At 46.1% G+C, this 144,179-nt stretch overlaps 1 protein-coding gene across 2 annotated transcripts; it reads right to left on the bottom strand.

The window, feature by feature from the left end:
* Positions 1-1,904: 1,904 nt before the first annotated feature.
* Positions 1,905-86,412, bottom strand: LOC144808089 (uncharacterized). Of its 2 annotated transcripts, none has more exons than XM_078673599.1 (5): positions 86,105-86,412; positions 43,743-43,868; positions 43,305-43,658; positions 14,999-15,046; positions 1,905-3,261 (listed from the first exon to the last, which is right to left on the bottom strand). In XM_078673599.1, the coding sequence occupies exons 1-5, from the start codon at positions 86,166-86,168 to the stop codon at positions 3,134-3,136; spliced, it is 720 nt and encodes a 239-aa protein (XP_078529725.1). In that variant the 5' UTR covers positions 86,169-86,412; the 3' UTR covers positions 1,905-3,133. The 2 variants fall into 2 exon arrangements, with proteins under 2 accessions (XP_078529725.1, XP_078529726.1); XM_078673600.1 differs by lacking the exon at positions 86,105-86,412 and adding an exon at positions 73,406-73,612.
* Positions 86,413-144,179: the final 57,767 nt, after the last annotated feature.

The raw sequence follows: 144,179 nt of genomic DNA on the forward strand, positions 1-144,179 counted from the left end.
CTGCTGGCTGCTGCCTGCCCCAGACAATGCCGTATGCCTGTCAGTCAACATGACACAGGACCGCCCACCCCCTTCAAACTCTGAAGGGGGTGGGCGGTCCTGCATCATGCTGACTGACAGGCATGATGCATTGTCCCTCCCCTGAGAGTTTACTTTAGTTCAGTGCAGTACGCCGAGGGAGCTGCGGGTGCGGGTGGGGGGGCAACGCCCCAACGCCCCCAATAGACGGGCCGCCACTGGTTTATGGGTATGCTGCATGGTTCACTTGTCCCTTGGATGCTGCCTGAGGCTACTCAGGTGGGGTTCATGGCATGGCAGTCCTCGCTCAGGTGGACCGGTGGACGTTTACACTGGAGACACCCTTCTGGCAGGTCTGCTGGTTGGGACAAAGTACACATCTAGAGGCAAATGGGGTCCGAACAGTATATCGAAAGTGGGAGATGTCTGGTAATTACAACACACACTTGCCCATCCTGGCCACATATGCTGAGTTTAGTACGCTGGAGGCCAGGGTTCTTACGGGGCTCCTTGGGAGAGCGGGATTTCTAAAACACATAAGCCACTAGAGATCAACTCTCCAGACCTGTTTGAGAACCTGAGAACCAAATGGGATACCTGGGTTGGCCTACTAGATGACAGTGATTGGTGAGGCACGTGTATGACCTCTCCGGTGATCGCCATCCCTTCACGACTTTGACAAATAAGGTCCATGAAACCCCCTCTTCCCTGACTTCTATTTACAGAAATGAAGGAATCTTTCGAATCCGACAAATCTGCCACATAATCTCTTGCTCTTACAGCATGAAGATGAAGGGACCCCTCTTTGCATCTACAGTAGACAGACAAACCACGGTGCCTTATAATATTTATTAGAACATTGGAATGTGGAGCACTCCATTGAATACAATGGAGTGCTTCGTGCTTCTAAGGGCCGGTTAAAAGCCCACAGAGCAACATTCCATGTTGTGCTTGTTGACAGCTACTGCTGTGAACAAAGGCCTCTCGTGCTCGAGGGACCTTTGTTTTATTTGTTAGAACGTTCAGCCCTCTAGTGACAGAATGTTCTAATAGCCTTATAGTCCTTTGTAGCAGGGCTATACCGGCCATTAAAGTCCCGCTCCCTTGTTAAAGGCCCTTGCCTTCGGCTCGGGCCTCTAACGTTGGAGCAGGCCTTTAATGGCTGGTATAGCCCGCTATGGTGGGCTAAAAGGCAATATTAGAGCATTGGAATGTTTAGCACTCGATTTTAGACAATGGCTAGTAGAAGCCCGGCGAGCAACATTCCAATGTTGTTTTCCGTACACAGCTGCTGCTGTGAACAAAGGCCTCCCAGAGCCTGAGGGGATTTAAACCCCCTCGGGGTCCGAAAGTCCTTTATTATAACTAATTAGAACATTGTGTCCTATAGGGGCAGAATGTTCCAATAGCCATAGAGCTAAAGGTGAAGGCCTTTAACAAGGGAGCAGACCTTTAATGGCCGGGATAGCACAGCTACGGCGGGCTATAAAGCTATTAGAACATTCTGCCCCATGAGGGCAGAATAAAAAACAAAGGCCTCTCGGAGCCAGAGGGTGTTGAAATCCCCCTCCTCTCCGAAGCCTTTGTTCACAGCTTTTGCTGTTAATGTTCTACAGCTAACAGCGAGCGCATTAGATGAAATTTGGAACAGGAGAAATGTGACAATTTTGCACATACTAAACATTCTGTAGCCTCCACAAAGTAAAGCAAAGAAACTAATTTTAATTTTGAGGTCTTATTTTCAAGCCTGCCCCACTTCTAAGTGAACATAATTAATAGACAATGCACTGTACCAACATGGACTACAATAACATGCATTAAAGGCCTGTAAGGCCTACCAACATTGTCAAACACATAGAAAAGAAGTGCTGCATTTGATGTATGAGTCGGATTTCAATAATGTTTATTGAAAAAAATATAAAAACAGTTTGACAGACAAAAATAGATAATCTTATAGTCACCCGAAACCCAATTTTGTATTAAAAATAAAGGTAGTGAAATGGGATGGGGGTTAGGAAGACAGAAAGGAGAGAATCGTATCACAACAAAATTAAGCAAGGCTTACAAAGCCTCTCTTCCACAAAGCACAATGTGTGCAACTCAAGTCAAACGCAAGCTACATAACACAGCTAACAACGCAAAATATAATGCTCATGTGTTGTAGGCATCCGCTGGGGCGCTCTTGATTGCTTCCAAAAAGGTATTTGCAGCCTCTGGGGCAGATCAAAGAAATACTTTATCAATGTGGCTGGGTTGCCCACAGAAGAAGTAAAATCAATTGCCAGAATACCCTTTTCACTTCTGCAAATCAACGCTGTCTTTCCTGTGTCATTGCCTTCATGTCTAGGAGCATGAGGATCCTCTTTTTTTCACAGTGTAGATTTTGATTTGTCAACACCACCATTTTTCGGATGTATACACTTTACTCTGGCTCTGACAATACTACTACTATCATGCCACTAGAGGTGGAGTTTGAAGATGTGCATCTCGAAGGTGGGCAACACAAAACTTTCTCCAACAGCAGACACGCAAGTAGGGAAGAGATCATATGTTCCAAAAAGAAGTCCCACTTTCTTCAAAAACTTCTACATCAGGTACCAGAACAGAAATCCTCCAAACCATGGATATTAGCTTCTTCCACAGGGTTCTCCCGGAGCTCCTGGAGTTCCGAGGTCACTGCACCCACCACCCCCTCTAAGATCCACCCTTGAATCTCCATCAAGGACACCCATGTTGCCACTCCAGGAATACTGACCCCACTTTTTCCAGTCGCCTCTCTATTATCACCACACTTCATTGACGTCGCTTGAACTTTCTCATTGTTGTTCTTGTCTCCTCTTCAAGAGTTCTCCAGCAGTCACCCATCTGCTTTTTATCGCCTCCAGTCCCTTCTGGCTCCTTGATTTCCGAGTAAAAAAAGTCCTGATTGTGTTCCTTCTTTGGTCTCCCTGACATCCTGCCGGTTATCCAGCCGGATAGTAGCCACCATGCAGTAAGCTAGCCCAACACATAGACTGCAGAGCAGCTGCAATGACTCCGGGGCTTCTCCACCATTGCACAACATGAGAAGGTCTTATTTGACAATATTATGCACGCTGAGATATAATTTCTTGAACTAACGTGTCTTTATTTGATGTCTCCGAGAGAAAACTATGATCCCTATGGCAATGCACACATACGAAAATGCAATCACCATTATGACTGATTTTTCTGAAATTGCATTTCTACTTGTTTCTTGATCACCTGCAAAGTGAAAATAATCAAAGTTACTGTTGCCATATACATGTCATGTACAAAAGAGATCAAATAAGCTTAAATCTTCAAAAACTTTCCATCTCTTAACTGATTTAAGAAACTTATACAATAAATATTTCTACTTATCTTTCGTTTTAGACACTGTTACTTAAGTTCAGTAGTAAGCTTGCCACTTTTGGCCCCTGAATGTGTTGAACATTTGGTTGAAATGTTTAGAAATGATGGAACCTTTCATAATAAACCCAATTTGCGTCGGTATATTTTAGAAATGTAGTTTGATTTCTAATGACTAAAAAGCAAATCGAGTAATGCTTATAAAGCCGTTTGTAACAAAAATGTGTCTTTGAGCTAATTCATCAAATATATAAGTATGTAAACAAATTCAGTATACATAGTTCACATTTTCATCCATTGAAATTACTGTATTTTAAAACCAGGCATGCACTCAGTTTCTGGTCGTAGTAAAAGAGCGCCAGGTAAAGGACACACACACACTAAATATCTACCAACTACAAGGTTGGCTTCTGGAATGCAAGAAACAGAAATTATTTTTTGGAACATTATGAACATTAAAAACAACTGCCACAGAATACATATTTATTAAGTTTTTCAAATATTTTCTCCACCACATATAAAAGTATCTTCCACTCAGTCAAATGATTAGAGTCTAGCATATAATTTCAAAAGAAACCGTACAGCAACAGATACAAGTTTATTAGATTTATATTGTGTGCTGATGCCTGGGGTGTGCTATTGATATATGTAATGCGGCATTGTCAAAAATAAAAGCAGTACTAATCTCAAGCAGGGTGACGCTGCTTTGCATGACCTTTTGTCACTACACAGGCCTTTCCATACAATAGCAGGCCAAATAATATTGCTAAATATTATTAAAAAAATTAATAAGAAATCTGTACTTGAACGGATATGTGAAGGCAGAGACACTGAATGATCCTAGCCAAATTAATTGATAAAAAGAATGACTAATAAATAGTCTAAGACTTCTGAATGCATACTTGCTGACCCTATCAATTTAGGTGGTAGGCTAACGTTTTTAACAATACCTACCACCTACTGATTTCCCAACACATTCTTACACTTTTTTAATGCCATCAGATTCCAATCGGATCATAAATCACTGTCTTCGGAGCATTTCTCACTGTGCCACAGGTTTCAAGCTAGCCTGGCTGATGAAGGGTGACATACCCTAAAACCGGTCCCAGGAGGATTGTTTCTGAGTCCAAGGAGGACTTGGCTTGGCAGTTTGGTCTGGACTGTTAAATCGCAAAAAGGTACAAAGTTCCCCAGAGGAGCGATAAAAAGTAAACACGCTTATTGTGTGCTTTCTGCGCTTGGATCAACCATCAGAACCCTTTCCTCAGGTTTACAGGCACGGTTTCAGATACCATGATACCATTCTTGGATTTAACCATCTGCCTGGACCATGAAGGGTTGAGCACCTCTCTCTATCGCAAGGAGACAGACAGGAATAGTCTTCTCCTTTTTAACAGTCATCATCCTAGAGCCTTACGGGAAAATTTGCCCTTTGGTCAGTTCCTTAGGATTCGCAGAAACTGCACTGCCAATTCCGACTACAAAAAAGAGTCTGCTCTACTCCAACACAAATTACAAGATAGAGGGTATCCCACCAGATTAATTCACAATTCACGCAAAAGAGCCCTCAATAACCCTAGAGAGGCCCTTTTGGAGACACGTCACAAAGAACCTGACAACCTGATTACTTGTGTAACCTGTTTCACAAGGAACTCAGCGTTTTTGAAAAAACTGTGAACAAACACTGGGGTTTACTCAACACAGGGGGCCTTGACATCACACGTCCCCGCTTTGCCTTTAAACGCACGTCCAATCTTAAAGATGCCCTGATCCACACACGCCCCAAAAAACCAACAACCACTGGCCAAAGTACCTTGTGGAGGCTTCCACCAGTAGTTGGTCACTATCAGTGCGGTGGCTGTGTTGTTTGTCCACAGACAATACAGTGTAAAGATATCAAAGTATCGGATACCTTTACCTGGCACATGAATAAACACACAAATTGCAATAGCTCCAGCTGTATCTACTTACTGATCTGCCCCAGCGGAAAAAACTACATTGGCATGACAATGAGGCAGGTTAAGCTGAGAATCATGGAGCATAAAAGCAATATTCGGTGCTCTAAAACCCATACTAGACTCTATGAACACTATCTCCAACATGGCCACCAGGTAGATAGCATTAAGTGGTAAGTACCGGAGTCTCATTCATCCATCACACAACAAGCCCTGTTCAGGATCGAACAGCGATGGATACATCGTCTTCAATTAGACACACTGGGCTTGAATGACTCCGTCCCTTGGGCATCACTATCAAGATGATCCTTATGTGTATGAAAGAATTACCACTTGCTGTTATACATGATGCAGCATAACAATCCAGCCCTGCCTTTCCCCTACCTGATGATGTTCCACTCAACCTTCCCATACATGAATAGCACCTTGCCTTGTGGGGTCCCACTCCACTTCAATCACAACCAGTGTACGTTTGTGTTATCACCATCTCCGAGTACACAATCAATTGTCTCACTTGGACACTATATCTAAACCACGTTACAACGACCAGGTTTGGGTGTAACCTCATGATCTTAACCACGTTGTAACTAGTAGGTTTGGGTGTAACTCCGGGATGTACTGTCTTGTGGGCACTTGGGTTTCCCTCTCTAATAACCCACTTAAATATGGCCGCCACGTTCTCAGCATCGGGTATCAACAGTCAGTCACGCCGCGCAAACGCCAAGCCCACGCATGCGCAGACGCCGGGGACCACGCCCACCGGCAGAGTCCATTTTGCGGAAGTACGGGACACTATTTAGTCCCGGTTGTTCTGATACTCCGGTACCAGCTGTTCCGCGCTACCGTTGGAGCGCTCTTCGTGTGGGTAGGTTTCGGACCCTGGCTGCTCACACTACAGGTAAGCGGTGTGTACGTCCGTGAACGATAATATCCCTGTTGATTTGTAGGTGTCCTCCTAACCTCGCTATTGATATCCTGCCATTAAACTAGAGTGCCTTCTCGAGTGATCCACGCACCCTTGTGGACATGGATTCCTAGTGTGGCGGTTTGTGGCTAAGGCTCCCCGTGTTGATCGGGGGGCGGGCCACACGGGGGGGCTTGATTTGGGTAAAACGGTGCCACATCACTGCTGCTTCCGCCACCTGGACCAGGGTGTTGACTGCACCTTCTGTCTCACGCAGGGCAGGCCTCATCTCGTGCACCCGGGGGTCCGCCCGTCGTCTTAACAGGGTTTGCCATGCATGCCGTACCTCTTGGAGTGTCCTGGAGGTATCGGGTTTAACTCGTTATAATCTCGGAAGCGGTGGCCGATACAACAGCGAACAATTTCATATCTCTCTTCCGAGATATTTCGTACCCACCACCTTATGATTAGCCATCTAAACAGTGTGCATTTCACACCCCTCTCCTTCTGAAGTTGAAACTGATACTCAGTGCATGATGTATACGTGTGTCTCTTTCTGTTACAGGTACCTTACCTTATTGAGCAGCCCCACGGGAACAGACTGCGGGGCCCATTAGGCCCATTAGGGACACTCCTAGGGTAAGGAATAGCCCCTGCAATTTCTACCTTATGACATCGTTTTGCCTCCAGTTTGAAGCATCTTTACATTTCCATACTATTTAGATATGGCCATGGATATCTTACTTCGAGTTGCCAATCTAATGAATGTCTAAATATATTTCTTGATTTTAATTATGTTTGTATGTATGTACCACGGAGAACTGTGGTGAACTGGGGAGTTCTAGTGTTGATGAAATATCGCCAACTGCCTGGCTTATTTCTATACATTTTTTCTAGGTCTCCCCGTTAGAGCAGTACCATTAGGCCTGCCTTCTTACTGACCGAGTGAGGTTGTATGTTTTTCCTTTTTGTTCACTGTGTAGTACTGAGCACTCGAGGTCCTGAAGAATTGTCAGTTAGGCAAGAAACATGTCGACCTATCTAGAGGGTTGAGTTACTCAGCTGTACCCCTTACAGTCCCTACCTCCCCTCTCACCCTTTTAACCAAGGGAGTCAGCCACGTGAATAAAGAGCCTTGTGGACTGACCCACCTTCTTTTAATATCACCACCCTTTCACGACTACACCTTTACCCAGACCCCTCACACTCAATCAACCATTGGCTGGAACAAAAGAACTCCAACAAAGAGCGCCTTTTTGGCGCCCGTTGGACATTGCAGCGCCAGTCTGACGAGGAGCAGGAGACCAATGATGAAGCATGACACCTAGCTGTCTGGGTGTGTGAGGTCTTCTAGTTCCAATAAGGGAACATCTTGTCCCCTGCCTTGGTTCTCCTCATTAGCACACACATACTTTTTATCGCTCCTCTGGGGAACTTTGTACCTTTTTGCGATTTGGTGGACTGGACATGTACACTGGACCCCTTTAAATATTGTCCATAAGTGGTTCCCACTTTTGTACTTATGGTCTGGACTGTTCCCATGAGGCCCAGGGTCAAGACTGATTTGCATATGGCTGGGTCCAACCTGGGGTAGCGTAGTGGGCAAAAGAACAATGACCCAGATCTTTTGACGGGGGAGAATGTCTGAATCATTCAGCATTCGGTCCATCATTTGCTGCAGTTAAATTTGCTGAGAATGCCTTTCAGGGGAAAGGTAAAGCTTTTATTCAAAGCAGTTTTCTTGTATGCCATATTAAAATCATACATTTATTTTGTTCTTCTGAAAGTTTGCCATTACTAGAATTTGAAAAAGAGAGGTGGAATAAAAACGTAAGCTTTGAAAACGAAACAATTTTGAAGATTTTTCTTTTGTATATTTTAAGAATGCAAACATAAAGGTCAGTTTTCCAGTTGCTGCTGGAGTTACTAACTTGGCGATAGGAAGATTAAGCCTGGCCACAGCAATCAGAGCTCACTCACTGGCATGTAATTTATGTTTAGTGATGTCATCTAAGTCAGAAGCCATATGCCTTTTGATCTACATCCAATTTCATGTCATGCGTTCTTCTGTGATGTTATTGTCGGCACAATGGTCTTGGGATGTAATTTACGGTAATGTTATTAGTATAGTGACATCTGAAAATCCTAATACCACTTGGTCAAAAAATATTGGCAAGTATGAGGAGAATATTTTGTGAAACAACAACGGTCCATGCAAAAGAATTATATGCAAAGCAATGAATATAGACTGAATCAGTTCTATATTTGGGGCGACATGTCCAGCCGGACAGAGGTCTTCAATTTTTTACTCAATTGAAATATTTCATACACAGGAATACCTTCAACAAATCACCAGTGGGGGGCACAAGCCTGTACCCAAACACAGTCAGATCAGTACAAAAGGTAAACAGAGGAAAAGCGCGTGTATCAAGAAGGAGAGAGAGGACCAGAAAGCTAGTCCTTATCCCCCAGATTATATGTAAGTAAATCAAAAATGGACTAGCTAAATAATCAAAAGAAAATAAATTGTTTTAATTTATCAAGGACTCAAGTATGTTTTGTCAATGGTTTGTGGCACCTGGTAGGTGTGCTCATAAAGCCCTCACCCACCAACCTAGTTGGTGGCATGCTTCATCATCGGGCCCACCCAGTGACACCTAGCGTGTCCCGGGTGTGCTTCGACGCCTGAAGACAGCGGAGCAGGTATGTCGCTGTGTGTGCGGTGAAGACTGTTATGGATTGTGAGTTTAAAACGGCTTGGCGGGGATCCCAGTGCCCAAGGGCAAATACACTTTATTGGCTGGGTCACCGTCAGCGGTTAAAAATAAGGCTATTGGATGCTAGGGGCGAGTTACGACCTCCCACATCCTGGGGTGTGTCAACATGTTTCAGCCAGTGCCTTATGTCTATGCTGGCTTTCTTCAGGACGGGTAAAAAAGGTGTGTGCAGTTAAAACTAGTGGGTGTATATCCAGACTATGTGTATACACGCCCTAAAGTGTTTTTCTATGTGTGAGTGGGGGATTCCCATCTCAAGAAAACACCTATACATGTAACATATAGGACAAGGACAAAACATACATGGAGAATGGTTAGAGTCACATGGCTGTATGATATATATACAGTTGGTTGCCGGCTCTATAGCGGTGTAGGTGCTGGCTATGAGCGGCTAGGGTGTAATGGTACTGGTGGTACCATTAGGGTGGGGTTCGCACTTGATTACGGTAGTGGGGTGGCTAAAACACGAATGTGAGTACTCTGATGGTTCTTCATCTCTGGTAAGCGTTTTCTCCCCCACAGGTCTCTCTCTCTCTCTCTAACAATCTGTGGCAAAACCCATGTTTTTACTCCACAGGGTCAACCCATGCCACTTCTCAAACCATGAAGTAGCATTCTTGACAAACTAGCGTAAGAATGAACTCTTATGTTTTCCTCTTGTACCACTGTGCACTAACTTTGTACAATTCGTGTTTTAGCCACCCCACTACCGTAATCAAGTGACTCTAACCATTCTCCATGTATGTTTTGTCCTTGTCCTATATGTTACATGTATAGGTGTTTTCTTGAGATGGGAATCCCCCACTCACACATAGAAAAACACTTTAGGGCGTGTATACACATAGTCTGGATATACACCCACTAGTTTTAACTGCACACACCTTTTTTACCCGTCCTGAAGAAAGCCAGCATAGACATAAGGCACTGGCTGAAACATGTTGACACACCCCAGGATGTGGGAGGTCGTAACTCGCCCCTAGCATCCAATAGCCTTATTTTTAACCGCTGACGGTGACCCAGCCAATAAAGTGTATTTGCCCTTGGGCACTGGGATCCCCGCCAAGCCGTTTTAAACTCACAATCCATAACAGTCTTCACCGCACACACAGCGACATACCTGCTCCGCTGTCTTCAGGCGTCGAAGCACACCCGGGACACGCTAGGTGTCACTGGGTGGGCCCGATGATGAAGCATGCCACCAACTAGGTTGGTGGGTGAGGGCTTTATGAGCACACCTACCAGGTGCCACAAACCATTGACAAAACATACTTGAGTCCTTGATAAATTAAAACAATTTATTTTCTTTTGATTATTTAGCTAGTCCATTTTTGATTTACTTACAAACAGAGGAAAAGAGCAGGGCTTTTCAAGGCAAAAGCAGCGATTTCTGTAAAGTATTGAGTGTACAGAAATATCAGTTAAACACCATTACATATAACAAATCAATCAAGCATTTGTATATGTCCACGCTGTAATCCCTAAATGACCTGTTTCCCCTGCAGGTCTTCTCCTGGTACCGCGGATTTTAATCAATGAAGCGCGGCCCACCTCAATAGCGCCCGATTCTGGTAAGAGCCCCACTGCCCCCGCTTCTAACCCTTGTGAACCTTTTTTGTTCCCCGTTTGCTCTAATTTTGCCCTCCTTGACTTACAGGGCTGCTTCCCCAGGCTATCAATTTCTTAGCCCTTGCCCGTGCCGATCGGGGTAACCTTTTTCCTTTCCCCCCCCCGGTAAGCAATCCCTCACTCTTCCCCCACTGCGCCGTGTCTACTAGCACGTATATTTCGGAATCCCGCCGAATGTTTAGTATAAATGTTCCTTGTCACACCGTATGCGTACTCCTCCACTGCACCTTGAATCTCCATGCCGCATGCAGTCTAGTGTAATTATCACCTCATACTCGGACTTGCCCAACGTGAACCCGCTGTACACACCACTCCACTAAATCCGAATGATTCACCTTCTGCACGGTTTGCTTTTTAAACTATGTCATGAATGCGCCGCCAAAACTGACGGTTTTTAAACTAAAGAGGTATCTCAAACACAGATGTACACTGCCTGGCCGAGCTCCCCCACTTATTTTAAATCACTCTCCCACCCTATCACTAGCATACGCGGTCTACACCCCGATCTGCAACTTCACAGAAAACAGGTTCACCATTCACTCAAGTCACTTGGAAATATGCCAATAATATGCTTTAAATGTTCATAAATTAAATGTATATAAACTTTCTCTTTCCCTCCCTTCTCTAGGCATTAGAGGCTTATAATGTTAAAGGCAAATATAAATGTCCTGATGATGGTCCCCATGACTAAGTAGTGGGACCGAAACGCCGTCGACTCATTGTACACCATATACAAATGCTTGATTTATAAGTTATATGTAATGGTGTTTAACTGATATTTCTGTACACTCAATACTTTACAGAAATCGCTGCTTTTGCCTTGAAAAGCCCTGCTCTTTTCCTCTGTTTACCTTTTGTACTGATCTGACTGTGTTTGGGTACAGGCTTGTGCCCCACACTGGTGATTTGTTGAAGGTATTCCTGTGTATGAAATATTTCAATTGAGTAAAAAATTGAAGACCTCTGTCCGGCTGGACATGTCGCCCCAAATATAGAACTGATTCAGTCTATATTCATTGCTTTGCATATAATTCTTTTGCATTGACCGTTGTTGTTTCACAAAATATGCTCCCGAGGTCCGATGCTAATTCACTTGGGGCCCCTTGTTGTCCTTAACACAAGTATGAGGAGAAAGCATAAATACTGAGGTGAGAAGGAAGAGAGCAGAAGGCAGTAGTCATGAGTGTTGTACTTGAGCAGGACTGAGGAGAACCCAAGATGGAAGTTGTTGGGAGAACTACAGCTGGTGCATGTTGGTGATTGTAGTCATGTGTAGATGGAGCTTTAAGAAAGAAAACAAGATGGAAGAAATTAAGAGGTGGTGTCCGTGACACTAACACCGGTATCATATAGGGCAACTCCATTCCCTCCACCACTGTGCAAAATTGGAGAGAAGAGTGACAAGAGAGAAGTGGGTGAGAGAAGCAAGTGATCTACATGTCAAAATGATACCCTACAGACATGCATACAGAGGCAATCATTAGAAAGTAAAGTAAGATCCTCTTGTAGGAAATCTACCTTTTTTGTGTGGTCACCCTGGATTTTTTGCTGGACCTTATTTTATTGACGGCTTTGGAACTCTGTGCACTTTGTCCTTGCTAATCACTAGTAAAGTGCCTGTGCTCCCCCTTTCAAACATGGTCCAAATGGTATAACCCTAATTGGCATATTTAACTTACCTATAAGTCCTCCGTATATGGTCCGAGGTGCACCGAGGGCCTGTAAGTAAAATGTCACTAGTGGACTGTAGCACCCTATATGCTATCCACTACAGTGACAGTGCATATATAGCTTCAGGCCTGCCATTGTAGCCTGACTGTGGCAAAGTAAAAACTGAAATCCGACCTGTCAAAATAAACACATTCAACAGGTCAAAACCTTCCTTTTAAATATTAATAAGTCTCCCCTATGTAGACCTAGTAGCCTACAAGGCAAGGTGTATGGTATTTAAAAGTGGAACATGTAGAAATGTAATCCGGACATGTCTTTGCGGTGACTAGTACCTATCAGCTATTTTCGCTGTGGCAGACCTAGCTGTCTTACGTAGAAAACCAGAGCACAGATTAAAATGCTAATACTGTATCTCAGGAACAAAATCAGCCTGAAAAAAATGTTTAAACTATTTTTAATAGTCATTATAAATCTAATTCAAAGGTGAAGTCAGATTTTTTATTAATATAAATGAAAACTAATGTTTTAGAAATGTATCTTTTCCTTTTTTGTTGTGCCAGGAGTCTAATTTGCATCACCTCTCAAGCTTCTCCCAGCCTGCAATGAGCCATAAATAGGTGCGAATATATCCCCGGAGGAAACAATAGACTGACCTGAATGAGCAGAGATTACTCCTCCAAACTCCCCACAATATGCAGTGTGGGGCTGTTGGCATTCTTTTTGACATTAAAATTCTTTAAAATACTTTTTGGGTTAATACATAACACTTGGGACACACTTGAAAGGGGAGATCAGGATGTCAAGAAAATTCTTGTGGATCCACTACCTGGTTCCTGATGGACGCCGCTTTAATCCTACAGACTTCTGTTTCAGAGTTTGCTGTGGTTATAGGAATTGACTAAAACTGAATTTTAGTGTTAGATTTGGAAAGACACTCAGATTACCGTAGTGTACTCCCCACACACATCCCCAACACTCAGAGTCTACGTTTAGTGTGGCTGAAGAGTATCACCATCTTTAATATACCCTTCATGGGTAGAGGAGGTCCCAGGAGCTTTTACCCCATTGGTAAGGGAGTGCCCAGGTGCCATTCCCACTCACAAACTAGTGCTAGGCATGCTTGTGACACCTCCAGGCTCCCACTTCAGAACACGTACAGGACCTAGAGTAGATCTAAAGAGGACTGGACCTGTTGTTTGTGACCAGAGAGGAGTTCGAAAGAGTGGGTCAGGTTCCTCTTGTAACAAGAAAAAATAAGTGGAGTCCAAGAGCCATAGGGCTCACCTGATCAAGGTACAGGGATACAACAAGCTACAGGAGGCTACTGACTGACTGATTGATTGATTGATTTTCCTGAAAGTATCCAGCTAACCAGTGACAGCTGGCCCTGAGCTGGACACTTCTGTTTGCCTTTGCCTGACACATCGTGAGTCTCTAAGGTCCTCCCCTGAGGTCCTGGGGGACTTTAAAAGTGTACTCCAGTGGTGGATTGGACTGAAAGGACTAAGTCAGAAGCTACATTTTTTAACCAGGGCTAACCTGGTTAGTGTATCTGACCCGCACTCCATTGTGGTAAGCTTCAAATTGACCATATGTCTGGTTTTAAAGGTTTAAAACAGCTGTTGACTATCACTGGCACTTTGTGCTTTTTGCTGCTATTTCCATCTTAAACATTTATTCTCGGACACCCCTGTTTGAATTTCTGCCATTTTGGTTTCATTTACTCTAGGTTTCTAATTTGTTTTAGGATTGCTTTTTGTATTTTTACTCCATTACTGTTTTGATACTGCTTAAAACCTTCACACCAATTGTTTTGGGATTGCTTTTTCATTTTTACTCCAATACTGTTTTGCTATTGCATAAAACCTTTACACCAAATTTTCAGGGGGAAACATTTAAGAAAAGCAATCAAAAACAACAGAAATTGATGCAGAAAATCTGCATTTCAAAGCTAGCATAGGCATATAAAATGGGTTTACGAGCAGTAAAATGCCCTTCTGTAGTATTTACAGCAATATGTATACAGAAATGGATTGAAAGAGAAAGTGAGATGGGCAAAGCATCAATTGAGATAAAGACAAAGCGATCGAGCAAATGGGAGAGCAGGAGAGGGGGAGGGAAAATGTGGAACAGAGAAAGAACAGACAGGGAACAAATTGGAGACAAAGATAGAAAGCGAAATGTTACAAAAGAAAGAGAAAGAGAGGAAAAATAGATAATGAGAGAGGGAATGAAGATATATCCAGGTAGCTTGGGAGAGAGAGAGAGACAGACTGAACTTCCACATTATAATAAAATTATACCATGTAGTAAACAAAATGATCAGCATTGCATGTGGAGTTAGTTAGATAGTCTCACATGTACAATTTCCAAAACGATTGGTATATAATTTGCTAATGTGCTGCATAACTCTTCCAACTGACTAAAAAAATAGCATTGGTAGAGAATGTTGCAGGAATAAAAGAATAAAAAGACAGCTGAAGAATGCAGTGTATTCTTTCCCTTGGACAGCAGAACAAACTGATGTCAGACTTGCGGTGGAGGTCAGAATGGGTCCTAGGTGGTAGCTGTGGGAGAACTGCAATTAATAATACAGGAGCATTGGTGGCGGAGAACCTTCTAAGTTATTCTCATAAAAAGATTGTTCTGGAACATTACATACCTTTTCACTTTCTTACCTTTGGTCACATTGTCTCCTTTATGTGAAGTATCTGTTTGTTGTAAAGCTAGAACAGGAAAGGGATACAACAGGAAACTGTTAAAATACAAAGCATAATATTTAATATTGAGGAAATAATGATGAGAAACCCAAGTAAAACACACATTGGCAACGCCAAAAGCTCTGGGTTATGAATGAAAGTGCCATTTGTGTCAGTAAAGATAGGTTTAGGCACTCAATAAATCATCATACATGCATTCTGTCACGCATCTTTGCACTCAAACATCTGTCCATCCATTCACTAACACATTTTTTAATTCACACTTTGACACAACCTAAATAAACAACACAAATAACATTCGATGGATACATTAAAATAATACAAGTAGAAAAAAATAACACATGCTGCTATCTAAACAAGATGGGCATATGCTTGAATTAACAAACCTAAACATAGCAGTGAGGGTTGGTTTTGGAAGGGTGTTGTAAATTCTCTATCGCTGTTTAAACTTCAAGCATGGTACACCAATGATATACTATGGACAACAGTATTTCATAATTGTTTTCTAGTTTAGAAGCACTATGAATGTGTGATGGGGCACACTGGAGCTTAAATGAGCGGTAAGCAAGCGGTCTGTAGGCACTGACGTAAGAGCTGTTGTATTAGCTTAATAAACATTAAAATAAAGGGAGGAGAAGCAAAGAAAACAAAGGGAAATATAAATGGAGAAAATTCATAACCAAAGAACTGGCCAACCAGTCCGACATTGATAAGCAGGTCAGTGTAAACATGGTCAGAAAATTCAGTCATTCATAGGGTAAGAGAGTCAATGACTGATGTGGACTGAACCATTACCCCAATCAGTTCGTTGTCATGGATGGAAGTAGAGTGCAAATATTGGTTCCATTTTCTATAATGCATTATAAAGAGACATCCCCATACATAATGTTTTGATTGGGGGTGATTTTAAGTTTTTGGTCAAACTGCTCCATTACCCTCCTAAACACAACTCCAGTGTTCAAGTTGAAAAAGTGCTAGCACTACAGTACACATCACACAAACACCCCAAGAAGTGACATCACATCACCTTGAATCCATTGTTAGTGCTCGCCGAAAGGGAACTGCTAGTTTTTGCAGAACCTGTCAACTGAGGACTTGAACTGCGAATGATCGCAGGGCCCACTCGGTTGCTTTGGAAACTGGGATCCTCAGATCCGACGTGCCTCCTGGAAACACAAGACTTCACTACACCGATTTTCACATTTCATATCTTCGTCTCCGATCTACCATAAAAGTATTATTCCCTACATTTACGGAAGAACCACCTACACTAAATGCCCCGTAGACCCTATTAATCACCACATCTCGTAGACACCTGGTCTCTAAACTCTACAATACAGCAGAAAGGGATAGATCAATATCCGAACCACCAGCGGTAACTCGCTGGAACGCCTTTCTGGATCCACCAATATTATTGGAAGACTGGGGTTTCTGCTGCACACTGACAGAGATGCTGACCTCAAATTGTAATCTACGTATCATTCATTTCAAATACTTGCAACAAATGTTTTACATGCAGCTTACATTGGTTTGTTAAGGGTTGCAGGGGGATGCATGCTGTACTAGATGTGGGATAGCTGAGGCGGGACTGTGGTTTGGCGCGTACTGGGAGACAGTGGTACAGGCCTTCAGGTTCATGACGTGTGACCAAATCTCCTGTACCCCCGCAGATGTGTCTAGGGCTAGTTAAACCTATACAACCAGCTAACCACAAGTTCATTGTGATAGCACTTTTACCAGCCAAGAGAAGCGTGGCAATGAACTGGGGTAAGCAAAATCCATCTTTACGAACATTATCTATAGTAAATCAACTATTGAGACACATGCAGAGGAGCTGCCAGCAACCTCGAGACATATGGGGCCCACTAATGTCTTACATGTTGAATAAACCTGACAAGGACCTGCATGTGCTGTAGTGATCTCCTGGGTGGTGGGCCATATTTTAAGTACCGTCAGTGACGGAACACGTGTTAGATATGTAACTGTGTTGAACATGTCTATGTTAAGACCAACTGCAGGCATTTTGTTTTAATGCTGTACTTAAGATGAAAAACCAATATCAATATATATATATATATATATCAATATATATATATATATATATATATATATATATATATATATATATATACATACATATATATATATATATATATATATTTTTTTTTTTTAAACACAAGACTTTGGGGGAAATGAGGTATCCTTACCTGCAGGTCAAACTTTCACTTCTTGAGGCCATACTTAGAGCAAACGAAACATGTAAAGAAGTTTACAACTGGTGCATTTCTAATGTACGTGACATCAAGTGGTTGCATGACAAAAAGCACATGTTTCTCATTACCAGAAAGTATAATGTTATTCTGTGTCCTATAAATACAAGATGGTGTTATTATGTTTCCTGGGCCATTGGAAGAGGGGTCAGCACTGGTTTCCTATATTAAAAGGGTTGGAGTCATCTCAATTTTCGAGGCTTCGTCTTTGTTGTGTTCAAAGCCCTCTGCACATCATTCTCTTGTTTCTGCTATCTATGTTGTAGTTTGAATTCTTGCGACAGGAGTTTTGATAGTCTGCTCTTCTGAATTGTCGTTATAATTCTTGTCTTTGGGCCCGCACGGCAGGAGCCAGCTAGACATGAGTTAGTCAAGATGCTACCCTAAAATGAAAGGGGCAGACACCTAGTGAAATGGCTGTACGTGAGGATCCGTGCACATACGGGAATAGCCCTCACCCAGCTACAAGATGCATGGTCGGGAGACATTGGGCTGGCCATAGAAGAGAAGGAATGGGGGAAAATTATAGAACACCTCAGAAAGCTTACCAGAAATGCCAGATTTAAATTTATCCAAACCATGGTGCTTCATAGGGCCTACCTTACCCTTCATAGATTGGACAAAATGTTCCAGCAAACACAACACCATTGCCTTAGATGCTACTCAATTGGCACTGAGCTAGCACATACGTTATGGTCCTGCCCTCACATAAGGGTTTTTTGGGACTCGGTTAGGCGGATTTTCTCTGTGGCCATACAGAGGGATATAGCCAACACGATGGAGGAATGTATTTTGGGTCTTCACAAATCCCCCTCGAACCATAAGGTACAATACAGGTTCACGAATCTGTTGTTAATTTTAGCACTACGAGCCATCACTACGCGATGGAAGTCCAAGAAACCACCCCCCATACATATGTGGCATGGTGAAGTGATCAGGTGGAGTAGTGAAGAAAGTGCGGCTCTAAGGCGAGAAGAGGCCAGGAGATTACGTAAAACCCGATCGCATTGGAGTGGGATACAATAGTAGAATCCTTCAAAACGCAGGAGGTGGATGTTGTAGAATCTTGCTACAGTTCCCAATAATACCGGCGGATCCCAAGAGCCTGTATTGTACACGTTACTACTAATCATATGATTGTATTTTTACTGACTGAGGTTGCATAATGCGAAATACCGCTTCAATATTGATGTTGTTTTACAAATGGAATTGTCAGCTGGGCTTCGTGTGGACAACCACTTTAAAGGTGTTATATACATGTATATAAAGGACTGAGGGGAGGGGAATTGAGATAGAAAAGTTATGTTTTTATTATCGCAGTCTATGACACGATGGGACGAGAAATGTGTACCAGGCTGGGTAGATGTGGTTACCCGGTCAGTGATATAGAGGTATTTGGTCCTTGCTAGAATGCGTTATTCAATATTGTTTGGATAGCAGGAAAAACTGCTAATGATTCCCGTTTCAAATGCGCAACAGTTTATTGCACGTGTCACTATTGCTATGTCTACAATGATGTGGAAAATGTTCCATATGTCTAAAGCATATCAGTTCTGGTATTGTATAACATGAAAAACTGCTAATAAAAATCTGTTTAAAAAAAATAATTCTTGTCTTTGGATTTTTGTTGTTTTTATTTCTATATTTTATTGAGTAATTTTCCAGAGCTTATTTCAACAACTAGTTTGTTTTTATCTCATTAGGTACATTTACTTTACTTCTGCCATACTGCACACATTTCTTGGTGCCTTGTTTGATGGTCCTACACCTTTCATACTCTTCTCACAGCTTCTTGCCAGGTACCACTTTTTGCCAAGTCAGCTCCACCTCTTTCTCAGGCCTTTATTTATCTCTCCTCTGGCAAAGTAGCACATCCCCTTCTATCCTTCATGAGATAGGTCTTCCTCGACAAACTATTCACTCTATCTTGCCTGTACTAGTCTCTCTATTTTCACCAACCTTTTTCATGTCTTCGTTACTACCTTTTCCTCCCATCACAGTCCTTCCACCACTTCACGCCAACCAGTTCCCCCTCCCTGTCTATAACCAACCTCTAGTCATTTGACCTTTATTGCAGGGCTTCAGTTCTGAAGCCTTGTGTGGGACAGCAATACTGCTGCCTTTTCTTCAAAGTAGCAGAGCAATCTGTTTCAGCCAGAAGGCCCCAGCAGCACTAATTTCAATCCTTTTCAGTGCCTTGCAGTAGTTTGTATGGGGTTAGGAGGCATACCAGAGTGATATAAATTTACTTTGCAACAGAGTGATACTTATCTACTTCTAATCCTTTCTTCAAACCACTTCAAATGCCCCACGGCTCAGTGTGTGTCTGCCCCAACCATCTTACACTGTCAGAGGACCCATCATGTCCTCATATCTCTCCATGTCCCTCTAGGCTTAACATGCCTCTGACTCTGATACAGCCATTCTAGGATTTCAGAAGCCCAGTCTTGTCTTGACATCTCGCGCTCTTTGTCGACGCATGCACAAAGGTTTCTATAGGTATTTTAATGATACATACAAGAGGCCCGGTTGCCTTCTAACTTGGTTCCAGCGTGAGGTGCAAATACAGTACCTAGAAATTTGTTTTTGTGCATTGAATAAACGTGTGCTAATATTACCAGCAGAGTGAACTAAGCGCTATGATGTACTGAAACACCGGAATGTCAAAAGCTAGATTGCAGAAAAGTGAGCACCAGATGTTTCTAACTAAATGTGTATGCATTCTACACCAACATCTAGGTGTAAACCTTCTACACCAACTTCAGTCTATTTTAATGAGAAGTATCACTCCTTAATGGATGGAATGCTCTAATAGCATTACGCTTATTATGCTGAAGGATCCTCCCCATCAATATCTGTCCTTTCATTTGCTTAGCCAGGCTCTGTGGCTTGGGCTTATGCCTTCAGAAGTTTCCAGATAAATACTCCGGCCAGCTAAAATCTGTTAGTAACAACCTCTGCAACTGCGGTCTGATTAGTCAGCTATCTGTCTTAACCTGGCTACAAAGATCACCAATATTAAATATAAGTATCTTTACCACATTCTAACATAACTCACCATCACTTTCCACGGGTACTGTATGAACCACTCAAGTCAATAGCCCGGTTTCTAGAGTTATTAGTAGAAATGTCAAAGTTACTCCGCACTATAGTAAATTCCGGAACCATTTCTCCCCACATCTGCCTACAATGTACGCAGAAGCAGCTCAGACGGGACAGTTCCTACTGGAGCTAGATGCAGCCATGGTGGTGGTAATCCTAAAATCTAACCAACCCTCACCACATTGTGGCCCATATAGACCCATATCTGTCAATAACACCGAAATGAAGCTTTCCGTGAAGATCATCGCTGATAGGCTCTGACGGATGATCTCTAGCCTGATCTATCACGACTAATGCGGGTTCATGACCAACCGAAGCACCTGGTACTGTATACGATGACGACAAGTCCCACTAGCTCGAACCCATGACATTCCGGAGCCCTGTTCACTCCTATTTCTTGACTTCAAAAAAGCTTTCGACTCCGTAGATTGGAGTTTTATGTGAGCGGTACTATGCAAGATGGATTTCGGTTCATAAATCCTCACTTATGTTGACTAACTCTACCTTCCCCTAATGGCTCGGGTGTTAACAAATGGAATCCTCCAGACCCCTTATCTATAGGTAGGGGAACTAGGCAAGATACCCGTTATTGCAGGGATGCTGTAATACCCAGATGCAGGGATGGAGCCGACGGGGCTCCGTATAGAACAGAATCCCTCTCTATGCATATGATGTTCTCCTCTACCTAGTAGACCCCCCCTCCCAGGTGCCTCTGCATCCCACAGCTTTATGCGGACGCCTCAAACCTTAGGGTAAACTTTGCCAAATCAATCCCTAGTGGTCCCAATCCATGGGGATAGTGAGACTGTGAACTGGCAATCCTCTATACCCATGAAAAGACAATGCTTTAAATACTTGAGCATTCACATCGCCCTCATTCCTGAACTGACCTGGAGCCTTAACATAACATCTCTCTATGTACTTCAAAACTTTCCAATGCAGATTCCAGACCACTGGTTCAGAGACTTCACCTCAATGCTCTGCAACTTTGTCTGGGTCAGTAAACTGCCCCGTATAGCCTGGAATATATGCTGGCTATTGGTATACAATAGAGGTATGGCAATGGTAAACCTCCAATTATATTAGCGGGCCACGCAACTGCTCATGATCAATGAGTGGTGGAATGAACCTGCATATCGATCCGAACTTGCCCTACAGAACCTAGATACAGTTAGCTATGAGACTGTTGTACAGGGTCCCGATCCGTAAGCATCTCCCCAAGGTAACTCAAGTGGTCGTTCGGACCCGGAACATGGAACTATGATCCATGAGATGGCACAATAGGCTCATGCAACAGACTCCACTATTCCGAGGTCGCTGCCTCACTCATACCTCCAGTCTGCAGGACTTTCAAGCATGGGACAACATCAGTATAACGACCCTGAGGGACACCTGGAAAGGGGACCACGTTAAATCCTTTCAGAACATTCAGAAATAATTTACACTCTCAAAGACACAATTTCACAAATATCTGAAAATCAGACACACCGTAGCTATATACAGAGAAGGCCTGATCACATTCCTGGAACATAACCCCCTAGAAGCCTAACTACTGATGGGCAAACTGGGAAAGGGATGGAGTTTCTCGCGTTTACCATATACTGGTTAACAACGCTCCTGATGTACTCACTCCCCTAAGAAGGAAATAGAAAGAATGTATAACCCCCTTGAAGATGTGGACTGGCAACTACCCTGTATGGGCCCCCACGAGATCACAATATCTCCTAATTATAGGGTGATCCAAATGAATTAACTCAACTGCACATATATAACCCCCCAAAAGTTCTGTCAGGCAAAGAGATGCTCAATGGCTGCTACCACTGTCCGACCCTGAAAGCAGATTTCTTCCACATGACATGCTCATGCCCTCCAATCACCAAATACTGAGAACAAATGACTTAAGCCCCCGCTCGGGTTTTGGGTTGCTCACTTATGCTGACACCCAAAAAGGCACTGCTGGGAATCCTAGAAGTTTGGGGCAACACTAGGGGGGGGATATTTCATTGGAACTGGCACAATAATAGTGGAAAGGGAAATAACCTGCAGCTGAAAACACCACAATGTACCCCCACTAACTGCATGGAAAAAGGTCATGGACCAATTGTGCACTAATGGAAAAACTCATCTAGGTGGCACGTGACTGCCTCCGTAAATATGAACGCTTCTGGGGGAAGTGGGTAGACTACTATGGCCAACAGGCACATACACAGGCATGTACACTAATCTTCTGTGAGGCTTTGTTAGAGAAAAGAGTATTGTTTGTCCTGTAAATGTTATAATTCTATTGGAATTCATTCAATTTGGTTATCAAAACCAAATGGCAAAGTTACATATTTTACTCCTTTACTTTCATGTTCTGTGTGTGTGCCGCACTGCCAGTATCAAATCTATCTGGTCAGCTGGTTCTGATATGACAGAAAAACAATACCCTCTTTGGTATCTACACTAGGCACAGACATGACCCTGTCTCTGGTAAACAGGAAGTTGTCACTTTCCCATTATGGTAGGGACCTGAAGTCTTAAAAATATGCAACAGCATCTGTGTACCATTCAAACTGTTTAATGGGCTTACCTGAGAATGTAGTTCGGTCTGTTTAGACCATCCTGGAAAGACTCTTATCTGACGTGTCCCCACTTTGGTTAACATTTTAAAAAGGAATTGGCAAAGTAATTCCTTTGCAGCTACATAATCCTGGCAATCCCTTGCGGAGCCCATGTTCTTTGGCTGCGCAGTATTGCATGAATAATTTAACCATTAAGATACACGGTTGAGATCAATAGTATCTTCCATGCTCCAGTACAGTCTGTTTCGTAATCATTTGTTTTTCGTGTTCACTCAATAGTTTGGAAAAATCCCAGGACCTCCTTCTCTGCCCTTCACGCTACTATACATTTCCACAGGGACTCGGCCTCTGCTGGCTCTCACAGGGTTAGCGCGATCTGTTTGTTCCCATTACCCATCAGGTCCTGAGGGACTTCCTACCGAAAGAGTCTCTTCCCGGGTACTCTTGGGTCCCGATGCCACTTTGGCATTTACACAATTTCCAGGTATCTCTCATCCAACACTCCATTTTCCTAAACTTTAGTTACAATTATGACAAAAATCAATTCGAGCCTGGTTGATGGGGGGCTGGCTCAAGAGATTCCTTGTATCTCTTGCTGTGCACCATGAGATGAACATCTTCCTTGTCCAAATACCTAGTGCGGGCTCTCTCCTCAAACAAAATGTTCAGATCATGGAAGCTGCAGATCCCTGCGCAACACACCTAACTAGGGCATTCAAATCCTGTTAGAATGCAGTATATCGAAAACCTCTACATCCCATTGGTGGGTTCTGGCGGGCATCTCTATGTCTTCCTCCTGCGTTTAAGTGTAACCTCGATTATCTCGGATACACTCAGCCTTCATTCACATTTCCTTCATGTGTCCTACCTATTGCTAATCATCAGTTAGCTACCAGGAGTCCAATGAGGCTGTAGTGCCTAGTGACAACTTGAAGGCCAATCGGGTCCAAACCCAATTCTGTAAGCCTTGGCTCCCTTCCACCTAAAGTGTTCAAGTGGTCAAAGAGAGAGCTTTAAGCAAGCTCTATTCAGGTCACAAGAGTCCACTTTAGACTTCTGACAGAGCAGGCCATCCTGTAATCCGCCTTACTATTGCTCCAAATTCCAACCTCCCCTCTTTCAGAAAGACTTCTAACTAGACCAGTTATAACTAGTCTGACACCTACTGAGATGTCAAAGGCTCACAAGCATAGCTCATGAGGTGCAAAGCATCACTTTTAATGCTACTCATAGATCAACATACATTTCCTTATAAACGCAAAATTAATCCGTAAACCTCGGACCACCTGCAGTCTTCATCAAACCCTTAGTTAAGAAAGGTTTTGAAAGTTGCAGTCAACCAGCACAGCATTTTCAGGTGGATGTGGTAAGGGAAAAAAGTGGAACTGCAAACCTCTGATTTGTAAGCTCTGCTTTTGACAAAGTTTTCACCAAATATGTACGTGAGGGAACCCCTGCCCTTTTTACAGTCGCTGAATATGCAACATTTATATTCCACATCCCATGTAGAAAATATTTGTTTATTTATTCGTAGTTTACACAACAAATGTTAATCTATGCAAAGTGCAAGGATGAAAAGTCTGCTCCAATATCTCATGAGAAGTCTCTTTTGAAAATATAATGCTGTGGGAGCAGACGCAACTTTCCTAATCTTTTTATACTGCTTTACAAAAATATATTTTTTGAAGTTATGAAAACAGTTTTGCTAGGGTCTACATATACAAAGCAAGGCTAGAAGGGGACTGCTCCCTTTTATTTCCAGAGGGCACTACAAGTTACCTACAAGTTTAAAATGGTGCAGACTTATCAATCTAAAAACTTTTTCTATGTTTCTTTTTTTCACAACAACAGCAACAATAACCAACAGCACACATATTACATATTTATAGTATCAAGTGAGTAGTACATGGTATTCAGAGTCAGTTAATCTCTCCTTTGGCACCAGCGGCTGGTTAAGTGACTAATTCCCTCCCCATATGTCTGCCGTACCCCTGGCATTGGAACAATGCTCCCATCCTCCTGCCCTCTTGGTGTTGCCAGACTGCGCCCTAACAAAGACCAGGCTGTTTGGGGAGCCAGGGTCTCCTAGCCCAGGCCATAATAGATCATCCACTGCCCCTTGAACTCCCAAAATTTCCTTAGACAGCCTAGTGACTCAGACAACTCTTTCTGCTTCCATAGAGTAAATCATACCAGCCATCCATTGGGTCTTAGTGGGAGGGATGGGGCTCCCAAAGTTCTAGGTATGTGATTTGTAAATTGTTTTCAGGGAAGATCTAAGTCGTTCGGTATTCCCAGAACCAAGAACTGTGGTGTAATTCGAATGCAAGTTTCCAAGATTACGCAAGCTCTATGACAACCTCCTGATTGTATGTTATGGGCAAATCCAGACTGTGTGGAAGAAAGTGCCTGCTGTTCAATCACATCACAAGCAGTTAGGGGTTTGCGCCCTCTCCATTGTGTACAGCCGGGATCTGGTGAAGTAGACTAAATGGTACTTGACCATGACTCCCTAGAAAGAGACAAGAATCCTAACAAGGGCTAAAGTTAACAGAATACGTGCCTCAAATTTTAAATAAAAAATAAAAAACCTAAAGAAAACATTATAATATAAAAAATATGGAAAATTATACCAATGAAGACACAGAAAAGGAAAAAGGAAAGAGAAAAAGGAGAAAAAAGAGAAAACCCATGATTAAGTATATACAATTCAAGAATGTCTGGTGCACGAAGGAACTCCCCCCCCCCCGCTCCCCTACACCCCAGAGCCTGGGCTGAGGCTGTGAATTGTTCCCTTTGCTGTGCAAGTGCCAGACGGTGTCCAAAGCACTCTGAAAGCTGCATCTTGGCACGATAGAACAGACCACCTATAAAGAGGAGGATTCTCTCTCGTTCCTCCAGTCGGACGACGATTTTTATGAGGCAGAAGATGCCTCAATTTTTAGGGTAGTTAATGATCTTATGGCCCACATGAAGCAGCGCCTCTCTGAACGGATTGCACAAGAATGCACGTGACAGGGGCATGCTCCAGTGATTCCCCCCCCCCACACACAGCCAGACATGAATATGGAATCTCCTCCCACGGGCAAGACCTGTTTAGAAGGGGTGGATCAAGAAGGCTTTTGAGGGTCTCAAGCAGGCATTCCTACCTCAAAACCCTCCCCAAGACAGCCAGGATGAGACCCCCCCATCCTTCCCTCCTCACAATCCAGTCACTCCTGATCAGCAAGATAACAGGGATTCCCCGGGGGACACAGATGATGAGGCTGGATCCTCCAGACCTTAGTGCCCTTTTTCAGATGCAGCCCCAAGAATGGATGCTAACAATGGTATCCAGATGATATTTTCCATTCCAGGTCAACCAAATGGATACCAGGGGTTAAGGTAGCGAACTATGTAGAGGGTCGACTAAGCAAACCTTTTAAAAAGGAAGCCCACGATTGTCTATGGGCTGAGTGCCCTCACCCTTCTCTGAAGGGAAAGGTGGCTGCGATCCTTGATATTGTCCCGAAGATGGTCACAATTTTGACAAAATGTATCAAGGACCCCAAGAAGGGCATTGATAGGTCCTGGCAATCATGCCAGGACAAACCCCTCAACACCATAGGCTCTATGACCAAAATTCTGGACATGGCGGAGGAGGCAAAGATGTATGGGTGCGTTATTTCTCCTGACGTCCTGTCCAAGTTGGCGTAACGTGAGATAACCTTTATGGGGTATGCCAACTGCGTCCTTTCAATGAACCGTCGCCGCACCCTGCTTATTAAGGTTGACCTCAAGTAGGGTGACCTAGCCTTGTCGGAAGCGGGTGCAGTCGCCCGAGGGGCTCTCTTTGGAGACCCGTTAATGCAGTAACTTGGAAAATTGGTAGTGACCTACACGTCATTTGATAAGGCGCAGTCAAACATTAAGAGAGTGTTTACCCCAAGGGTATTCGAACGGGCCGGTTGTGGTAGGGGCCGCATGACCAGCCAACTCTCTTTTTCTCCTCCCCAAAAAGGACAAGACTCTGGGAGTGGTTGGAATTAAGGCAATATGTTTCAACACCTTCTACCCAACAGAGGACAGAGGTTTTCGGGCTGAGGTTGTTACGGAGGTTAAGCCAATGAAAACAATACCAACTGTGTTATTCCCTCTGCCCAAGTACAGGTAGGAGGGCATTTGGCAAGGTTTCTTTCAGCGTTAGCCTCCCTCACCTCGGTTGCATGGGTCTTACAAACTGTACAAGGCTTTCAGTTGAATTCTATGGCAACCCCAACAGACCTACCGCTCACCCCCCATTTGTTTTCCAATCGCGACGAGGCCTTGATAGACAACGAGGTATCAGTCCTTCTTCGTAAGGGGTCAATATAACAGTCAATGGCACACCCCCACGGGTTCCTGAGCCACATTTTGTCTGGTCCACAAGATCAATGGGGGGCGAAAACCAGCTATCAACCTCAGGGACTTCAACGAATGGCTGGATTATCGCCACTTCAAAATTGACTGGATTAATTTTCTCTGGGACGTGCTGCTGCCTTTGGATTGGATGGCACCATTGGACCTGAAGAATGCACACCTGTCCGTACCTGTTTCCCCTTCATCAGCAGTTCCTTCAGTTCAGGTGGTGCTCTCAGATATTCAAGTTCCCCACCCTCCAATCTGGCCTGTCGTCGCCACTGTGGTGCTTCACAAAAGTCCAAAAACTGGTGATCAAGTTTCTCAGGGCACAGGGCGTATGCCTGATTGTGAATTTAGACGACATGATCATCATGGCCCAGGGTCCAAGGAGATATCTGTCACAGCTTCAGTCTGCGGTCAATCTCCTACTGGGCCTGGGTTTTGTCATACATGAGAGCAAGCCGCTTCATACCCCTTTTCAACAAGTTGTCTTCTTGGGTATCGTGGTAGATTCCACTTTGTCGACTCCGAGCCTTTCTTCTTGGAAGATGGCAAAAATATGGCAGATGTTAGCCAAAACTCACACGTCGCTCCGACAGATCGCCCGCTTAGTAGCAATCTTATCCTACTCCATCCAGGTGATCTTTCCAGGTCCGCTCCACTACTGGGCCCTCCAGCACCTCAAAGCGTACCGTTTGTGGAAGGGCCTAATGTATTCTCAATCAGTGCCATTAACAGATGAGGTGAGAGAAGAAATGGCCTGGTGGTTTACCCATATGGAGGCATGGAAAGGGAGAGCAATTTTCAGTTCAATTCACAATTTCGGAAATGAATCAGATGCCAGCAGATTAGGCTGGGGCGCGCACTGTTGGGACTTCTCCAGAGGAGGAAGTTGGTCAAAACAAGCGCAAAGTTTACACATAAACTGTCTCAAACTCCTGGCAGAGTCATTCGCTGTCCATTGTTGGACCAGAGATTGGATTCAATTGAGAGTCATCCTGCAGATGGACAATGTCTTAGCGGTGAGATATACTAACCATTTGGGAGGTACCAGGTCACGAGCACTGGCAGATATGGCAAAGAACTTTTGGTACTTCTGTCTGGAGAACCAGATCTCAGTGAATGCGTAATAACTCCCAGGCCAAGCCAATCCGGTGGCAGACTGGCATTCCCGTCATCCTCGGGACTTGAGTGCATGGAAGCTGGACCCTCAGGTCTTTGGGGATCTGCATTCGCAATGGAGGCCGTTCTCAATCAACCTGTTTGCATCCCACCTTGACCACCAGTTACTGCACTTCTACAGCTGGAGGCCAGTCCACCAAGCAGAAGCTTTGGATACATTTTTCCACTATTGGAGTCAGGAGAAGGGATACGTGTACCCCCATTCACGATGATCACTCGAGCAGTTGCTCAGGTGTGCAGGCAAGGAGCGGAGGAGGTCCTGATAACACCAATCTAGCGATCCCAAGTATGGTTTCCAGTACTTTTGGAACTTTCTTGGGACTCTCCAATGCAACTCCCTCTCTTTCCTCAAATTCTAATGAGTCCAGATCTAACCCTTCATCAGCTGATGTTGGAAGATTCCTTGCTATTGATGGTGTGAAGGATTACAGGCTTCGCTGGTCACTCCCAGAACTTTTGCGACACGCTGAACTCCTTCTTTCTAGAGCGTGGGCAGACGGCACAACTAAATGTTACTGCTCTTCCATGCTTCAATAGGTATGTTGGTGATTGTGACAGTGTGTGGATCCCGTGGTCACAGATGTAGTACAAGTGCTGAATTTTATTTCTAATTTTGGCGGAGAAAGGATTGCAGTATTGCACGATTAATGCAGACCGATCAGCTATTTCTGCGGGTCATGTTCCCATTGATGTTGCGCCAGTTAGCGAACACCTCTTTGCCTGCAAGCTTCTTTGGACATCCGCCTCTCTCTTCCACTCAAATCGTGATATTCTGTGCTTTGGGGTTGAATCTCTTTCTGTCCTGGCAACTGCATCAGTTGTTTCTATATCAAAAAGACCTTTCGGCAAAAATTGGTGATGTTACTCTGCCCTGTATCGTGTAGACGGGTCTCAGATGTGTGTGCTTTGGATAAAACAGCGAGAGTGCTTTCACAGGGACGCGTGGTTTTTACTGTCAGTAGACGTACCAAGTCTAACGTGCATACAATTTCTTATCCAGCTTTCACAGAGTCCCCTAAGTTGTACGTGGTACAATGCCTCAGCGCATACGAAGAGATGACATCAGAATCCCGTCCCGACAACATGTTAGTGGATGAATTTTTAAACAGTTTCACATACCCAAGTCTTAAAGCGGACACTCGATGGCCTGCCCATAGAATTCTTCAAAACTTACTGAGACGCTCTTGTTCCTAAGTTAGAGGAGCTATGCAAGACTGCCTTGGAGTCCGGACACTTGTCTCATTCCACTATGCAAGCCCTGGTCATTTTACTCCCCAAACTGGGACGAGGCGGCACTGAATTATCTAGTTACCGGCCCTTGTCCCTATTAGTGACCGAATACAAGGTCCTCAGTAAAATCTTAGCAAACTGACTACTGCCCTACCTAACTACTCTAATTCACAAAGACCAATGTGGGGATAGCAATAGGTGTCCCCACACACTTAATTTCAATCTACGCCACCGACATAATCCTCTACCTGCGCGACCTCTCTGCCCGGACAGAGCCCCTATTGAGCGTATCTCAGGCCTTGCCATTAACAAATGAAAATTGAATGCTTTCTATCTCCGTGACGGTCCCCACCCCAACGTGCTGCTTTTTGGCACATATACCCTACCAGTAACACACCATACATTTAAATACCTAGGTATTCAGATATACAGGGCACAGGCGGACCAAATTGATGGTAATTTGTCCAAGGCGAATACTGCAGTCCTCTCAAGTGTCTCCTTTTGGACATCCCTACCACTGTTGGTGATGGGGCGGGTTGCCATCTCTAAGATGGTGGTGCTCCCCGACTCTTATATTTTTTCGTGAATTTACTTTTAGTGATTCCTCAGTCCACCTTTCGCACACTTGACACAATCCTACTAGAGCTCATATGGGGGACAGGACGATGTACGGTGAGCCTCAAGAAATTACAGTTAGAACCCCACAAGGGCAGATTGGGGGTACCTGACTTTAGGGCCTATTATTATGCCTGCCATCGTTATTGTATTGGACAGCAGGCAGGAACCTGCAGGAAATAGGATATGAGACCCGAGACTTAGAGAGAGGGGAGACTGACATACACTATTATTGCCGAAAGTACCCCCCCCCCCGCAGTGCCTCCGCTACTTAAAACGGCACTCCATTGCTGGAGAAGGGCTCTGCAGTACACCTCGGATGGGATCCCATACGCCAGTAACGTTCCCTTATTGAGAATACCAACCGCTGGTGGCAGGCTCGGCTACGAGTGTGGGCGGACACTGGTGTAGGGGAGGTGGGGTCGCTGTTTGGAGATGGCGCCTTCCTTGACCATGACGCCTTTGTACAGGCCACTGGCATACCGGATCACCTTTATTTAACCCATGCTGCAGTATCTCACTAGGTTAGGAAGACATGGGCACCTCAACGTACTGAACCTCCGCAACACAAACTGGTACGGTCACTCTACTACATGGGGAGGGCAGCCATCTTATTAGATGTTTATGTGTTAGTATTCGGGCACAAGTCTCCAGCCTACTCGCTGACCTTAGGACAAAATGGTCCGAGACAACTGAAGCTGCACTGACTGATAAAGCACAGGCGAGTATTCTGGAACACCCCAAGCGTGTATCCCACAATGCCAAATTTAAATTCATACAATGCATGGTGCTACACAGATTCTACTTGACCCCAAAACCGATTCATCTCATGTTCCCCGACACACAACATCACTGCCCACGTTGCAGGTCCGAAGAGGCAGGCTTCACCCACATGCTATGGGCTTGCTCTCATTTGCGTGACTATTGGGAGGGGGTCTGAACTGCACTTGTAGAGGTCACACATTTACCACTTACGGACAATATACTGGAGTGTCTGTTGGGTCTCCGCAGGCGCACAAGAGCCTTGAAAGTTCAACTGCGATTTCTCAATCTTGCCCTAATATTGGCCATACGAGCGATCACCATGAGATGTCAATCCCCTACTTCCCCTACTCTAGTTGCTTGGCAGGAGGAGGTGGTACTGTGGTGCGGTGCCGAGAGTGCTGCGCTTAGATGCGAAGAGGCTCTCGGGCTACGCAAGCACCCCATCCCAATGGAATGGGACTTTATGCTGGAAGGTTTTAAAGCACTAGAACTTCACCATAGGCAAATCAACCCTACCCCAGGAGATAGCCAATTGAACGCGGCCCTCGATCCCAAGGGCTGGTAAAGTTCACAATCCCCATTATAACTGCTCACTAGGAGTGACTCGCGGCAAGTATTATAGGCACACACACACTAGGTCGTATGGCACATAGGAACCGAGAGGCCATGAGGGAGGGTGGGGGGTGGGAGGGAGAACATTAACGGGGTTGCTTCAGTTTATAGTATGTATTATACCGTACAGTATTTGTATCTTATGTATGCACTCATACTTCTTTATTGTCTTGTTATAGCCACAAGTTTGTCCTATATTATTTTGATTTAGATAGGAAGATCTTTCATCTCCATGAAGGAAATCTGTGTTACAATTCAAAAACAGAAAATACCATACTAAGGGCCAGATGTAGGTAAATGCATGTTTGCGATTCCTTAATAGTGATTTTTAGGGAATCGCTATTAAGGAATCGCAAAATGCCATGTAGGTAGGAATCACAATATTTTTTTTACGCTTCCTTAATATTCCTTAATTGGGAATCGCAAATTGTGATTCGCAATTAAGGAATACCTTCCCATTCATTTGCGAGTCACCAAGAGGCACTCGCAAATTCCGGGAGCAATTTCAAGGGTGCCAGGGTTCCAAATGGACACCCTGTTGCACCCCTGAAATGTGCATGTGTACACATGTGGCGCACATACATGCCCTAAGGGCATGAATGTGTGCCAGATTTCCTTCATGGAGATGAAAGGAAATCGCTAATTACCACCAACTTGAAGTTGGTGGCTGTTAGACCTAGATTACCCAAGCCTACATATGGTAGCTTGGCACAGTAGTGGTCTACAGCTAACTCAAGGCGTTGGCTAAGTACTTACAAGTCTCACTCACAGTAACTCAGTAATGAACCACTAAAATAAAGACACAACACCTCTGTTTGGAAAAATACCGTTACCTTTTATAAAAATAATATGTTTTTCTGTTATGCTATTTAGTCAGGGATGAAAGTCAATCAAATTACACCTTTTACATGGAATGCAAATCACACTTCAATATTTTTCCTGTTCAGAATTTAAGAATCAAAGGTACATTTAAGGTTTAGAATTATTCAGGACACAATACACTTCACTAGAACTTTACAGAAGGAAAATGCAGCCTGACAGTGCAATATGTATTTAAAGACTCATTAGCAGGTACATTACCCCACTCTCTAAAGCACTGCTCAACTCACAGAATGACCTGGATGTAGTTCTTCACTGCATAACCAACCCGCAATGTGACTAAAAAGGGGAGACACAATAATATTAGCCAAGTTCCACACACTCTAATTTAAAGGCTCAATTTGCTAAAAGGAGATCTATTCCTCCAATTTACCAAGAAACTACAAGGGTTTCTCCCCCAGGAACCCTGTAATTCCCTACACCGCTTCCTCCTCTTTGCTCCAATTACTTTTGGGCCACTGTAGTTATGATTAGGCTGAACACAAGCCCGTTTTCTTCACTTGGGCTTCCTGGTGCAGTTCAGTCTAAGTCTCAGTTATAGCCCCACTGTCTTGTCTCCTTTCCCTGGTGCTGCTGCCTCCCTTTCCCACACTACCAGCTTACTTGTAGGCTTCTGGGTGTGATGCGAGGGCTCTCCCCGCTCGCGCTGAAACCTGGCAGCAATCGGCGGTCGAGGAAGGTTGAGGAAGGCTTCCCTGGCCCCCAGGCTCCTTGCTGTGACGTCCGCTGTGGCGCTGGCCTCGTAGAGAGCGCTCGCACGCAGGGGGGTCACTGTGGACGAGGCGGCGCCCTTGGAGATCTTCCGGCGTCTCCTCAGCTAAGCCGGCAGTCGCGCTGAACCTCCGGGCATGCGCAGACGTTCTCGTACCTCTTCCGCCTCCGCACTCGCTCATAGGAAGGACGCTGCTCCTCACGTTGACGCTGATCTCCTGGGCCTGCCCGACCCTAGGCCCCTCCTGCTCTCGATAGCGGGCGCGCTGGGAGCATGCGCAGAAGCACTACCTGCTCTGCTTGACGCAGCTGGTGCCCCCGGGGTCCCGCAATCCGCTAATACAGCGCCGCTGCTCCTCCTCAGTCACCTACAGCTCCGGCCTCTCAGGAAGGTTGCGCAGACACGGCGCCCTCGCTCTTCAAGGCGCTAAGGTGCCACAGACGCCCACCTTTCCTACAGCTGATCCACAATACCGGTAAGCACAGCGCTGGATATGGTCAGTCAGGAATACCCACAGTTAAGGGTGTTCTGGGTGGTTTTGCTGAGGCCGCTGAGATAAAAGGATCTTCTTCTTTCAGTAGTTCGATTTCTTTGTTAGTAGGGGTTGTCTTGAGAGAGGGATCGGTCAAAGGCTGAAGGGGGAACAATCCTCTGAAGTAACTGTCAGCCTCAGTGACAAACTAGCTGCTCTCAGTGTGTCCACCTCCTCTCACCACTGCCTCACTCCTCTACTCTGGGGTCAGCACAAAATGGCTGCTGGTCACTGGCCTTATATAGGGTGGCCTGAGACCTGCAGAATTCTCTAGGGTATTCTAGAAAGTTCCCTAATGTTAACCTATGGACCTGTCCTCCAGTGGTGTCCGTTATGGCAGTTGGTGGACACCATCTTAGGTCTCTGGAGATTCCTAGATTTTCAAGGGGGCTGACTAGGCCTCACAGGTTATGAGGGAAAAATGGCGTCATCGCCAAGGAACACCTAGCCCCCTGACAGCATTAAAAAATTCCTGATGGACATATGTAAAAATAAAAATAGAAACTCTGGGAGGCTAAGGGGGACAAAAATAAATCACGATGGTTAGAGTCTTCCCAGAAGCAGACAGGTCTAACACGCGTCCCCCCCAGCTGAAAGTGGGGAGAACTACCCAACCCCTTGGGAGTCCTCATCACTAAGGCGGAAATATCTGGATAGACCGTCTGCGTTGGCATGGTCTGCCCCAGGTCGGTGTTCCACCCTAAAGTCCATTCCCTGTAGGGAGATGGACCACCTTAACAACTTGGGATTCTCCCCCTTCATTTGCATCAGCCAACGAAGGGGGCGATGGTCAGTCTGAACTAGGAAGTGCGAACCAAACAGGTATGGTCGCAGCTTCTTCAGAGCCCAAACCACCGCAAAGGCTTCTCTCTCAATTGTACTCCATCTCCTTTCCCTGGGGAGTAGCCTTCTGGACAAGAAGACCACGGGTTGATCCAAGCCCTCATCATTTAGCTGCGATAACACTGCCCCAATGCCATGTTCTGACGCATCTGTTTGGACAATGAATTCTCTAGCAAAATTAGGGGCCTTGAGAATGGGAGCGGAACACAATGCTTGTTTCAAGGTCATGAAGGCTCGCTGGCAAGCCTCTGTCCAGACTACCCGTCGGGGTTGCTTCTTGGAAGTAAGTTCAGTGAGGGGGGCCACGATAGTGCCATACCCCTTCACGAAGCGACGGTAGTATCCAGTGAGGCCCAGGAAGGCTCGGACCTCGGTTTGAGTCTTGGGGGGCTCCCAGGCGATGATGGTCTCAATCTTTGCCTGGAGGGGCTGCACCGTCCCTCTGCCCACCAAGTGACCTAGGTACACCACCGACCCTTGTCCGATCTGACACTTGCTGGCCTTGATGGTCAAGCCAGCCTGTTGCAGGGCATGAAGAACAGCTTGCAGGTGCTGCAAATGGTCCTCCCAGCTGCTGCTGAAGACAGCAATATCGTCCAGGTATGCAGCAGAAAAAGCTTCCATTCCCGAAAGGACCCTGTTCACCAGCCTCTGAAAAGTGGCAGGGGCATTCTTGAGCCCAAAGGGCATCACACGAAATTGGTAGTGTCCCTCAGGTGTAGAGAAGGCTGATCTTTCCTTCGCCTCCTCAGTAAGGGAAATCTGCCAGTACCCTGAAGTCAGGTCAAAGGTACTTAAGTATTGGGCAGCTCCCAGCCGGTCAATAAGCTCATCCGCCCGTGGGATAGGATGTGCATCAGTTTTAGTCACGGAGTTCAAGCCTCGGTAGTCCACACAGAATCTCAATTCAGGTGTGGTGCCTGGTGGGGCAGCTTTTGGTACCAAAACCACCGGGCTAGACCAAGGGCTACCAGAAGGTTCAATCACCCCTAGCTCCAGCATCTTGGCGACTTCACTTTTGATGTTGGCCTTCACCTTGTCCGACAGCCGGTAGATTTTAGATTTCACAGGTGGGCTGTCTCCTGTGTCCACGTCATGGGTACACAGGTGGGTCCTACCTGGGACAAGGGAGAACAGGGGAGAAAATTGCTCCAGGATCTGGCGGCAATCGCTTTGCTGTTCAGAAGTCAGGGATGGCGAGAGAATCACTCCCTCCACTGATCCATCTTTTTCTTTGTACGAGAGAAGATCAGGGAGAGGTTCACTTTCTTCTTCCTCTGCTCCATCGGTCACCAGCATTAAGACAACCTCGGGCCTCTCATGATGTGGCTTGAGGCGATTGGCATGCAGCACCCTGAGGGGCTGCCTCGGGGTCTTAAGATCCACCAAATAGGTAGACTTCCCCTTTTTCTCTAAAACCTCAAAGGGGCCTGTCCAACGGTCCTGGAGGGCATTTAGCTCGCCAGGTTCCATTACCCACACTTTCTGTCCAGGCTCCAGTTCCACTGGGTGAGCGTTGTGGTCATACCACTCTTTCATAACTGCTTGGCTGGCCTCCAAGTTGTCTGAAGCCTGCTTCCACAACTTAGCCATTTGGCTCCGGAAGGCCAGCATGTAGCTCACCACGTCCTGGGGAAGCTTCCTGGGAGTCTGTTCCCATCCGTCTTTCACCAGGCTGAGAGGTCCCCTTACAGGGTGCCCATACAAAAGTTCGAAGGGGCTGAAGCCCACTCCCTTCTGTGGCACTTCCCTGTAGGAAAACAAGAGACAGGGTAGGAGAATGTCCCATTTCTTTCGCAAGCTCTCAGGAAGGCTCCGTATCATACCTTTCAAGGTTTTGTTAAACCTTTCCACAAGACCATTGGTTTGTGGGTGATAGGGAGTAGTAAACCGATAGGTAACGCCGCACTCCTTCCACATGGCCCGCATGTATGCTGAAAGGAAGTTAGTCCCCCTGTCGGAAATGACCTCCTTGGGGAAACCCACTCTGGTGAAAATCCCCATCAGGGCCCTTGCCACTGCAGGTGCAGTGATGGTCCTCAGAGGTATTGCCTCTGGGTACCGGGTGGCATGATCCACCAAAACCAGTATGAACCGATGTCCAGCTGAAGTTGGTGGATCCAATGGCCCTACAATGTCGATGCCCACCCTCTCAAAGGGGGTGCTAACGACGGGTAGTGGTTCCAGGGGAGCTTTTAGCTTCACCCCAGTTTTCCCACTGGCTTGGCAAGACACACACGTCCGACAATATGTATCCGACGCCACTTTCATTCGAGGCCAGTAGAAATGGGGGACAAGCCGGGCAAAGGTCTTGTCCTGTCCCAGGTGTCCTGCCAATGGTATCTCATGAGCCAGTTCCAGTAGAAAGGCTCTAAAGCATTGAGGGACCACCAAGGCTCTGGCTGAACCGTGACCAGGTGTCTTGGGCTCACTGTAGAGGAGTCCATCCTCCCAGTAAATCTGGTAGCTCCCTTCAATGTTTCCCGCTGCCTGGGCGTTGGCCTGTTGCCGCAGCCCCTCGAGAGTAGGACACTCTTTCTGAGCTTTGCAGAACTCTTCCCGGGAAGGACCTCCCTCCACATGCCATTCAGTTGGGATGGGTAGGTTTTCCAGGGAAGCAACATTCTCCCCGGTGGACTCCAGATCCACCTCCGCAGGTGGTCCAGTTGTCTCACGAGGTGGAGATGTCGAGGCCGGGTCCTCCGGCCTCCTGTCCTTCTCCTCTCTGGCAGTCGGCTGGGCCATTGTTCCAGGCTCCAGCTTCAATGAACTCCCCCTTCGGGCAGTCGCGGACCTGGTGCTGACGCAAGTCCAGTCAGGGGGTCCCAGCATCTCAGAGTGAGTCTGGTACTCCACCCTCCTCCAAGCATTGTGCTCCATATCATTCCCTAACAGGCAGTCAACAGGCACGGCAGGGCTTACGGCAACTCGAAGTGGACCTGCAACCCCTCCCCACTCAAAGGGAACCTCAGCCACAGGATAGTGGCCCACTCTGCCGTCAGCCATTACGGCGGGATGGAGTACATCTGGGATGACCTGCTCTGGAGACACCAGCTGACTCCTTACCATAGTCATGCTGGCTCCTGTGTCTCTCAGAGCCTCCCCTCTACGGCCATTGATGGTGACCCACTGCTCATACTTAGTAGTATTAGAGGGCAGCTGGGTCTTGGGAACCATCTCCTTATCTCCTAGGGACACTAAGGTGACACCCGCCCGCTTCCCTCCATTAACCAAAGGCATCTCCTCCCCGAGCACTACACTAGTGATTCCCGGGGCTTTTCCTCCAGTGGGAGGGGGTGGTCTTTTTGGGCACCTCACATCTCCTTTATAGTGTCCCACACCACCACACTCAAAACAATGAACAACCCTTGGCTGCTGGCTTTGGCCAGGGGTAGGGTTGCGAGGGGGGTTACTCTTGGGGATGAATCCTCTGCCCCTTCCTTGCGAAGTATTTTGTGGCCCTTTTGAGAACTCCCTCTTAGTTTCCCCTCCCTCTTTCCTCTGGGGGGCGCCCTGTCCTTGCTTCTGGGAATTCCCTCCAGTCCCCTTAGTCGACACCCGGGTACTAACCCAGATGTCCGCCTCCTCAGCAAGCTTCCTGGGGCTGGTCAGCTTGCTGTCCACCAGATGCTGTCTTAGTTCGGGAAGACACTTCTCGAGTAGGTGTTCCTTGAGTATGAGGTCATATAGTCCCTCATAGTCTCCTACTTCGCTGCCTCTTACCCAACCCTCCAGGGCCTTCCTGGCGTAGTCCAAGAAATCTACCCAGTTTTGCGTGCCCAGCTTGTAGCTACCCCGGAACTTTTGCCTATATTTCTCAGGGGTCAACCCAAACTTCTTGAGCAGCGCTGATTTCATAGCCGGATAGTAGGTCTGTTCACTCTGGTCAAGAGCCAACAAAGTATCCCTGCCAGTGGGGGGCATGTATTTGTACAACCCACCTCCCCAGTGGACTTCCAGAATCCCATGGGCCCTTAGCGAGACCTCGTAGGCGGCTAGCCACTTAGCAATGTCGTCACTGGGTACATAACAAGCCATAATATCTTTTGGTAGGTACGGTCTAGGTTCTTTGATGTTGGTCTGGGTATCGCTGCCACCATTCTCTGATTTGGGGGATCCTCGGTTTAGGGCTTGTAAATCCATCTCTTTGATGGTTCGCTCATGTGCCAACCTCCTATCCTCCCTTTCCATGTCCATCCTGGCTAGTTCTATTTTCAACCTCCTCTCCTCCCTCCTATCCTCCAGCTCGGCTTCGGTTAAGCCCCTGTCTGAAACACTGCTGCTTGCCCTTGAAGGTAGCCTGGGACCTGTCAGAAGATTCCCTCTCCCCATTTGATTCAGCAATGCAGCCTCAGTAACAGTGTCCCCATCACCCACTTCCATTTCTGGTTCCTCCCTTAGGCGAGATTCTAACCATGCCCTTATGCTTGTCAGCAACTCTCCTTTCTTGGCACCTTTATTGAAAAATACCCCGTTCTGCTGACACCAATCCCTGAGTTGGGCCACAGTATTGGCTTCCAACTCTTTAAGATTCACCTCCAGCTTTGCCATGGTATAAAATTACTCACAGGAGAAACCCACGAAGTGACTTGAGGTTAACCTCCACCCACCACCAGAAGTAAATTTAGAAAAATCAAAAATATAAATTAGGAGGGCCGCAGGGAGAAAACTCCAGGTGAGGTCTTGTGGTTAGCACTGCGTTACTAATAAGTGAGTGTAAGTACAAATCCGTGATCCCACCGCTGAAACACCAATTATGTTAGACCTAGATTACCCAAGCCTACATATGGTAGCTTGGCACAGTAGTGGTCTACAGCTAACTCAAGGCGTTGGCTAAGTACTTACAAGTCTCACTCACAGTAACTCAGTAATGAACCACTAAAATAAAGACACAACACCTCTGTTTGGAAAAATACCGTTACCTTTTATAAAAATAATATGTTTTTCTGTTATGCTATTTAGTCAGGGATGAAAGTCAATCAAATTACACCTTTTACATGGAATGCAAATCACACTTCAATATTTTTCCTGTTCAGAATTTAAGAATCAAAGGTACATTTAAGGTTTAGAATTATTCAGGACACAATACACTTCACTAGAACTTTACAGAAGGAAAATGCAGCCTGACAGTGCAATATGTATTTAAAGACTCATTAGCAGGTACATTACCCCACTCTCTAAAGCACTGCTCAACTCACAGAATGACCTGGATGTAGTTCTTCACTGCATAACCAACCCGCAATGTGACTAAAAAGGGGAGACACAATAATATTAGCCAAGTTCCACACACTCTAATTTAAAGGCTCAATTTGCTAAAAGGAGATCTATTCCTCCAATTTACCAAGAAACTACAAGGGTTTCTCCCCCAGGAACCCTGTAATTCCCTACACCGCTTCCTCCTCTTTGCTCCAATTACTTTTGGGCCACTGTAGTTATGATTAGGCTGAACACAAGCCCGTTTTCTTCACTTGGGCTTCCTGGTGCAGTTCAGTCTAAGTCTCAGTTATAGCCCCACTGTCTTGTCTCCTTTCCCTGGTGCTGCTGCCTCCCTTTCCCACACTACCAGCTTACTTGTAGGCTTCTGGGTGTGATGCGAGGGCTCTCCCCGCTCGCGCTGAAACCTGGCAGCAATCGGCGGTCGAGGAAGGTTGAGGAAGGCTTCCCTGGCCCCCAGGCTCCTTGCTGTGACGTCCGCTGTGGCGCTGGCCTCGTAGAGAGCGCTCGCACGCAGGGGGGTCACTGTGGACGAGGCGGCGCCCTTGGAGATCTTCCGGCGTCTCCTCAGCTAAGCCGGCAGTCGCGCTGAACCTCCGGGCATGCGCAGACGTTCTCGTACCTCTTCCGCCTCCGCACTCGCTCATAGGAAGGACGCTGCTCCTCACGTTGACGCTGATCTCCTGGGCCTGCCCGACCCTAGGCCCCTCCTGCTCTCGATAGCGGGCGCGCTGGGAGCATGCGCAGAAGCACTACCTGCTCTGCTTGACGCAGCTGGTGCCCCCGGGGTCCCGCAATCCGCTAATACAGCGCCGCTGCTCCTCCTCAGTCACCTACAGCTCCGGCCTCTCAGGAAGGTTGCGCAGACACGGCGCCCTCGCTCTTCAAGGCGCTAAGGTGCCACAGACGCCCACCTTTCCTACAGCTGATCCACAATACCGGTAAGCACAGCGCTGGATATGGTCAGTCAGGAATACCCACAGTTAAGGGTGTTCTGGGTGGTTTTGCTGAGGCCGCTGAGATAAAAGGATCTTCTTCTTTCAGTAGTTCGATTTCTTTGTTAGTAGGGGTTGTCTTGAGAGAGGGATCGGTCAAAGGCTGAAGGGGGAACAATCCTCTGAAGTAACTGTCAGCCTCAGTGACAAACTAGCTGCTCTCAGTGTGTCCACCTCCTCTCACCACTGCCTCACTCCTCTACTCTGGGGTCAGCACAAAATGGCTGCTGGTCACTGGCCTTATATAGGGTGGCCTGAGACCTGCAGAATTCTCTAGGGTATTCTAGAAAGTTCCCTAATGTTAACCTATGGACCTGTCCTCCAGTGGTGTCCGTTATGGCAGTTGGTGGACACCATCTTAGGTCTCTGGAGATTCCTAGATTTTCAAGGGGGCTGACTAGGCCTCACAGGTTATGAGGGAAAAATGGCGTCATCGCCAAGGAACACCTAGCCCCCTGACAGCATTAAAAAATTCCTGATGGACATATGTAAAAATAAAAATAGAAACTCTGGGAGGCTAAGGGGGACAAAAATAAATCACGATGGTTAGAGTCTTCCCAGAAGCAGACAGGTCTAACAGTGGCAATTAGCGATTTCTTAAGGCTAAAGTGAACTTTCTTTTGTGCTACTTACATTGCATTTAAGGAATCCCAATTTCAGATTCCTTTAATGTAAGAGCAAACTAAGGAATCGAAATTTTGCGATTCCTTATTTTGCTAGTAGGTTTCAACTTACCTACATTGCTCACTGCCAAACAGCGATCGAAAACGCTGAAATTCTGCGAATTTCAGCATTAGCGCTCGCTATTTGGCCACCTACATCTGGCCCTAGATCTGTTATGACAACTTGAAATCACTATGCGGTGCTTAATAAAGTTTGTTTAAAAAAAAAAGAAATCCATTCAAGGAGGTTTTTACTGTCAGTAGACGTACCAAGTCTAACGTGCATACAATTTCTTGTCCAGCTTTCACAGAGTCTCCTAAGTTGTACGTTGTACAATGCCTCAAAGCATACGAAGAGATGACATCAGAATCCCGTTCTCCGGAAGAAAGACAGCTATTGATTGCATTAAGAACGCCATTCAAGGAGGTATCTTCTCCCACAATAGCTTGTTGGGTTAGTTGGGCAATGCAAGAAACTGGTATTAATACTTCAGTGTTTGGTGCTCACTCAGCCAGGAGAGCAATGACTTTAAAGGCGTTCTCCCTTGGAGCACGTTTGGAGGACATCTTGCATTCAGCAGACTGGTCCTCAGATTCAACTTTCAAAAGGTTTTGCTTTAAACCAATATTCGATGTGGCTCATTTAGTAGTAGTAAGTAAGCTTTGAAATAGCATAATCTAAGCAGACATAGAATGAAAATGTGCCTAACCATTTGAAGGTAAATTAAGGTAAGTTTCAATTCTATTAAGGACATGGGACCAGGAGTATCCCACCCAGAGAGCAGTTCATATGCGGACCCTCCCCGTTGTAAGTAAAATGATTATACTTTCAAAGAGTTCGGTGTATGAACATTGTGTTTATCTTTAAATTGCATTGCTTGTTGTGATAGAGGTTTTAGTCATGAATGATCACTGTTTTTGGTTGTCATGATTTGGAATTGCAAATGTTGTAGACTGGAGACTGATATAATCTTTTGTTGCAGGAAATTATGGATCCAAACAAGACGGATGAAGTTTAATGGGTGTCGTATATCATGCAAAGAAAGAGGTGGGTCAGTCAGTGACAAAGGACTATATGGATGCATAGTTATGGACATGAAGGAAGGACTAATAATGTGTTATATATTTCTCTTTTCTCCGGTGTTCATGTGAAGAGTAGTTTAAATGTTGTAAAAATGGCTGCTGTGCTTTTCTGAATACATAGTAAAGCGAAGGAAGAAAAGTAGAATCCACGCCTCCGAGTCCTTAATAGAATTGAAACTCACCTTCACAAGCCTAGGCAAATAATCAGTCTGCTTGGTAATCTGTTATTTTCCTATTGCAAGTAAAGGGTGATGTCAAAGGAATACTGTATTAAGATAATTGGGCCAGGTTTTCATCCATGCATGAGTGCATCATAAATTCATAATTAAATCAAGAATCTTTCAAAATTAACAATGATTTTCAGATTTGAGAAAAAGACCATACCAGCCTAAGCAGACACACGGAAGAGTGGCAAAAGAAACTTTTTCTTTATAGAAAAGAATTGGATGAGCAATATTGAGTTCAGGAATATATTTAGGGGCAAAAGTAGGAATGGAATTGTAGTTAGTTAGAGACAGAAAATGAAGCTCAAGTATTCAGAAAGGAAGAAAAGTGATAGATTGAGCATTGTGGTTCTTATTTAAAAAAAACAGCCTCCTGAGCACATTAAAGCTGATTACTTACTGAGTGTGATATGAACATTGGCACAACGGTGTGTCCAGCTGTTGGCATTGATATAGCAGGTGTAGTTCCCCAGGTCAGCCGTTGAAACATTGTAGAGAGTCAGGTTTGGATGTCCGGTAAGTAGCCAGTCATGATGAATCCGAGTCCTGTTTTTGTACTTGTTATCATGGACTGTCTTTCCGTTATCTGGAATATTGCCCAAATCTACAATAGCAATAACCTCCAGAGTTGTCTTCTGCCAAACCACAGAACTAATATTAAAAACGTTTTGAAAGATATTAAACTTGCAGGGCAAGATCACAGTATCACCAGGTCTGGCAGAGATTGTACTGTACTGAGTCATGCACAGTCCATCTACAGAACAAAAGAAATGAAAATTAAATGGAATACATGAACCACATTAAGTTGACAGGTTAATATTAAGAATGATGAACATACCAGAGGGCACTAACTTCAGAAAACAACATAACGTAAATAGATGTAGCTTCTGATCCATGATGTCGTGAGTTCCCCCATTCAAGTGAACACCAGTACTGAGTGACAAGATTCTATGAAAGTCCAAACCTGTAACAAAAGGAGGATAATATCTATTAATTGGAAACAGTGCCAAGAGTCTCCTCAGGGTGGACGTAAGCATGCCTGTAAAAGGACAAGTTAACAGTCATGAAGGGAAACTTTTATTCCAAGTACAACTGGCAGGGAAAGGGCCAGAAGAAACTGACCCTACCCTAGGTCAAATCAAAGCATTACATGTACAAGCATTTAAACTTTTACATTATAGTTCAATAAAATGGAGTAAGATAAAATGCATCCACAAGACTCAAACATCGTCCCCCTAACAACACAAACATAAAACTAAATACATGCATACGTCAATACACTAACAGGTAGATATATCACACTAGAGAACATCTACACTACAAAAAATAAATACTTATTTGCAAATAATTTACAACAAGTATTTGTTGAACTTGTAAAGTGGAACATATTTCCTGGACAAACTCTTCATGAAGATCCCTCCTCCTCGAGACTCCCCGCTGAACTAGAACCATTACAACACCTTGATCTTCAAAGCAGCTGTTCGGCTGGAACATTCCTTCCACAAACCAGTTGCTTAGCAGAAACATCCATCTTCCAACTTAGCCACAGTATCCTTAACATGCTCAACTCTCTTGGGAGAAGGAAATGGTACATCCTTCTGACAGACTCCTGGAAGCTTGGTCCGCATCATATCACTCACTGGTAGATGCAACCTTCAACCAAGCACATCCTCGCACTTTATCAGGGCCAGTTCCCTATCAAGACCCACTGCACTGCATCTTCACCACCAGAGGTTCCTGGTTTTCAATCAACAGCCCATTTATGTTGGAGCAAGGCACTCTTACCATCAACAACACAAAAAAGGGTGTCAGCATTAAGAATGGTGCAAATGACCCACATAGCCTTTTCAGCTCACAAGTCCAATCCAACCCACTTGACATATACAATTAAATGTTGTCTTTTATGGCTCTGTTACAATGTTCCACTATCCCACTGCTTCTGTGGGTGATGTATGGGAGTGGTAATATGCTTGTTGTCTAAGCTTTTGAAGAACTCTGAAAGTCACATGATAAGAACTGCAGACCATTGTCCATAACAATTACAGCTGGCACACCTTCATGGTCAATTAAACGTCCAGGAATTCTCTAATCATGCAGTTAGTGACAAAACAGGCAAACTAAACTTCTGGCGAATGGGAGTAATAATCAATGGTCACTATCCCATACTTGGTCCCTCCTTTCAAGATATTCAGAGGACCAATGGTATTAATACCACGTTTAGAGCAGGCTTACTCTAGTACAGCTACTGATTCCATAGGACTCGGGACAGTAACCTGCGACTTATCACTAACCACACGACATTCTCTGCTTGGTGTATTGAGCACCAGATTTGCCTTGACCTGGCCACCAAAATAGGTCTCCCCTTAACTGCACTCATATCAATGTGGTCGTCTTGCACCAATTCTACTATCTTACTCCATACAACAGACAATTCCGAAGAAAGTGGTAATACGTTTTCACATGAACATCTGAACAGCTGGCTGCCTACCCTTTGTTCACAAGCTACACATCTTTTTAAGAGTCTCATATCTTCGGATGCCGCCAGCCTCTTGCCCTCAGTGATGTTACCTTTAATAATGTTTTTTATTCCCTTCTGATGCCTCCAGTCACTCACCCTAGTTATTTTACCTTTTATAATGTTGCATAGAACACTAACAACTTAATCACAGTCATGTTCTCTCTTACCAAAATCCTCAGACACCAAAGGTAACCTTGAAAATCAATCCATGCTGTTCCTAGCTTGCGGAATGTACTATACTGGGTCACACACCTCCTGTAACCTACACTGCCATTTGGAAATTCTCGGGAGGTGAACTTCCCCACATCTGTGGTGGAAAACACATCTACCAAAGGGTTATAGCCTATTCGAATTTTGAATTCAGTGCCCTAGAGATACTGTTATTTATTAATTTTTAATTAAGTTGTAAAAGTACTATCGAAAATCTGCCAGTATAAGAAATGAGCATCATATCCATAAGACAACTGAAAAGAATCCATTTATACATTAGCCTACACCATAATATGGCTACCATGTCTCCCGCACCGTATTTTGCTTCTGGGGACAACCTCTCCAGGTTTAGCTAGGTTCCTCTAGTTTGACGCACCAGTCCATTGCTGTTCACCAGCTCGCCAGGGTTTGAGGGGAGGAAGAAATCCAATGTTTGGCATTGTCTCTTTTGGCGATTACTGTCCCAAAACCCAAAAGGGTAGGGTATCCCCTAAATTTCCCAAAGTCCTTCACAATGTCCAATAAGGCAATTCTTGGGGATGGTTCCACCACTTCTCCAATTACCTGGGCCGCGTAGCAACACCATCTACTAATACTTCATAATGAGGGGACACTGCCCCACTATATTAAAAAAAGGTCTCCTATACCCTGGCCTAGATTAGAGGTCTGTGCAGCCAGCTTGTTCGCCTGCCAACCCCCAATAGGTGTAGCATAGGCCATGTGGAGGTATTTAAATTGTATAAATCAGAGTCTGAAGGTGGTTATCACCAGTACTCTGGAAGACTTGCAGGGATTTCTTAAATCTGTTTCATCAAGGGTCCCAACTACACTTCCCAACGTGACCGTAGAGTTGTTAGAGGAGCTGGAGAATAAATGGCAAGTGTTTTGTCAATCGGGGAGATACCTCCCCGACCCATGGGACCCATAAGGATCCTTGCTTCAAGTGGATTCCTGTGCAGCGTCATCAAAGCTCTCCTGATTCTAGGGGCAAGATGGCGTCCGTTATGCGGACGTGTGTGTGAGGAGCTCCTATGTTTTGAAAACTCGGCTCACCTTTTCGCGACGATTTTGCTGTCCTGCTGCTCGTTTTCTTGTCGGAGAGAGTGTGATGGCGGCTGGAGGCTACGCGGGTGAAAACCCGGGATTAAAATCACCAGTACCGACGAAGTTGACCAGCTGAATGCCCATGAACACTCGTGCGACCGTTAGAACGCCGGACCCGGAGGGCGGGCTGTGCCGCAACCGGCAACGTACAGGTTCCTGCTGGGAGTACCTGGGGTCGCGGTGGTTACAGCCACGGTGCTGAGAGCGGAAGGCGTTGAAAAGTTATGGTTGCCGCTGAGAGAAGGAGAGACGAAGGTGAGCAGCAACATTGTGGCAACATTGCGGCAATATTGTTTACGAAAAGCGGCTGACCGACTGGGTGTGAAGCGCAGGCGGTTTACTACCGTATTCCATCGCATGCCGGCTTCGTCAAATGTGCAGGCACCACACGCGGGGATATTGCATGTAGAAGCGACCCTGAAACTCTATTTGGGATTAAGATTGCTGAGTGGCTGGATTGGACTTTTTTGTTGATGCTACTTATTGATGAGCTGCCGGGCTTTATCTAGTGGAAAATTCGAAACTTGATATACACTGCGCAAGGGGGAAAAAAACCACAAAAAAAAAAACCTCGGCCTTTGATTTTTGAATTTTTTTGCGGCCATTGTGTTTTGGATTGGGCTCTAGTGATAATAATATAACCTGCTGGGATTTGCTATGCCACCCAAGGCAGCCCGTGGTGGGAAAACTAGATCCGTGGGAGAAGGAGCAGTTGGCACGCGTGCAGCGCTTGTCGCAAAACAGAAAGAAATGCAGGGTGTTCAAGACTCTGGGAATGTCGGCCATAGTAAAGACGCTGCATTAAGCCACCCAAAGATACCCCAAATGTTTCAGTCGACTATTGGGCTGCAGAAAAGTAACATCACAGCTTTTAAATCTACAGTGGTTGGTGGAACTGGCAATGGAGGTGGTCGGGAGCAGGATGGTTCACTGCAGGTATCTACAGACGTATTTATACCAGTAGCTGCAGCGCTCCATATTTCGATTACAGGTGAAGAGGCTGAAGCAGGGTCTAATGCTGCAGAGGCAACGGAGGAGGGAGATGGCATGGTCAGCGAAGAAGAAGAAACCCAAGAGCCGCCAAGTAGTAAGGATGGCGAATTCTATTCGCTATCGGAACAGTCCGATGGATCAGATATGGAAGAAGTTTCACTTCCAGAAGACGGCGAGGGGGATAATACCCCAACTATGCTGGAGGGTAATCTTCGCAAAAATACTCTCTCCGTGAGTACTTCTGTTCAAGCTTCTACTATTCGGAAGAAGGATAGGGGAGGCAGCGCAGATTCAAACACAACCACTATGGAGATGGCTGATTGGGATCTTTCAGTGGACACGCAGTTATTGGAGAGGCTAGATCTTTCAGGTCAAGCTAGCGGGGGTGTTGATGCAGTTGAACAGAGCCAAATGCCTAGTCCAGTATCGCTTGAGGAAATACTTTCGATCCATCAACGACCATCGGCTGGAGGCTCGAGCGGAACATTAAAAAACACATACCTCTTGCAGAAAGCTACAAAATACCGTTCGACGCTTGGCAAAAACCTGCAATGATTTTACGGATCGAATGACAGTAGCGGAAGCACGGCTATCATCATTGGAAGATCAGATGGTGTCCCAATCAGCTAACGTTGCTGAAATTAAGGCGCATAAAGAGGATGTACAGGATAAAATTGCTGAATTGGAAAATCGTCTTTGTCGCAATAATCTACGTGTACTCGGTGTCCCGGAAGGCCTGGAGGGACAGGATGTGCGTAAATTTGTTGCAGAACTATTCGAGGAAGCGGTCCCAGAAGTTACTGAATGGAATTGGAGCCGCGAGATATACATAGGTTTCCTTTTCGGCAGCGACCGCCAAGAGGTGGCCAAGCAAGCCTACAGCAGCCACGGGTTATTCTGATTTCTTTGAACAATTTTCTGGCAAGTCAGGTACTATATGATATGGTTCAGCCTGATAGGAAGAGAACTGGGAAAGGTATACAGTTTTTTGTTCGGTAAGATTTTTGTCAATCCACAGTTGAAAAGCGATGGAAACTACGGCAGCTGATCGCACCTTTACAAGCAAAAGGTCTACAAGTCTTTTTACTGCAACCTGCAACTTTAAAAATTGTTAATAAGGGCCAGAGTTGCTTCTTTACTTCAGAGGCTGCTGTGAAAGAGTATATGCAAACTCTCCCTTGATGGACCGATATATTGTCTGGACTGTTCTGGATTCTATGCTTTTCTCTCTTTTTTTGCCTTTTCCTTTTCCTTCTATTTGTCTATTTCTTCTAAGAGGTCTTTGATCTATTCTGGTTGTATTAAGATAAGAGACAAAGGCTGATATATTTTGGTTTGGTGAGTCGAGTAGCATGGGAACCACTCACCGAGCATCACAAGGGCCATTAGCCCTATTGCCTCAGTTAAGGGGGGGGCACTTTGGGAGTGAGGTGGTTCGGGGGTGGTGGTGTGTGGGCGAGCTAGGGAGCACTGGGGGTTTTGTGGGTATGGGGGGTGTAAGGGCTAGCAGGGGAAAAAATGTTAAACTCTCAGTTCATAGCATCTGTCTTAATAATGTTGGAGCGAAGATAAGATCTAGTTTATTCATTAACGACCAGCAATTTCACTGATTTGATGGCGGTTAGGAAGCTACGAATTTGCTCCTTTAATGTATGCGGTCTTAACAATGCTATGAAAAGAAAACGGGTAGCTAATGAATTACGTTTAATTAATCCGGATATTCTTTGTTTGCAGGAAATGCATATTCCTTGGTCCAATCATAAGGTTTTATTAGAATTGGGTTATTCTGTATTAGCAGTGTCTAAACAATCTACTATGAACAGGGGGGTAGCCATAATGGGTAGCCGAGCTGTAGCTGGCACGGGTAGGATACAGGTTGATAATTTTGGACGATGGGCGATATGTGAGTGTACTATAGGGGTTACCAAAGTTACAATATGCACTGTGTATGGGTCTAATTTTGACGAGGCAGACTTTTTTGAGTTCCTGTATGTGGAGTTAGCACAGTGGCCTATGCCATTGATATTACTTGGTGATTTTAATATACATGGAGATACCCATACATGGGATTTTCATTCTCAGGGATATCAAGGCCGTAAGCCGAAGGTATATCAGGCATTATATCAGTTGCTATCCCAACATGGATTAGCTGATGGGTGGGCCAAGATAAATCCGGGTAATCCAGGCTACACTTTCTTTTCCTCCGCCCCACTCTAAATTTGTGAGGTTGGACTATATTTTTCTACTTCGGTCTTTTATTGCTGGCGCAAAGATTCAAGTTATGCCTCGAATTACTTCGGATCATAGTCCAGTAGTTTTAGACGTGATCTGCCTGCAACTGGTACGTCTAATACGTGCATTTACTTTTAATTAAAAACTTATTAGTGATGAGGAGTTTATAACTCATATTAAGCTTTGGGCTGCGCAGTTTTTAGAATACAATAGAGGCACTGCTAGTCAACCGATGGTGTGGGATTCTTTTAAAGCGGGGGTCAGGGGGGAAACATGTAGTTACGGCTGGGCTAAGCAAAAAGAACAGAAAGCTATGATAGCAGGGCTGATTGACGAACTTAGAGTGGCAGAATGTGAACTTATGTTGTTAATCCAGTCTAATGCTGACTCTCAAGCGGTACAAACTAAGGTTGCTAGCTGTAAAGCCAGTATTTAATGGGGTTTGGAGTCAAGATATCGCTGCTCAGTATAAGGCTTATAAAACTGAAAGATATGAATATGGAGAGGCAACGTGAAGATGCTTGACTCAAAGAATGCGGGGCAGGCAGGCGTCTCAACGGATTGATATGTTGGACAATGATAGAGGGGAATCGATTGAAACTATAGATGGTATTATGGAGGTTTTTCGTGGGTACTATCAAGAATTATATACCCAAGAGGTAACTGCTCAAGATCAAATAGAAACTTATCTTCAAGATTTCGACTTTTCTAAACTTGGGCCTTCTGAGAGGGAAATGCTTGAGGTTCCAATTACTATGCAAGAACTGCAGCTTGCAGTAGAAGAACTAGGGCTAGGGAAGGCATCCGGCCCTGACAAACTACCTTTGGAGGTTTATCGACTATTATTTAGTGTTATTAAGGCAGATATGCTCGCCACTTTTATTATGGCTCTATGTGGAAACGCGCCGGCGTCTTGGGATGATGCCAACATAGTAGTCTTCCAAAAACAAGACAAGCCCCCTCGGTTGCCGGGGTCATACAGGCCCATATCATTAATGAATGCTGATGCAAAAGTCTACTCGAAAATATTGGCTACACGGTTGGTGCAAGCTACCCCAATGCTTGTATCTTGCCATCAGCATGGGTTTCTCCCTGGTAGAAGCACGGTAAATCACCTTCATCGGGTAATAGCATTAATAGACTATGCAACTGCACTTCAAAAGAATATTGGTTTTATGTTTTTGGATGCGGAAAAAGCATTTGACCTTGTTACGTGGTTGTTTTTATGGGCCACAATGCGCAATATGGGGTTTGGTCCTTTGTTTTTGCAGGCTTTACAAACTATGTATAGGAGCCCTCGGGCTAAAATATGTACTATGGGACAAGAATCACCGCTTGTTCATATTACCTGGGGAACGTGGCAGGGCTGTCCCTGCTCGCCTTTGCTTTTCGCTATTTATACAGAGCCACTGTTACAACTACTGGAGTCCACCAATTTAATAAAATCAATGTCGGTAGGCGAATACAAAGTGCGTGTACCTCGCGTATGCTGACGACATTGCGGTTGTGACCTCGGATCCTGAGTCAGCATTAAGGAAGGTTGAATGTCTGACGAAAGCATTTGGACAGGTTGCTGGGTATAAATTGCATATTTTTAAAACCCAAGTTATCGGCACAACAGGGCTGTGTACGAGCGAGCCACGAGTAACGAAAGAGGCTAAGTACTTGGGGATTAAAATTAGGATGTCCATACAGGAGATAATTGATGTAAATTAGAATGATATAATAGGGGCTGTTAAAAGTCAGTTAGAAAAGATAGAATGTTTACACTTGTCAATGGTTGGTCGTCGTAATGTGCTAAAGATGTGTATTCTCCCCAAAGTGCTATACTACTTTCGGACGGTTCCTTTGGAGTTGTCAAGGGCACAATTAATGCAGCTACAAGGTATTACGGATAGGTTTATTTGGGGTTGGAGAAAGCCCCGTCGTGCTTCAAAATATATGACGCTACCTTTGGTACGTGGCGGGTGGGGGGTCCCAAATTTTATCTTATACTATTTAGTATGCCTTATACAAAATGCGAGGTACATGGTGATAGGCGGGGTAGCACAGCAGTTTGAGTCGCCTAATATCTACCAGATGACACTGGGAAACCCGGCGTGAGAGGCCTTGTTGAAGTTCTATGAGCCAAGCTACTTCAAGCGTACTAGATTTAAAATTATGACCTCTGCCTACAAGGGGTGGAAGTGGCTTCGGAAAATTCTGGCTATTCAACGGATTAATTTTTATACACCTTTAGATTCCAGGGATATACTACCGTTCATATTCTGGGATACAAAGATGCGAACCTGGAGAGATAAAGGGGTTCGCCGTTTAGGGGATTTTTTTAAGGATGGTGCACTGGTTCAATTTACGGATTTAATGGAGGCATATGCAATCACGAAGAATGATTTTTTCAAATATCTGCAACTACGGGATTTTTTATATAAACAATGCCAACCACAGGGTATTGTTAATATTGAATTTATTGAAGCTCTTCTAAAAGGGGCGAAGATTGGGGTCTTGTACGAAATTTTACTTGTAAAGCAACCGGACGATATTGAAATGCAAGATGTTAAATGGAAAAATCGATTGGGTTGTTCGGGCTCATTTTTGCAAGATTCGATTGATATGGTGGCAATAATAGTTTTGTCTGCAAATCTACGTACCCAACATTATAAAACTGTGTTGAATTTATCCCACACGCCAGCTAAAATGATGAAGTGGAGCGATATCCATGATGGAAAATGTCTTAGATGCCAAATGGATGAAACAGATATGGTTCATGTATTTTTTGATTGTAATGCACTCTCTCAGTTTTTTTCTAGTATTGAGGAATTTCTGTTTGCAACAACGAAGGTGCAATGTCATATTAGTCGTGAATTGCTGCATTTTGGGGTGGGTATTGACATGGGAAGTGTACAGAATTACTATCCCCACCGATATTTTATTTTTATGGCAATGGCGGTAGCCAGGTTATGTATTGCTAGAATGTGGTTGAAACCTGAAGCCCCTGTCTTTGAAATGTGGAGAGCTAAGTTTTACAATGTGTTCCATCTAGAATTTAACTTATACCGCATTAAATCTATGAGAGAAAAACAACTAGGGTTGAAGATATGGCAACCAATGCTCCAACATTTCGAATTTTCATTGTGAGAGTATTCCTTTAGACACTTACTTTAGTATTGTTTTAAATGTTATTGTCTTTTTTCTCTCTCGTTCTTTTGTATGCTACGAACTGAACAATAAAGAAATAAAAAAAAAGCTCTCCTGATTGAAGAGCATGCCGTAGTTGTAAGTAGTGGTAGAATTAGGATTTGTGTGAAGAATACTCGGACTGGAGGTCATAGAAGGATTTTAAATCCAAGCCCTTCCAAACATCCCCCACAGTAGACATACACATAAATGCCTATTCCTCGAAGCTTTTATGCGCTGCCGTGTGGTACAGCCAATTGTCTTTCCATAGGAGTCTCAAGAGTGATGATGATGATTCCCAGCCAACCCATTTCAGTTCAGCTCCCCAGTTCAGCTCCCCACGACCAGAAAACAACCTTAGTGACATCTGGAAGGGATTGAGGGATAGGGTTTCTGTAAAGCTGACTATATATATTGTCTTGTCCCACCTGTGAAACTTCTAGATGAAATGCAGGGTCCTGCTATCTGCCACTCATCCAATTGTTCACTATCAGAAGCTGTGAGGCCCAATAAGACAGGGGAAAGTCTGACATACCCATCCCCACTACCGTATAGTGATAGACACATTTCCAAAAGTCACTCTAGACAGTCAGATCAGCCACAAGAAGGAACACATTTTAGTAAACAATTTACGGAACCAAGATCGGGTATTGGCAAGGAAAAGTTCTGGATGGTGTAGAGTATTCAGGGTGGTATTATAATTTTTACTTGTGCTATTCTGCTAAGCACGTTAAGAGGAAGTGTGGCCCATGTAGCAAGAGGTGTTGTCAGTTTAATCATTAAACGGTCCAAATTTAAATTCCAGGCTAGGTTAGGTTTTAGGGCTGTGAACACCCCTAAGTTTGCAGCCGAGGTTGCCAATCCACAACACTACTGCCACCCTGAAGGGGGACCAGGAGGAATTTAGACCAGTTATCCAGAAGGACAGATGCCTCCCCATAACAAATAAGTATATGAAACAGGCCGGGCCAGTTGAAGGAGAGCTAGGAGAGAAATAGGAGGATATCGTCTGCATAAAGAGCTATGTGGTCTTCCATCACAAATTCACAGATAAATCATCAGATCGCAGCATCACACCTGACCCAAACCACGAAGGGCTATATGGAAAAAGCAAAAAAAGTGGGGGCAATGAACAACCCTGTTTAGTGCCCTGGCCAATTGAGAACAGAGCTGAAAGGATAGCACTGACCAGAACTTGTGCATGTGGGTGTGAATACGGGACCCGATATGCGACCAGAACCTGGGTCCAAAGCCCATTTTTGATAGTACTCCCTCCATAACAGACCAGTCAACCGAGTCAAAGACCTTTTCTAAATCAATAAGCATTAAGGCAGTAGGATCATGCAGGTCGGAGAGGAGTGCCAGTGCTTCCTGGACTTTGCGGATACAGTATCTGGTGCTATGGTGTGGCTTAAGCCCACACTGGGCTGGGTGGACCAGGTGTAGCAGCAGTTGCAGTAGTGTGTTAGCCAGGACCTTAGCGTAAATCTTGCGCTCTGTGCAAATTAGAGATCGGTCGATAATATGCACAAATCTTGGGGGCTTGGCCTGATTTATATAATGGTACAATGTCTGTCAGGTCTTTATCCAGGGAAAAGTGGCCATTAGGAATCATCTCTTGGTATATAACTACAAGGGGTGGTATCAGAATCTACATAAAGTGCGATAGTATTCTACAGGGTATCCATTCAGCTCTGGAGTTTTAATGGAGTTCATATCTTTAGGAGCAAGTCTGATTCCCTCTGGCATTAGAGGTTGCTCAAGCCTCTGTCTGTCGTTTGAGTACATTTGTGGTGGAGTGAGACCTTTGATAAGTGATGTAGATACTTCCCACGAGGATCGCTTGCGTGGCACATACAATGGCACATACAATGAGGTGCCGAATGTTACAAATGCAGCTGCAATATATGATACTGTAGACAGCTTCTCCCCTCTGTCATTTATTATGAATGCAATCATACACAAGGCTGTGCATTTTGTCCCTAGCCATTATAATAATTTACCTGCATTGTCACCCCACTTATACACCATCCTCACTGAGGCCATCTACCGTTGGCGGGCCTCATCGAGGGACGTCTTCGCAATGGCTAGGTAGTGCTGAAACCTGTTCAGTAGGATATAATCAGCTAGCTTGCTTTAGGGTAATAATGCTGGCTTCTAGATCCTTTATTTGTTGATATTTCTCCTTCTCACTGGCCTTTAAATATGATCTAGATATACTTCGCAATGTGGCTTTATCGGCAGCCCACCGAGTGCTCCGTGAGGTTACTGAGTATTTATTGAGCTTCATGTAATGTTTGATTTCCTGAGCAAGAAGCTGTATGAACTGTGTATCTGTTAGGCACCATGCGCTGGATCTCCATATCAGGCAAGGTACTTCACCTAGAGAGCCAAAATGGAGTATAACCGAGGCGTGATCAGGGATGCCTCAGGGTGGAATAAGGGATCCCGATGTTCAGACCAAGTTGGCAGCAGGCAGTAGCAATAGGTCAATGCAGGAAAACGTTTGTGTGCGGACGACAAATGGGCATATGACCAGTCATGAGGGTTCAATATCCTCCACGTGTCATAGAGCCCCAGGTTGTCGATCCAACCCCTTACTTTCCCTCTAAGTCAACTGCTAGAACCCTGGTGCCCCTAGAGTCCACCTCAGGGCTCATAAAGTCTTTATTCCCTTGGGCAGCCCTAGTATCACATCCCAAAGTCTCTCTAATGTAACGCTCCATGAAGGAGGACTATGACTTCCTTGGATACTCTTGTCTGTCCAGCATGGTACACCCTATTGATGGAGCAAGGACTCGGAGAAGAGAGACTTGCTCGGAGCAATCTGCCCCTTTAACTAACTAACAAGTTATTACAATTGTTTTGTGTAAAACTAATGCGCACCACAGGAATACACGGGTTAGTGAAGCTTGGTTATGTTTTTACTAACGAGAATAACATGAACAAAGGACTAATCCCCCTCTAAACAGGGAAATCTTTACTGCGCATGCATCAACTAAATCTACGCAGTATGATGAGTCATCGCTTGGAGGGAAATTCTTGCGCATGAGCAGAAGACAAATGGAGTCTTTAAGACTTGCGTACATGGCATCTGCTTGTTTGAACTAGATCAAGTGTTTTTTCCTAAAGCCAACGCGGGGATAAGTCTAATATATTAAACTGGGATAGAGTAGAGGTGGGTGGTATACAGTGCGACCATTTTATTTGTGAAAATAACATCGGTCTTTTGACTTTATCACTAGTGCGTATTTGGGCCTCTCATATATAACTGAAGTAAGCTGAGTAAAAGGAGGACTGCGCATGTCCACTGGAAGTTAACCCGAAAGATGACACAGATGTTGAACGGGAGCCAAGGTTGCAAAGTATTATACCCTGGAAACAGATGGTGAAAGGTTCAACAATGTGGACTTGTTTTAAGACTGTTAAAATAATGTTGCAAATAAAATGTGAATGCGGGTGTGAAAATTATGAATAAAAATGAAGCGGATGGTTTTGTGAACAATGGTCGAGCTGATTTAGATGACATGTAAGCATGGTGTGATAGAGCTTCCACCTTGTATGACCAAGTAAATCTCGTATTTTTACGATATTGAAACTTTAGGGGATGGAACATGAAGAACGAAAGTTATAATTGAGGTAGCCTTAGTTAGTTAGTTAGTGAGAGAGATTTTGGGATGCTGTCGTTGCTGCGGGAGATGCTGATGCTGCAAAAGATGCTGTGAGATGCTGATGAAGAGCCGAATGCAGAACTTTCTATCCTAATTTAATTGGGTTAGATAAGAAGATCGCGGAAGAATCTCGAGGAGGAAGAGAGTTTCAGGAAGGGGTGCGACACAGTCGTCGGTATTCTAGAGAGGTCATCTATCCTGTCCTGATTCCTGTCCTGAAGTCTTTGTCACCTGATCTATCCCGGGGGACCCTTACCAGACGTTTGGCCAGATGGTTAGTCTTCTCACCATTCCTGGTAATTATATTTTCTTGCTATTTGCAGATGTTCTTTTCTCTCTGTCCTCTCCCTTTCTGTGCATTGATCATTGCATGAGTCCAAAGTATATGTTTGATGCTTTAGAGAGGTGGGCCATGGGCACAACATATACATATTCATTATGTATATGGGGCCCAACCCCGTGGTCCCCTCCCCCCACCCTGGCGATGTGCCCCTGGCCTACAACTCACCACGGGGACTAGGCTGTGAATGGGCACTATGCTTGGAGACACTGTAAACCTTGAGGGGTTTCGGGTGTGGGATATGATTGCCAACTCTGTGCTGGGGTAGGTAATGGAGGGGACTCACGTGATTTCCTTTGCACAATTGCAGGCTTCCTCTAATATACACAGCAGTCAATATTTTGCTATCTCCAGGTTAGGCATGCTCTTCACCTACGCATTGAAAGCTTGACTGAGCTCCCTGACCATAATCCTTCAGACGCCCGACTACTGATGGGTCAGATAAGACATAAACAAATCTCCCTGACATATTGTATCATTGCAAATAATTCACCTGCTACTTTTGATAACCTGAGGGTGGCATGGGAAAGAAATATTGGTTTCCTTATAGACTATGGCGAGATGCCAGGATGGCCTTCTAAGCCATTGCCATTGCTGCACAATCAACAATGATTCAACTACGGAAATTGCACAGAGTATACATCACTCCCTAAAGGCTTAGACATATGGCAGAATCACTTCCCAGGCCAGTCTCAGATGAGGGGATGCAGAAAGTGCTTTTCTTCATACTTTATGGTCCTTCCGGTGCTCCAGTACTTGTGGCATGGAGTGCTGAGAACGCTAGGGTACGTGCTGTGCAGTCCGCTAGGCTCTAAAACCAAGCTCACATTACCTTATATCACTGAAGATCGTGACTCACACTGATATAAGCAGACTTTCCTCCATATTGGTCTGTAGGTGACAAAGAGAGATACCCCCAGGGATTGTGGAAAAGCATCTAGCACATCCTTGGAAAGGTGGAAAAGGGACAAGACCACTGTTTGCTTTTGGAACTGTCTGGCTATGAGTCCAGGGGTTGCCTGTGCAAGCTGGTTAAGATATGGTCTGTCTGATGAATCCGCCAAACCTTAGGTATTGGCACAGAGAGAGAGGGGACTTGTGGACCCTGTAGAACTTGGGGACAGCTGATGTTACAATTGAATAAGATGATTTCATGTACTATACAGTGGGATGTTCTTATCTTGCAGTTACATCAAAAGTAGAACAATCATGCTTCTTTTCTCATGTAACGGGTGGGGCAGGGTTATGGCTTCAAGGAAAGCCATGTTATGTTCATTGTGAAACTTTAATAAAATTCTCTAAAACAAAAAAAAGTTAATAATGCTGCAGCATTTTCTTTGTACTAGATTTAAAATAAATATATAAAAGTATAGATCTTCTTTTGGTAAAATGCAGGGAAATTTTTTAAAACGATTACATTTGTAAAAAAATGTTTTAATATATTTTACGTTAAATATTAATATAAATGAATTTTAAATATGTACTTTAAACTTAATACTAAATAAATAGTAATGAATAACTACTTATATCAAATAATCTTACATTAATTGGTACATTTAAAAATGGGTTTAAAATATGTTAAAATGAATAAACATTTACATTAGAATTATAAATACATTTAACTTAAATAGTCCCCTCTGTGCGTATGACGCCTTGGTGTACCTCAGACACCCAACTTACTCAGTACCCATACCCTTATGTGTAATGCAAGCGGATGGAGAGGTTTCCGGACTCCACGTTGAACTCGGCAAAATCCAAGTTATACCCTCTGGGGTCCTTGACTGGAGCGCCACTTGCGGACCTTCCTCCGGTATGGTTCCCTTGGGAACTGAGCGACGTTCGTTAACTGGGGATCCGCCTGCCGTCCACTTTGGGGTAATTTTTGGAGCTCAATATTAGCAGGGTTGCACTTGTGAAAATCATAGTGCTCCGTAGATGTCTCTATGCACTCCAGGGCACGTTCTATGCGATCCCTCTGTAGTATTTTAGAACGATTGATAGTCTTATTGTTGAACATCTGTGGGATAATAAGCAGAGGCAGGTGGGGCTCTCCATGTTTTAAACGGCCAAGGAATCTGGGGGACTTAGAGGTCCCTGACTTGGAGTTGTACTATGCAGCCTACCTCCAACGTGCCATTCACTGGCTCAACCTGGAGGACTCCTAGGAGAAGTCCCTCCTGAAAGGTTTGCACGCAGACACCGAACTCCCAGGCCTACTAATGCATGGGTCTCAGGTCCCCCCCAATACGCCTTTTTTGATACGTCAGGTGGCAGAGATATAGGAGGGAGCAATTAAGAGTGGTGGCCATGTCTGGTGTTGGACTTACTCCAGCTTGAGTAAATTTACTACTGTTTGGGGTCCTTTTTGTCTATTGTACATTTTAAGTGTCATCTATGTATGAGAAAGGCTTACTCTTTTGTGGGTGGTTCGCTGACCCTCCCTAAATCCCATTCTTAACTCTCCCTTAAACGCTCCTAACTCGTACCCCAACTCCTGCTTATTTTGTATTAAGTATGCACTTGGTCCAAGTACTAAATCATAAATGTACGTGTGAGGATCTGCCCATAAGAAAGATAGGAGAGGTGGATCTAGTGATTTAGACTTGTAGTATGGTGAAGAACTTTTGGAGTACTTTAATAGTGCTATTATAGTGCTACACAATATACTACAAAATGTGTTATTTTTTTTTTATTTATTTGTTATTTATATTATTTATTTTTAGAGTGCTAGCCTATCTCAAAGCGTCACTGAAACAGAATCCAAAATATGTCTCGATAATACTGTCATGCAGTCCTTTTAGTCAATGTAATGCCAAATTTACTTCATAGGGCTTATGTATTTGCTTACTCTGAGAAAGCATACAGCACTGAGATTCCTTCCAGTAACTCCACTAGTGGGTATTAGAGCAAAGCTTGGCATACCCTCTAATATGAGAAGTTCTTTCTTTCGAATTGTGTTTCAAGGTTTATAAAGTATAGACTAGCATTAACTATGTTTTGCATATGAAAATTATTAAAAGTGATTGTTTTTTTAGAAAGGGTCAAATATACCAAAAAGTTATTACATTGTCTAGTGAGTTAAGCTTTGTTACCATTACATTTTCTCATATAACTAGAAAAATACAAATATATAAACTCCAGAAAAGAAGTCATGAAATAGCTAGTCAACCTATTAATATTAAACAGATATGATGGTCTATTTGTTAGAATTCACAAATATCTGGCATTTAAACAAAATTCCTGGATTAGTAGACAGTTTATGGCAATGTATTTTAGGGAAGTTGGATATTTTTAACAATTGGGTAATTCATAAATGAGAGTTCATTCCAGTGTGTTTAAATGTTGTCGGTGGTAACAAGGATTTACACTAAGTGTATTTATAATGCCAAAGATGGTATAATTTTAGAGTACAATTTTTAAAACCTGTATTTAGATGTATGGTACTTAGGGGCCGATTATGATCGCGGACGGACTTGAGTCCGTCCGCGACCCCTGAGCAGGAGGGAACGTCCGCAAGGGCTGCGGCGTTCTCTCCGAGCAGATTAGGATGTGACCGCCAGGGTGGCGGTCACATCCTCTATCTTTAACATTGCGGCGGGTGCAGCTTCAAGCTGCACCCGCCGCAAGGTTAAAAATGCGTGCATCGCATTTGCATGCACAAAGCGGCAGGCACCGCGCAGTGCCTGCTGCTTTGTGCACGCAAATGCAGGGGGTACCATAGGTACCCCCCATGTGCACCCCCACCCCACCTTCACCCAGAGGGCCCGCAACGGGCCCGAAGTGAAAATCTGTATGCTTTTCCACGGCGGAAAAGCCGCCGCGGAAAAGCACGCCTTTCACACCATCCTAATATGGCTGGCGGTGTCTGATAGACACCGCCAGCCATGTTAAAGCTTTTCCGCCGCGGTCGGAAGGCGACCGCAGCGGAAAAGCTGCGGACGGAATTCCAGACCCACCAGCCATCATAATATGGCGGTGGGTCTTTGGAGGCTCCACAGCGGTTTTTACGCATCCTCCGGGCCGGCGGTGGCTTCCGCCGGCCCGAAGGATGCGGAAAAACCGCAATCATAATCGGCCCCTTAGAGATGGGTCAGGTGCTTTTGAAATTTTGATTAAGGAAGAGACCTCTGATGTGCACATGGCTATCTACTACTTCTTGTTATTCACTAAAGCATTTTGGAGTATGTAAAGTAGTACTCTAGCAATACTAATTCTGTTCACTATCACGTTGGTGAAGATTACCACTATGTGCCTGCCCTAACTCTTACATGCAGAGGTCTTTACACGCCGAGGTATATGTTTTTTTGTAAATGTGGGAGAGGCAACGGAGAGTGGTTGGAAGACATGGAATATCTACAAAATAGGAGGTGTTAAGGCAAAAATAAAGAGGCATTTTAGAGGCACATGCAAATACAAAAACATATCTGTAACATAGTGCTAACCACTACATTTTTCAACAGACACTTGTTTGTTTACATGGGTACCTCCAGGTCCCAAAAGATCATTTTCACCTGTGATGCCCGCCAGAGCTCTATACAGTCACCTTTCATCCTCAACCTCTACATAAAATCGCTTAGTGCTTTAACCACAGATAACATATAGAAAAAACACTGCTCAACAAAGGAATCAGTCAAAAGAAACATTCTGTTACTCCGCAGGAGCTATCTTATCCATTGCCCTGCTACCACAATCAATGTACCACAAAGGTATGATATTAGCAATTTAATCTCTTTCATATCTTATATATGTATAGACAGTGTAATGACAATTCCAAGAACAGATAGGTGCTACTTGTGACGGGGCAGTGCAAGTGAAGAAGTGAGTTGACAAAACAACAATTACCGTGTGCCAGAACACAAATTCAAATTGGAATCCAATCGAATCAATCTTCCAGGATTTCCCTACGTTCAGCACCATCGGCATAAATGGTTAAGACTGACAAGTCGACATTTAGACCCAGTGGCGTAACGAAAGTTGAGGGGACCCCCCCTGCAAAGCACATGGAGGGGGCCCCCCGTCCTCTAGGCACACCATCTACCACTTTGCCCTACCACCCAGACATCTAAGCAAGGAGTCAGGAGCTAAAGGACAAAGCCAAGAAGACAGGGGATGGAGCGATCTTGAATGTATTGTATGGTTATATTTATAGAGGGCCTACTACCCCTATGTGGAGCACTGAAGCACTTGACTACATGAATAGCAAGCTACAATATGTGTAGGGTGTTTGGTTGGAAGGGCGTTGTATTTGTTTTGATGCTATGTTGGAAGTGTTCCTATTCCATGTTGTGCATGAGGACCACTGACTGGTGTGCATGCAGCTTATTGTGCAATAGGATGCAGCGCTTAGCATTGGCTTACGAGGTGAGAGATATGCACACTATTTTGTTTTTCATCTCTCTGCAGGTCCCTTTATGGTATTTATGTTGTTCAAATCCTACCTTGGTAATTACTGCACAGAGTCGTCCATTCTGAAAATACTGTGTCTACTGTTTAAAGTTAATGGGCCCGAGTAGGTATAGATTAAAGAGTGTACAGTGAGTGACGCAACAGTGTGAGAGTAGGGTAAGAGAAGAGGGTGAGTGAGCTGACCATATGTAAGTGCTGAGTTGGACAAAAGAATGCATTGTTAGTGAAGGGCTTATTTAAGTGATATTGCAGATTGAGCAGTGAGGGGGACAGGTGGGTGAAGTGTGACATGACTGCAAGGTGAGTAGTGTGCTCGTGTGACTGCAGGGTGAGGTACAGGGTAAACAGTGCAAGTCACAAGTGCCCTGCGTGTGCAGATTGATGACTGAGTGCAGGTTGAGCAGGTGAATGGTGTGAGTGCATGGTGGTTAGTGTGAGTGCATTGTGATTGCTGTGAGTGCAGGGTGAGCATAAAAGTGAAGGGCGAGAATGAGGAGTGAGTTGTGTATTCCCGGACACTTGAAGCAACTCAGCATATTATTGACACGGGCATAGGGTTTCAGGTATAAGTTAAACTATTGTTATTCTGGCATTAATAGGGATAGAGGGCGTAGGAAATAATGTGCTGATCGTGCAAAAAATTCCAGTCTTATGATTAGGGTTGCCAGCTCATTATTTTGATGCCCCTAGAGGACAAAAATAAACATTACCTAAAGCCGTATTTTTAGCACTTGTCTGTGCATACTTTGAACAGCAAATATAAATAGAAAACACTTTTAATTGTGTTCTAGGGCTACCTGAATGACCCATGACTGATAATTAAAGGGACCAAAGAGAGAAAAGTCACATTACAAATGAATACATATATTGTTGTTATAACCCTATTTAGTGTCAAGAGGAGGTCTTTCAGTGTCTTTAAACAACACATGGCTGGCATTTTTCTTTTGGCAACCCTACTTTATATTCCTTTTCATGCAATGCATTCTCCCAGCAGTAAATTTAAATTTCAAATGTAAGGAATAGGCTGAGCGGGGGCCCAGCGGGTACTGGAACCAGAAAAAAAACACGCCTAGATAACCAGATAACAAAGGTATGTTAATATGCAAATGGTCTCTAGGCAGTTGCCTTCAATCCCCTTGCTTCTTGGCCTGGTATCTTTACACTAATCAACAACCTTTGATATTTTCTATCATAGGACACTACTACTGTGACTTGTAGTTGGACCTATAAATAAATGATCACCTCCCACCTCAGCGACAGATAAGGCTTTGTATCTAAATCAATATTTACCTCAACTGTTCACGTCCTACTCTGCGGAATCCAACAAGGGTCCCTCGTTTCATCAGTCTTGTTCACCCTCTACCTTACCTGATCAGATCAATCAACCTCACTTGCTACAACTATGCAGATGACATGTAGATTATTCTAAAACTAGGGGACCCTACAAGCGTCAATAGTCTGATGTTCTGTCTTTAAGGCACTTTACAGTTTCATAGAGACCTTCAAGGGGAAGACACACAGTAGCTACAAGTGAAATTACAATGATACAGAAAAGAACACTACTGTTGAAACTACCACCTCAGCTCATCACATCTGCTAATTAGAATAAGACCACTGGTGGAGCTACATTCTCAGTACAGGTGGAAAACACTCAACCTCCTTACCAGCAAAGATACGAAATCTACAAGTCCTCCGTAATTTCAGGAAGGGAGTAAAAACCTGTTTCTTCCACAGATGAATAGCACAATAAATGGGTCCCCTGACGTCAAAACTAACTAACAGAACAGAAGAAAACACTTTAGTCAACCATTCCGAAAGACACAGAAACACCACTATTAGATTGCATGAGTGGTGGCTGCACACCGCGCAGGGTACATGAGAATATTGCTCAGGTAGCACTGGAGTCTGACACAATTTGATTCTATCACTGCTGAGTGTAATGATTGCAGGCTAGATGCTAATTATACCCTCTCAGTGGTGCCAAAATGTCACAGGACCATAACCATTGCAATGCCAGTTGCAGGCTGAATGGCAAGTATACGGATTGCACATGGTGATAAATCACTTGTAGTCCAGCTAAGTATTACCATAATAGATCGGAACTGCAATTGGACACTGTCTGGAAACCACCAATCCACCGGAACCAAACCACTCAATACCAAAGAGAACATGCGCCTAATGCATGTAGAGATCTGCCATATGTGGCTGTCATCTTTAAAGACTTTAAGATATTCCTTCCAACCAGAAGCTTCACCCTCCCCTGTCATCACTGACTCATAGGACGTGAATATAATGCACACCAACAAGGCAGATCTCTTTCTTTGTTGTCTTTTCTTCCTCTTTACTAGACATACATGATTAAACTAGGTTACTGAATTGCAATTAGGCTTTTCTTCATTTAAAAATGCCTTTTTGCTTTCACAAACGGTTTAAGACGGTTTAAGAGTGAGGAAGACTTATTTGGTGTGCTCAACAGAGGAGGTTGAATGAAAATTGTTTGTAATCACCAAATTCTACACATTGGGCTTCTAGAGTAAATTGTAGCTGTCAGCGATTTATAACCAAAGCCCTGTGCCTCACTTACCCTTTCTCTCTTCACACTATAAAGAACTGTGACATAAGACACCATAAGAGCATTATTCTGGTCACACACACAAACATGCTGCCCACATAGGCTCATAAAAAGCACATCCTTCCAGCCAAGCACTCCCCTATGGTGTAGTGTGATACTCATTCGACAATGCATAATGTATAATATGTGATAAGTATGTACTGTAAAGCGCTCTGATACCACCGTGGGTCAAGTTCGCGCTATATAAAACTTTATAAAAGAAATAAATACGATATGGTATCCTAAAGGACATGAAGCGCCATATAAATGCAGCTTTGATACAATGCAATAGAACACACTGTCTATCCATGTGGCACAAAGTTCTTGCACCATTCATTTATATGCCTCAAGCTACATCTTTTCTGTCATTGGGTGCAATGTTTGTGTGTATATATATATATATCCAAAAAGTAAGCGCTTCTTCCGGAGCGCTGGGACCGGTGAAAGTTGGCGCAAATCCCGGCGAAGCAGTCCGGTAAATTCAATCCATCAAACAAACAAATAGTTCAAGATGCGCTCTCGGGCAGGAAAGACAATGGGACCCAAATTACTGGATTGCAGTTTATTTACACAACTCGTTTCAGCTCTACAGCCTTGTTCACGTGTAACCAAACACACCAAATACAAGCATTGATAACGTTTTTGTCTCTACCACATCTTGAACTATTTGTTTGTTTGATGGATATATATATTTTTTTTCTCCAAAACGCCCAAAGCAAGCCTGGAGGCACACACTGCTGTTGTAACCCAAGGGTTTATTTAGAAAAAACGGCAACGAGAGTACATTATCCGGAATTTACAGTCTTTTCGCCGACGCGTTTCAAGGATATCACCTCTTCTTCCTGGGCGACTGTATCAAAGTCAGTTTGGAAGGATCCAGCATGCTTATAAGTGGTGTCCCCGCCCATGGAGGATTTTAAATCAACCAAGAAAAAATTCCTGCTATTTCCTAGGAACACCAAATAAGGAACAGCAGAAACCTGGCTCAATTACATGAAATTTGACAGCAAGCGAACCCCAACTTTCACTGAATTTCAAGTCACTTGGATCCACCCAGGGCACCAAACTCACCCTCAAGGAACATGTTGCCAAACAAACATATAACATGATACCAGCTCTCTTCTCTGTTTTTTAGGTCGAGTCTAAGGCATTGCTTTAGCAATGCTTGTTGGCGAGATTATAGTAGGCGACCTAAAAAGTTTAACAAAACTGCGGATCGGACACAGTGCATGTGAGCACAACCACGCGCTCGTGCGCGCGCGCAATGCTCCACCTCTGCTGCCACTTCAGCTCACCAGGCTGCACACTCCCTCACCCCACGCTCGCCAATGTCCCTCCCACCCTTCCTTTGATCTGATGCGCGTGCACATCGCCGGCCAAATCACACACCACCATTTGTCTGAGCCTTCGCATCAGACTTCAAAGGAAATCCGCTCCCGCTCCCCCGCCACAGCAATGCCGAGAGTTTGGGGTTTTTTGCATCCATTTCGCGGGGAAGCGTGTTTTGTTCGGCGTTCTCTGCACCTTTCTCTGGTTTTTTTCTGGACGAAAGTGAAAGCCTACCATGCTTGTTTACTGTAGCCTTGCTCCTCAAATGCTGTTGCTGTGTTGCCATCTCTCTAGGGAAACTCAGCTTGAAAACACTCGACTTGCTAGATGCAATGCTACATCCGCTATGCTTTGCCTCTAGACACGTTGATCCCTCGTAGACTGTGCTGACTCTGCCCCTCCGGATTCTGAAACTGACCAACGCAGTCACGACGCAGTCTCTTCTCTCTGTCTTATGATGTCTGCCATGCCACCATTTACTTTGGACCCTCACACCTCCTCACCCTCACACCCTCTCACCCTCACACCTTCACCCACCCTCACACACCCTCACTCACCCTCACCCTCACCCCCTCACCCTCACAACCCTCTCACCCTCACCCCCTCACACCCCCACACACCCGCACCCTCACACTCCCTCACCCTCACACCCCCTCACCCTCACACACCTCCTCACCCTCACATCCCCTCACCCTCACACCCTCTCATCCTCTCATCCTCACCCTCACACCCCCTCATCCTCACCCTCACACACCGTCAACACCCTTCACCCTCACTCACCCTCTCAACCCCAAACACACTCTCACCATCACACACCCTCTCACCATCACACACCCTCTCATCCTCACTCACCCTCACCCCCTTACATCCCCACACACCATCAACCTCACACACCCTCACTCACCCTCACCCACCTCTTCACCCTCACACACCTCCTCACCCTCACACCCCCTCACCCTCACACCCCCTCATCCTCATCCTCACACACCCTCTCTCACCCACTCACTCTCACACACCCTCTCATCCTCACACCCCCTCTCACCCTCACACCCCCTCATCCTCACCCTCACACACCCTCACCCTCACACACCCTCTCACCCTCACACACCCTCTCACCCTCACACACCCTCTCATCCTCACACACCCTCTCACCCTCACCCTCACACTCCCTCACACTCACACTCCCTCACTCTTACACCCCCTCACCCTCACACCCCCTCACCCTCACATCCCCTCACCCTCCCTCACAACCCCTCACACCCCCTCACCCTCACACCCCCTCATCCTCACCCTCACACCCCCTCATCCTCACCCACCCTCACACACCCTCTCACCCTCACACACCCTCTCACCATCACACACCCTCTCACCCTCACACACCCTCACACCCTCATACACCCTCACCCCCTCACATCCCCACACCCTCAACCCCATTCACCCTCACACACCTCCTCACCCTCACACACCTCCTCACCCCCTCACCCTCACACCTCCTCATCCTCACCCTCACACACCCTCACACACCCTCACACACCCTCACCCACCCTCTCACTCTCACACACCCTCTCACACACCCTCTCACCCCCTCCCACCCTCACACCCCCTCATCCTCACCCTCACACACCCTCACCCTCTCACACACCCTCACCCTCACCACTCTACCGCCCTCACTCTACTGCCCTCACGCCCTCACTCTACCGCCCTCACTCTACCGCCCTCACTCTACCACTCTACCGCCATCATGCCCTCACTCTACTGTCCTCACTCTACTACTCTACCGCCCTCACTCTACTGCCCTCACTCTACCACTATACTGCCCCCAAGCTACCGCCCTCACTTTACCGCCCTCACTCTACTGCCCTCACTCTACTGCCCTCACTCTACTGCCCTCACTCTACCACTCTACCGCCCTCACTCTACCACTCTACCGCCCTCACGCCCTCACTCTACCACCTCACTCTACCACTCTACTGCCCTCACTCTACCGCCCTCAATCTACCGCCCTCACTCTACCGCCCTCACTCTACCGCCCTCACTCTACTGCCCTCACTCTACTGCCCTCACTCTACTGCCCTCACTCTACCACTCTACCGCCCTCACTCTACCACCCTCACTCTACCACTCTACCGCCCTCACTTTACCACCCTCACTCTACCACCCTCACTCTACCGCCGTCACTCTACCACTCTACCGCCCCCACTCTACCGCCCTCACTCTACCACTCTACCGCCCTCACTCTACCACTCTACCGCCCTCACGCCCTCACTCTACCACCCTCACTCTACCGCCCTCACTCTACCACTCACCGCCCTCACTCTACCGCCCTCACTCTACCACCCACCCTCTACCACTCTACCGCCCTCACACCCTCACTCCACCGCCCTCACTCTACCACTCTACCGCCCTCACTCTACCACTCTACTGCCCTTACTCTACCGCCCTCACTCTACCGCCCTCACTCTACGACTCTACTGCCCTCACTCTACCACTCTACCGCCCTCACTCTACCACCCTCACACTACCACTCTACCGCCCTCACTCTACCACTCTACTGCCCTCACTCTACCACTCTACCGCCCTGACTCTACCGCCCACACACCCTCACTCTACTGCCCTCACTCTACCGCCCTCACTCTACCACTCTACTGCCCTCACTCTACCACTCTACCGCCCTCACTCTACCGCCCTCACTCTACCACTCTACCGCCCTCACTCTACCGTCCTCACTCTATCACTCTACCGCCCTAACTCTACCACTCTACTGCCCTCACTCTACCGCCCTCACTCTACCACTCTACCGCCCTCACTCTACCACTCTACTGCCCTCACTCTACCACTCTACCGCCCTCACTCTACCACCCTCACTCTACCACTCTACCGCCCTCACTCTACCACCCTCACACCCTCACTCTACTGCCCTCTATCTACCGCCTTCACTCTACCACCCCACCGCCCTCACTCTACCACTCTACCGCCCTCACTCTACCACTCTACTGCCCTCACTCTACCGCCCTCACTCTACCGCCCTCACTCTACCGCCCTCACGCCCTCACTCTACCGCCCTCACTCTACCGCCCTCACTCACTCTATCGCCTCACTCACTCTATCACACTCACTCACTCTTTCGCCCTCATTCACTCTATCGCCCTCCCTCACTCTATCTATCACCCTCCCTCACTCTATCTATCTATCTATTGCCCTCCTTCACTCTATCGCCCTCACTCTCATCTATCTATCGTCCTCCCTCTATCTATCCCCCCCCTCTATCTATCGCCCTCCCTCTATCTATCTATCGCCCTCACTCTATCGCCCTCCCTCTCTCTAGCTATAGCCCTCCCTCTCTTCCACCCACCTCGTTCGCTAACTCCCTGTTCTCTTCTCTTCTCCCGTGCTGATCTGCTGCTCTCTTCCACCGCCTCCTTCTCTAGCTCCCTGTTCTCTTCTCTTCTCCTGTGCCGATCTGCTGTTCTCTTCCACCCACCTCCTTCTTTAACTCCCTGTTCTCTTCTGCTGTGCTGATCTGCCGCTCTCTTCCACCCCACCTCCTTCTTTAACTCCCTGTTCTCTTCTCCTGTGCTGATCTGCTGTTCTCTTTCACCCGCTTCCTTCTTTAACTCCCTGTTCTCTTCTCCTGTGCTGATCTGCTGCTCTCTTCCACCCCACCTCATTCTTTAACTCCCTGTTCTCTTCTCTTCTCCTCTGCTGATCTGCTGCTCTCTTCCACCCACCACCTTCTTTAACTCCCTGTTCTCTTCTCCCGTGCTGATCTGCTGTTCCCTTCCACTGCCTCCTTCTCTAACTCCCTGTTCTCTTCTCCTGTGCTGATCTGCTGCTCTCTTCCACCCGCCTCCTTCTTTAACTCCCTGTTCTCTTCTGCGGTGCTGATCTGCTGCTCTCTTCCACATACTTCCTTCTCTAACCGCACACACACATACATACAACCACGCACACATGCACATACAACCACACACACAATCTCACACACAACCACACACACAACCACACACACACAATCACACACACAACCACATACACAACCACAACACACCCAATCACACACACACCACACCCAACCACACACACCACACACAACCACACACACAGCCACACATACTACCACACACACAACCATACACACACACACAACCACACACAACACACACACAACCACACACCCAACCACACACAACCACACACACAACCACACACACACACAACCACACACACAACACGCCCAACCACACACACACCACACACAACCACACACACAACCACACACACAGCCACACATACAACCACACACACACAACTATACACACACACACAACCACACAAACAACCACGCACCCAACCACACACACAGCCACACACACCCACACACACAACCACACACACACAACCACACACACACACAACCAAACACATCTATCTATTACCCTCACTCTATCTATCTATCGCCCTCACTCTATCTATTTATCGCCCTTACTCTATCTATCTTTCGCCCTCCCTCTAGCTATCTATCACCCTCACTCTATCTATCTATCGCACCACCACAGCATCACTCAGGGGCACCACAGCATCACTCAGGTGCACCACGACATCACTATGTGCCACCACTGCATCACTGAACGCCACAGCATCACACGTCCCCACCACATCACGCAGCGCCACCACATTATCAATCTGTCCAACCATTCAACAACAACTGGTTCAAATATGTTCTCTCAATGTTTCAAGCTTGATCACAAATGTCACAAAAAGATGTTAATATTTCACTTCTGTTATTGGATTTTCTTCACAATAAAATACACTGACCATATCTTCACAAAAGTTATTTACAAAAGTATAAGCTATTTCCATTATAAATTACAATAACTTTTATTTAAGTATTAATTATAAAAAAAAATAAAAGCCATTGTTATTTGTAATATCAATACATCTAAGCCACGTAAATACAGCACCTATTGCAGTACAAATGCTATAGGTGTCACATTTGCGAAAGTTATAACTATTGGCATTGTAAATGACAAAGCTATTAATTTCGCTATTTTCAAAACCAACACATAAATAAAACATTTGTCATTTACAATACCAATAGCTCAAACTTTCCTAAAGTGAGACCTATTGCATTGCAAATACTTGTTCTACAAAGTGACTTTAGTACTGTTGCTCAAGCCAATGCACGCTCACATTTGGATGGTACTAGTAACCTGCTCCTCAGCCTCCCAGACTCCACACTGGCATACCCTTTAAGGCCATCCTACACGCCGAAGCATCTCATTCAAGATCAATATGATAACTCTCTTCCTGATGGATATTTATTAGTACCCCATGCCAGCCCTCACCACCTTCAAAAACAGAGGAAGCGGCTCTGATGTGGAGAGAGGGGTTGTGTTATGATTTAGGATCGATGTAAGAGAACGCCCGTCCTGCTGATCTGGTTCTGTATATGCGTGGGATGGTTGCGAGTAGGAGTCCTGACGACCGAAGGTGTTTGGATGGTTGGTTGAAGGAGATGCGACTGTCAGGTTCTAACTTAGGTATAACACTAATGGTGGGCAATATGGAGCTGACGCTGAATGCCAAAGTCCGCAAGATATGAACCAGTAATACATGGTGGGTGCCAACTCGAGGAAAACATTCCCTAAAGTTAAGCACATTTACGGAATCTGGCTTTGGTCAATTATATTTCCCTCACAAATATAATCTGTCCAATATTCCTATGTGAATGTATTTTTACTTAAATTCAGGTTCTGTTTATGTATGCACTTGGATTTCCTATATTCTCCGCTACTCCACCACGTTAGTAAGTATCTTGCCATACAGTATGTCACAGAAATAATTTCCACTTGACATTGTTCGCAGTAAATAATCATCTTATTTTTTATGCTTTCAGAATGCTTCTACACTTCCAATTACCACATTACAGTGTGATGAGTCACACGTTACACACTACACCAAAGGTGTATAATTGTAACCACTGGAGAGACCCTTTTAGCTAACATATCTCCCAAAGCTTATACTGAACATAGGCTTGGTATTATTTACAGCATCTCGGATTTGGGTCCGTTTTTTTTTTACTTTGAGCACTATACTTTTTCATGATTAAGCACTGATGCATGATTCGTTCGCCACCAATGATGTCAGCATTACTATGGAAGCAATGATTCAACTAACACGCCTATCTATGTGTATTTACAAAAAAATATGATCCAATTTATTGGATGAATTACCTTTAAATAATTATAAGATTATGGACTAAGGAAACATCCTCTATGCCAGGATCACACCACACCTCAGGGAATTACACCACTCACTGTACCCTGATATTTTAATTCTCTCACACTTTGGCTGCAGTCACTGGCCTGTATTGGGCTCTGAAATGCACAATTTATCCCTACTTTAAAAGTTCCCAAAATACTGTTAATTACTATTAATATATATGTGTTACTGTTGTATATTATATTAATTAGTGCAATGGTTCATGATTGTTTTATCAATACATCTATGCTAATGTGGTCCGCTGTGGTCCGAATATTGCTCATTACAACTGACACGCAAATCTTGCTCAATGCTTATAAAAGCTTGGGAACGAATGTCCTATAAAAAGCTATGTTTTGAAGTGAATACTGAAATATATACACAAAGCTTGTATAAAATGAGTGCAGTGTGGAAAGCATGAATTGCAATTATTTGTCACAACCAAATATGGAATACGCTTCAAACCTAAGAACTTTGCAGCGTTGTACAGAATATTTGTAGAACGGAAGCTACGGTCATTTACAGGATCAGACCCTCAGTATTGTTTAAAATAAAGGGCTTTGGCGCTCCCCCACTGCTTACTATTCATTGGCTCAATGTCACACTTCTTTGCTGCCTCCTAATTGGCCAGCACGGGCCAGGCACCACTTACTCTTCTTTCTGTGGTGCAACGACCAAGCACAGATTGATTCTGCTTAATTAATTTCCGTCTGCTGATTGCGCTGTGATTGAGGTATGCATTTCAGGACAATTCCCCAGTTTCCAGTTCTCGTTTTGTAGGTCTCGCATAGGCAGTGCATGCGCTGCCTCTACGAGGCATCAAGTAATCTCTATGTGTGGGCAAGCAGCTGGTAGTTTCTCCTGCCGCTTGCCATTTGCTGAATGTTGGCACAGCTCCTGTTAGCTGGCTTTTCACTGGCTGTTGAGGTCAAACTGACTTCCGTGTAGTCCGGAAGCAGCGGGCACTAATTACACTGTAATAATAGCATGCACACCGCGCTAAATATGTAAAGGGGGGTCACGTTTTTGTTTTCTGATGCGCAGCTACCAAAAACAACTTTACAAATATTAATTTCATACTTTTCAACAGTGCGGCATAAAGCGCTTTCACTTTCATTGTATCGGAAGTGCTGTGTGCCTTCCAGCACTGCTGCGTCCCCCTGACCCCGCCCCCAATACTCGGCAGCAGAAGCCAGAAGCAGAGGTGCCACAGTCAGGTATGAGGCTTGGTGCTTTATTTCAATTCGTATGGTGTGGTAAACCCAAAATAAACTTTATTGGTTGATAGCTGAGTTAGAACAAGACATGCTCAGGTTCACCGTTGACCGGTCTCAGGAAATGCTGATGCTTTAACCATGCCCGCCCTGTGCCGGACTCCCTGGGTGATTTCAAAAGGGGGTGGTGATGGACAGAGTATCTGAGTTAATCAGAACACTCCTACCCAGTCAACAGATCAGGGCTTGATCCATCACCGTTTTTTAGCTCACTGCACCATCCCAGTTCAGAACCTGGCTATATGCAAATTAGTCTGTCCCTGGCCCAGTGCATCATGGGAACAGGGCAGACCAAACTACCAAGCCAATTCTTCACTGGAAAGGAAACAAGCTTCCGGGGACCGGTTTCTGGTATTACAGCCGTCTTCGGCCCGGCTTGCTTGAATCCTGATGGTGCAGTGAGCAAGGGACTCACGTCTCAGCATACCCTTCCACACCTGGGTGGGCGCAGCTTCTCTACGTGCCCACTCCTCCAGGCAACGCCTCTATGCACTGTCACTGCCACCATGCAGCATGATCCTTTCTTCCCCAGGTTCTAAATGTGTTTTTCTTTACTGCTGTCCTGCGCCCGACCTATCATGAATGCACAGCAACATCTAACATTTCTGTTGTGTTGGGGCACCACACGGCAGGCTGACATGATTGGGCCAGGCGGACTGTAATGGGCAGCATAACCTGATCGTAAAGATAACTAGCAGTTAGCTGCCCAAACAAGTGGAGCCATGCAACACAGCACTTTCAGGACATGCCAACCCGACAGAAGAGTGTTTTTTTAGCTGCCCCCGTGCTGAGCTTTACCGGTGCACTCCCGATTGCAGCCGCCATTGGCACCCAGTTGTGGATTCGAGGCAGGATGGTCTAAGATTGGTGCGTAGCTGGTCAAAGCCACAGTGGGATTGCTCGAGAAGTTCATCGGTGAGATCCAGTGGGGCGTGGCTGCAGCACGCACAGCCTCCAGGCAGCAGCCAAGGTTAGTGCCCTTGCATTTCTGGTGCTTGCTTACAGCAGTTTTGATATCTTAAGAGTTTTTTGTTGCTCAAATAGGTCTAATGTCTATCATTTACATATGTTTCTCTTGTCTATCTTGTTTGATTTTGCTCGTAAGATAGTGTCACTCATAATCTTTTATGCATGCCCATTTAAAGTTGGTGCTATATAAAAATGCACAAATTCTACTTGCCACAGCTTGAGGGGCAGTGGTTGTGTAGGACGGGACAGTGTACTTCTCCTGTATCCACGCCTATAAATTACAGGACATTTAAAGGAGCACTTGTTGTAGGTTTAGTGACCTACCTAATCCAGTGAGATATTTCACCGAGCAGTTCAAAGCCGCAGAAGACATCACAAAATAATTCTACTATGTCTTTTGCTGGTGGTTGTTAGAGGTTGCGGACTGGGGAAACAGGACTCTGCAATGGAAGCCCCTTTATATCTAGTGCTTCACAGGCCGTGCATATATGTGTGCATTAATTCCTTATCCTAGAAAATACTATTTATGTATGTACGACATATTTTCAAAAGGGAAATTTTTGCATTACATTTGTTTACGGTGTTTCTAATACAACATATGCTTTTAAGTTTGAAAAGCAGAAGCATTAATTGCTGATCAGAGATCGGGTATTTTTGGTATTTACACAAGTATTCACACGAGTTTGAGCTATTGGTATTGTAAATGCCAATACGTTTTATTTATGTTTCTTTTCTTAAAACATGGTTAAAAAGGCATAGTCATTTACAATACCAGAGTTTAGGCTAATGCCAATGCCATTTATTTCTCTGTTTTCAAAACCAACACATCGATGTAGGGTTTGTCATTTACAATGCCAATGGCTCAAACTTTTGCAAATGCGCGACCTATTGCATTGTACATGCTTGTTCTATTTGTTCTGTTTTTAAACATATTATTGGACATTGTTTACCTACACCTCGATCTTATGGTTTACTCGTACAACTAAAATAAAATTACAGTTTATGTGGGTTTGATTAAGATGTTCTAATATATAAATTCCACATTAACCACACTTATAAGCCTTCACAATGCTTGCAGCCACACACCTATTTGTGTAGCCTATCAGACATTCATCCCCTACCTTTGAGCTGATTTTAAGTTTGTTTCCTTGTTTGAGGTACCTATACCCACAACTGTACTATTCTATGCCACACAACTTTGCTCCACTGAACTCCACAGTGTGGCACTCAACTCTATCCCACTCTACACAATGCCACTCCACACAACAGCGCTCTATGCCACTGTAATCTACACCAGACCACTTTACGCCAAGCCACTCAACTCCACTCCACGCTATTCCACTTAAAGTCACACCACTCTACTTCACTCTAAGCCACACTACTCCAAGCCACTCTACTGGACATCGCTGCTAAAAGACATTAGCAACGCCAATAGCTCTCTGTTGCAAGAACTACTAGACTCTCAGGTAAGTTGTAGTTCATTAAATTATATATGAATGGAACCCATGTCCAGCCTGCCTCCGGTGCAAACCACAGTCTAAGGCCTCGATCTAAAACCACACTCTCATGGAGGCAGCACAGGGCATGGAACTCCAAACAAACAACAATAACTTAATGGTAAAGCACTTTACAGAATAGATGAGCACAAGCTCAGCTGAACTAATACATCGTAGGGAAATACATCAACATGTTACAGTAAATATATAAGCGGTACAACACCCCACACCTTTTTCAGAAAAAAACACATATGAATATATATATATTTATCCAGCTCATAAAAATGTTGAGCATTCACGAGGCATGTCAGTTAAATATTTTAATCTGAACAAACGCGTTTCGGCAAAAAATACCTTTCTTAATGTTCCTCAAAGGACTAAAGACTTATGGTGGCATTTATCCTGCAATTGGGAATAACAAAGCAAGGAATACTAAGGCCACCATTTGGAATGTGACACTTTACATCATGTCATTATGGCTCTTATTATATTGGACACTCGAAGCAGTAATGTGCAGTCCTTTGCCGCTGTTTATTCTGTCGGAACTACCAACAGGCGGGAGAGTGATGTATTTAAAATCAGAAGAACTCTGCGTGCTGAAAGTTGCTTTTAATTGGGAACATTGAAAAAGGCATTTTTCGCCGAAACACGTTTGTTCAGATTAAAAGAAAGATTGCTGTGGAAAAGGAGGAAATAAACCAGTCTTGATAGTGCATTCTTGTTAAGGGTAACTTCTTGTGATATATATTATATATATATATATATATATATCGAGTCAAATAATAATCCTTAAATCTTGATGGCACGGCAACAGGCAACACTGCAAGAACTTCTGTGGAAATTAGCAGAATCATAGTGTTTGAAATTGGGTTGTTGGATGACTGGGGTTTGAGCCTAGCCCTAGTTAAGCAGCAACCACAACCCTAGTCAGGGTAAGAGGCAGGCAAACTAAATTAGCCTGTGCTCACTTCACCCTCTGGTAGCTTGGAACAGAGCAGGCAAGCTTAAATTTAGAGGCAATGTGGTGTAAAGTATTTGTGCAGCACTTAACAGTAAAACAGTGAAAACACTAAACAAAAAGATTAAATTAAACAAGACCAATACGACAAAAATCCAATAAGTAGAAATTGAGATATAGATGTTTTAAGGTTGTAAGTAAAATAATGCTAAAAAGCAAAAGCAGTAAATTGGGATATCTGGTTGCGCCGGAACAGAACAATGTCAAATGTTCAGGCCGACTGCGATGAAGCGCAGGGCAGATACTAGGACCCAGTTGACAAAAATACCTTAATCCAAGGTTGCGGAGCGTTGCATGGGTTCAGGTCGAGGATGCGACACGCAGCTGTGGACTGGGTGACACAATTTGGCAGAGCAGACTCACATATGGCACAGTCCAGATGCAGAAGCAGGGAGGTTGGAAGTGGTTTATGTCCCTGAGACTTCAAATCAGGAGGACAGACAGCTAGTCATTAGAGTCATTTTGGGTTCAAGTGAGGCAGGCCCAGTCCTTCTCACCCAGGCAGGAGGAAAACTGACCAGCAGGTCAGCACAGCAGGAGTCCAGCAAAGTGCCAGTCCTTTCAGCAGCACAGCAGTCCTTTTTCCTGGAACAGTGTTCACAGGCCCAGAAGTGTACTGAGGTGGTGGTGTCTGAGGTCCAATACTCATACCCAATGGTGCTTTTTAAGTGGGGGAGACTTCAAAGATATGCTTTTGAAGTGCAAAGATGTCCTCACTTCCTACCTTGGCCCCAGACTCATTACAAGGGGGAACATAGTCGTTTGCGTGTGGACAGGTATTAGACCTGGCCTATTTTGGCATGTTTTCCCTGTCTTTTTGCTTCTGACCTTCTGGTTTTGGCGTTACTCTGGATATTGTTTTTACTGGTTTGGTGTTTCTGGGCACTTTAATACTACTGATCAGTACTAAAAAGCAAGTGTTCCTACTGTAAATTATGTTGATGGATTGGTGTTCCCATGATTGGGATATTTGATTTATCGGTAAGTACCTAGTACAGTGAACAGTGTGTGCCCAGGGCCTTTAATTCAAATGCTACTGGTGGGCTTGCAGCACTGTTTGTGCCACCCACACAAGTAGCCTTTCCGAAGATGTCTCAGACCTGCCACTGCAGTGTCTGCGCGCAGTTTTCACTGCCATACCCACCTGGCAAATGCACACACTTTCCAGGCCCAAACCTTCCCTAGTCTTACATGTTAGGCGCCCCTCAGGTAAGCCCGAGGTACCCCCCTGGGCAGGGTGGAGTATAAGGGACAGGTAGGCCATGTACTGGTATGTGTGACATGGCCGGATAGTGTAGTACTACAAATTTCGTTTTCACTATTGAAAGGCTATCTGGCCCATAGGCTAACATAGGAGTTGCTTTGTAACATCTTACAAGCATAACTTTCCATTGAAACAAGCTACAGAAGTGGATTTTAGACTTCCTGAACTCAAATTTAAAAATACATCTTTTAGTAAAGATGATTTTTTTGTTGTGTGTTTGAAAATGCCACTTTTAGAAAGGGGGCATCTTCTTGCTGAACCATCCTGTGTGCCTCTGCCATTTGTGTATTCACTGTCTGGGTTCAGAGTGACAGGAGCAGGGATGTGCATTCACACTAGAGAGACACAAGGGGGGTGAGGTATTCCTTGCCTTTCCTGGGTGACTCATAGCCAGGCTGAATATACCTCGCTGCATTTAGAGTAGTGGGAGGTGTTGTCACTTGCACCTGAATGGAATGTGTTTGCATCATTACCAACATTGACCTCTGTTTCTGCATTAAAAGACTTATCATCCAAACCAACATCATAATGACATGATACCCTGGGAGACAAACTTTCCTCCCCATTACTGGGAAATAAATGTGCACGTGATGTATCCCTCCAAGAGGTATCAATTCAGGAATTACACCCTTCACAGCCTCCAGCAGTTTGTATTTTGACTGCTTGTTCAGGGGAAACCATAACCACATCCCTTCTGCTCCACCACCCTCTGTCATTAATCAGCACAGAGCCATTAGACAACTTTTCAATACATACCAGCTCAGAAAACTCTAAGTTCACCTTTCCTGACCCTGGTGGGCTTCTTAATTAAAAAACAATTACCCACAGCCAATATCAGATCCTTGACACGGAGTCTCTGTCAAAATTTACTTTCACATGACTATGCAATGCTTCAACTCTAGAAGCCACACGTGTCAAGCACTGACTATTTGGTACTTTTCTTTTGCTTACTTCTCTCACCCAATCTGGACAAACTGATGACCTCGGAAACCTTTTGCATACATCATGAATGGCAACACCCCAGTTGTACTGTGTGGCGTTAAAAGGTATGACCAAATGTTTTCTTTCATTATGGCCTCAAGCTCAAAACCCATTGCCATGTGCACACCTTCTTTTAAAAAAATACTCATGCGTTCTACCAGATCATTTAAACAAGGTGAAAAGAGAGCAACATTGAGGTCTGTAATAAGAAAGTTGTTAAATATGTGCTGAAGTAAAAGGAGTGCTATTATCTGTAAGAATTTTTTATGTGCTCCTTCAATATCAAAAATATTTTCCAAGAATTTAACAAAACAATGAGTAAAAGTACTGAAGTGGAAGTAATCCACCAGTACCATCATATACCTTTTGTTTGTAGGCAAAAGGTCAAATTGACCAGCAATGTCAAATGCTATGTTCTACTAAGCTTCTTCTGTTAATGGAACCAAGTGTATGGGAGATTCATGAACTTTTCAATGTTAATCAGACACTAAACAAGTAGTACAAGCATCAACACATTTGGAAACCTGAATCTCCATGGCCGGCCACAAAAAAATTGCTTGAGATTTTTTACAGGTGCTACTAACCCCTAAATGTCCACTGTGTACTTCCTAAATGTCCACTGTGTACTTCCTTAATGAGAACATTCCTAACAGCAGATGTGGGAATACAATCATAATTGCGTAATAAAACCCCTTCGGTCGCACACAGTTCTTCTGAAACCGGACCAGAAATCCTTAATGAGACTTCAATATTTCTCTCCTTGGGTCATCCATCTTTCATAAACCTGAATGCAGATCATAACATGGGATCTTGTTGGGAAGCCTCCAACCCTTGCTTGTGCATGATTATGCCTTTGTCTTCAAGTATGTGTTTCACCAAAGCATTTACAAATGTATTTTCCCTAGTAGTGGTCACACCCTCATCCACAACAAGTAACCTTGACAGGCAATCAGCTCTGTTGTTTTTCCCTACAGGTACATATGTATTTTTTTATTGCCACTTTTTTCAATAAACAAACAAACAAAATTAACATAATAGCCAGCTAATTCTCATCTCTACACACGAATAGCTTCAAATGAAGTGTGTCCATATAACTGTACAATTTAAAGATTATGCCACCACCATTTCCATTATAAACCAAAGCACATTATACATTCAGTTAATGGTTGGTATACACTTTACAAATTGAAATCACAATAACATCTGGCTTTTATCTTAAGAAGGGCCTATGTATGCCTACAATATCGAATCTGATTTAGTGCCATGTATAATATTACAAAGACTACAGGATGTTCGTCTGTAGGCAGGGATGATCATGTCAATTGGTTTGCAATTTTCCCAGTGGTGTTCGTGTCCTCCTGTTGGCGTGTGTGTGCCCAATCCAAGGAGGGGCCCCATATATCTCTTGGTCGGGACACCGATGGCATCAATTCCCCCTACAGGTACATATTTAAAAGTAAATTTGAAATCTTGTAGTTTGGATAGCAATCTGACTAACCGTGCGGAAGCTTTACCTGACCTATTACCATTAAAGAAGGGTGAAGTAAGGGTATGTGATCAGTGAAAATATCAAAACGAGAGCCCAAAATAAATGTCTTAAATCTCTCCACTGCCCAAAAGCAGGCCAATGCCTCCCGCTTGATAGTACTGTAATCAGATTCAACATCACTGAGTTTGCAAGAGGCAAAAGCAATAGTGTGTTCCTTATCATGGGAAAATTGTGAAAAAACAGCCACTAGACCAATATCGGTGGCATCTAATGAAAATCGCACATTTTCTGCCAGCAAGAAACAGCGAAAATGCTGGACCTGATATAATGAGATTCTTGACCTTCTGAAAAGCTTTCTGAACAGAATCAGACCAGATACACTTCCGTCCTTTTTCAAGCAAGTTCGTCAATGGTTGTACTATAAACGCATAGCCTTGTACAAAACGTGAATAGTATTCACTAAGCCCAAGAAAAGACACAGTATCCTTGTCTCTTGGCAGTTGAGCATCTTCAATGGCTTTAACCAAAGAGTACTTGGTAGAGATTCCGCTGGCACTAATGGAATGGCCTAAATAGTCAGTATAATGGGCCAAAAACTTGCATTTATAAGTGAAAAGAATGACACCATACTCTTTAAATGTGTTAAAAACTGTTTCAAGAATAACATTGAATCTTGTAAAGACTTAGAATATCATCTTGGAAAGCCGGCAACCCAACCACACCCTCCAAGATGGTGTCCATAAAACGCTGAAAAACACTTGTAGAAGATGCAAGATCAAACGGGAGGCTGCAAAACTTATATGCCTCAAACGGCATTACAAATGTTGTTAAATCTTGCGAAGTATCATCTACTTGTATTTAGTGATACGCTGAATTGAGATCCAACACTGTAAAGAATTTCGATTCACCAATATTAGCTAATAAATCCTGTTTTTCTCCATCTTTTTCACGTACAATCACAATGAGACTGACCCATTCAGATGTTTCTGTGGCTTTAATAATGCCATCTTTGACTAAGTTCTCTAATAGATTTTTTTGCTCTGATCTTATGCTAAGGAGAGCTGAGAAAATCATAATAGGTGCACCTGAATCCCACCTCATGTCAAGTGATAATACAGAACCTAACGTGACTTGGCATACCGGATTTTTCAATTTGTTAGTGGAAATCAAATAAACCTACAGGATCAAAATAAAGTTGGATAAATCCACAGTGCTCTCACGCTCATTCAGTTTAATTCTGTGTAGAAGACCTGGGTTTTACTGGACTTGCAAAAACTGCGGAAATGACCCAATGTTTTACATTTTCTGCAGCGATTACCTAGACAACGTGCATTGTGGCGTAGATGCGGGATGTATGACATTACAATGCATGCTTTTACCACGCATGCCTTTACAACGCTGTTTTTACAACGCATGCCTTTACAACGCATAGTGCTTTGGGGCGCTGGATAGTGAATAGTTTAATTTACTATTCCAACTCCAGTCCCCGTGGATAGTAGGGTAGGTGTTGGATAGTAAATTAAACCTATTCCCTATCCTAGAGCGCCCCCAAGAGCAATGCGTTGTAAAAGTTGCGTCGTAAAGGCACTGCGTGGTAAAAGTTGCGTTGTAAAGGATGTTTCCCGTAGATGCGATTTAGACCCCACCTGAAACAGAAAAGGTTATTATTACGTTGTAATCCTTTAAAGTTTGTGTCCTTAATAACAATGGCATCTTGTTTACCAGCCGCGGCCAGGGCGACTGACGCTGGAATCTGGGGATCAGGGTTCGATCCCCGGCTCCGGCGGCAGGTTAGCCCAGCACCATGTGACTCTGGGCAATAGCTCGCTTAATCTTCCCGACGGCCCCCAGCGCCTAGAGACCCTTATGGGTGATTGTGCACTTTACAAATGTGGATTATTATTATTATTTCCTAATGAATTAACAAACGTAGAAAAAGAATGAAATCTCTTCCTAATTTAGTATGGCAGCTAGTGTGAAGCGAGCGTGAGGAGTGCCGTCTAGACTCATGTGCAGGCTCGAGGAAAAGCACGCTCCAGAAGGGTGGCGCGCTGTGAGGTACAGAGTAAAGATGTGCAACACCACCTTGGCACTGTGCAGAGCAAAGAGTCGCCGCTACTCACTCACTTAGGCTTAAGCCAAAAAGCCTTGATCGCCAACGGCAGGATATCAGCAGTAAACACACCCACCATGAGCTAGAACCTTTGAAGATTTGGTAATGGGTAAAATGAGGCCGGTGTGGGCTCCAGAAGCTCGTAGCCAAATGTTGCAAGAACTACTAGACTCTCAGGTAAGTTGCAGTTCATTTAATTCAGATTTACAATTCAGGAAACGGAGTCCACGTCCAGCCTGCCTCCAGTGTGAACAGCCATCTGAGGGCTCTCACGGAGGCAGCACGGGGCGTGGAACTCAAAATAAACAATAACAACTTTGTAAAGGGGCTTCACAGAATAACTGAGCACGAGCCCACCTGAAATAATACCTTGTAAGTAAATACAACATCAACAGGTTCCTGCAAATATACGAGTGGCACAACACTCTTGTATCAGCAAGACATATGGGCTTTGTCAATTTTTGTTAGTCAAAGCAGGCCTCGTTTCCTGCAGGGCCCGGTATAACATATAAAATAGTCAAGCATCTTTCACAGGAAGGCTCGACCAGTATCATTTCGACACCAAATAGCCCTGACCACAGCTGCCAAGGTTTCATATTGCTTATGTGTGGCATTTTCACAGATCCATTGCAGTTATGAGTGACATTCAACAACCAAATGTGTGACACTTAAAGTGACACTTTCTCACGAGTAAAATAAAGCAATGAAATCCAGGGAATCAAGTAAATCTCAACATTCACACTCATTTGAGCAACAAGAAACTCAAAGAAAATCTTGAAACTGCTGCAAAGCACCTGAAAAGGAAGGGCACTAACTTAGTGCCCTTTTCACCTGATCGTACTGTTAGACAAATGTGTAACCATGATATTCAACAAAACACAAATCTTCCAGAGACACTAATTTATTAAAGTTCTGTGCACATATGCAGACACGCATTGCAGTTAAATAAAAACGAAAATACTAACTGGATGCAACAGATTGTCACTTGCCTTATAAAATAAGCGCTGTACTATTAAAGTCCATGGGCCATATTTATGAGCCCAGTTGTGTCGCTCTTGCACCGCGCAACGTAGTGCTAGAGCTGCGCAACTAAAAAATAAGATTTATGAAGACACACATGGTACTTTGAGTGGGCCGAGTGGCTTTATAAATCTAGAGTAACGCAAAGCTGTAGAAATCACTTTGTTGCATTACTCTGCCCTGGGAAGGCAGTCCAAGGGTGTTGCGTGGGTGTTCCCAGTTTGCATGACAAACTCATAAATATGTATATGCAGCCTAGACCGAGTGCAACACCTGCCATCTGCTCAAAATAGCAAATGAGAAAACACACTAAGAACATACTAACAACAAAGCTAACAGACCAGTCAGATCATTCACAGTTTTGAGGTAAAAGTGTCAGAGGCTTATGGTGCAATATTCCTTACACAACCCTGTAAACGGGTAATGGGAACTTCTAATCTGAGACCAAACGTTCATGTTCTATGCAACAGGCATATTAACCCTCTGCTCTACCTTACAAGGAGTGAAAACTGTCACTAAGCACTTATCTCCTTCCACAAAGAACATTATCCTGAGTTATCTTGACATTTTTATTATAGCCTGGGAACTCTCAGACACAAGAAATGAAGCCCCACTGTCAGGTGGTTTCAAACCTATGTTATTTAAAGTACCCCACCCCTCGGGGACAGGTGGTGTGTGGTAGAAGATCCTGTAAAAAAAAGGATCCTTGTGGAAAAACAAAGTTTTGAAAATATGCATTGCATGGAAAACATAATTTGCAGCAAGAAGATTAACCTTTTGCCCTTATAAATCATAGGGGGAACAACTATTAGAGAAAACCCCGACCTTTAAAAGGCCATGCATTTCCAGCACAGACAACGTGTTACTCTGCTACATGATGCAGAAACACACTTAAGGACTTTCTTTGTTGCCATGATGAAAAGCACCCAGAACAACCTTCATTTGTGAGATTCTCAAATGCAGTCGATGCATCTTAACTTTCACAGTGGAGTCACGACAGTAATGAAGCAACCAGGCACATAGTCCCGGTTTAAGCACAGTTCAGGACCATGCAACGGACTGCATAAACGTACTATTCAATAAATGGCAAACTCTGAGCTACAGCTCGCGCTGGAGAGCGTGCATAAGTCACTCAAGGAAAAGCTCCTCAAATGATGTCCCCCAATTCTGATTTGCGACGGAGCCTGGCCTTCCTTTCGAGGGGACCGGCTCACAATTGTCACTATTACCTTTACTACCTCATGTATTTTTGGTTGCTCACAATTTTGACTATCTCATGTATTTTGTTTGCTCACAAATGTCACTATTACCTTATGTAACGTAATGTATGCTTTTGTAATCTGTTCTTTTGTAATGTTTCTCATTATGTTTCATTTCTGTTCCTTTTGTGAAGCGCTCTGACACCATCGGGTAAAGTCCGCGCTATATAAAAATGCATAAATAAATAAATAAATAAACAATGTTGTGGACTTCCGTGCCTGGAACCCTCTGCTGCCATTTCAAAGGGCACACGCCCTCAGTAGGAAGGGAACAAAACTCAGCTTCACCGCTAGGTGGCGTCTGACAGGCATGTCTCTCTAGGACCGAGCCTTTTCCAGTGTGCACGAAGAAAAGTGCACCCTCATCTGCATGGCGCTATGCCCAGCCGGAAGCCCACCCTCCCAACTCCGCCTGTTCTCTAACAAACATTTAAAATATCGACAGACGCCTATGAATGTGTGACTTACCAGTCTCAGGGTCACAGTGAACTTCAGCTCGTAAAAAAAACAGCCTGCCGCGGTCGATCGGCATGGGTCGCCGAAGAGTTTCTTGAAGTCCGCTCGGCTGTCCTTCCGTGCTGTACACCGGGAATCCGATACATTCTCAAATGACGTCACGTAGTATGGGCGACGCCGTAAGAGGGGCTATGTGGGATGTGTGCCAGGCAGTGATAGCTGAGCGTGCACTGCCTGTGCCTCCTGCTCTCACTGTGACTGACTGACTCCTGCTTGAGGGAAACAAGTGCAACCCCGAGGGTTGGGCGGCGGCACCTGTCAGGGAAGGAGGCAGGTCCCGATTACCGAAAAGGCACCGGCCTACGGGCCCACCTCCTTTTAGGGGCCTCGGATCGAATTATAATTGAGTTGATTTTAAAAGAAAATTACAATCAAGTTTTCTTAAATATTGTTTCCAAAAGATAGAAAAAAGGAGTTGACTCAAAGAAACGAAAACTTTACATTCAAGACCGTATAGAGAAAATACTATATTGTTGTAATGTACCCATAAACAACTTAGAGCAAATAAGAGACATCATATAAGTTTGTCTCTTTTCTTCTGGCAGCTGTCACTTTGCAAACACGTTACAAAAGGGGGTGGTGATGGACGGAGCATCTGAGCCAATCAAACACTCACACCCAGTCAAAAGATCTGGGTTTGATCCACCACCGTTCTTTAGCCCACTCTGCCACCCCAGTTCAGACGTGGCTATATGCAAATCAGTCTGACCCTGTGCCTCATGGGAACAGTCCAGCCCGAACTGCCAAGCCATGTCTTCCCTGGACCGGAAACAAGCTTCCGAGGACGGTTTCTGGCATTCCAGCCGTCTTCAGCCCGGCTTGCTTGAATCCAGTGGCAAAGTGAGCAAGGGACTCACGTCTGAGCATACCCTGCCACACTTATGGCGGCCAAAGCGGTACAAAAGGGGGTGATGATGGACGGAGCATCTGAGCCAATCAAACACTCACACCCAGTCAAAAGATCTGGGTTTGATCCATCACCGTTCTTTAGCCCACTCTGCCACCCCAGTTCAGACATGGCTATATGCAAATCAGTCTGACCCTGTGCCTCATGGGAACAGTCCAGCCCGAACTGCCAAGCCATGTCTTCCCTGGACCGGAAACAAGCTTCCGAGGACCGGTTTCTGGCATTCCAGCCGTCTTCAGCCCGGCTTGCTTGAATCCAGTGGCAAAGTGAGCAAGGGACTCACGTCTGAGCATACCCTGCCACACTTATGGCGGCCAAAGCGGTACAAAAGGGGGTGGTGATGGACGGAGCATCAAACCCAGATCTTTTGACTGGGTGTGAGTGTTTGATTTGTTCAGATGCTCCGTCCATCACCACCCCCTTTTGTACCTCTTTGGCCGCCATAAATTTGGCAGGGTATGCTCAGACGTGAGTCCCTTGCTCACTTTGCCACTGGATTCAGGCAAGCCGGGCTGAAGACGGCTGGAATGCCAGAAACCGGTCCTCCGAAGCTTGTTTCCAGGGAAGGCATGGCTTGGCAGTTCGGGCTGGACTGTTCCCATGAGGCACAGGGTCAGACTGATTTGCATATAGCCATGTCTGAACTGGGGTGGCAGAGTGGGCTAAAGAACGGTGATGGATCAAACCCAGATCTTTTGACTGGGTGTGAGTGTTTGATTTGTTTAGATGCTCCGTCCATCACCACCCCCTTTTGTACCGCTTTGGCCGCCATAAATGTGGCAGGGTATGCTCAGACGTGAGTCCCTTGCTCACTTTGCAGCTGGATTCAGGCATGCCGGGCTGAAGACGGCTGGAATGCCAGAAACCGGTCCTCCGAAGCTTGTTTCCGGTCCAGGGAAGGCATGGCTTGGAAGTTCGGGCTGGACTGTTCCCATGAGGCATAGGGTCAGACTGATTTGCATATAGCCGTGTCTGAACTGGGGTGGCAGAGTGGGCTAAAGAATGGTGATGGATCAAACCCAGATCTTTTGACTGGGTGTGAGTGTTTGATTTGTTCAGATGCTCCGTCCATCACCACCCCCTTTTGTACCGCTTTGGCCGCCATAAATGTGGCAGGGTATGCTCAGACGTGAGTCCCTTGCTCACTTTGCCACTGGATTCAGGCAAGCCGGGCTGAAGACGGCTGGAATGCCAGAAACCGGCCCTCCGAAGCTTGTTTCCGGTCCAGGGAAGGCATGGCTTGGCAGTTCGGGCTGGACTGTTCCCATGAGGCACAGGGTCAGACTGATTTGCATATAGCCATGTCTGAACTGGGATGGCAGAGTGGGCTAAAGAACGGTGATGGATCAAACCCAGATCTTTTGACTGGGTGTGAGTGTTTGATTTGTTCAGATGCTCTGTCCATCACCACCCCCTTTTGTACCGCTTTGGCCGCCATAAATGTGGCAGGGTATGCTCAGACGTGAGTCCCTTGCTCACTTTGCCACTGGACTCAGGCAAGCCGGGCTGAAGATGGCTGGAATGCCAGAAACCGGTCCTCCGAAGCTTGTTTCCGGTCCAGGGAAGGCATGGCTTGGCAGTTCGGGCTGGACTGTTCCCATGAGGCACAGGGTCAGACTGATTTGCATATAGCCATGTCTGAACTGGGGTGGCAGTGTGGGCTAAAGAACGGTGATGGATCAAACCCAGATCTTTTGACTGGGTGTGAGTGTTTGATTTGTTCAGATGCTCCGTCCATCACCACCCCCTTTTGTACCGTCACTTTGCAAACAAGCATTGGCATAGCCAATAGGTCTTGCCTTTGGAACCTCATAAGTGCTTATCCAGAGCTATTGGCCTTGCCAATGTTTTTAAGGTATGTTGTAGAGCAAGCATGGCTGCTATGCCACAAGTTGAAAAGTTATAGTAAAAAAGTTTGAAAATGCACTAAACCTCCCCACCCACACACCAATAGTAGTTATAGATGTTTAAATGTTGAATTTGTGTGCTGTTTATTTAAACCTTTTAAAGTTTTTCCAAATAAGAAAATATTCTACATTTAGAAAAATGGACAGAAAAGTCCTACAAAGTTATCCCCAAATAGGGTTTAATGCATGATTTGTAATTGACACAGATGCCCAAGGCAAAAGTATATGCTTTATAAAAGAAAGTAAAACAACAGGTAGAGCTACTGATGTAAATGTTTTTGCCTAAATGTTATTGCGTGGCGTTGATTGGAATTGCTAATTGTGGCTTTGTGTGGCATGGATTTGTATGGGGTGGAGTGGATTTGTGTAGTGGAATTATGTGGCATGGTGTTCAGATGAATTATGTAGATAGTAATTATATGGCATGGTGCTCAGATGAATTATGTGGCTAGTAGCTATGTGGTATTTAGTGCATTGGAACTATGTGGAGTGGGACTGAATGTCATGGAGTGTAAATATGTGTAATGGTATTTTGTGTTGTGTAGAGTTATGTAGTGGAGTTTCATTTTGTGGTGTGTTGTTGCCAACTCCATTTGACCTGAGAGGAATGCAGGGACGTCTGCGTGAGGCCTGTTCGGGAGTTAAAGAGCATGGGATTATTGCCAATGATGAACTCTACAGTGAAGAAAATAAAACGGCGCTTCAATAGGTCAGTTGCTACACAGACGACTTGAAATCATATATATACGTTGAGACTGTGTCGATATATTTTGTTTGGCATTGGCAGTTTACTTCAGGGTCAAGGAGTAAAATGGTGCTGTAATGCAGATGGCAGTTTTGGTATATTCCCAGCTAAGAACTTCTGCTGTTCTATGTAAGGAATTCCTCCTTAGGGCTTACAGGTTGCATAATGACTTTTGCATCAAGAGCACTATCCCAATGAACTGCTTCAGATAAGCCCCACAGTTTAACTACGTCTTTTTAGCAGCGCATGACATACAATATCAGGGGCAAGTAAACAACGTAAATAGGCCAATTGTGATTTAAGTTCAGATCCTTTCAATTTGAAGTTTAGCTGTGGGTTTTCAGAAGCTACTAAATCTGAATCAGTGAATTGTAAAGATGTACATGCCCAACTCAAAAGCAATTGGCCGGAGTTCAGTAATTGAATGAATACAGAACACAAGAATCTCAGAAATCCAGTCTTGACAGGTTAAGTATAAAAATGGTTAATAAGCTTTCACTCAATTCCAAGGTTTCTTTAGCAAGAGGAAAAATAATATATATGCGTCACAGGGGCGCATGGATGTAGAAATAAACACACAATTAAGGTTCAGGTTCAAAAATAAGTTTATTTAGACAATTGTCCATAAAACATTCTAAAAAGCACACTTATCAATAAAACCTTTAAATGAACCCCCTCCTCGCCACCCCACCCCCACCCCCATTACATTTCATTTTTTTTAAATTCTGTTTAACAGATCGTAAGAACCGAGCAATCCCAACTGCCACATCTAAATATCACATCTCAGACAGTAACTCCACCGCTTTGTTCCTATGGAGAGCATCATATTTAAAAAACCAAGGTCTTAAAAACTTGATCCGATTTGCAAGATAAAAAACGCAGACCATAAGAATATGCGTAAGAGTACATTTGGCTTTAAAGGAGCAGGGACAAAGACCACTATTATTCTGTACCCCAGTCCTATGTAGGTTGGATGAATAGATTGGATTACATCCCACCCAAACCCTTAGGATTTCTTTTCTCAAACCTGGATCTGGTAACTGTGATAAATAAGGGAAAACACAATCCTGGCCAAATGAAGCAAACGAGAAGCTAATAGATGATTTCTTCTTTAAATATAATAAATCACATTGTTCTGACACCATAGCAGCAGATTCTCTCAATACTCGTTTGCCTGGGAAAGTGAGCCAGGATGTGACTGTACAACTATTTAAATGGAGGTTCTTCATTGCAGTTATTCTGGTTCGAACGGCCTTTTCCCATATCCTTTCACTGCTTTGGCCTCTTCCCAACACAATTTGGAGACTTTATCCATCTCATCATTCTACAGCAGGGTGTTAAAGTATCTTAGAGCCGTGTGGCGGCCACCATGTTCCAAGAGACCAGACTGCACTCTCTCCTTATAGCCTGGACCATGGTACCTTGTGGGAGTGACAGAAGTCTTTTAAGCACTACCCCTTCCAGTCTGTCTCATTCATAGGTTGGATCAAGAGAAAATACCGCTCCCCCATACAGGCCTAATGGTGGAATCTTCCCTTCATAGGCCTTTAATAATGGGATATGGGAAAGCACCCCAAATCTGCCATTAAATCCTGATTAACAGCTTGCCTGCAATAGGGCCTTCTGCCTAGTGGCATCCCAATGCGCGCCCCAATTCAGATTTCTCCTAAAAGTTAAACCCAGGTATTTATACTGATCCACTTGTTCCACCACCTGAGAATGTAGATACCAGGAAAAACTCTGTACTTTTTTCCCGAAAATCATAGTTTTAGTCTTTTCCAGATTAATGCGGAGCTTGTTCTGCTTACTATAAGAGGCCAATGTATTAAGTTTCCTCTGCAGACCAATTGGGATATAGTCCAATAATACCAAATCAACACAATTAAGGAAATGTATAACTACATAAATACATAAGAGTCAACAATAAGCGGATCTGCCCAAAACATATATCAAACGCGCCTCCCTGCCCAGAACATATATCAAATGTGGTTCCTTTAGCAAGCAGTGCACATTGGAATATAAATTCACAAATTGATTGTGCACCGATGTAATTGTTAAAGAAATTATAGTCTGCATTTTATTAATAAATATATTCTCCAAAGTTACGGCATTGTAAAAGGTGTAAGATGAATTAATAGTTTCCAAGGGCTTCACGGAAACTAAAATAAATCATAAGGGGAGCAAAACATGTTTTCTTCTAATGAAATTCCGACAGGAAACTCAGACGGTCCTTGCTGGGATTGCGCATAGTTCAGCTGAACACACTATATTTATTAGGGTGCTTCCTATTTGCATGTCGCTCATGTTTATGTAGGATGCAAGACATCCAATTGCTGACCCATCTGGCCAGCCCGCTGCATAGTCACACCAGTCTGTCACAAGTTGGTCAAAGAGTTTGGCTTCGGTATAAGGGGACACCATGGCTTTTTTTCATTTCAAATAGGAAATTGTAATCAAATTAAGATACCTGCAGCTCCAATTGTCATGCTTTTCTCGTAATGAAATCGAATGTGTTTGCAGTCAGCAAATCCAAGCCTAGACTCGAGAGCCACTCAAAGTGCTGTTTGAAATAACCATTATGAATTATGTATTGCTGCTTAATGTGTATGCAAATCCGATAGCCTGTACCCATCTTCCAACCCGGATATCGCTTCTGCGATCCCGCCAGAATATAGCATCTATAGGCAGGATAGACTGGAAGGAAGGGGTGGCGGTGTAGCTCTCGTGGTGAAGAACTCTGTTGTATGTTCTATTATTCCCACTGAGGCTATTAAAGGGTCTGAGTCCCTTGCCTTTTCTTTATCTCTGGCGCCGCATCAGTCAGTGAAAGGACTGTTAGTGTACAGACCTCCGGGTCCAGCGGGCACTTTTTTTGAAGAACTACAGTCTGTTATGTCAATGCTGGCCATGAGAGCTGACCATTGCATTCTGGCCGGTGACTTCAACGTTCACATGGACGATGCGTTGGACCCTGACGTGATTAACTATCCGATATCACGGCCCCCTGGGGTCTAGCCCCCTTTGTTTCTGAACCAACGCATGACAAAGGCCATACTCTGGATCAGGTCTTCTCTACCTCCTCCATCGAGGTGATGGCACTTATGCCGGTTCTCTGGACCGATCATTTCCTGGTTCAGTTTCATATACTGGGCATTGAGAAACCCCGGAGTAGTGCTCCTAGGAAGTCTGGATCAGCGTCAAGGGCACTTCACCGGGTAACTCCAGAATTGCTGTCGCAAGCACTGTGTGAACACCCCTGCCCTCTTACGGGGGCGTTGGATAGGGACCTGGAGTCCTTGCAGGCTTGGTTTGGGGATAGGCTAAATGATCTGGCCCCTTTGAGGCCTCCTCGAGCATTACCTAAACGGGTTTCTGCCCCGTGGTTTACTGGTGCGCTGCTTGCTTCTCGCAGGCAGTGCAAGGTGGCGGAGAGGACCTGGCGAGCCCAGTACGATCCAGCTGCCAGACTCGAGTACAGAACCAGGGTCAAGGCCTACCATCGAGCTATTCTCCTTGAGAAGAAAAGCTATTTTGCCAGGAGGATAGAGGATGCCTCGAACTCCTGTAAAGAGATCTTCTCGATCGTTAGGGAATATCTTGCCCCGCGGTCGAATGCGGCCCAGTCTGCTCCCGTTCAGAAGTGGGTATCGGATCTGGCACGCTTCTTCACTGCTAAGATTAAGCTGATACAGGACTCCTTCTCACCGCGGCCGGTGGCTGCCCTGTTTGGCCCTGAGGATGGTCCTGTTCCATCGGTCCCCCCAGGGCCAGTCCTGTCAGACTTTCCGCCCATTTCAACTGCTTCGTCTTTGACACTCTTGGCCAATCTTAAATCTGGATCGCCGCTCGATCCTTGCCCGGCCAAATTTCTAGCGAAGATGGCGGAGGAGGTAAACCCGCTGGTCAACCCCCTCCTAAATCTTTCTTTGAGCCAAGGCGAGGTCCCTCTGGCGTGGAAGCAAGCCATGGTCATTCCTCTTATTAAGAAGCCCGGTCTGGCCCCCGAGGTCTTGGCCAACTACAGGCCTATTTCTCTTCTCCCTGCTTTGGCTAAGACCCTGGAGAAGCACGTTCACAACGTGCTCTCCAATTTTCTGGAATCCAACGATCTGCTTCATTCCACACAATCGGGCTTCCGCCCCAATGTTAGCACGGAGACGGCGCTGCTGGAGGTGTCTGAGGCCATCAAGGAGATGCTAGACCTGGGTGGGAGAGCCATGTTGATCATGCTCGATCTGTCGGCGGCCTTTGACACTGTCCCCCATGAGGGCTTGCTCACCAGATTTTATGAGATCGGTCTGAGTGGGACGGTGTTCAGCTGGTTTACATCTTTTTTAGCTGGTCGCCGGCAGATGGTCTGGGCCTCCTCGGCCTCTGCTGAGATGCCGCCATTGGGAGTCGGAGTCCCGCAGGGCTCTGCGTTGAGCCCGACTCTTTTTAACATCTACATGACCCCTCTGGCGGCTCTGGCGTAGTCTTTCGGGGCCCAGATTGTGTCCTATGCGGATGACACCCAGCTGCTCTTCACCTGCCGGAAAGGAGAGGATTTTGACGGAGAGAGTATCCGCGAGTGCCTTGGGGCTGTTTTTAAATGGCTCCAACTGAACAGCCTCAAGTGCAACTCAGATAAATCGGAGGTACTCTTCTTCGGGTGTCAATCCGATCCGGACTGGCAGGTGTGGTGGCCTACGGATATGTCCCCTCCAAGGCAGTCGTCTCAGTCAGCTAAGAATTTGGGGGTAAAAATTGACAATGGCCTGACTTTAAGATCCCAGATCCTTGCCCTCACTGGCACCTGCTTTGGACTTCTCCGTATGCTTCAGAAGTTTTTTCCTTTGCTCTCCGAGGATCACAGGAGGATTACGGTGCAGGCCTTGATTGGTTCAAGATTGGACTACTCTAACATCTTATATCTTGGCCTGCCCGAATATCTCCTGCAACGGATGCAGGGGGGCCAGAATGCGGCGGCACGCGCCATTTTTGGTTTGCACAGGCGAGTCAATGTTTCCGGCCTGTTGCAGTCGCTGCATTGGCTGCCTATCCGACAGCGGATAGCTTTCAAAGCTCTGACCCTTGCGCATAAGGCCTTTTATTCCACAGGGGCCAAATACCTGCAGAAGAGGGGTATGCCTTACCGTCCTTCTCGATCTCTGAGATCAGAGGCGAAGTTTCTTGCTATTGTCCCTCGTGTGAGGAGGGCCCGCATGGGAGGTCGCTCCTTTATGCTCCGGGCCCCTCAGCTTTGGAACTCTTTGCCCCTCACGTTGCGCAGCAACTCAAACCTGCTGTCTTTTAGGAAGGGCCTGAAAACTTGGCTCTTTGCCTCTTAGATTTTATGCTCCTCGAACCCTGCTTCTTTTTATTGTGTTGTGTTTTGCTCTTTAGGATGTCAATAAAGCGCCGGGACACTCTTTTGAGTAGCCGTGCGCTATAAAAGTCACATAATAACATAACATAACATAACATCTTTTCAAAAATGCAGAGACTAAGGATACAAGCAGGGAGCAGATCGCTAGGGTGTGTGGGCAGTAGGAAGAGGACAGAGCAAATATAGATGAAGAAAAATAAACACACACCCCAAAGGAAGCCACGTATGACATTTGATCTTAGTCGTCGCATGTGCAATTGCGACGAGATAAGAATTTGGACACTGTTTAAACAAAATCTTAGAGGAGTGAAACCAGAGCGCTCCCTTGTGTGAACTACTATTGGGGCAAGTAAAGCAAAGTTACTTCAGCAGTTGCTATAAAGGGACAAGTGAAATGATACATGTAACTGGGGCAGTCCTCATGGGAGGTTACAAAAGACCAAAAGGCTATTGGACGCCTTTGGTGCCTATATGAAGTTCTTGTTTTGATAGTGAATATAACAAAATCTCACGTCATGTCAATGGGCCAAAGAAATAGAAAAGTAAAATCCTTTTATTGCAATGGAGCAGAGGTGTCCAGGGTGTCCGTTTTCACTTATCTGGGGGTCTTATTTGATGATAGAGTTACCTGGGTCCCCCAACAGAAAGCTTAAAAAAATGCAGTAGTTAAATCAACTGCAGCTGTACAGGGGTTTGCACAGCGCCTAGGGGCAAGGCCCCTTAAAGCCATGCTTAACATTTACAGATCCAAATGCCTGGCTATTGCTATGTATGGCTCAGCCATTTGGAGCTATAAACATCTGGAAGGGGTACAGACAGCCGAAAACAGATGTCTACATACCCTTTTGTCAGTACCTCAATCAATCTCCACCTTTGCTGTTCACCAAGAACTGGGGCTTGGATATGTGTCAGATTTGTTGAGATTAGCCCGGTGTTCTGCTGGCTTAAAACCTGGCTTAATCCAGATATTACCCTGAACCATCAGATTATTCAGGACTCTGTTACCCTGGATAAAGCCAGTAGTATTCCGTGGTTGCATTATGTTAAGCTTATGTTCTCCAAACTGGGGCACCCAGAACTCTTTAACGCTCCGGAAGGGATTAAAAAGGAGGATGTGAAATGGTGTTAAAACCCAACTTTTGAACTTATTGATGATGGAATGTGAATAGCAGGAGTTAAAGAACCCCTCAGTTAGGGCTCATTTCTTGATAAAAACTTCCCCACTAATTGAGCCATACTTGAGAATAGTTACCAAGCCTTTCTATCACTGGCTCTTAATCAGGTTTAGTTTGAACCTAATTTACTTCTCGCTGGGTAATCTGCAATGCTGGTGCAAACCAGAGCACAAAGGCCTATGTCCCTGCAATAATTTTTCACCGCAGGATACGCTGCATTTTATAATGTTTTGTGACCATTATAATGAAATGCGTAGGAGATTTTTAGTCCCTCTACTGAGGGGAAAGGGCTTTTTACAGGTTAGACTTGCATTATTTTATCTTCAAATGCTTAACAATACATGGAATATTTTTAATATTGCCAGCTTTTTAGTTGCAGCAGTTCGTCTCAGGAAAAGAAGGTATCCAATGCTAAATTCTGTATGAAAACCCTTGTATTATATATACTTCCATGAAATTTCTCTTAAACTGAATTTTTTAAGCTTTGATACATTATATAATTGATCCTGTTGTTTTAATTCTTTTCTAATATTGCTCATACGTTTTTATTGATTACATGATTTTATTATATTGTGTATAGTTTATTGTACTTTTATGATTTTAATTAATAGAATAAAGTGGTTTGACTGACTGACTGACTGACCAAAAGGAGGAACTACTAAGCATATTCACCATACAAAAACAGACATTTACAAAGGACTGTAAAATAAACTAATTAAAAAGATGGATGGTGCTTCAAGCCCATATTGTAGATATACCATGTGCATGAACTGCCTGCAGTACGAAAATGGTCAGGCATTATACAGGATTACAATACACTGAATATATACAATGGTAATGACAGATATAGAAGTATGTAGTGGAGATAACGTGGTTTCCACCAATCATAAAACAAGTTAATCACCATTCATTAGAGGCTTCTTTAAGCAAGGACATCAATTAGCTGGGACTACATGGACAGAAGCAAAATCAGGGGATATTGTTATCTGAAGATATGGGTTTCAAAAGGTGTATAAAAAATAAAATAAAAACACAGGTCATAATCAGTCAATGGTCCAAGTTGGTCAAGGAGCGTGTCCCAACACTAAAAGCTCTCCATGCGCAAAAAGCTTTATTAAAATGCTGGACTAGGCGCAGGTCCCACAAGGCAGCTACCTACCAAGCATGATGGAACATAGCGTGATGATGTCAGCGAGAAACTTTGGACCAGTCAGGGACCCACCGGCTGTGGAGGCAGAGTGCCTTAATCTGAATTTGTTGTCACGTCGGAGACAAATAGATATGTGCAGCATTTCTGGTCGAAAAGCTCACTTATGGAATACTAATAAGCATCAGACTAACACATTCATGACATGCAAGGCTTTTCAGGGGCTCACAAGATTAAACGAGACACGTAGCTGTCACACTCACAAGCAAGGTTAAGGCTGGTAATTTCCGCCAAGGTTCCACATGAAACGCTGGTGAGTTGTAAGGCCAGAGGAAACCAGTGAATGAGAGGTCACAGAAGACAAGGTGCCATCCTGTGTCGGGTTTCCATGAGTGTGGGGTTGAGTGCGCTACTGGGGTGTAAGCGCATCCCTGTGGTGGGCACACTTGTGTGGACCTGTGTGTAGCAACAACACAGTGTTTCCAAAAGATTTAAAGTTCCAAACTTTAGAAAGTTTTCAAAGTTTAATTCGAATTTTCATAGGTGTATTTCATATTTTCTTCATATGAACAGGTTAACAATTGTTGATGTCATCATTAAACATTAAAGAAGCTCCAAAAAGCTCCAATGCATTTCGGACAAACGTCCTTTCTCAAGGAGCATTAGTGAAGCGTGGGTTAGAACGCATAGAGCTCCGGTTCAAGTGGTCAGTTACGTCACCTGTAAGGAGCACCTTAAATTGATTAACCTTTCCCCACCCTTCAACAAACTTTTGATCTCAACTACAGCTGTGCGCCGTGCTTACACTTCTTTTGGGTTTCCATGAGTGACAGTTTGAGGAAAGAGAAGTAAGCAGGGCAGTGGTTCTGTGGAGAACAGGAATAGAAACGTGGAGCTATTGACCTTAAACTTATATTATTACACATGTATAGCTGAAGGTTTGTGCTGGTCTGTATAAAATATGGGACTGGTGCGTACAGTAAGTAGGTTGAGAGCTGCAGGGGGTGAACAAGTGATACACCAAGGGCACATGTCGCTGCTGGGCAGGCAATTCTGGCAGCTCAACTCTCTCTGCATGAGGACGATCCAGATTTGCAGGGCAGGAAAGGGGGGGTTTTACAGTGGAGTGAGTATAAGCTAGCATTACAGCTAGCTTAATAAGTGTGGGTAACTAATGATAATTATACCGAACAACAGCCTCTCCTCCCATACACGCTGCCTCATGAGACGACATAAGCTTTGGCCACTTAGCGCCCCGGGACATCCATTTGGGAGGGAGGGGGGCATGCCAAACCGAGACCAATTTTTTGTGTGTGTAAAAGGCCGCTTTATCACAATTTATTAACACTGGCAACTACCTTACAAAACTAAAACCTCACTATACATAAATTACCTGACCCCTTGTTCTCCCCACCCCTACGATCCCCACATCAAATCCCTTCCTGCCAAATACAAAATAACATTACATAACAATCATATTACATAATCTATACAATATAGCATTTACAAATCCTAACCTCTAATGACCCAACCCCCTACCTGCCTTTGTGCAACTGTAACTAGCAAACCTCTAATCTAAACTTGGCCTACCTGGTTACCCCTTGCCTGCCCCTGCTCACAAAGTAGCTTAACTAAAAACAACAGCCAATCTTGGCCAACTTTCAACAACCCCTCCACCCAGGAAAAGGCGGGATTGTAGGCGGAAACGCCGCCTCCCCATTTTCCTGCCCCCCCCTGACTCCTAGGTCTGGCCTTTTAGCGTCTTTGGACATTCAGTAACCAGGACTTCCCTGATTTCTAGTAAGAACAAGTCCAGGCCCAGCCTGGAAAAATTGACCCCATCCCCCCTGAAAAAATCCGGCGTATCATACTTGATGTCCCTGTGACTGATCCTGCAAAACCCCAAATGTCTACAAAAACGCGCCATTTCCGTATTGACCTTTCTCCTGGCCTTGTCCACCGCTCCCGGATTTACCGCTCCTCTCCAGACCCTACGAGGAACAAATTCTATTCATATGACAGCACAACTGGACCACTGTTGCCGTATCAAAGCCAAATCACGCTTCATGTATCTCATTAATGGCAAACCAGTTTCCTTTACTATGTTATTCTCCCCGAGATGAATGACCAGCACGTCTGGGCACCTACAAGACACTAAAATCCCATTTAGAACCTGTAGCAGCTCCTTCCAACCCATACCCCCTTCCCCCTCCAATAAGCTTTAAACAGATCTTTATGAAAACCTGGGTTTTTCCCTAAAATAACTGGACCTGTGCCCACTTCACAAAGGAATGGCCCACAATCCATATAGACATCACCCTGGCGAGGGGACACATCACCGAACCTGAGACAAGATAAAAGAATGAACAATGGGAAAACAACATAACCGCGCTACAACGCCCCGGATGTGCTGCGCACATAATACTGGTAGCAATCAGAGGGCCATCTATCCAACTGCATGATGTCCCCACGCCCCAACCCCGATTGCTCGCTTCTGACGCTGCCCCAATCCTGAAAGAATGCATCCCAAAACCTTTCCCCTCAATCCCCAGCCCATTCAGTGCTTTCCTCAAGCCGCTTAAAGCTGAGAAGCTTTCGCACTCTGTCCGTCTGCATGTCTGAAAACTAACCCAATGGGGGCGGGGGCCAAGGACCTCCACCTCGCTCCCCACCTACATGGGCAAGTCAGCTGTGGCTCAGCCGCTTGCAGTGACACCCGTTTTCCCCCACCCCTCTGATCTATCTTCGATTTCCTCATCCAAATGCAAATCCTGTCCCTAAAAGGGGACACCTCACTCCATAACAGCCCCTTCCCAGATTTTGACCCTAACATTTCTGAGACCCGAAAGGCCCCAAAAAACATCCACGACATCAGAGTGGAGAAAAGACAAACTTCATAGTCGTCTGTACATACCCCAGGCAAAATCTGAATAACCCTCCCCAACAGATACCAAGACAGGGGGTTCCTTATCCTGGCTGCACAGCCACATTCCCGGGCCCAACCTTCCAGCATCCGCATTCTGATTTCTCCTGCGGATGGTGCATAATCCCACAACAATTTTCCCACAAAGGCAATCTCTGCCAATTTGCCTGCGATTGTAACCCTAGAGAGTCCTGTTAGAACTGGGGTCACCAATTCCAACACGGTAGCTTGGCGCAAGGCAGGAAGGCACCCGAAGGCAATGTGTAAAGCAGTGGTGCAGCACACACTCACACTGCGAAAGTAACTCGCACGCAATAGAATGATACCACAACAGGTTGTTTTGTAAACGAAGACTCTTTATCTATTCTTAGTTCAGGCAGGTATCACTTCTTAGATACTAGACAAATGAAGCAACCAGCTCTCAAACGTCAATTTCATAAAAATGGCACTTTGGATATTTAGGGACTTCATAAACAACCTTTCTCATAAACCTGGTCATCAAAATGCAACACTTTGGGCATGGATATATCATCAAAACATTTCCCAGATAGGGGGACATCAAAGTAACATGCACAACATCCATTAAGTTCTCCTCTCAACAAGGGCAAGATTTTCTGTAAACAGGGGCACAACATTTCCTAGGTATGATTCACTCAGGTACAGATCTTAGGCCTGGGTAGCACAAAAGTAGCAGGCACAGCATTTCCTATGCAGATGAGTAAGAGAGGTACCACCACTTACAACATCTCCATAGAGGAAAAGTCTGCCATCACCTTATTACGTGAAAACACAAACCTAGTCATTAAACCCACTGATAAGGGTGGGGGCATAGTTCTCCAAGAAATTGACACCTATAAAGAAGAACTCAACCGTCAAATGTCCAATATGGACCATTACTGTAAACTACCGACTAAACCCACCAAGGAGCTACAGTCCTTAATAAGACAGATTATCAAGGAAGGCATGCAGGAAGGATTTCTGAGCAAGCATGAATTTGAGTACCTTAACACCAAATCACTATGCACCCCTGTGATCTATACCTTACCCAAGGTTCATAAGAGACTGGCCAAACCACCAGGCCGGCCTATTGTTTCAGGCTGTGGTTCCATCCTAGAACCATTGGGGCAACATGTCAATAATTTTATTAAAGATTTTGTACCCTCGACCAAATGCTACATCCGGGACAGTAAGTCCATGATCAACCTCATTGAGACCCAACCTTTTGACCCTGAATGTGAGACATTGTGTACATTGGACGTAGAGTCCTTGTACACCAACATCCCGCAAAAGACTCATTGTTAGTCATGGAACTTGTACTCAATCAACGACCCAGACCACATACAGTCCCTACTACCTTTATTCTCCAACTGCTAGAGGTTTGCCTTACCAGGAACTTCTTTCTTTTCGAAGAACAATTTTATCAGCAAATGGGAGCTACGTCAATGGGGGCAATTTATGCTCCCAATTTAGCCATTCTGTATATGGACTCACTTGAAGGCAACAATATTTTGTCTGACACAAATCCCTTCTATGCTGGCATTACCCAATGGAAGCATTACATAGACGATATCTTTCTCATTTGGAAAGGCGATATCCCAACCTTGGAATCATTTCGTCATCGGTTAGATAACAACTGTGGTGGGCTGAGATTCACCTTAACCCATGGCAAGACATCCATCCCCTTTCTAGATCTACTTATTTAGTATGTAGACCGAACTCTCATAACTGGGTTATTCCGCAAGCCTACAGAGCGAAACATGTTACTCCTTTACAGCAACAACCATCCCCGGGCTCTCAGGGATAGTCTCCCCTACTCACAATTCCTTAGGATCAGGAGAAACTGTGCACTCAAGAATGACTATTTCTCTGAAGCCAAAACACTGTGTTCTAAACTTACCTTTAGGGGATACCCCCGCCGGCTTGTCCTCAACGCAATGAAGAGGGCATGGTACTGCCCATGTGAGACCCTATTAGAGCCGAAGCCAAAAACACACACAGAACGTTTGGTCTGTGTGACCACTTTTTCCCATGGGTGTCTAATGCTAGTCGCAAAACCATCAGGTTGCATGCACACTAAACCTCGATCTTCCGATGTTTGCTTTCAAGAAAAGCATGAATATTAAAGATCATTTGGTGCGTGCAGCCTTACCCACAACAAAAAATCTTAATCCCACCCTGCATTATCTGTGGTCCCTTGCACCGCTGAGAGGACACTCAAAATGTGGCAATTGTGTGGTTTCCGAATATACAATACAATTTAAGGAATTTGTGTTTAGGGACATCAGGAATGAACTGAGAATGTTTACATATTGCAATACTTGTAATGTGGTATATGCTATCTTTTGTCCCTGCAACAAAATATACGTTGGGCAGACTACGCAAAAAAATTGCCTACACATCTCTCAACATCGAAGCAGAATTAGATGCAAAACAGCGAATGCACCGGTGGTGGAACATTTTAAACAAAATGGACATTCAGAAAACGATATTCGTTGGACTGTTATCACAGTGATAAAATTGCCGCCCAGCGATGGAGACATTGCTAGAATCTTGAATAAAGAGGAATTGAAATGGATCATGAAAACTGACTTGAGGATTGGACAGCTCTAATATAATGTTTTTCCTGTACTGTTGTGAATATCAGTTAAATAATTCTATTGTTTTTTTAAAACCCAATCACTTTGCAATTCTTAGCTGTCGCTATGTCACTCAACCCTTCACTTCGGCTTATCACTACCCAAGATGGCCCCCACTCCAACTCACTGAGTAGTCCCTCCTTTATTACGATGTATGAGTCCCTTCTTGCTTCTCATTTCACCCACCTGACCTCACGGGCCAATGAGATCCCATGCCCTGCCCCTTAAGAGCCACTTCTTGATCTGCCTTGTAATCATCACAGATCCCGCCATTAAGCCACTGAAGAATACGATAGACTGGTGAGAGTTTTCCTCACTGGAGGCTCAAGTTTGCCTTTTTTGCCGGTTAATCCCTTAATCCGTTTTTTGACCCTCCCTCCCCTTCCTCCCCAGGCCACTGCGCCGGCTCATCTAATCTTGAGTAATACACTAGATTACTCTAAACCTTCCGTTGAGTTTCCCTACAATCGATTCATAATGATTACGGCTCGCATAGATGCAGAGTATTGTTATCCCTTCCTTTCTATTAGGGGTGCCACATGCATCCGCTATTCATCCTCCCTCTGGTAAATCATACCGGACCACTTCTCATCTCAATCGGAAATTGGTTACCCTCCCGCCAAGCCCCCTCGGTAACCCTGCACGCGGACTTTTGCACAGCTCACTATCGATTCAATGTACAAGTTATTTAAACATGGAAAGGCTGTTCTGGGAGGCCATGGCATTTTTGGCTCCACTATGTTTGACCCGTGAATTGAATAGCCCCCTTACATCATAGGAAGACGTATTGCGTGCATCATGACCATGATATCTGTAAACTGCACCACCGTTTCAAGCAGTAGCCGCACACGCACCCACGCTGTGTCAACCTGCACTAACTGTTCGGTCGTGGTTAAGGTGATATTACTGTATGTACCATTGAAAGGAGCATGACGCTGAATGAAATATGACTCTGCATGTTAATTAGCTGCAGTTACATACTGTGATCTATGCATCATCTGTGTTCTCTCTAGCCATATATTAATAATGGTTTCCATTGAATGTACAGCTGAACGAAGTATGTTTTCACAACCTGCTCCCCTCCCACTAGACAGGTCGCCACTCTTCTGTCCACTCACGGATCATTGAACCGTCCCACCATAGACATGCTACCGCCCTTATCTCTCCCCCCACTCCTGAATCAATGGACCCTTGCCCTCTACGCAAGATTAATTCATCTTCTCTTAAACACAGCGTACACGGTTAATTCTCCAAGCGGTTGAGTTACTTATAGACCCCCTTGACTCCTGCTCTTCCATACCAGGGTTGAGACCCCAAACCTTCAATAAAATGGCACATCCGATCACACTCACCTGCACTTCGACCGGTGGAATTTGCAGTGAGCCACATGGACGTTCCCCTAGAGCTGCATGCAGGAATGTCACCCCTATTTTATGCCCCCATGCTACACTTTCTATAATACTGTATCTCTTGCATTTTTCTCCTCCTTCCTTTCCAAGGCAATTGAGGCTTTCTAAGTATTAGGCATAATATCCAGTGTCCTGATGATGATCCGCGAATTATAAGTCGGATCGAAACGCCGTCGACACTTGAAACACTTTATACAATTCATACCTTGTGTGTACCTAATTGTAAAGGTGTCTAATGCGATTTGTTGCCTTTTGACATTGATCCCTAACGGAAAACAGTCAAAATATCGAGTAAAAAATATCAAATGGACATAATATCGAGTTTAAAATATAGAATGGACAAAATATCGAATGGACAGAATATAGACATCAAAAATATCGTTTTTAAGGTAAGTAATGTAATATTGAATGTTAAAAATATAGAAAGTTAAAATATCGAAGTATATAATATAGGTTATTAAAATTATCGAATTTTTAATAATATCGAATTTTTTATAGTGTTTTTTATGTAATTATATGTGTGAAAAGTGTGTATTTATGTTATAATTTATTTTAATTAATATATTTTGTTTTTTTAATTTTTGCTTAGTTTAATTCTGTAGCGGGTTGTGGGTTTATAGGGGAATAGGGTGGGAAGTAATTTAATTATAATTAATTAAATATGTAAATTTATTTATTGGTATTCATTTTTAATTAATTGTTAATTAATTTATATTCGGTAATTGATTATATTTTAATTGGCAATTAATTTTAATTAATTGATTAATTGTTAATTATGTTAATTTTACTAATTTATTTTCTGTAGCGGGTTGTGGGTTGTGGGAAGTAATTTATTTATAATTAATAAATATGTGAAATTATTTATTGGTATTTATTTAAAATTAATTGTTAATTAGTTTTTTATGGGTAATTAATTAAATTTTAATTGCCAATTCTTTTTATTTAATTGATTAATTGCTAATTATGTTAATTTTACTACTTTATTTTCTGTAGCGGGTTGTGGGTTTATAGGGGAATAGGGTGGGAAGTAATTTATTTATAATTAATTAAATAATTCAATGTATTTAATTGTATTTAATTTGAATTAATTGTTAATTAATTTTTAATTGTTAATTAATTAATTGTTAATTTGTAATTAAATTGAATTAATAGGTAACTAATTGTAATAATTAATTTTAATTTGTAATTTTAATTGATTAGTTATTATATTATATTAAATTGGTAATTACTTTTAATTAATTTTTTATAGATATTAATTTATATTTTTTTAAATAATATATGAAGTATTTACTTTCCCTACTGTTGCACTCTCTGGAGTGGGAATAGTAATTTTTACCCCTACGCTATCCAACGCTTTCCCTACTGTTGCACTCTTTGGAGTGGGAATAGTAATTTTTACCCCTACGCTATCCAACGCTTTCCCTACTGTTGCACCCACTGGAGTGGGAATAGTAATTTTTATCCCTACTCTATCCAACGCTTTCCCTACTGTTGCACTCTTTGGAGTGGGAATAGTAATTTTAACCCCTACACTATCCAACGCTTTCCCTACTGTTGCACTCTTTGGAGTGGGAATAGTAATTTTTACCTCTATGCTATCCAACGCTTTCCCTACTGTTGCACTCACTGGAGTGGGAATAGTAATTTTTACCCCTACGCTATCCAACGCTTTCCCTACTGTTGCACCCACTGGAGTGGGAATAGTAATTTTTACCCCTACGCTATCCAACGTTTTCCCTACTGTTGCACCCACTGGAGTGGGAATAGTAATTTTTATCCCTACTCTATCCAACGCTTTCCCTACTGTTGCACTCTTTGGAGTGGGAAAAGTAATTTTAACCCCTACACTATCCAACGCTTTCCCTACTGTTGCACTCTTTGGAGTGGGAATAATAATTTTTACCCCTAATCTATCCAACGCTTTCCCTACAGTTGCACTCTTTGGAGTTGGAATAGTAATTTTCACCCCTACGCTATCCAACGCTTTCCCTACTGTTGCACCCACTGGAGTGGGAATAGTAATTTTTACCCCTACGCTATCCAACGCTTTCCCTACTGTTGCACTCACTGGAGTGTGAATAGTAATTTTTATCCCTACGCTATCCAACGCTTTCCCTACTGTTGCATTCTTTGGAGTGGGAATAGTAATTTTTACCCCTACGCTATCCAACGCTTTCCCTACTGTTGCAATCACTGGAGTGGGAATAGTAATTTTTACCCCTACGCTATCCAACGCTTTCCCTATTGTTGCACTCTTTGGAGTGGGAATTGTAATTTTTACCCCTACGCTATCCAACGCTTTCCCTACTGTTGAACTCTTTGGAGTCGGAATAGTAATTTTTACCGCTAGGCTTTCCCTACTGTTGCACTCATTGGAGTGGAAATAGTAATTTTAACACTCTTGCTATGCTAAGGTAATAATATTGTATATTTTTCAATAATATTATGTTAATATATATATATATATATATGTGTAACAAAAAATTTTTTTTTTTATATAACTTAAATTAATTATTTAATAATTTTAAGGTTATTTAAGTATTTTTAAGTATATTTAAGTTATTTATTTTTTATATTTTTTTAATTTTACATTAATTGTAATACATTCGATATTTTTACAAAGTACATATTTTTAGTATTACATATGTTTATTGAAGATACAACAGGTGGAAAAACAGTGGTGTCATTTAAGAGTGGCAGATCCGTCCGAGGAAAGACCCGCCGAGCAGTGTTAAGGAAGGCACAAACCCCTGATCACGTTATGAGCAAGCAGTCTTATACACAGCAAGCCGCCTACAACCCAACCAGGGCCGGCCGCGTCATAAACATAATGTGGATGGAGAGCATCTCTGGGCCCTTACTACTTCCCCGTCCGCTTAAAGGCCAGTAGCCCTGTTCTCTGCATTACGGCCGCTGAATGTCCAACAGTACCTCTTCGAGCGCCTTCCTGTGCTTCTACGGCTTATCAGCCACTTCCTTAGGAGTTCAGTAGCCAACCCAAAACAAAACAGAAAGGAAAAGAAGGGAGGACCCCTCTTAAACAGTCTCAACTTCTCCCATGCCCCAATCCCCCAACCCCCCCGCCAACCCTCACCCCCCTCCCAAACTCCCTCCGCCCCCCTCCCTGTGGTCCATGGTCCGCTTTTGCCTCGGCCTAGGGCCCACCCAATCTTCACTGGTAAGTCAATGTGTTTTTGGGTCTGTGTTGGTGTCTGCCAATCTCAACAGCCGGAGGTACTTAGGACAGGTCACCTCCTTGAACTCAGACGCCAGCAGGGACAGGAATGGCTTCCACAACTCCGCATAGCCCGCTCCCTCCCCCGCCCTGGATAATGACAGTTTCTCTATGCCCAGAACCATCCAGAGGCGATGTAGCCACCCCTGATATGTGGGGATGTGTTTGGATCACCATTGCGCCACTATGTTCTGCACTGCTGACCCCAATGCGATCGCTATCAGTCGTCCTCTCCGTGATCTCAGTGGGTAAGTCAGCGCGGTTGGCAACCCCAGGAGCGGGGGATTTCTGTTTCGAAGTGTGTGTCTACCTCCCCTAATATCTGGCTCCAGTATTCCTGTAAAAGTGGGCAGTCCCAGAGTACATGCACTAATGTGCCAATCTGACCGCAGCCGCGCCAGCACTGAGGATCCTGTTTGCTATCCACTTCTTCCTTGTGTGTTAGGTTTCTCCCCAGCTCCCGTTCCCAATGCACCCTGCCTGCATTGTAGGTGTATTTGTGTTTCTGCATGAGCATCTTGTAAAGGTCTGAGATCAGTTGTTTGTCGTTGGTGCGGGAGATCAGCCAGTATTCAAATTTAGTCAGGTGTCTGTCAGCTGCCGACCTTACTGTGGTGTTGAGCGCCCAGTGCCTAACCTGGAAGTAATGGAGCCTTTCCGTCTCTGGCAGATCAAATTCCTGCCAAAATTGTTGGAAGGGAATCACTCCTTCTGAGTCATAGACGTGATGGAGAGCCCGACAACCCGCAGGGCTCCAGCGCGCAAACGACTTCTCGTCCATCCCCGGGTGGAATTCCGGATTCCCGATGATGGGTGTAAGGGGGGAAGGAAGTGTGGTGAGTTCCTGACTGACCCCTACTCGGTCCCAAATCTCCAGGGGCACCCGCGTGATGAAGGATGCGTAGAGATTGGGAGGCCTGTGTTCCCGTCTCATAAAGGGGATTTCCTGTAGAGTCCGTCCTGCGACGGCCTGGTCCTGAAACAGCCAGTGTTTCCCAGATTCCCATCTGACCGATTCCACTAGAAAGTGGAGCTGGGATGCTTGAAAGTATGTTGCTAAGTCTGGTATCCCAATTCCGCCTTGTTCTGGCGCCAGCATGGCGATCTGGCGCTTCAGGCGGGGTTTCCTCCCGTTCCATATGAACTGTGACAGTTCTGACTGCATCTGTATTATCCAGCCTCGAGGTGGTGCAAGAGGGATCGTGCGGAAGAGGTATAAGATTTGGGGAAGAACCGTCATCTTAACAGCCGCCACTCTACCCAACCAAGACAACGGATAATATTTCCATCGACCTAACTCGCGTCTGATTTTCTGCCGCAGTCTAGAGTAGTTGAGGTCTACCGAGGCCTGAAGAGAGGGTGCCAGGTGAATCCCTAGATATGGGACCGTGTCCGTCGTCCACGGTATGGGGAACAGTGCCTGCAGGTGGGCGCGTGTTGTGGGATCCAGGGACAAGTCGAGGGCCACCGACTTAGTCATATTGACTTTGAAGCCAGAGACTCTGCCGAATCTCTCGAGATCCGCGACGCACGCCGGCAGGGAGCTCCGGGGATTCGGGAGGGAAATCAACACATCGTCAGCATACAGGCTTATGGTGTGGACGTCACCCCCGAATTTGATACCCTGCACCTCCGGGTCGGAGCGTAAAAGGTGTGCAAGAGGCTCCATATATAGGGCGAATAAAAGAGGGGACAAAGGGCAGCCTTGCCTGGTGCCGCGTTCGATGTCAAACCGGGGTGACGTGCACCCATTGACTCAAACTGTTGCTGTCGGAAATTTATAGCAATTGAACGCCCTAGTTCGGAATTTAGGCCCTATCCCTGCTTTTAGTAACACTTTCTCCAAGTAGGGCCAGTGTACTCTATCAAATGCCTTTTCGGCATCAATGGCCAGCATCATATATTCACCGTCAGTCCGCGCAGCTTTTTCCAGGAGGTGAAAGGCCCGTTTAGTGTTGTCTGAGGTCTGACGCTCAGGAATAAATCCGGATTGGTCCGTGTCGATCAGTCCCCCCATATATGGTCCTAAGCGGGAGGCGAGGATCCCTGTGTAAAGCTTGAGGTCGACATTCAAGAGGGAGATTGGTCTATACGCTCCGCACTCAACAGGATCCTTACCTGGTTTAGGTATCACCATGATGGACGCCTCCAGTAGGTCTCTATGGATCGCTCCTTCCTCCGCAAAAGAGGTAAAGAGTCGGGCGAGTAGCGGCGCCACTTGGCTACAGAATGTCTTATAAAAGCTTACCGGGAAACCGTCCGGTCCCGGGGCCTTGCCTAATTTGAGCCGTGAGATGGCGGAGATGACCTCCTCCGGTCGGATGTCTCTTTCCAAGCAGTCTATTTGTTCCTGCGCCAACTCCGGCAGGGGGATACCTGCCAGGAACTCTGTCTCCGCCTCTGGGCTAGGGGGGTCAGCTGTGTACAAATCTGCATAAAATGCACTGAAGGCTTCCGCTATGGTTTGGTTCCCGTCTACTGTGACGCCATCGCTCCTTCTTATCTCTCGCACCTCCCTGCGCTGCGTGACCTCGCAAAGTTTATGAGCCAACAGGCGCCCACACCTGTCTCCGCCCGTATAATAGGTGTGGTGCAGTCGTAGTGCTGCGTACTCTGCTCTATCTAGATCGAGGGCTGCGAGTTGTTGGCGGACTGCTTTTAATTGCCTCCATATTCTCGGGGCCCCCGTCCTCCGGTGCATCTGTTCCAACTCCCTGGTCTGCTGTATGAGTTCTTCCCTCTTAGATTGACGTTCTGCATTTTCTGCAGTCGAGAGTGATATAAATTCACCCCTAAGAACTGCTTTCAGCGTGGTCCATTGCGTGGATAGTGTGGTGTCATTGTTGCTGTTATGTGTGAGATAGTCAGTGATCGCGCTTTGGATTTTAGCGACCACCGCTTTCCTCTGCAGCAGTGAGTCTCGGAGGCGCCAAACCCTACTTGAGCCTTGGGTAGCTGGCATGGAGAGGACGGCCTTCACTGGTGCATGGTCGGAAAGTGAAGCAGTTCCTATGTCAGCGCTGGTGGCAAGCGTTTTGGTGGCAGTGGAAACTAGCAGGTAGTCAAGACGCGCATATGTTTGGCGGGCAGCTGAGAAGTGTGTATAGTCCCTCTCACCAGGATGCAGCTCGCGCCAAAGATCCCTTAATCCTAATTCCTGCATTCTGGCTTTGCCTGCTGTTGTGAGCGCCCCCACCTGTGTAGTGCGTTGACAGGACCTGTCAAGTGTGTTGTCGAAAACCAAATTTAGGTCCCCGCCCAAAACTATGTGGCGGTCAGTTGTATCGGTGACATCAATGAGCGCTCTGTGAAGAAAGTGTTCCTGACCATCATTGGGCCCATATATCGAGCCAATCGTAAGTGTCCTGTCACCTACTGCGAACCTGTATACTAGTAGGCGCCCCTTGGTCTCAGCCAACTTCCCCAGCACCTTGCCCCTGAACTTTTGTGCTACTAGGATCGCAACTTTCGCTTTCTTATCCGGGCATGAGGAGAAAAATTGATGGGGAAATTTACAAGACCTCAGCCTGTGACAATCTTTATTCAGAAGGTGTGTTTCCTGCAGGAGGCATATGTCCGCCTTAGACTGTTCTAGTTGAAGCAGGATCGCTTTGCGCTTAACAGGATTATTCAGGCCGCCCACATTCAATGTGAGGATAGTTATCTCATCAGTCTTCATCTAGAGGTTCCAACCCATTCCCTGCCCCTTGTGTAGCCCTAGAGTAGCCGGGTCCGATAACCCCCAACCTGCCCCTGCGCCGTGACTCCAACCTCCCGGCTTCAGAGCCGTCCCTACCAGCAATCGAACCATGGACCAGTTTCCTTCCCCGACCCAAACTCCCCCCCCCACCAACTGCAAATTGTCATTGTCTGTCATCCAGGGATGAAAAGGAAAAAAGAGTAGTGTAAGGTAGTCTTACTAGTCTGTTCGGGAGCACCCTCCCGCCAACGGCCATGTGGCCAGAACGGACATCCAGATCAATGGGCTTCAGTGAGTCTCTCATCCCGTGGGACCGGTGCTTTATCCGTGGCCACTGCATCCACTGCGGCGCGCTGTCCTGCTGCAATCTCCGTCGCCGGAGGCTTCTTGACTCGTTTCCGCCTTCGCTGTTGGCTCCATTGTGGCCTTCTCCCTTCTGTCTCTGGCGTGGCTCCCTGGGCCTTGGCGCCGTCCTCGGGTGCCTCTATTCCTAACAGCGTGCAGGCCTCCGAGACCGATCGGAGCTGATATTGTTTATTCTCCAGTCTGAAAATGAGGCGAAAGGGGTGGCCCCAGCTGTATGGAATATTGTTCTGCTGCAGATAGGTTGTGACTGGTTTGAAAAGCCGGTGCGTGTGCAGTGTGAGCGCCGCCAGGTCCTGGAAGAACAGTGGTGATGTGCCTTGGAATGCTATCGGATGTTTCTGGCGTGCCTTCTGTAGTATCTCCTCTTTGGTACGGAAGTCTTGAACACACACCAAAATGTCCGGGGGGGGTCGCCGTCGCCGCGCGGGGTGGGTCGCCGTCGCCGCGCGGGGTGGTCCAGCCCTGTGAGCCCTATCTAGCTATAGAGGAGAGTCTATGGCCGCCCCAGCACGTGGTTGAAAAGCTCTCTAGCGTAGCGAAACGCATCTTGGGTGGCTTCGGACGTAGCCACGTTGCGAATGCGGATGTTATGGCGTCTGGAGCGATTTTCTAAATCTTCCAGGTGGAGTTGTAGATCCACCTGCTGGTCGTGCAGCCGGATCCAATTGCGATCTTTTAAACTGTTTTAAAATTTACATTTTTTACCTTGATCAGATTTGGCCAGACAGCGGGTGACTTACTACTCGTTTCCTCACCCCGAGGTGTGCCTCCCTGCCCCGGTCCATCACGGCTGACGTGCCGATTGTTGTGGAGGGCAGGCGCCATCTTGGGTGAGGACCTGGTTCCTGGCGGTGACGCGCGCTGCGCTCTAGCTGGGGGTGGGGTTTGGGCTCAAATTGACCACAGACCTGGGGCGCTTTGCGGTACTAGGAGGTGTGGTGGCAGCACTACCGAAGGTCCGCTGAGCGCTGGGGACAGACTGCGAGCCACTGGCATTGCCTGGAGCTCTTCTGCCTCCCCTTTCCATTTTCGTTCTGTTCTCCCTGTTTTTACCTGCTCCTAACTACTTCATAGCGCCTGTCCAGCGCGATCTTTTTAAACTGTTTTAAAATTTAAATTTTTTACCTTGATCAGATTTGGCCAGACAGCGGGTGACTTACTACTTGTTTCCTCACCCCGAGGTGTGCCTCCCTGCCCCGGTCCATCACGGTTGACGTGCCGATTGTTGTGGAGGGCAGGCGCCATCTTGGGTGAGGACCTGGTTCCTGGCGGTGACGCGCGCTGCGCTCTAGCTGGGGGTGGGGTTTGGGCTCAAATTGCAATGGCTCCCCGGAAGCGCAGCGGACGAGCGCAGCGGGCGCGACGAAGGCGCGCCGGAGTTGCGCCTGAGTTAAGCCCATCTGCGCCCGTCCGCGGCCGACCGGGACATGGGGCACCATGCCTACCCTCTCGCATATTCCCGTTCTTCCCTTATCCATCTCCATGACCCCATGTTCCCCCCCCTGAGGCCTCCTCCAGGCTTGCTTTATTGGGTCTGCTTACAGCTAGAAAGGCTTTTCCCGAGATTACATCTCCATCGGGCGCCTCCAGATTGGCTGACCGGGCTTTCAGGTCTACCTCTCCATCCCCCGTAAGGGCCCGTAAATCTAAGCTATCAGTAATTTACCTCAACACCCGCTCCCTGGTCCGCCACCAGCTGGATGTCTTCCATCTTTTAGACTCCGAGCAGCCCGATATCTTATTTCTCCTGAGACCTGGCTCACTGAAGACTCCTCTCCTGATATTCTGGCGGCAATCCCGCCGGGCTATTACATACTTCAAGCCAACCGCCCTTTGGGTAAATCAGGCGGCGGTGTTGCAGCCATTATCAGGCATCCGCTTTGCCTTTCCCCACTGGCCGCCACTAGCATTCCTATGACCGACTGCTTGGTGCTTAGGTTGGAGCAACCAGGTTCATCTTTGATATGCGTCCTGGTATACCGTCCCCCTCAACCCATGCCCAGTTTTTCAGCTCAGTTTGGTGACCTCATCTCCCAACTTGCCATTAATAACACTAACATCTTGGTCCTAGGCGACTTTAATTATTGGCCCTCTGACGTTCATGAATCCCCATGTTCTTTTGCTTTTTCTGACCTCATGGCGGGCCTTAACTGTACTCAGCACGTACTCTCACCTACTCATATCAAAGGCCACATACTGGACCAGATTTGGACCTCCTGCCTGGACATCTCCATTCCCCTTATTCTCCCATGTTTATGGTCAGGCCACTTCTTGATTACTTTCACTTTAGCCATGCCCCCGCCTGCTACCAATGCTCTAGAAATCAACTTTCCTGCGCGCAATTGGAACAGGGCTGACCTGAGCAAATTTACTTCCCTTCTTAGTACTTCTGTCCCTTCCAGCATTGGCTCTATCGACTCTCAAGCCCTGGAACTGACCCGCTGGCTTACTTCTGCCTCTGATTCCGTGGCACCATTAAAATTGGTTAAAGCTAGGCGCCGCCATGATGCCCAAAAGTGGTTCTCTGAAGAACTTAAAGCCCTGAAACTTGGGCTCCGACAGGCCGAACGGCGCTGGCGCCGGGGCTATTCCCCTGAAACCAAATTGATATTCTCCTCTCTACAAAAAGAGTATAAGTCAGCTATATTCTCAGCCAAGTCTCTTTATTTTTCAAATAAAATTTCTGACTCAGCTAATAAATCCAGGGACATTTTCTCAATAGTCGAGGAACTATCCAATCCTGAAAGAGTAACTATTGCACCTTCCCCCTCTCAGTCACTCTGTGACTCGCTGAACCAATTTTTTGTCGATAAAATAATCAAGATAAAAAACAGTATTCCCGTTCAAGCCTTACCTGCTCTTCCTCAGCTTGTGGCTCTTTGTTCTCCATCTGACTCTAATCCCTTAACCCAGATCCCTTCCATTACGAAGGAAGGCTTTCTTGCCCTCCTATATAAAATCTCCTCTGGCTCTCCTAGTGACTGCTGCCCTCCCACTGTCCTCCGAGAAGCCTTCACTGTATGCCCCGAACCCCCCCTGGCTTTGTTGAATAATTCTCTTGCCACGGGTGAAGTCCCCTGCTCCTTTAAGCAGGCAGAGGTGGTGGCTATTTTAAAAAAACCCTCGGCAGACCCTTCTATTATGAGCAATTTTCGGCCCATATCCCTCCTCCCTTTCCTCAGTAAGGTCCTGGAGTCACACGTCACCCAGACTCTCAGCTCCTTTATTGAGGAATCCTGCTTTTTGGACTCCCAACAAGCCGGGTTCAGACCTGCGCACTCCACAGAGGCTGTGATACTCTCTGTGATGGAGGAGCTGCGCAGAGGGGCCGACGCTAACATCTGTCAGGCCCTGGTGCTCTTGGATCTGTCGGCCGCCTTCGACACGGTCGACCATGGTATCCTTGTCGATCGTGTCGGAGAGGCCGGCATCCTGAGCACCGCCCTTGACTGGATCCGCTCTTTTCTGTCTGGACGCCAACAGGCAGTTAGACTTTCCCAATTCTCAGCATGCCAGGCCGGGCTGACCTGCGGAGTCCCGCAGGGTTCCTCCTTGTCTCCACTCCTTTTTAATTTATATTTGGCTCCCCTGATCCGTTCCCTCCGTAAGCTGAATGTCACCGCGTTTAATTACGCGGACGACATTCAACTGGTCTTTACCATCGACCCCTCGGATGAATCAATTTCCACTTTTCAGACCACCCTTTGTTTTATTAGTAATTGGATGAGCTCTAACCATCTCAAGCTCAACCCCGACAAGACCGAGCTGGTTCTTGTCGGGGGGCCTTCTAACCCTTGGCAACCTTCTTTTTGGCCGACCAGTCTAGGTAACCCCCCCTGCCCAGTGAACTCAGCCAAAAGTCTGGGGGTTATCATAAGCAGTGACCTTTCTATGAAACCCCAAGTCAGCGCGGTAGTGTCCTCCAGTCACTTTCAGCTTAGGAAGATTCGCAAGATTTCCCGCCTTCTTACTACCGAAGCCCTTACCTTGGCTTTGTTGGCGTTAGTCATTTCTAGACTCGACTACGCCAACGCGCTCTACGTAGGCATTCCTGACTACCAAGCCAAGAGACTCCAGCTGATCCAAAATTAGGCCGCGCGTCTCATCTTCCGACAACCCAGACACCAACATGTTCGCCCTCTTTTAAAAAGTCTTCACTGGCTCCCGGTCACTGCTCGCTGCAAGTTTAAATTAGGTTGCATAATATTTAAATCTCTTGCTGGCAGTGGCCCCTCCTTTATTTCTTCTCTTCTTCACCCATACGTCCCCCCGCGCAATCTCCGCTCTTCCCAACTGGCCTTGTTATCAGTCCCGAGATTTAAGAGGAAGAAGCATGGTGGACTCAGGTTTTCCTTCTTAGCCCCTTTTTTCTGGAACGCCCTTCCCCTTCCTCTAAGGTTGTCCTCCTCCTATTCTAGGTTCAGATCCCTTCTTAAAACTTTTTTGTTTACGGAGGCCTATAATTAGCTATATACCTCTTTTTCTTCTGTTTCCCCAGCACAAGCGCCAAGAAACCTTCAGGTGTTAGTAGCGCTATAAAAATTGTTTTAACATAACATAACATAACAGTCTATGGCTGCCCCAGCACGTGGTTGAAAAGCTCTCTAGCGTAGCGAAACGCATCTTGGGTGGCTTCGGACGTAGCCACGTTGCGAATGCGGATGTTATGGCGTCTAGAGCGATTTTCTAAATCTTCCAGGTGGAGTTGTAGATCCACCTGCTGGTCGTGCAGCCGGATGATCTCCTGTTGCTGGGCTGCGAGTTCCGTCTCCTTATCGTCGCTTTTGGTTTCCAGGTCCGCCACCCTTTCCCCTATGCCATCCATCTCGCGCCGCACCTCCCGGATTTCGCTGGTGAACTCCGTCTTGGATATCATCCCGCAGGGACGCAAAGAGGGACTCCAAAAAGGCATTTGTAATGGGCTCTGCTCCGTTGTCGGAGGTCTGGTCCATTTTCTTCGGTGTCGGGGCTACTGCGTCCTTCTGTGGGGGGGTATGCGCTTTTGCGAACATCTCCTTCACTGTTTTGCCTCGGGGAGGCCTGCTCGTAGACATCCCGCTTCCCGGGCAATCGGACCACCTGGCGTTCCGGTCTCCGTTTGCCAATCCGGTAGGTTCCGACCTTCGCCGTGTCAGTGGGTTGGTGCTGGGTCTCCACGGGGCCAGTGTGCTCCGTCCGGTCAACCTAGCGCGAGTCTCCCTCCTTAGTTCGTTTTTGTGCGCGGTCGCTCGCCGTTTCGTGCCCAGTCTGGCTCCGCTTTGGACAGTCACTTCTGCTCCGCTTTGGTGTGCCTCTCCTTCCCTCAGTTTTCCGGCCGTTACCTCGACTCACGTCCGTGGGGACTCCTTCTACTCTGTGGTGCTCCTACTTTGGTGCCTGAGTCGCTTCCTGCCTCCCGCCCCTGCTGGTTCCAGCCTCGTGCCACCACTCACTGCCGATCGCCGAAGGCCCTACAAGGACAGCTGGGCCCTGATCGGGGACGTATCTATTTGGGAGCCCCAACCACCACCGGGCGGGTATGCCTGCCGAGGGAGCCCCTCCGCCCTCCGGTCACTCCTCGCTGCTGTGTCTCGGGACTCACCGCTACACCGCTCGTGCCATCCGGTCCTGGTCTCACCACCGGCCTCCTTTCCTGTTTTGCGCCCCCACCGGCCTCTGGGCCCCGCGGTGTCTCCCAACAGCTCCACCGTCCACCGGACCCTCACCTCAGCGCCGCCGGCTGCCTGTTTGCCTCCGCAGTCGCCGTAGACCTCGGCTCTGCCCTCTGGCGAACGCTGCTGTCGCCCGCCTCAGGCTGCCCTACGATCGCCGAGACAGGGGGCCTCCGCTCGGTTGCACTCCACCTCCCAGGTCGGCCTCGCTTTCGGAGCGGCGGGGGGATGGGGCGCTTCGCGCTCTCGGGGCTGCAGGCGACCAGATCCTTTGCGCGTTGCGCCTCCACTGGTATCTCCGGGTCCGCTCTGCTTAATAGTCGGATCCGACAATCCGAAGACCCACACTGCAGGTACGGAGGCGCCGGAACCGGTGCTGAAACAGGGCCGTCGGCAAGAGCAGTGGCGATGCACGTCCGCTCACTCCGCCATCTTGGCCACGCCCCCAAAAGTACATATTTTAAACTATATTTTTGATTCGATATTTTTGTACTTACCTGTTTGTAGATAGGACTTCGATATTTTTGTAGTCGATATTTTGGAGTCGATATTTTAAATGCCTATATTTTTGTAGTCGATATTATGCCAGTGATCCCTCACTAACCAAGCACAACAAACCGTAAAGCTTTGCCTAAAGCCTTTTGTATGTCGTTCTCCCTGCTTGTAACTGTTTTTCATGTGTTCAGTAGGTCACAGGCTTGTTTCCCACTTTTTGTATTGTTCTGTAAAAATGTTCCTTTCATTATCAAAAGTAAATATTAGACCTCTGACCGGCTGGACATGTCATTCCAATATAGTCACAATTGAGTCTATATTTATTGCTCTTATTATCCTCCCTTCTCCCGGGACCACTGTTGCTTATAAGAATTATTTCCCAAGGTTCCTGGCCGATCCCCTTGGGTTCCCTTGTTGCTTTAAAATATAGGGCTAATACTAGCACTCAGGCTGGATAAGGCAGTTCTGAGGTGTAATGTAGGCCCAGCCCCTAGCAGTTCCACCAAAGGGGTTCAAGGGGGCCGTCGTGGCCCAGTTCCAGTCTCCTGAGCAACCAGGGGGTACACAATAACAGGCTGGGCCAGCAGTGGGTTAATAGGCTGGAGCTGCTCGTTCTCACTTGGCTCCTCAGCAGCCCCGCTATGCCCGCTGATGTCTCCGCCCTCCCCCAGGGGGGTAACCTTCAGGCTTCGTCCTCTATCTGGGGCCTGCTCAGGCTATGCGGGCCACTAGCGGCTCCTCTGCTTCCCCTCCGGGCCTCCACACGTCCTTGCACGGGGCAACGTAAGGCAGGTGGCTCCCGCTCTTCTCGGAGCACCTGTGCTGAGGCCTGGGCAGGGTTCGGCCTTCACGCGCCTTCCCCTGGCCCGAGAACCAATCAGGGCGCGGCCTTCAGGGGGGCGCGGCAGCCTCGTCCACTGGCGGCGCGGCCTATGACATCGCCGGCGCCCCGGCTGCCCCGCAACGCTCCTCTTCCGCTCCGAATGCCTGGCGCAGCCTCCCCAGCACCGCGGTGGCCCTCCCTTCACATCGGGGGCTGTGGCGGCAATGTCGGACTCAGCGCCTCTTCTCCAGCAGCGCAGGGGGGCCGCTGCAGCGATTTGTGAGCACGCAGTGGATTACTTTCACAGGGCGCCTGGGCCGCGGCGGTGACCTCAGGAGATTGCGCGCTTCCTGAATGCAAAGCGCTCACAAGGAGGTACCGGGCCAGCGGCGGTGATCTGCAGCAATTAGCGCTTAGAGGCCCCAGCGCTTAGAAGGCACAGCGCATGGGGGAGGGTGCGGCAGTAGTTCGGCCAGGTCCTGGGTCGAGGCGGTGGTTTTAGCAAATAGTGCTTAGAGGCTACACAGCGCTTCACTAGCACAGCGCTGGGGGACAGTGGCAGGAGCCTTGTAGCTTATCATTCAGCAGGCACCACATTCATTAACTCCTGATCCCCATCAGCAGTGCTCACAGCAGGCTGTCCACTCCTTCCATACAGCGCTGGGTGGGCACAGCGCCTCTCTTGGGGGGATGGACAGCAGGTCTTAGTTGCAGGTTCTTGGGGGAAGAAGGGGGGTTGAGTTGGCAGGCATAAAAGGCAGGCTGGTTCCCTGCAGCACACTGGAGTTGGTCTCCTGGGTTTTCCCCTCACTGGGCAAGGTCAGCAGGCTGGCAGAGTCCCTCAGCTATCTTGGGTAAAGCAAGGCCTAAGCTCAGTCAGTCTCAGTAGTGTAGGTTCCCCCCAAGGCCCAACCGCCTATACTCCGGCAGAGGTTCCCCCAAGTCCAGTGGTGCCCCAACTGACTAGTCAGGTTTCCCTCCTTTCCTCTTACACCCCTAGGTCAGGTGACCCTCCTGTAAAGGCGGCAAAGCATAACTCCTCCCTGGGCTGGAAGGTTCCAGGAGCTTCTACATGTTTGTCTATGGGACAAAAAGGCGGGACGGCAAAGATACAGTATCAGTATGTCCCAGCCTGCTCCTAACTACTGGTGTGTGTATGTGCAATGGCCACTCCGCAGTAGCAGGGGCCTGTGGCAGCCATATTATTAGGAGAGGGCACCTGTACCACTGTTTGGCAGTGGTAAGGTGCCCAGAGGCCTAGGTCCAACAAAAGGATGGTGGCAAAAATGAGGCGCAAAGGGAAAATAATGTGGGGTAAGACCATCCTAGGGCTGAGAGGTCTAACAAGTACCCTCTCAATCAAACCTGAAATTAACTGAATGACATCTTCCCTTCGGAGCGCTGGTGAGACCTGCCGCTTAGCACCTGAGTGCAAAAATTCTTCCCATGCTGTCCTGTACGGTGTCTTTGTGGATTGAGCAAGAGACCCTAAAATGAGCTGCAACATCCTGTGTTGCCTACGTACCAGAAATGCTGCGGCATGCTGGTCTGAGTCCTGTCCACTTCCTTGGCTAGCCCACTGAAACTCCCCCACTGTGAACGAGACAAAGCATCCGCTATGTCATTGTCCACACCCGGCACATGCACTGCGCGAAAGGCAATATCATGCCGTAAGCAGCCCAACACAAACACTCTCAACAATTTCAACACTTCTTCATCCCTGACCAACTGGTGGTTCACAATTTCTACTACTGCCATGTTGTCAACCCTGAAAGTTACTTTTTTGTGAGCCAGCTGTTCTCCCAATAGCGTGACCGCAACCACCAGAGGGAAGAATTCCAAAAATTATATGCTCCTGCCGCCCCCGCCCACTCTGAAGGCCACTGCTCCGCACACCATTTCCCTTGCCAGTAAAGTCCAAAGCCCTTGCTCCCTGCCGCATCAGAAAAAATTTGCACATCCCAAACCATGTCACCCTCCTGCATCAAGGGAATGCCATTGAATTCCTGTAAGAAAAACTGCCACATTCGCAAGTCTTCTCTCACCCCTGCAGTCAGACACACATGATGATGCAGAGGTCTCTGTCCTGCTAGTGCCCTGCCCAGTCGCCTACAAAAAGTCCTCCCTACTCTCACCACTCTGCAAGCAAAGTTAAGGTGGCCCAACAGCACCTGAATCTCCTTCACAGAGAAAACATTGTCGCTAGCAGCCCCAACGTTTGCTGCTTTTTGTCCACCAGAAGGTGTGCCTCCATCATTTGAGAGTCCAACTCAATACCCAAAAAGGATAGGGCCGTGCAGGGTCCCATAGTTTTTCCCGTTGCCAACGGCAGCCGCAGTTCCCTCATGATCTCATTAAAACTGTCCAGAGCCGTCTGGCAGTTCATAGAGTCTGAGGTGCCCACAAAGAAAAAGCCATCCAGGTAGTGTGTTACTCCTTAGTGACCCATCCGTTCCGAAAACAACCATTGCAGTAACGTGCTGAAGCATTCAAATAGTGCGCAAGACATAGAACAGCCCATCGGTAATGCTTTGTGCAAGTACCATTTACCATTGAAATGGATACCCAGAAGATCCCAATCATCTGGATGGACTGGAAGCAACCGGAAAGCCGACTTTATGTCGCACTTTGCCATCATCGCTGTTGCGCCCGCGTCACTGGCCACGTCAACTGATGAATAGGGCACCGTGGCCTCACTTTCGTCGATGAAATAATTCACCGAGCCCCCTTCTGGCCACGACAAATGTTGTATTAGGTGGAACTGCCCTTGTTCCTTCTTCGGCACCACTCCTATGGGGACACAATCAAATTGTTTATAAGCCAATCCTCGAAGGGACCCGCCATGTGGCCCTCACACACCTCTTTATCCAGTTTGTCCGACACTATGTCCGGGTGCTCTTTTGCTGACTTTAAATTGTCTGCCCACCTTCTTGTCCTAGGTCTGTCATACCCCAGTCGAAACCCCTCTAGAAACCCCACATGCAGTCGTTCCGCAGCCTCTACATCACAATAATCCTGCAGGGCTGCAATTAAGTTGTCAGTCCTAGCCGTAGTACGAGCCTTTTGGCCTGGGCCCCTTAGCCCCATGCCCTCCTGCGAGCGGCTGCTGCTGCTGTCCCCCATCCTAAACCCCCCTGACTGCCACTGCTGTTTCCCCTGTTGCTGCCCCTGTCCTCCACCAAAACAATTGACCAACTCATGTCTGCCTCTGCAACTCGAGCAGTCATGCATAAACCTGCAGTATTACCGAGTGCGCAATCCCTTGTTGTAGTCCCAGCAAGCCCCTTTTGATCCCGTTTGTCCTCGTCCCGCGCCCCCCACCCCTCCCCGGGTGGGGCGCCCCTGAAAGGGCCGATACACGAGCGGCAGGCAGCAGGGTGTGAAGATGGGTTTTTCCGCCCCGGCCAGCCCCATTGTATGTTGCCATAAGTCCGTGTCTAATTCACCCAATTTGGCCTCTGGGTCCCACGCCATGCATACTCTAAACTCCTCATCATATTGGGCCCAGGCATAGCCACCCCCTGTAATCTGGGCCTTCCTGATCACGTCCATGTACTTGAACATGGCCACACACCTTTCTGGGTATTTTTTGCAATACACACTGGGCATATATAAGGAAGGCCGCCGTCCAATTCTGTATTGTCAGAGGTACTTCCGGCCTTTTGGCCAACTCAAATTCCTCCTCTTTAGACTCTTCTTTTGCCCTAACTTCTCTGTGAAGGAGTTTAACCATCTCAACATATTCACCTTTCCATATCCATTCTTTGGTGGTCAGCATTAAATGCGCGTCCAATGGCTTAGTAACGCCCATGTAAGGCAACCGTTTTATTTTTAACTCTTTACTTTCTAATTTAGTCTCTGGTTCCACAGTCTGTATTTCCACCATCCCTTTCTTGTCAGTCGCACTGTCTCCTGCATTCGCAGACGCCTTAACTGCGCCCTCTGCTAACCCCTTACCAGAGTCATCTGTCCCTACACCCACATCCATCACATACATACCCTTTTGCAACCTACCCCCCGCCCTCCCTCTTTGTCAACCCAACCAACACCAACTGACACCATTAATGGATGCAATCTTGCCACCTGTTTACCTGGCACTAATGATACCGCCTGTCACTCTCCTGACTGCTGTGGCAAGGGGTCCGACTTCTCCACCCAGCGCGATATCCGACCCATGGCCTCCATCTGGCGTCGTGTCTTACAGGTGTCAACCTGTAAGACACTATGAACAGCATTACTCAGCCCCCCTCTCCCTCGCCTTCTATGTCTCTCAGCTCGCCTTCCACCATGCTATCCTCATTATAGGCCAATTCCTCCTCCCTGGAACCACCGGCTTTCCCAGCAGGGGGTGCAGACTGCACCCTCCTAGTAGTACTAAAAAGGCCGTTCTCGGTGCTCCTCATTCTGTGGTGTCCCCCGGACCGTTGAGGCCCAGTGGGTGGTGGGGCCGGCGAGCCCACTTTGAGCATACTTATGCCAGCCGCAACGGGATCCCCTGCCGGTACTGAGTATGCAGCGCGAGGTTCCACCCTCTTTTCCCCTTGGTGCCAACAGGCAGCTCCCAGCCCTACCAAGTCTGGCACCCTGCACTGCTCTGCCACCGGAAAAAGAAAAGTATGGTCTTGTGTGCTGGGCCTACCTCTCTTCTCCCTCCCATCCCAGCTCCTCTTCCTGCCGGCCGCCCCGCCCACCACACAATGCTAAGATCCCCCCCTTCTCCCTTTCCCCTTGGTCCCCCTCCCCGTTGCTCCACTCCAAAACCGCTGCATCCCGCACCCGACCCAACTCGGCCCAGCCTCCTCCACTACGCACCACCCTTCAACTCCCCCTTTACCCCCGCTAGCTCTCCCCGCCTGAAACCCTTCCCTCCCCCCCAAGCCTTCTGACTCAACCATACGGTGGCACCCCTCCAACCTACCCTCCCCCTTGTGTACCCCCAAACTCTTCAGCCCACAAGGAGAAAATGTCAAGGCCTCCCCAATCCTTCTCGCTCCCATCGAATCCAACAAGAGGGGGGACCCCCTCTCCCCCACAACCCGGGCACCAAACTCCCACTCCCTCCACCCCCTTCCCAGTCCCAGAGCAACCTCCTTTGCCCACCCACCCACCTACTCTGCCCTAAGCCTCCTTTCCAAAGGCCACAGGCGCAATCTCCTGCACTGCCTGCAAGGCCCCACTCAGAGACAAATCCAGGCCCTTTTTAGCCTTTTTCCCTTCAGTCCTGACCACCAGCCGCTCTGCGCTCACAGGGCGCAACCACCTTTATCCCCTGACTCCCCAGTGCACCCGCGTCCGCCCGCCCGCTCACCCAGCCGTACAGTGCCTCCGATCCCGCGCGCTGGCGCGCCCATCTGTGGAGGCTCTAAACCTCCCTCCGCTCGCGGGCCGCTCTCCTCACATACGAGCGGCCCGAGATTCCTGAGACCACAGCGGGACGTTCTCCCCGCCGGGTCCCTCTGCCCTTCAATGCGAGCATCGCCGACCCCCACATGCCCCCACGAGGCACATGTCCACCCGCCAGGGCCTCAGCACTTCAGTGCAGCCCCTAAGACTCACCTTTCCTCTGCCAGCCTTCCGGGGGGGGGGGCAAACAAGCAGCGACGGCACCCGCCACCCCCGCCGACCTGCGCCTCGCCGGGTGCGCGCTCCCTGCGGCTTCCAGCATGATTAAATGCAGCCGGCCAGCCTCGCTGACCAATTGAACCGCCTCCAACATGCAGTAATCTTCATAGGCCACAACCGCAATTCACGAACCAATAAACGATCCTATTAACAAAGACAACACCACTAGGCCCTGACAAAAAACCTAACTGCCCAGCGCTCCCAGCCACCAGGTCACCAAACCTGAAATGCTGGCTGGAAAAGCACGCAAACACCCTTTATACCGATTGGGCTATTAATTTCACATTGGGCTCGTCCCAATGTAGCTCATAAGAACCCAAAATGGCAGCTACCTGGCCAGCCCCTCCCCCTCCTATCAACGGAGCTTTGTGACCCTGGCTGCGGCTGAGAGCTCAGGTATTGAGGGAAGGGGAAAAGGGAATGATCCACAGTGCAGACAACCACAGTCGATGCCTTTGGTCTCATCTATAAATCACTGTGTAAGATGGTGGTGTCTTTGGTAGGCTGGAATGAACAGCCTGGCTCATCAAGTAGCTTAGTAAATAGAGTAACAAGCATTTGCAATACAATAGCTCTCACATTTATTTTACAATGGTAATAGCTCAAACTCTTGTGAATGCGAGACCTCTTTGACTTCAAAAAGCGCCTGCCATTGTCCGGGGCTGCTTGAAAGTGAAAGCGGACATGGTGAGGAAAGCACATTGTGCCCGCAGTAGAAGAAACCCTTTAAGTAAAGAGTACTTACAAACTAAATAAGACATGCCGTTTTGTATCCGAGATAAAGGGTCCAGTCGCCATGGGTGTTTACAAATGCAGACAAGGCGGTACCAAGGAGAGACTAACAACCCTAACAACAATGCGCAAACCAGAGTTTACGAAGGACAATGACACAAGCCAATGAAGAATATGGGCAGAGAGTAGGCAGGGCTTCTCTTACATACTCCACTACAACAAGTCTCGCAGAGCAGCGCATGCACGCTGACTCAGGCTCAACCTAAAAAGAAAACCGGTGCATTGGGTATTAGGAGACAATTTGCGAAGGGGGACCAAAATTTCAACTTCCTAGGAGCCTCCACAGGGTTTAATCTGGCACTGTCAGGAGGAGGTGACATGCTTTATGTCGTAGCTTAGTACTTTCTGCTGGTAGGGTTTTCATTTCTTGAGGTGGGGCTCGCTGGGGTTAATGTAACTGCAGCCCCGGACAGGCCCATATGAGCGTTCAATTTGACTGCTGATTGGAGTATTGGTTTTCAGTCACTGAGTTAATTAATTATCAGGCCTGCCAAGTATCACGCATCAGGAGTGACACTAACGCATTTCAGTGTGGTGATCCGCATCACCGCACTGAAATGCAAAGTCACACATAATTTACATAATGTCTACTAGGACTTCAAGCCCCATACTGGCACTGTTAATCACGCAGCATTGGAATGGCAAAACTGAATCTGTAGTGGCAGCGCGCCCTGGAGCATGCTTGGGAGCTGCTGCGACAATGTAACATCCATTCTTTTCTGGACATAGCGCATGGGGGCGGGACGTAACGTCCTGCTCCCGCCCGATGCGACGTGAGCGTGTGACTGTAGTTCCTGTGAAGCAAGTTAATTGTGGGAGGCTGCAGTGGCTAGGAGCGCTGCTCTTAATTCAGGATTTGTTTTTCAAAATGTAATCCCTGTGTTCAGACCCACCAAACCAACCCCACGGACCGCGGTGGCCCCTGGAAGCTAGAGCACACTGTTAATGTGCATGCTCCGGCGGCCTGGTTTCCTCCGAGAACCGTTGTGACCACGAGGCAGCCGGGCTGGTATCGAATTGCTGCTCACCTGCCCTGCCACTCACCTTGAGTCAGTCCTGTGAGTGGAGTTTAGTTTTTAGGTCTCTACTGAGCCAGCGCATGCGCTGCCCTAGTGAGACATTTCGTAGCTGCTTAAAAAGCGCTACCTTGCCGGACACTAGCTTGCTAGAACGCGAACAAGCGCGCGCGATGTGCACAGCACATTTTCGGTCGCACGCGCGCTTGCGCACAACTCGCGTCACCAGCTGTGATTACTTTCACTTTGCGGCGCCGCGATTACTTTCACTTTCGCAGCACCGCAATATAATGCTGCTGTGCGTATGTTTAAGCTGCCAATGCTTGTTGGCTTTAGAGATCTGGTCACCCACTTTTACTTTTGCGGCACGCGATTACTTTCACATTTGCAACAAAGCATTGTAATGCTGCTGTGCATATATTTAAGTGGCCAATGCTTGTTTTTATCTACGTCTTATATTGTAGGCATGCGCCAAAAGTTTGCGTGATCGTGGATTCCTGGACCACCCGGAAGCTGCCTGCAGCTCTGTTGCTCCTCTGAAGCCAAGCCTGACGGAAGCATCCGCACGCTCGTGGATACAAAACAATTAATCAAGCGGAGCTTCGTGTGCTAACCTGCTGTGTGCCTTACTTAACTCCAATGGTGTGCTTCCGGAGCACTGTCTCTGCCTTCAAGGTCTTCCCACTGGCTCCAGAACAGGAATCTCAGCCCTAGCCCCTCTTTGAGGTAACCTTCTGATGGCTGCATTGACAACTGTTTTACAGGTAAGAGGGCAATTAAAAGTCCGGCGGTTTCACTTTCGCTCTTCTCCCGCTTACCCTCCCCCACCACAGATCGCCTCTCGCGGCTGCTCGCTAGAGTTCCTTTCATTGCTAACAGGCACACGTACAGGAGATTTGAAAAATTCTTCTGTTTAAAGGCAAGTGATTTGTTTTGGTCCCTTTTTTATCTACGTCTTATTTAATTAATGAGGCTTCTATTTTACGTATTTACTGTTCCGATCAGGCACTCTCTTGAGCTCCGAGTTATTCACATAATACACATGTAGTTCTCTGGCTTTACTTGCATTGCATTTATTGCGTTTTTGGTCTGCCACTTCTACATATTGCATGGGTCCACTCGAATGCTTTTAAGAGCGGTCTTCGAATAGTGCATGTGTCAGAACAAATCACATTACCCATCTCAATTCTTCAATCTAAATACATTTGCTATCCTGCTATGGAAATAAAAACAGTTTTTCGGATTTCAGTTTTTTGTTTCCCTTTCCTCCCACAATTCAAAGAATTCTGATCATTATTTTGAAAAAGATCACAGGTTTGCTGTACAGTCTCTTGTGTGTCTGTGTTTCCATCCTTGCGCTTTCAAACTTACTAGAGGCAAACAGCAGAGGGTGATGGGGAACAAAGATTTATTTCCATTAAAAAACCGAAGTAAAACATGGGGCACGATGGAGATCACAAAAGAATAGAGAAAATAAATCCTCAGTGGGTGCACCTCAATAATACTTTTGGTAGAATTTCTAATTAGCGCTGTCTGTCTGACCTCCATTCCACAATTTCATTTAGTCACCAGCCTTTTCACACCTAGCAACTCCGAGCAAGAGATTGACAGTTTATTCTTATGCTTAATCCTAGAAAACATTTAGTGCTTGACCTCTCTTTGCATAAGTAGTGAATATTTAAATATAACCTTAGCTTTAGAACCACACAAACTTTCAGAAACAATGTGGGTATGTTTCTGCAATTCATTCGAAATCTTAGTTGCTGCTGGAACACAAAGATCAATTTGGGGAGAACAAAGAAAAATATTTGGATAAAAAACTTTGCGTACAAAAGAAAGAGATAGCTTTAGTGGCTTTCAATGTATGAAAATTCAGCTGTTGACAATTAAAATATATAATATATACATATATATCTATATATATATATATATAGATATATATGTGTGCATATATATATATATTTATTTATTAATTTATTTATTTTGAAGGTTTTATATAGCATGAACAAGACTCTTGCGAGTATCAGAGCGCTTTACAAGTCATAAGTAGAATGCAAGATATAATATACAGAGATCTGTGTGAGTATGTTATACATGGAACATAATCAAAAGAAAACAGTACTGAGCTAGCGAAAAAAAACATTAGGGCGAATATGAAGCGCAGGAACACACCAAATAATAAAATACGAAAAATAGTCATAGAGTTCACGTGAATTTAGCCATGAGGATCGCTTTTACTTCTCTTTTGAAGGAGGCAGTGGAAGGGATCATTCTTGTTTCACTCGGCAAAGTGTTCCATATCCTCGGTGCCATACCGGAAAAGGACCGGTTATAGTTTTTTTTCTTGGCAAAACGTTGAGGTTGTAGGAGAAGAGTCTTGGCACTCCTGGAGGCTCTGCTGCCCGCAGAAAGCACCAGTTTCTGTGCTAGGTAGTGTGGAGCGTTGTGGTAGAGGGCCTTGTGCGTGGTAGAGGGCCTTGTGCGTCATGCAAGTGATTTTTAGATTAATTCTGGCTTCAAACGGTATCCAATTTAGGGCTCTCAGGTCTGGGGATATGTGGGAGTTTCTCTTAAAGCCTGTGATGAGTCTCGCAGCTGAGTTGATATATATCAATTTTCTCCGTTTCGAAAAATAGCCTGCACTCAAATTCGTTAAAAATATAATTTAATCACTGGCAGTGCAAAAATAACAGGAACGCGTTTCGCCCGTCCTTGCAGCCTTTGTCAAACTGAAAGTGTTTAAGTGCTTCAAATGCATTTAAATACTGCCCACGTGTGTTGCAACGTAATTTCATACTTGAATTAAAGGCACAGTCCTTATTATCAACACACCTGTGAACAATAAAGTTATTTCATTTTGTAATATAGCAGCAGACATTTCAGTGTTTCAAACACACATTTGTAGATGGCAGCATGCGCAGTGATTTTGTTGCGAGAATATCCTTATGTAAGGCATTGTATTTTTGGCAGGCTTTTTCTCTAAACAATAAATGCAAATTTGCAAATCCCATATTCCATTTCAAAACAAATGTCTGATTCCTGCCAATTAGTTTTGCATGTTCCGCGCTTGCTCCTTACCTTTATCTAAATCTGCTTGGATGCATGTTTGGTGAGAGATGCCACTTTCCGAATCAAGGTGGAAGAATACTGAATCTATGCCAGAAGAACACAGCTGCAAAGAAATGATACTGCCCCAAATTTAGATGAGGATGCAATTCATCTGGTAGGAGAGGAACCTTTCACACAAGGTGAATTCAAAACGTCCTAAGTTGACTGTGTCTGGAAACACGAACACAAGTGGGGAGTCATTGAAATAGATTTATGAAGACTCCAGGACAGAACGTGGACCATCAAAAGAACCCCATCAAAAGCTATAAGGATTACACCGTGGTCTAAAGCCCTGATGATAATCCCCCAATGCAGAAGGGGATTGGAAACGCGTCGGCACATCTTTAAACGTCTGCGAGGGACCAACATTGAAGGGGACTCTAGTGAGGGTGTCATAATTAAAATATACCCAGAGAGCAAACTTTTATAAAAAAAAATTTGCCCCGCAGTCTGCCTGTCATAGTGCCACATAGAATTGGAATTTTGACAGGCAATTATTGAAATTTTGGACTGGTGTAATTAATTGATGCAAATACAACAGTGTTTTGTCTTTGTTTTTGACTTTCTAATATGTATTTGTAAAATGTTTTTCATATAATTTTGAGTCGCACAATATAATGAATGAAAAGTGTATTCCTCCTATGCATCAAGAGTGAGGAATAGTTGTTTAAAATGAAGTTGAATCAATACAAATATGAAAGTAAAGTACAATGATTGTTTGCGTTGTATTTCGAATCTGCAGTATTAATTAGCAGTACTGAAATTGGTGGCCAGGTAACTTTTTTTGAAAAAATGAAATGTTTCTAAGGCACTGTCCATTTTTCTCATGGTTTCCAATATGAAAGTCATTGCAACAGGGGGTTGTCACTGCAGTTCCCGGCTCCGAATACCAGTTTCAATGACATGTAAGTGCTCACAGCTGAGTTCCCGTCCCCGCCAAGGGCAGCCAGTGACTCCCAGCATTAGACAGACAGCACCACTGAGAGCACTCCAAATCCTTGTTCAATGTTCGGGGGCACGTCAACTTCGACGCTAGTCATAGTAGATGTGTGGCTTTGAATGACATGCTCCTGATCGCCAGTGGTGCAAGGAAGAGGCGAATACCATGCACGCCTCGTTAAATATAGAAAGCACTTCTCTCCGTTTCAAAAGATAGTCTGCACTCAAATTCGTTGAAAATATCATTTAATCACTGGCAGCGCAAAAAATAACAGGAACGCATTTCGGCTGTCCTTGCAGCCTTTGTCAACCAGAAAATGTTCAAGTGCTTCAAATGCGTATAAATACTGCCCACTTGTGTTGCAACTTAATTTCATACTTGAATTCAGGGCACAAGTCCTAAAAAAATAAGGGGGGACTCTCCAAGTTAGGTGGTGTTACAGGAAGTGACATCACGGCAGGAAGTGACATCACAACAGGAAGTGACATCACGTGTGCAGCAGATCTATCAGTTGTACGTATTGCAAGATTTAACAATTGAAGCAGCTCAGTGCTTAAGCCTGTGACTTAAGGTCCCTGTACAGAGGAATTAACAGTCCAAATGTGGATGAAGTTTGGTGTACAAATACATTAGTAAACACATTAAGTGCTGTAAGCGAGGCATACTAAAACATGGCACCATGAACAAAAGCAGTGTTTGGCGTTGTAAAAAACCAAAGAAAACTACATGCTACAAACTCCAATAGTGGTTATCAAAACTATAAAATGTATTACGCTACGTAGAACACCACACTTAAATATACTGACAATTTTATTACACTTTGACCATGATTAAACAAGCATTGGCATAGCCAATAGGTCTTGCTTTTGGAACCGTTTAAGTGTTTTGCCATGCAACAGTTGTTGTTGCACGAAGAATATTGTGCTGCATAACTAAATACTTAGAAGGTCCCAAAAGCGAGACCTATTGACTATGCCAATGCTTGTTAAATATGACAGTTTTGTTAACAAGACGATGTACTAGTTTGTGTTAAGTCTTATTTATTCAGTCCAATGCCTATTTCCCTGGTCTTCATTGCTTGATATTGTGCGCGAGAAAGTGTCACTCATAGTCACTAAGATGTCACTCATAATTAAACGGAAATTATGAAAATATTACACATAGCAATCTGAAACCTTGGCAGCTATGTTAATTTTGTTTTTGTTTGTGTGGGCTAAGGCGAATGTTGTGTTTAGGAAAGCTGCGTGGACAGTCCCATGCAAGCCTCCTAAGAAAGGGTTTTTTTGTAAGAACACCCTGTTACATCTGACCATGATAGTAATGGCCATGACGTAACAAGAGGGGAAAATAAATAGCCCGGGGTCCCGCATGTCATGGCAATAAAACAAAACTAACGCTGTGTGGGCTTCATCCTTTACGGCCTGAGAGAAGGCCTCCATTACACGTCTTACACCATGACAAATTGGCAACGAGCGGAGTTGATTCCCTGTCCATGCACCACCTCCACCCTCCTTTTTAGGTCTCGCCTGTCGATGCGCATGCGCATCGAGCAAGGCGAGAGTATTGCGAGTTATCCACTCTTTATCCACACTGCAAGGAATCGTGGCGATTCCTTGCAGTGCCCGTGACTTTTAAGGTCAATGCGCATGCGCATTAAGCTTATGCGCATGCGCATTGACCTTAAAAGTCACGGGCGCGTGCATGTCCGTCTTTGTTTACCCGCTCCGCCCCCTCCCGCCGTGTCGCCTTGCCTACTCTCTTCCACAGCCTCCCCCAGCTCCGCCCCCTCACTACTTGATTGCACGGCCGCTAGGCCGTGCCTCCCCTACTCTCCTCCCCCCTCCTCCTCTCCTCCCCTGCCTCCTCCCCAAAAAAATGTCCAACAATTCAGTGCTATTGCACTGCTACTAGCTAAGCATGAAATCACTCTACACTGAGGGAGCAGACATGTGCCCACTGCATACAACAAGTGAACTGTATGCCACACGTCAGCCCCCAGCCTCCAGACCAAGGGGCATTTGGCAACCCCTACAGTACTACCTGCGGGTATCGGAGTCCACGGAGATGAACTCCTGACTGCAAGTGTGGTCTTTCTGTGGCTTGAGTCGGCCTTGCAGACCCGCACTGTATATGACGGATGAGCCCTGCTCTCATTGGGTTCGCTGCCGCCTATACTTCCTTCCCAATTTCCAGGACTCGCTGTCAGTACTGTACCAGCTGACGTTACCGGTGTCCTCTTCGATACACTGCTCTATTGTACACACCATAATGCTCCCATACCTGGGGGTTACTGTTCGTTTTGTTTATGTCATGATGACATTTTAAATAAAGTTTTTTTTTTAAAGAATAAAGTGTGAATGTTTACAGTATAAGCAACTTTGGTAAACATTTATGGCAACTAGAGTAGTTATAATCGCTCGACTCAGTCCCTCCTTCACATGCCTTAATAACACTCACCCTCGGAATACGATATAAAATTTTAAAAACATGCCACATCTATTTGACGCATGCACCCACTCCTCCGACCCACCGGTCCTCCACTGGGTGACATAAGGGGCAGGCAAGGTGGGACAGGGCACAGCCCTCCTCTACTGCTGTATTCCACAAGCTAACTCTCCTATGTTGACACTTGCCAGGATGAAGTCGGGCACGGAGAGGCTTTTGCCGTTCCAGAAGACTATGGGAGGTAATGTGCGCCAGGGACTTTTTAATTCTTTTCTCCACTCCACGCCCTTCGCCACAGCAATCCCAGGTGGGAGTGATCAGCAGAGTGGCATGATGAAAGGCAAATGAATGGGCTTGGCTATGCAACTTTAATAAGATTATCTAGCAATTCTGATACTCAATTTACTAGCCAAATCTCAAATTAGAAGACACACTAGAAACTCTCACTTTTGTAACATAGTGAGTGTCTGCAATCCTTACCATAGCTTCCTGCACGATTTCATTCATAACCATCAACGCTGAAAAGAAAGACCTATAATTTCCCATAAAAAGAGATTACTTCTGTCACAGGGGGACCAGGCGTCGCGGATTTGCCAGGACGGTCCCCGTTTTTCACCAGCTGTCCAAATATACGCAAAGTACTTACTATATTTGCATTCTGTAAATAGGGAATTCTATACGCTAGGGCATGCGTTAAACAAGAAACGTCCATTCGTCCTAATTGCATGCAAAGTGAATGACAATGCGATGCAAGGGCTTGCGTTGTTACGCCTTACGATGTAAAGCTTCCCGCGATGTTGAAATTGCGTTGTGCTGTCGCCGCGAAGTAAGCACATCGTTGTAATGGGTGTACGCCCCCTACGTTCTGTGCCCTCTTATCAGTGACCACTAAGGTCCTTTAATTGCGTGCCCTCACTGGTTTTGTTACCTTATGTCACTAGATTACCATGCAAGAGCAAAATCTGCTTCAGTTTCTACTCACATTGAGGTAATGCATCACAGGCCAAACTGTGACGTACACCAGACACACTTGCAAGATTCCTCACCAAAAAGATGGAAAAAAGACTTCCAGAATGGTAGACCAGAAACAACCTATCATCTGCTTGTCCGTGCTCTGCCATGAACTACTGTAAGGCATTTTGTGCTATGTAAACCACTTCAGATATACACAAAGCAATTCTAGGTGAGCATGAACCAATCTTTCCCAGAGAGGAAACAAAACAAGCCAGGATTTGACTACAAGTACTTTCGATTCGGTCACAAGAGCTAACCCGCAGACCACACTTCCCCCTGTGGTTATCCTACCACCCTCAGATGAGGTGGCAGACTAGATATACACAGCAGCTTGTTTCCGCAAAGGACAACAAACACAAATTACTTTTAGCAGGTCTTTGGATTCAAGCAATGACACCTGTATAGAGTGGGGAATTTGAGAAAATGAAGCTCTAGAATATGCTGGGGGCACAACAGGGCCGGCTCTAGAGCGGTGCGGCCGGTGCCACCGCACCAGATGCTGACTTTGTGTGGGGGCGCTAATATGATGATTTAAAAGCACCTGCTGCTGCTTTCCTGGAATCCGGCAATTTTCAGCCACCAATAAAAAGGTCTAAATTACTGCAGTGATTAATGTACTTCTTAGAGAGCGAGGGAGAGATCGAGGTTTTGTGTAATAGAAGTATCTACTCATCGTAGGGTAGCGCAGAGGGTTACTATGCCTGCTGCAAAGAACGTGCAGCTCACAAAGTGCGTATAATGTAAAGTAAATAGGTCAGTGGGTTACACTTTTGTCAGAGAGACCATATTGTTTCTAACTCTTTATGAGTTAAAATACTAATGTGAAACAGTGAGCAAGTAACTTTTATCAAAGATGCACGCAAACTGCAGGGGATAGGCTGGCTACAGCGTTATGATTTCCCCCCAGTTTTTCATTATACTAATGTTGCAAAATAGGTTCATTTGGGTAGAAATCAATTCTTATTCTTCTTATTAAAGAGAACCCCCATCCATGTTGCTAGGTTTTAAATTCTAAGTTTCTGATACTCCTGACCAAGCACTCTGAAACGATCCTGCCTACCTGTATGGATGGCCTGTGGCTCTTACACCTTCTTGTCCTCTGCCGTATGTAACATTTCCTATGCACTGATTTACACACTTATGATTGATTGTATCTCTGTAATCTGTGTGATGTAAAGTGTTCCGACACCTTACACTGACAGGAGTGGCGCATACAATGAATTAAATGCATCTGAGACTGAGTGGTTATGTAGGCTTGAGGAGCACTGTGAAAGGATTGTTATGAAGGAATTTGTTCTCGCTAGCCCAACCCCTCACTCACCCTCACTCACCCTCACTCACCCTCAACCCCTCACCCTCACTCACCCTCACTCACCCTCAACCCCTCACCCTCAACCCCTCACCCTCAAACCCTCACCCTCAAACCCTCACCCTCAACCCCTCACTCACCCTCACTCTCACTCATCCTCACTCACCCTCAACCCCTCACCCACCCTCACCCTCACTCACCCTCAACCCCTCACCCTCACTCACTCACCCTCAACCCCTCACTCACCCTCACTCTCACTCAGCCTCAACTACTCCCCCTCACTCACCCAAAACCCCTCACCCTCACTCACCCTCACCCTCACTCACCCTCAACACCTCACTCACCCTCACTCGCCCTCACCCTCACTCACCCTCACTCACCCTCACCCTCAACACCTCACTCACCCTCACTCGCCCTCACCCTGACTCACCCTCACTCACCCTCACCCTCACTCACCCTCACTCGCCCTCACCCTCACTCACCCTCACTCACCCTCACTCACCCTCAACCCCTCACTCACCCTCACTCTCACTCATCCTCACTCACCCTCAACCCCTCACCCTCACTCACCCTCAACCCCTCACCCTAACTCACCCTCACCCTCACTCACCCTCAACCCCTCACTCACCCTCTCACCCTCAACCCCTCAACATCAACCCCTCACCCTCACTCACCCTCACCCTCACTCACCCTCACTCACCCTCACCCACCCTCACTCACCCTCACCCTCACTCACCCTCACCCACCCTCACCCTCACCCTCACTCACCCTCACTCACCCTCACCCTCACTCACTCTCACCCTCACTCACCCTCACTCTCACTCACCCTCACTCACCCTCACTCACCCTCGCTCTCACTCACCCTCAACCCCTCACCCTCACTCACCCTCAACCCCTCACTCACCCTCACTCACCCTCACCCACCCTCACCCTCACTCACCCTCACTCACCCTCAACCCCTCACCCTCACACAGTGCAATAGGTCTCGGAGCATTTGAGTTACAGCTTTTAGAAATGTTTATGGCTTTTTTTTTTAATTCTTTAGCATTGGCTACAGGAAACAAAAATGCTAAAGATTTACACAAAAAACCATAAACAATTCTAAAAGCACTAACTCTAATGCTGCGAGACCTATTGCATTTCCAATGCTTGTTCTCTGTACCCACTGGGGTCGGCTGGTACTGATGGCAGCTCCCAAACCTCCAAGGACCCGCAGTACATCTCATACCCCTCCTGGTTTTTTGCAGACGCCGGGGATGCAGCTGCTGGTGCCGTTTTGGCAGGCTGAGATACAGCGGGGGTGATGCTGATGCGTTAAGGTGGCTGCAAGTGCTCTGGTCAGCCCCGCCTCCACGCTGCAGCCGTGGTCAGGGGCGTAACACAGGCCCCCGCAGCCCACGTGGTGGGGGGGGGGGCCGAAGCTCCAGGGGGCCCCCTCGGCACTGCACTCTGTCCGGAGAGCTCCTAATTGAGCCCGGAGGGGGCCACTCTACATACCTTGCAGGGAGGCCCCCTCAATTTCCGTTACGCCAGTGGCCGTGGTGTTCCTGCAAGAGGGCAAGAGTATTTTGATCATCACCGATCATTGGATGGATGGCTCTGTGAATCACTGTGTTGCTGTGAAGCTTCCTGCAGAGAGTTTGTGCTACAGTTACTTACTGTGACAACATCGCGGTGAACTGCTGACAGGGCACAATCTGCCTCACCCCCTTTTTGGCTACCGAGAATGGTTCCTACGCATCACTGACTTTGTGCCTGTCAATCACATGTGAGCACTTCCATCATCCTGTGCATGGTTCTGGCACCTGTGTTCCTCTGCTTATGAGCCCTTACTCAATCTACATAATTTTCATGTGCACTTGGTTCTGATTGGTGGTGTTTTTCTTGCATTTTGTCTGCTTAACATTCTACACTTCTGGCTGCCATGGCCTTAGTACCTGCCCTCAAGCCATTTTTGGTGGATGGTCCCCTTTCTGCACAAGCGGCATGCTGGGAAGACAGGGTGGAGCGGTTAGAGACTTACTTTGCTGCAGTGGCTCTAGACCCGGACAGACAGCACCCCATGTTACTGCACTTAGGGGGGTGCCACTATTAACTAACGTGGCCAATCTGTGGTGGAAGCTGGACCACCATTCGCATACGCTACTCCGAAGGGAGCCCTCACGGCGCATTTTGAGCCGCTCTCCAATCCTGACTGTGAATAATTCTTGCAACGCCAAGCCAGGCAGCTACCAGAAGAATCTTGCAAGCACATGCAGGTTGCCGGACGCTGCTGACGAGATTCAAGCCCAATTCATACAAGGGTGCACCTCAGTGAAGCTGAGGGTAAACATTCTGCAAGTCCCCGGCTTGTCCTATGCTGACATGCTCACTATGGGACGCTCAAAAGAACTGTCTAAGGTGCCCTGGAGCTAGGGTAGGAGGACGGCAAGTTGTTTATCCACGCCTATTACTGGAGCAACGAAGTGCTCTGGCCATGCCCGTCAGCCTCTTGATGGTATTCTAGGTGTCTACTAAATTCCCCAGTACACATCAAGTAGGGCATTTCTACCGTCCTGGGTAATTTATACTAATTATCTGAATACCAGGCTGTAGTGTACAAATTCCACTATTTTATTTAACGGTCCTGAAGAAGTACCAATTGACCCGTTAGGGGCAAGACCAGGCACAAAACATGTTGACCTTCCACACATAGCTCGCCCCCTAGGAACATTATCTTCCACACAGGGGCACACACTTGGTTTTTTAATTAGGCTAGAGCTACCTTTTTATTCAAATGTATTCAAGAGAACTGCTCTATACCTATTGTATCCATTTTTCACCTCACTGTGCAATACCCAGCACCCACACCCGCACGCACCTTACGGCTTCTTCTTCAAAAGATCCCCGACAGAGAGCCCCGGTTTCGGGAGCCCGTCAGGCATTGCAGCGCCGGCCTGACAAGGGGCAACCGCCCTATGATGAAGCATGACACCTCTCGGGTGTGTGAGGGCATCACGAAGAAAGACCTGTCTTCCCCCACATTCATACAGGAACTGCACACCTTCTCTAAATCCTAGCCTCATTTGGGAGCCTGTGTGCAGGAACTCATAACCCAGCTCTCTGTCCCCCCTCCCTTTGAAAATATAATGTGCGTGCTGATCTTATGGAGGTGGCCCTAAAACAACAGGTGAAGACGGAACCAATCAACACAATGGTGATGATGAGGGCAGAAAGTCTGCTATTGCTCCCAAGGCATGCTACACGTGCAGAGGTCCATATCCACATCAAGGATCCTGTCCCACCCAAGGGAAGAGGTGTTCAGCATGTAACAAACTGAATCATTTTTCCAAAGTCTGCCAGTCTTCTACAATTTCCAAGGGCTTCAAACCAAAGTCAGTGAATGTCATGCACACACCAGTAGCCCCGAACAAGGATTTTCAAGACCTAACAGTTATACCTAAATTCCTACCTGCCAAAACACAGCAGAGACTAGTTTGTCTGCCGCCCAGTCTTTTTCTCAAATTATGATTACCTCTGTTTGTCCAAACGCTTTTTTCACTGTTCTAATTTAGCCCATTACTCTTTTTAGAACACAGTCTCATGCATCTAAAATTCTTTGTGGGATTACTATGTCTTACTAGTACTGAACTCGAACCCCAAGACGTCTTATTTCATTCAACCTTTGGTTCACAAAAGAATATAATTAATATATGCAAACAAAGTTATCATTAAACACATTAAATCATTCTTCATATATCTTCATGCATCTTTGTGAGTCATTTACATGAATGGTAGTACTATTTAATATTCTGACTTACTTGAGTTCAAGGGTATGTTGCTGACTTGGGTAACAATTCAGAGCAGCCATGGCATTAAGGGGGCAGATGTAGGTGAGGGACATTTACCGACTCATAAATACCGAATTTTACCGATTCGGTATTTATGAATCGGTAAATAAGAAGGAGGGAGATGTAGGAAAAATATATTTTTGAATTACCGAATCTGTAAAAATCGGTATTTACCGAATCGGTAAATACCGATTCGGTATTGCCCATTGATTCCTATGGGCCTTGAAGCCCATAGGAATCAATGGGCAATACCGAATCGGTATTTACCGATTCGGTAAATACCGATTTTTGCAAGGGTGCAGGGGGTGTCACTTTGACACCCTCTAGCACCCCAAATACAGGCACGCATAACATGTGGCACACATACATGCCCTAAGGGCATGTCTGTGTGTCACCTTGCACAGGTGCACACCTGTATTTGGTATTTTACCACCCAATAGGATTGGGTGGTAAAATACCGACTCTTAAGGGCCTGTGGCACTTTCTGAAGTGCCACCTACATGTCATTTACAGAATCGGTAAATTTACAGAATCGGTATTTTACCGATTCTGTATATTTACCGAATCGGTAAATTTACCGATTCTGTAAATGACATGCCCCCTACATGCCAATTCCTAAATACCGTTCAGTAACGGCCGAAATCGGCCGTTACCGACCGGTATTTTGGCTCCTACATCTGGCCCTTGTTCACTAAAATGCCAGCAATAGTTGAAGTGCCATCACAGTTTGATCCCTTGACCCACGCTGAGCTGTACAACAGCTACTTATTTGCTGTCCAATGGCTAGGTGGTGGAACTGGAATGTAGCCTTAAGAAAATAAATAGGACTTTTAGAGGTTTGCTTACTTTCTTGTCATGCCACTGATAAAGATCAATTCAAACTGGTCAGGCGATTTAGTTGATGTTTCCTAAGTTAAATTTGCCCGGCGTTAAACGCCTCTAATACCATACGAAGTTATCCAATACAGAGGCAGGCGCTGGAGACAGGAAGACAGGAAACAAGTTTTATTTCCGACGGATCAGAACACGTCAGATCGGACAACAAGGTATCGTCTCGAGGTGCTCTCCCAACCTCTCTGAGACCTGGTCTTTTATACACTGGTTCAAGACATGTGAACGCTCTTTATTACAACAAAGACATTGTGAAGTATGAGGATGACATCCACGGCACCCCCCCAGTTCCGGCCCCCTCCAACACATGACAACAGTAGAGGCCCTTACCCCTCATACAATGGGAGGGGGCCATCACGCAGCTGAGTGTTCTGCCGATTCCTTTGGAATGTGTGCGCCTGATCGAATCTCAGAGGGTGGGGAGGTCATGATCAATAGTGGCTCCTTTCAAGAGAGGCGGGTGCATACAGTAGTGGGCAATAAACTGTATCCTCAGGCTAAGGGGTGACCAGCGGTTCGTGCAGGCAATCGGGCTCAGAGGAAGGGGTCATCAAAGGAGGGGTATTCATGGACGGAAAGAAGGTGTTGGTCAGGCGCGGGGTGTGATTCTCAGAGACAGAGTCATGCGGGAGGGGAGAGCTTATGCCTTGTGCATGTGAGAGCGGGGACAGCCAGGGTGCGTGGGGGAGGCTCGCAAGGTTCAGGGAAGTGCGCTGACGGGTGATCGTGAACAGGGAGACCATGGTACCTAAAATGGCTGTCGTGTGTGTTCATGTGTGAGTCTGCAAGATGGCGTAGATGATGTTCAGTACACGAACTAAAATTCCACAGTCCTCCCTTTTAACATGTCTCGCCAGCTTGTCAGTTTCGATCGATCCCCATGAGACCCGGTACCTCTATCTCGTATAGGGGACTCATGTGCTCAGTTTTAAAGTCCAAAGTCTTAGGGCACATACAGTTGGAAATGAGTGCACACAAAGATGGTAAACATTGAATACCTAAGCAACACCCACACAGTATCATGATTGGTATCAATATAAACGTGAACAATCTCCATCCCCAGTCCTTCAAAGTGTCCCAGAACCAGCCTCCAAGCGACCATCCTTCTTGCTCCTGGCGAACCTCTGAGGACAGTCTGTGAAGGTGTTCGATTGCCTTGTAGACTGAAGGCGAGTTATCTGGCACGTAGGTGCAACAGCTGGAGCCGATGATGCGGCATGCACCTCCACGGTCGGCCAGAACCACATCTAGAACAAGGCGATTTTGAAGGGCCACCAGGCGGACTGCCTGAAGCTCAGCCGTGTTGTTAGCAAGGATGCCAGCGGTGATGTTAATGGTTGTTTCTACTGCCTGTGTCAGGTGTCGGATAGCGCGGCTATTTGCCATTGGGCCCCATAGAGGAACAAGTCCCTTTGCCGCATCCAGGAACTGTGCTCCGGTGGAGTCAGCTTGTCCAATGTCTCCGGCGCGCTTTTGCCGGTGATGGTAGGCTGGGGCCACGTATGTGGGAGGAAGAATGAAGGCGATGTAGCACGTACCCCTCCAGCCTTTTGGGAGCCAAGTGTAAGCTTTGGTGCCACAAACAAAGTACATATTCGGGGAAGCAACAAAGGAAGGAGGATCAACTGAGACCAGTGTTCTGGTGGTGCGGCAGGAACTGTGACCCACCAGCTGTGTTCCCTGGCCTTCAAGACACACGAGTCCTGTGACATTGATGACAGACAGAGCCACGGTCAGGGTGGCAGCTGTTTGCTTCCGCAGGTGGGAGAAGGTGGGCCTGGCTGGATTGTGGAGTACTTGCATTTCGACTCTTTCTTTGGCAGGGATGTTCGCAAGGAAGGCTGAACCTGAAAGCACAGGACAAAAGGGGGCAGACGTCTTTCCTGTTTTGTTCAGCCAGAACCTATAGTAGAAGTGCGATACTGTTTGACCAGAGGCGGCGTTGTCCTTGTGGCTTTCCTGCAAGAGGATCAACCAGGCGAGGCAGGAGCCGTGAACTGAGAAAGGAGAAGGGATGAAGGGGATGGAGTGTCCGGTAGCATGCGGGAGCAACCCGCAGATCCAGCAGTTTGTGGCATTTGCAGCAAGGTTGTGCTGGTGCAACAGTTGCACGAAGGAATTGTTCCAGAACTCCTTACGCCTTTCTCGGAGCTGAGGTGAAAGGGTGATCAGGTGGTGCTCTTTCATGGTGGTTGGCTGTACAGTGGTCGGCAACATCTGGTGAGCGGGTGTGCTTTCCTCCAAGATCCAGAAGGAAGTCATGAGGAGGAGGCAAAAGAGGAAGAGAATGAAGAAAGCGATTGTCTTTGATTTGTGCAAATTATCAGTCTTTGGGTTCCTGTAGTGGGTATTTCCTGTTGCTTCCGACGTCTTCTTATCTGGCGCTTCCATCATATTCTTATCTGGCGCTTCCATCATCTTCATCTTCAAGGTGCTCGGTAGTGGGCAGAACCACAGACTTTGTTTAGCTTCTCTCCGGGTAACCCTTGGTTGCTTTGGGTCACCGTTCTGAGATTTTTAACTTAGTCAGTGGCCTACTTAGCCGAAGCTCCCTCCTTTCGACGCAGGAAATACCCTTCTCGAGATGGCACAGTGGGATCAGAGTGTTTTGCAAGTTCAAGTGCCTCGGTATCAGGATAGCAGTTCAGTGATGGTCGGTCTTTGTTCAGGAGCTCTTCCTGGGTGCTGACGTTGTCTGTCGTGGCCAGGGTCGAGGAGACCTTCTTGCAGTGGTGTGCATGCAGCCAGTGCTTTTTCCCCTCCACTCGAAGAGCCGTCCGCGTGGTGATCAGTACTTGCCAGGGGCCCATCCACCGGGGTTCCAGACTCTTTGCCCGTTGAAAATTCCGGACTAGGACATACTCTCCCGGTTGGATATCGTGACCGGGACCCCTGGAAGCATCGGGGATGGCCTGCTGCACCTGTTGATGAATGACAGACAACGTGTTAGTTAACTTGTATAAATAATCTGACAGCAGGACGTCGGGGATGTCGTGAATGGAGGTCGGCTTGGGGGCAGTCCAGAGGTTCATCGGTCGCCCAAACACAACCTCGTAGGGGGTCAAGTGGTGCTTAGTGGGAGTGGAGCGCATCGATAGTAATGCCAGTGGGAGGGCATCTGGCCACTTAAGTCCTGTGGTGGCCACTATCTTTGACAGTTTCAGTTTCAGTGTAGCGTTGTGTCGCTCAACCAGGCCAGCGGATTGGGGGTGGAAGACCGCATGGAACCTCTGTTTTACCCCCAACCCCTTCAGGATTAGTTGGATAACTTCAGCTATGAAGTGGGGGCCATTGTCGCTCCATAAAATTCGACAAAGGCCGTAGCGAGGGAAAAACTCTTTCAGTAGTACTTTGGCAGTAGTCATGGCAGTGTTATCTCGGGTCGGATAGGCCTCCACCCATTTGCTGAAGGCACATACAATGACTAATACGTACTTCAAGCCTTGGCACCTTTCTAGCTGGATGTAATCCATCTGGAGGACCTCAAAGGGGTGGTCAGGGATCCCAAACCCTCCCCGGGGTACTACAGTTCCTTTCCCGGGGTTGTGTTGTAGGCAAATAAGGCACTGCTGGACCAGGCGTTTGGCCGCGTCGGGGATCTTGTTGTTGTGCCAGACTTTGGAAATGAGTTCAATCATGGGGGCAGAACCTATGTGTGCCATTGTCAGTATGGGGATCAAGTATGCATCAGGCAGCAACCATTTGTTCGTGTCTTTTGTCCGCCAGCAGCCTTCATCGTCCCTTAGACCCACCCGTGCCCACTCAGTCAGTTCGTGAGGTGTGCTGGCCGACTGGATGTCCTTAATCGTTTCCCTAGCGTCCGTCCATTTTTCTGCTTGTGACCTAGTCACATACATGTGTGTCATTGCCCTATTCTCAGCTGTGGTTCGGGCAGTGATGTCGGCCAGTGCGTTTCCCTGTCCAACTAAGTCCGTCACCTTCTTGTGTGCCTGGCATTTTATTACTGCTAATCGTTTGGGGAGAAGAACTGCTTCAATTAGGGCAGAGACTAGATCTCCATGAAGGATGGGCGTGCCGTGGGACGTCAGGAATCCCCTTTCCCTCCACAAGAGCCCAAAATGATGAACCACCCCAAAGGCATACTGGCTGTCTGTGTAAATGTTCGCCGTGGTTCCTGCTGCTATGATACATGCTCGTGTGAGGGCAATTAGTTCTGCTGCCTGTGCGGATCGTTGTGTGATGCAAGCTGTCTCAACTACTGTTCGAGCTGTCGTCACCGCATAGGCAGCAGAAGTGGTGCCGTCTGGGAGTTTGATACAAGAGCCATCTACCCATAGTTCTCCATCAGGGTCTGTAAAAGCAACGTCTCGGAGGTCAATTCTACTCCTGGTCTGTTCGTCCGTGAGGGTCACACAGTCGTGTATAGGGGGCACATCGGGGTCATTTTCAGGCAAGGGCAGCAGTGTAGCAGGATTCAATGTCGTGCATCTCTTCAGGGTGATGTGGGGTGCAAGTAGAGTCAATTCGTACCCTGTCAGTCGGGCACTAGTCAGGTGTTGAGTCTTGGTCTGGTTCAAAAGGGTGTCGACTGCATGGGGTACTAATACCGTGA

This window comes from Lissotriton helveticus, chromosome 1_1, assembly GCF_964261635.1.
Source record: "Lissotriton helveticus chromosome 1_1, aLisHel1.1, whole genome shotgun sequence".
Taxonomy (NCBI): domain Eukaryota; kingdom Metazoa; phylum Chordata; class Amphibia; order Caudata; family Salamandridae; genus Lissotriton; species Lissotriton helveticus.

Bases quoted from the DNA above. Each gene is read 5' to 3' on its own strand.
- LOC144808089 (XM_078673599.1), bottom strand. From the start codon at position 86,168: ATGCCGATCGACCGCGGCAGGCTGTTTTTTTTACGAGCTGAAGTTCAC. The intron at 15,047-43,304 runs GTAAGTAATCAG...TTCCTGTTCTAG, and splicing joins CAATGTTCATATCACACTCA to CTTTACAACAAACAGATACT. The intron at 3,262-14,998 runs GTAAGAAAGTGA...TTCACTTTGCAG, and splicing joins AGGAGACAATGTGACCAAAG to GTGATCAAGAAACAAGTAGA.